The 144179-nt window shown below is 43.4% G+C and overlaps 3 protein-coding genes, 1 long non-coding RNA gene and 1 pseudogene across 4 annotated transcripts in view; 3 read left to right on the top strand and 2 right to left on the bottom strand.

Annotated features, from left to right (window-relative positions):
- The first annotated feature begins 2549 nt into the window (after positions 1-2549).
- Positions 2550-4340, top strand: LOC115138987 (uncharacterized). The gene is made up of 2 exons (XR_003865049.2): positions 2550-3533; positions 3817-4340. It is a non-coding gene; the product is annotated as an uncharacterized LOC115138987 (long non-coding RNA).
- Positions 4341-4648: 308 nt separating this feature from the next.
- LOC115138549 (BTB/POZ domain-containing protein 7-like) lies at positions 4649-55246 on the bottom strand (annotated as a pseudogene).
- Positions 55247-72152: 16906 nt separating this feature from the next.
- LOC115138548 (protein unc-79 homolog) lies at positions 72153-117378 on the top strand. Its single transcript, XM_065025720.1, is given in 51 exon segments — positions 72153-72436; positions 78258-78428; positions 78668-78763; positions 78904-78959; positions 79250-79379; positions 79814-79878; positions 80679-80767; positions 80965-81005; positions 81211-81239; positions 83512-83741; positions 84141-84312; positions 84512-84742; positions 84977-85167; positions 85420-85543; positions 87653-87796; positions 89252-89467; positions 89771-89998; positions 90122-90272; positions 90579-90658; positions 90817-90965; positions 91201-91358; positions 92130-92311; positions 92630-92831; positions 93054-93233; positions 93726-93794; positions 94279-94616; positions 94886-95068; positions 95273-95435; positions 103069-103218; positions 103365-103695; positions 103697-104044; positions 104243-104868; positions 105600-105701; positions 108294-108410; positions 108520-108622; positions 108740-108880; positions 109022-109060; positions 109237-109349; positions 109448-109533; positions 110293-110466; positions 110563-110631; positions 111367-111477; positions 114302-114406; positions 114511-114588; positions 114711-114800; positions 115039-115214; positions 115452-115635; positions 115793-115996; positions 116390-116467; positions 116579-116620; positions 116727-117378. Coding segments are annotated over 51 exon segments (7971 nt in total). The 5' UTR covers positions 72153-72189; the 3' UTR covers positions 116916-117378.
- A 3650-nt stretch (positions 117379-121028) lies between these two features.
- LOC115138547 (proline-rich membrane anchor 1-like) lies at positions 121029-133799 on the bottom strand. Its single transcript, XM_029675477.2, has 4 exons — positions 132846-133799; positions 131597-131738; positions 127798-127924; positions 121029-123024 (listed from the first exon to the last, which is right to left on the bottom strand). Exons 1-4 carry the CDS (start codon positions 133026-133028, stop codon positions 122925-122927), a joined length of 552 nt encoding a protein of 183 aa, XP_029531337.1. The 5' UTR covers positions 133029-133799; the 3' UTR covers positions 121029-122924.
- A 9928-nt stretch (positions 133800-143727) lies between these two features.
- The window catches only part of LOC115138986 (protein FAM181A), a 1401-nt gene continuing 949 nt past the window's right edge, over positions 143728-144179 (top strand). The window contains exon 1 of the mRNA XM_029676163.2: positions 143728-144179. This exon is cut by the window's right edge and continues 949 nt beyond it. Within this exon, the coding sequence (XP_029532023.1) occupies positions 143801-144179 (379 nt within the window). The 5' untranslated portion in view covers positions 143728-143800.

Below are 144179 nucleotides of genomic sequence, written 5' to 3'. Positions count from 1 at the left end.
GGTCTTACATCGGCTACGGAGAGCGTGATCACAGTCATCCGGAACAGCTGGTGCTCTCATACATGATTCTGTGCTGCTTGTCTCAAAGCACGCATAGAAGTAATTTAGCTCGTCTGGTAGGCTCGTATCACTGGGCAGCTTGCGGCTGTGCTTCCCTTTTGTAGTCCGTAATAGTTTGCAAGCCCTGCCACATCTGACTAGTTTCGAAGCCAGTGTAGTAGGATTCAATCTTAGTCCTGTATTGACACTTTGCCTGTTTGATGGTTCATCGGAGGGCATAGCAGGATTTCTTAGCGTCCGGGTTAAAATCCCGCTCCTTGAACGCGGCAGCTCTACCCTTTAGCTCAGTGCGGATGTTGCCTGTAATCCGTGGCTTCTTATTGGGGTATGTACGTACGGTTACTGTGGGGAGGATGTCATCGATGCACTTATTGATGAAGCCTGTTACTGATGTGGTATACTCCTCAATGCCATTGAAGAATCCCAGAGCATGCTGGTAAAATGGATTTAAGTTTCCCTGTATTAAAGTCACCGGCCATTAGGAGCACTGCTTCTGGATGAGCATTTTCTTGTTTGCTTATGGCCTTGTACAGCTTGAGTGCAGTCTTAGTGCCAGCATTGGTTTGTGGTGGTAAATAGACAGCTACGAAAAATATAGATGACAACTTCCTTGGTAAATAGTGTGGTCTACAGCTAATCATGAGATACTCCACCTCAGGCGAGCAAAACCTCAAGACTTCCTTAATATTTGATTTTGTGCACCAGCTGTTATTGACAAATAGACACAGACCGCCACCTCTAGTCTTACCGGAGGCAGCTGTTCTATCTTGCAGATGGAGCGAAAATCCAACCAGCTGTATGTTATCCATGTCGTCGTTCAGCCACGACTCGGTGAAGCATAAGATATTATAGTTTTTAATGTCCCGTTGGTAGGATAGTCTTGATCGGAGCTCATCCAGTTTATTATCTAGTGATTGCACGTTGGCTAATAGGACGGATGGTAGAGGCGGATTACCCACTTGCCGTCGGATCCTTACAAGGCACCCCGACCTATGTCCCCTATATCTCTGTCTCTTCTTCATGCGAATGACAGGGATTTGGGCCTTGTCCGGTGTCTGAAGTAAATCCTTGGCGTTTGACTCGTTAAAGAAAAAAATATTTTTCCGTGGAGAACAATCCACGTCCCGGGTGGCTCACATCTTTGGAAAATGTTCATCCCTTTCTCAGACACCGCCTGGCATGTACGTCCTGGATGACTGGGAGCTCACCCCCAGTGATGCGCTGGGACATCCGCACCACCCAATTAGCAAGGAACTGCTAGTCTCAACAGTCTGCTCATGTCAGGCCTGAGTACTGTGTACCCCGTGCAGCAACTGGAGATTGTAAGGATGGGGACCATATTATACATTTTTTTGGGGCAGTGAGGAGAGGAATTTTGAGATTCTCTGTATTGTACTGCTTCCATTGAAGGCCGAAATAAGCACATCTATACATAAGCAGACATTTGGTTAACACTACCTGGTAAACCAATTCATGCATTATTCAAGAGTCATCCACTCAGCTATTTGCTACGTGATTTGCAGTGCAGGTCACCTGACTCCAAGCAGATGGCGCTGGAGAGTAATGTATTGGGAGGATGCAGACAGTGGACTCCTGTTCCTGTTTGCTGCCTGCCTCGCTGCCCTCTACTCTGGGTAGTTAGGGGAGCAATTATCCATGGTGCACAGATTCCTCTGCTCTGGGGACTAGCTTGACCAGGCTTCACAGCTCCGCTTACTGTAAACAGGACTGATTTCATCAGCCCACCCTCTCATCGTGTCAACTACTTTTAGAGAGCTTATGTGTGTCACCAGAGTGTCGAAATAAACACAATCCTGAAAATCCTAAAACGTAATGCATGTTATCCAGTGGTGTAAAGTACTTTAGTAAAAGTACTTTAAAGTACTACAGTTTTTTGGGGGGGTATCTGTACTTTACTATTTATATTTGACTACTTTTACTTCACTACATTCCTAAAGAAAATGATGTACTGTTTACTCCATACATTTTTACTCTGACACCCAAAAGTACTTGTTACATTTTAAATGCTTAGCAGGACAAGAAAATGGTCTAATTCACACACGTATCAAGAGAACATCCCTGGTCATCCCTATTGCCTCTGATCTGGCGGACTCACTAAACACTTGCCTCATTTGTAAATGAGTGTTGGAGCGTGCCCCTGGCTATCTGTAAATTTAAAAAACAAGAAAATGGTGCCGTGTGGTTTGATAAATACAAGGAATTTGAAATAATATATACTTTTACTTTTGATAAGTAGATTTAAAACCAAATACTTTGGGACTTTTACTCAAGTAGGAGCGTACTGGGCGACTTTCACTTTGAGTCATTTTCTATTAAGGGATCTTTACTTTTACTCAAGTATGACAATGGGTACTTTCCCCACCACTGATGTTATCTCCCTTGCTGTCTTTTGTCCAGAAACAGGCTATGAATGGGAGGGCTGCCTGTAAATGGACTCACCAGGAGATGACATGTGTTGGTAAAGTAGGGGTATAGCTTTAAAACACTGATTATGGTTAACGTAGTAAGTTTACTTTCGGTTTTGGATACAATTGTGTGTGACGGATGTAACCGAACTATGAGCAATTATATTTTTGCTCCGTTAGCCCACTACTATATTACTACCTCCAATGATTTCCAGTTAACTACTTCAGTGGCATTCCAGACTAACTCGTCATTAGCAGCGGATAAGATCCCCAAATGTGGGAATTACCCCAGAATATCTGTAAATTGCTCTGGTCCTGGAGCTAGCAAGTAAAGGCTCCCTTGAGCCGTCCCGACTACGGTCTGGAGGCGCAGCAGGAAAGGTAACGCAGGTCTTCCTGTGAAGAGCCAGGTCAATATTGTGTACTGCAGGCTGAGGAAGCTGAAGGCCCACGGCTTGGAGAGCGCTAGGGAAGTTCTAGCCTAACCACTGGAGAGTCCAGCTGTGCACCTGCGTCAGTTGCATGGTGGGCCAGTAAAGATGCTTCTCTCTTGAGATTGTGTGTTTTGCCATGATTTATTAAAAGCACAGTGCAGCCACTGTTGTTTTTAGATATTTGATGTGGAACAGATTGCTGTAGCTAACCGTTTCATTGTTGTCTCAGCCCTTTGGATTGGATAAAGGTGGAGAGCTGTTTCCATTGAATATGTGTTGTCATTTCTGCTCAGAGGGCCTGCTGGATGAGTCGGACACTGTCCTGGCCTGTGAGAACTGAGGCATTATAGAGCAAGGAACTGCTAGTCTCAGGCCTGGCATAAGCAGACGGTTGTGTACTCTGGACAGCATTCAGCAACTGGAGATTGTTTAACTTAAGGATGGGGACAATCTTTTTCATTTATTTGTTTGGCAGCTATTAACTGTAGATGTAACCTAACACAGGGTTTATACCATTTGATGAAAGTAAAATGTTGTTTCTTCTGTCTCTGAGTTAATTGAGAAGGAGACTGAACTGATGGCTTTCCTACAGCAGATTGCTGATGAAGGAAAGGTGAGGTGCTGTATGTTGTTTACTGAGGACAAAATGTCTGGTGATAGTTCCAGAATATTTCCAATAATTCTGAGAGCACATAAACACAGCATAAGAAACCAAAATCTATGAGCAGCAGTCCATACTGCAGGTTACTTGACACGTCAGCACTGAATGATTGAATGTATATACTTGATTTGCTTGGGCCCAAACAGTAGCTGAAAAGCAAAACAAGTACTGCAGATCTACTACTTTGGTCGTTCACCTCATCCCCATTGAACCACTCCTCCCCTCTCCCTCTCAGGTCATCACAGCAGAAGCCATCCACCAATTCTTTGGGGAGCTGATGAAGAAGAGGCGACAGATGAACAGCTGATGTCATTCTGCCCCACGGTGTCCTGTTGTTTACTTGTGCAATTTTGTAATGTTACTTTGGGTTCATAGCAAAACAGTTCTGTCCACCAAACACCTTCTGCTTTAAATAACAGTGCTGCTATAAAATATGCTGTTACTGAGATTTATGAAGTTGAAAGTTTTGCCCAAAAAGTTGTTCTCGAATGGCTCTCCATGGATTTCAAATGGCGTTCCATGTCTCATGAGAAGCTGAAGTAGCATGCTGTTAGCAGGCTTGGAGAGATGCTGATGGAATCTAGTCATTTTAGTCATGGACTTACTGTTATTTGGTCAATTATGTCTTAGTTGTCATTAGAATTTCATAATAATGTGACACCTGATGAGGATGCACTGCCATTCATATTGAAACAGATCCAGTATGTGACCATTTCATGTTGTCACAAGCATTCCTGTTAATTAAACATTTGAATAGTTCATCCAGCATACTCCGTGACGTGATTGTGGCTATTTCTCCTCCAAATACCAGAAGGTACTTCTTTAAAAAAATATAAAAAAGTTTTAGCCCTTTTTCTCCCCAATTTTGTGATATCCACTTGGTAGTTAGTCTTGTCCCATCGCTGCAACTCCTGTACGGACTCGGGAGAAACGAAGGTCGAGAGCCATGCGTCCTCCGAAACACGACCCCCGCAAAGTCGCACTGCTTCTTGAACCAGAAAGTACTTCTTAGATGCCTGACTCATTGTTATTCTAGGTTGAACTCAATGACTTAACACAGTCTAGAATTATATTGAAGCAGTTTATTTCAAAGATGCCCAAGTTCATCACTGTTATGCACCTTTTGAGGTAACAGTAGAAAAATAGAACCAGTGAAACTAAATACAACTTAGTACAGGAATCTACAGAAGTGTTTATATAGATCAAACGAGTACAAAGTACCTGTTCAATTATACAATTCTCAACAAATAACCAATCACAGTTCCAGAGGGTTCAATTTCAAAAGGTACCAAAAAACCCACTATGTAAACAAATAATTAGCTATATGAGTTTTGCAAAGGACTATTTGATGCAGGTTGGTAAGCTTGTAGAAAAGGCTTGCATAGGATATCAGTCACTTCAACAAAAGCCCAGTTTGTGGCAGGGGAAGGCACTGACAGCAAAAAGAGAATGTGGAGGCTTTTTATTCAAAGGGAACACTGTCCTGGAAAATAAAGCAACTAACCAGATTCCTCATGTTCATGTTGAAGTTTAGAATGTTTTTCCCAAAGCAAACTGGATGGAACAAAAACATGTTTCTGCCCTGCAACTTCATTACTACATGGCAGAGTGAATATCTACAGATCATCTACATGTTCCTGCGCTAAAAATCCTGTGCTAGATTTAAAAATAAAATCTATACAATCGTGGTATTCTCACCAATAACAATATTAAACCATTTCTATAAAACAAAACATTTAAGAACAAAAATCTGAGTGATTATTCTTTCTAGGTGAAATGTGGTTCTAAACAACTTCACACTGTAGTCCTCCACAGCTACAAAACAGCTGAATAATTCATATAAATCCACTAAGATGTAATAACAAGGATTTCTGTTGTACAGTATATCAAATTATTATTTACAGGCAATGCTCAGGATTTCTGAATGGTAGAATGCAGGTGATGGAGGCCATACCATTTTATTTACTAAAGAATGATTTAGGTGTTCTGGATCCCTTTTGTTCTAAATTCATTTGTTCATATTCCCCCCTGCTCCCATGTGAAATGGATTGTTCCTACAGTGCAATGTTGCATCTTTATGTATCATGGGTTTGTCAGTTTGTCATAGGACAGACAGGTGTGGGTGATCTTACAGGCTCTGATGTGTGCACTTTGGTTTCTGTAGCAACAGGCCCGATAGCTCTCATTCAGTATGCCATAATCTCTGATGGCAGAGAGAGAGAGAGAAAGAGCAGGTCTTTGCAGGTCCAAGATTGGCCAAAAGGTGGCGTGATGGTGGTCACATTGAACAACCAAAATGAACATTAGACAGAGTACATTGGAATGGAGAGTGTGTGTGTGTGTAGAGGCTGTACAGAAGAGTCACACTGACAACTAGGAGAGCCAGTAGTGGCATCACGCTTGTGATGAATTCCGTTTGGTCACTTCAAAATGTGGATTAAGGCTTCTAATTGTTAATTCCATTGAAAGAGCAAGGTGGTTTCAAGCATATTGGCCATACCATTCTATGGTCGGTCACTGGTTAATCATCTCAGAGCCTCATGTTGATATGTAAATACAGACCTGATTAAAGATGGATACTGAGTCTACAGTACTGATACTGTTTAAACAGTTGCCTGGGAGTACGAAACCACACACACGTTCTGCTGAATACAAACATCTCCTGACGAGCGCGTTCAATCACACACCACTGTACAACAGTTGCCATGGCACCCTTATCTTTCCCAGTGTACCTCAGTCATCAACCTATGCCCTCACCCTCCTGTCTCATTCTGAAAACCCTAGGCTCATGCTTTTGTGAGAATATAAAAGCCAGAGACTGTGCAGAAGCAGCACTGGTGAGTTCTGGACACAAACAATAACCCAGAAGACGACAGCGGTATCCAGAGAGAACAATGACAGCCTCCACAGACCTACTCCCCATCTGATCCACTTCCTGCCTGATCCGAACCAGCCAGAGCCTAGTACTCATCACCAGGAAGGGGAAATCAAATGTAACTAATCAGGTGAGGTACGTACTGGAGGAATGCTACAGGAAGAGAGAGGAAATACAAATGAGTGGAGCAAGGAAATATAGACATTTTTTTACATAACTTTATCATGAAGATAACGCTGTTTGGAGCTACGTGCTGGTGTTCACTAGTTTATACTGAGATCCTATGTATATAAGTATATGCTGATGACTACAGTCCTTATGTATATTACATGTCCTCAGCACATATTTCAGCTATATTACACAATTGTTATGATCATAACACATCGTTGTTATGATCATAATGATATGATCTTCATTCCTGACTCCCACATCTAAGAGGTTACAACAAACCTCTGTGTGCAACAAGGCTCAAGGAAAATAGGCAAAACCCCTCCTAAACAGTACTGCTGGAATGATATTGTAAAACTGCAGCACTGAGGTTGGCTTCGGCAAGCTTCAATTCAACAGTCAGACTGAAACACTACAGTCACTGCTGTTTCTCTAACCTACAGACTAGATGCCGCTAGTCTGTAACAATCAGAGGAGACGTGAGGTGAAGACAGCACTATGTCATAACGGGAGGGCTGGAGGAGGTGGGATATTTACACACACAATCTATAAATAGAAATCATTAGCCAACCCTTCACACACTCATTAGTGTAGTGCTCTGATGTCCATGACTGGAGGTCATTTTCCCCACCTTTCCCTTTAGACAACTCAACCCCCACTCCTCTCCAGGGGTTAAAGTGCTGACTTCCTGTAAGGGTAGTCAGGCTTGTTAGGCGACCTGCGGTCTCTGTTAGCCTCCTCGCTAACACTATTTCTATGAAGCTGCTGGGCCCCTGACCCTGTGGACTCGCCAGTAACCCCCATCTCCTCCTGGGGTTCACTGTGGGCCGACGGCCTCTCCTCATACCCTTCTAGGTTTCGACTAGCGGAGCCCCACAAGTGGCCAAGGCCGTGAGTGAGGTCAGTCTCATTGTTTGATTGTCCTCTGGGGACATGTCCTGCCTTGGCATGGGAACCAGAGGGATTAGCCAGAGCTCCATTCTGCCGCTGAGGGGGCAGGCCCAGCACGTCCAAGCGCAGGGGGTCAGAGCGTGCCTCAGCTGTCCATCCCTGGGTGTCAGACACGTAGGAGGGAGGGAGGCTGCTGGAGGGGCTGTGGCTGTAGAGGTCTGGCCCTGCGAAGGGAGGAGCCAGGGGGTGGCTGGAGGTCGGGGTGGCTGGTCGGCAGGAGAAGTCGTAGAGGTCAGGGAACTCTGCCTGGGCCTCCAGCTTTGGCTCTGGAGCGTGCCTCTTACAGGAGTGAGTGTGGCCATGGCTGAGGCGAGTTGAGGGACAGGGTCCGGGGGGGAGGTGTGGGGTCGGGGTGGGGCCATGAGGGGGAGGGTTGTGACCGTCCCTGTTCCCCATACGGTGCTCCCTCAGGGTCATGACAGAGACACCCAGAGCGATGTCAGGCATGAACTCCTCATCACAGGCTCCATGCTCAGCTGGAGAAACAAAAAGAAGCACACAAACACAGCTAGTTAGAGCTATATACAAGACCACAGCACAATACACTTCTACAGCTACACTGACCAAATGCAATCCACACACACAGCATGACATGTGGACCTTCACCTGTGGTTCTGCGAGCAGGGCTCGACCCATGGCCTGGGGATTGGTGCAGTCTGGAGGTGGAGGCCTGGGGGCAGAGGGGTAGTCAGGGCTACCATGCTTGGCTGAGGTGTGGAGCTGGGTGCGGTTACAGGGGTAGGAGAAGGAGCGGGTGGGGGGTGGGATGGCCACACGGGGCCTCCATGCCCCCTTCAGCTGGGCATGGCTGGGGGTGGAAGGGGGGTGGTATGGGGGTGGAGGGGGAGGCAGCGGGGGGTGAAACCCAGCCAGGCCCTCCAGGTCTGAGAACATGCTGTCCATCGCTGGGCTGCTGTTGACTCGACAACGTCCTGCCTGGCGCAGGGCCAGAACCGGACTCTCGTCTCCAAAACGCTCCTCTGGGAAGAACTTGAAGGGGTTCTGAGAATAAACAAAAGATTTTGCATTGGTATCTAAATGGTCTACAACTACAATGCATACAAGTCATCAGCATAGTACACCAAGTCTATCAGTCTATAGCCTGGTTACTTTCTCAGACCTGGTCCTCCCTGTACCTGAGGGTGTTTCCCCTCACCTGCAGTAGCTCAGTAGCCCCGTCCGCCAGGCCAAACTCCCTCAGCACACGCAGCTGCAGCTCATAGCTGACAGTGGCCCCCTCGCCACAGTTGAGGGCGTAGGCCCTCTGGACCTGGTCTGTGTGCCTCAGCTCCTGTAGCCTCCGGATCATCTCCTTCACCACCGCCAGTCTGGGTACTGACAGGACACACACACAGAGGATTAGTGGACCATGTCAATGTTACTAATATGTTATACAAAATGGCTTCCTTATTGGCACCAGTCTTCTCCTTTAACCTGGGATCTCATTGGCCACCACGGACGGGACGGTGGACTGGTTGTTGGCCATCTGCTGATTGTTGATCATGTGACAGCACTGTGGCACGGCGTTGTTGACCATGTAGAGGGTGTCAGGCACGTTGGACATGCGCACCAAACGCAGACGCACCAGATCTGTCTGTTCCACCATCATCTCATCCAGCACAGACTGAGGGGAGGAGGAGACGGGTTAGGAGTCTGTACGACCTCGGCCTGACCCAAACCCTCAGAGATGAGATCGAACAGAGAAAACCTGCACTGCTAATCGTCATTAACCCCTCGATGCTGAGTGTCTTACCTTGGCTTCCTCTACATAGGGAGAGAAGAGGCGGGGCCGCACGTAGATGCCAGCGTTCTTCTGTCGCAACCAAGAATTGGCCTTGCCCCCATCTGTCGTGGGCAGCATGTCCGAGGGAGGGGTGCTGATCAGACCCCTCTTTGTCTGTGGACGGGAAGAGGAGGGGGGTGATTTAAAGAGAGCACAAAAGAACACACCTAGAGGGACAGGTCAGTCAACATGATAGATAGATTGATTGCACTTTATGTATTGACAGCAGAAACTGTATTGAAGCCAACATATGATGAATCATCCATGACTACTGACCGCGTCAGAGAGGATGTCGCTGTTGGCAGGGAGGATGTGCTCGGTGCGGATGAAGGGCAGCAGCGGGGATAGGATCTCCTTCAGTTCTTCCACATCCAGGTCCCTCCTCTTCACCCCCCGCTTGTTCACACTGTGGGCCGTCCCACTCAGCACGTTGGGCTCTGGGAAAAGAAACCAGACGCAAAAAACACACAGTTTGTAGTTCATTCTATGGTTAGGACGGCCAACATACATACTACACTCATTATTGTTTTATGATACAGTATTTTCAGTCGGGTTCAGAGCTACACAAAAACAAAATACTGCAATCTACAATTGAGGTGCCTCAGAGTCTCCCATTTTAAGGATAAAACGTGGCTTCTTTTATAGCCTTTTAGAGTGTATTTTCCCAGAGCCATTAGGGGGCCTGCTCTGAGGGTAATTATAGAGTGTATTATCTTACCCCTGTCTGCCATCCTCTTAATAAGCTGCTGCTCGCCCCACTTAACAACGTACTTGAGAATGTCCTGCTCACTCGCCTGTGAAAGGGAGAGAGGAGGGCAGGGGTGCAAGAGAAGAAGATTGGGGGATGGTGATAGGTAAGGAAAAGAGTAAGGACAAGGTTAAACATTGTAGTGAGGATGCTTGCATATGTGGTTGATGGTGTAGTTTTGGCTGAGTGTTATATTTGTCTGGTTGGATTACAGCGTTTCACCTCAGCCGTCCTGTGTGATACCCAGGGAGTTTGGCACAGCAGAGCAGACCAGAGCTCAGCTTCATTTAGAGTCCATCCTTGAAGGCAATGCCTCCAGGGAATGTTCTCACTCGGTCTGTGCTCCAGACTACACGTGTTTGGGTTTGTGTTTATGCATCTGCGTGCGTGTTGCCACTTCACTAAATAATTATATCAAACCAATCATACCCTAGCTGCCTCGCAGATTTACGTGAAAACTGGATGGTTGAAAATACGTAAAAAAGTGTTCTTATTTTGTCAGCCATTATAATCAAAGCACGGACAACAAATGGGTAATTTAGACAGGATAACATAATTGGTAAATGCATTCAGGCCAATCACACAGACAGCGGTAGTCACCTGCAGGTAGTCTGACTGGATGGCGGTGAGCAGGTGCTCCTTGCTAAGCTCGTAGAGAACGTCAGAGGTCACAACCTGGCTGAACTCCTCACACAAGAAGTGCAGGGCCTGGCGGTAGACCCACTTGGAGCCGTAAGGCTGAGAGCTCCACTTCAGGATGGGGACCAGAGAGTCCAGGGACAGGCTCTCCACCACAATGTCCTCACAGCCTGGGAGAGGAGACAGGAACACACACCACAGTGGTTAGATACCTCAGTCTAACACTCATATCACCGAGTGAACAGCCTCTTTAATAGCCTGGTTGTCCAGTCAGTTTGTGCTTCAACCAACTCCTCTGTGTGGCTACAGCACGTACAATATGGGCCCAGGCTACATTTTTTAAATCTCTTGTATGGGAAGTCATATACTGTTAGAATGGTGGTAAGAGTTTTAATGGGTGATTTAATTGAACCATAAATATCCCGCAATACAGTCACACAGCGGTCACTTCTGGAGCCATTCAGATGGCTGCAGTAGTTCCCCTCCTATTTACCACCACAGGGAGCACTCCCCTTCCCCTAAGCCCCCTGCACCACAACCCCCTCCCTGCGTTTTCTAAATCAGAGCACATACTAGAACAGCAGGCAGTGGTTTAACTCTGTTACACACAACCCCACAGAAATGCCTTTGATACCTTCATGTGCTTCAGTCACTCTACCTCCCATTCACCACACTGAGTAAACACAGCAGCCAGAGGGAAGTATGCTGTGCAGACACACACATCGTATAAGCACACATGCATGTGTGCACATCCACACACACAAAAAACATGGACAAACGCACACACACTCTCGTACACATGCAAACACACACAAATAAATGAAAAACGAATTAAAAGTCGCAGAAGGTTTATGAATTAGGTACCTGATATACTGTAGCTATTTGAACAAATCTGGGGTGAAAAGGAATTTAAGAAATGGCTATAGTGGTAATCATAGTAGCAATTGTAATCGAGATACAAGCAGAATAAACATCAAACAATCAAATCATGTTAATGTAGATAGGAAACTAGTACATGTCCACAAGGGCACATCAATAATTTGGCTTTCTTTTTGACAGTCAACACAGTGGAAATGATACCAGGCAGTGTGATGTCAGTGATAGAGCCACACCGTGTGCCTCTGAGATAGACAAACAGAGATACTGGTCTGCTTTAATGTGGCCCCTGCCCAGCCCTGACCCTGCTGCTGGCTCTGTATGGGTCTAGTGGAGCCGAGCAGCCTGCCCTGCCCTGGGAATAGCTGGGTTATGAGCTCTAGTACCAGCGCTCCTATGGGACTCTTATCTGTGGGCTGTGTGAGATCTTGGTGTCCACATCACCAACAAACTATTATGGTCCAAACACACCAAGACAGTTGTGAAGAGGGAACAATGACGCCTTTTCACCCTCAGGAGACTGAAAAGATTTGGCATGGGTCCTTAGATCCTCAAAAAGTTCTACAGCTGCACCATCGAGAGCATGGTTGCATCACTGCCTGGTATGGCAACTGCTCGGCCTCTGACCGCAAGGCACTACAGAGGGTAGTGCGTACGGCCCAGTAAATCACTGGGGCCAAGCTTCCTGCCATCCAGGACCTCTAAACCAGGCGGCGTCAGAGGAAGGCCATAAAAATGGTCAAAGACTCCAGCCACCCTAGTCATAGACTGTTCTCTCCACTACCACACAACAGCTTAACAGCTTCTACCTCTAAGCCATAAGACTCCTTAACAGCTAATCAAATGGCTACCCGGACTATTTGCATTGTCCCCACCCCACCCCCATTTTTACGCTGCCGCTACTCTGTTTATTATCCATGCAATCACTTTACCTTTACGTATATGTACATATTACCTTAACTAACCGGTGCACCCACACATTGAGTCTGTACCGGTACCCCCTGTATATAGCCTCCATACTGTTATTTTGTTGTTGCGCCTTAATTATTTGTTATTTTTCTATTTTAGTTATTTTTTTACTATAGTTTATTTTAGTAAATACTTTAACACATTTTTTTCAAAACGGCATTGTTGGTTAAGGGCTTGTATAAGTAAGCATTTCACTATAAGGTCTACTACACCTGTTGTATTTGGCGCATGTGACAAATACAATTTGATTTGATCTGCTGCACTACCATTCGCCTTTGAAACTGCTTTGAAAATGCACTCTGGGAAATTGACTCCTGCCCTCTTGCTTCGGCATTTAAAAGGTTTATTTCCCTTCAACTGTCACACACACTTAAACATACATGTTCCTACATGTTTGGTCCCTTCCTTTACTTTTATTAGCTAGGCAGAGATTCTAGCAGACCCCCACAGTGTTTAAAATGCAGGATGGAAATCGTTAAGAGGACAGATTAAGTTGAAACGTGGACACGGGCATTTTTGCCTTTTTATCTCCCATAAACAGTCTAGAAGAGGGAATGGATTCCACACTTCTCCCTCCCTCCCACTCTGTATCCCTCAGTTGTCACTAGTTACCATGGCCACAAAGTAAAAATTGTCTATATTCTAAAAATGTATGAAAACTAAAAATTTGCTTTTGGTTTTAATTTAAGGTTAGAGTCAGGCATAAGGTTAGCAGTGTGGTTAAGGTCAAAATGAGGTTTAAAATCAGATTTTAAGAATAGAAATAGGCGGGGTTTAGACATAATTATGACTTTGTGGCTGTGGTAACTAGTAACGACGTATCCCTTTCATTTTGTCCTTATCTCTGCATATTTCTGCTCGCACTCTGAGCAGAGGTAGACACATAGACAGACACACACACGTTCCTTTTGAAAGGTAAAGATTCCCAATTGGGGACCAGCAGCACATAAAAGCAGACGGCTCTGTTCTCTATTAGCCCATTAGAATTCACAGCACCATTCAGCCTTATAAAGAAAGCTTTGCACTGTTATTATGAGCCGGAAATTAGAATCAGCACTATATGTAATACTAAAGCCATTTCTCCCCTTCCTCCTTCCCCTCCTCTCTCCCTCCACGGGTGGCACTATGCATTCACTGGAGCCTAGTAGACTGACAAGAATATCAATACAATGAGTGTTATGGCAACCACATCTTTGACACTGCAATAAATGAGGCATTTTGTCTTGCTGTTTTTATTTGGAGCTCTGTGTTTATGGAACACAACATTTCCAGACCCACTTAAACATCAGCCGCACTCAGGACCTGTAAACACCATGCTGGACTTGAATCATGTCTGATTACTCAAGGACCTAGTTCTTTGCTGTCTCAAACAAAACAAAACAAAAAGGAAGGAGGAGAGACTTAAACAGAATGATGGGCTCTGCTCTGACTACCTGAGGTTTAAGTCCAACTTCTAAGTTAACTGATAAGCTGAAGTTCTGCCCAGGAGCAACTGGAAATCCCTCTCTGCTTGGAACACAAGTAGGCCCAAGGCTAATAAAAACACTACTGGACTGATATCTGTGGAGATTCAGTCTCGCTTGGTCCAATTGCATTAGGGTTCACTCACGTCATAGGTCAAGCTCTGCCTGTTAACCAGAGAAATGACTTGATCAGACAGCAATATCACAGACCAAGACTTATCCTTAAAGCATAACACAGCAGCTGACTGATTCTCCTAATGGAAGGCTGTTAGTCACACACAGGGCCGAGCAACAGCCTCGTAGATGCAACGCCAAGTTTACATTTCAATTCATATCCCATTCACTACCACTCTTAACACTTTCACATCGGCAAGCAGCTCTGAAGACTAACTGACTAACGTTATTTATTTCCTCCCAAGGTGTGCGGCAGTGTGGTCATTAATCGTATTAATCAATGACTAAAAAACTCACCGCACATGAATTATGATTGTAATGGGCCGTAGGTCTCCACAGATGAGTCATTACTCTCTCTCTCTCTCTCTCTCTCTCTCTGTGTTTGTGTGTGTGTGTGTAAAGAGAGAGAGGAAGTAGAGAGAAAATCTGCATTGTGTGCTGAGCCACTCATTATCATCACTCTCACTGTGCTTGAAAGGCTTTTAATGTCAGTTAAGTGAGAGTGAGTAAAAGAGTGAGTGATCTCCTCTGGCTAGGAGGCAGGTAGCCTCGTGGTTAGAGCATTGGGCCAGTAACTAAAAGGTTGATGGATCGAATCCCTGAGCTGACAAGGTAAAAATCTGCTGTTCTGCCCCTGAGCAAGGTAGTTAACAAACCCACTGTTCCCCGGGTGCCGACGATGTCATTTAAGGCAGCCCCCCACACCCCTCTGAACCACACCTCTCTGATTCAGACGGGTTGGGTTAAATGCAGAAGACACATTTCAGTTGAATGCATTCAGTTGTACAACTAACCAGGTATCCCCTTTTCCCTAATAAGCTTGATAATTGCTGATGGAGAAAGAGGCTGTCAGATTGACCCCTACATCTAGTGAAAGTGTACCCTGGCCTCAACCAGACGGAGAGGAAGCAGTGAAGTCACATAGAGGAGGAGAAGGAAGAGACTGCCAGATGACAGAGCTCCACCACAGCCCCGGACATCAGCATACCAATTGTCTCCTGAGATGGCTTGCAGCTATCCAGGTCTCTGACAGGCAGCTGAGGTCACTTAAGGTTGTCACATGGAAATCAAATCATGGGCCTTCCCAGCTCATTTGACACATGGGTGTATGTGTGTGTGTGTGCAATCATGTGTGTGTGCATGTTAAAAGGTTAGTGTGTCACTGAGAGGAGGATAACTAACACAGGAAAGAGAAAGAAAAAAAGGAATATGGAGAGATGAAAAGCAGGGAAGTAAATAGAGGGTTATAGTACAGACAAAATGAGAGGACCTTGATACTCAACATACACCACAGCCATTCCACACAACATGGGGTTTCATGGGAACTGATGTTGCTTCTCTGTGGGAGAGAGAGAGAGGTGATATAAATACCCTAGAGTAGGGGCTTGGCGTAGGGGGAGGGGAGGTTTGAAGGGATGACAGTTTGCCTGGTGCTAAAGCTGCTTTGGCGACCCTGAGAGTGACAACGCAGGGAGGGGGAAGGAGGATCTGGCCAGCTGTGTGTGTGATCCATCTCTTCCACTGTGCCTTCATAACCGGCAAACTGACTGCACTACTCCACTCCTCCAACCCCTTATCTATTCTCAAGTTTTCCACGTATTAGTGTTGTGTATTATGTGCAGTGACTCCATTTGTGTTCTTTGTTCTCTATGTTCTTTTAACAGTCACTTTGGGATTTACATGAAAAGCTTTATAAAAATGTTATTGTTATCAACATAATGTGTTTGTTGTCTGACAGATTGAGGTTTTAATCATCCCATTGTCTCTGCCTCTATGGCCCAGTAGTTTCCTGCGTGTGATGCTGCTGGTGACAGTAGCGTGACAGAGACCATTTCCACAATACACTAATCCCTAAATGAATGTAAGACAATCGTTATTGAAATAAAAAAAACGACTCATATTACAGAGCGAGCGGTAAAGCGTCATATGACTCCATTTTATGCTTTGTAGAACCTATAGATGAAACCTTATAGAGTCTTAAAGGAGATCTGGGTAAGGCCAAAATGTCACAAATGTTCCAACTTCAATGAATTATTTCTTAATTATGCTTTAAGATACAATGTTGTGAAAATCCCCCAAATCCTTGTCACGGGCGTCCTCCTCTTCATCTGAAGAGGAGAGGCGAGAAGGATCGGAGGACCAAAATGCGGCGTGGTATGTGTTCATGATGAAATTTAATAAAGAAAACACTGAACACCGAAACACACTATACAAAACAATAAACAAATGATGACCGTGAAGCTAAATGAGAACTGTGATGACACAAGCAATCAACATAGACAATCACCCACAAACAAACAGTGAAACCCAGGCTACCTGAGTATGATTCTCAATCAGGGACAACTAATGACACCTGCCTCTGATTGAGAACCATACTAGGCTGAAACATACAAATCCCCAAATCATAGAAAAACAAACATAGACTGCCCACCCCAACTCATGCCCTGACCATACTAAATAAATACAAAACAAAGGAAATAAAGGTCAGAACGTGACAATCATGGTATTTTTTTCTAGTTTCGTGAGGAAACCCTACACTTTGAGATTTACATGAAACGTTTTAGAAATAAACATTTTACTGTTATTAACATTTTGTGTTTGTTGTCTGACAGATTGAGGTTTTAATCCTCTCTACGGCCCAGTAGTACATCGTTTCCTGTCTGTGATGCTGCTAGTGACTGTAGTGTGACAGAGGCCACTTTCACAATACACTAATCCCTGTGCCTGTGTGATGGAGTGGGTGGGCAATGGCCATAATCAGGGACTTTACTACTGAATCTGTAATACAGTCAAAACCACACCGATCTCCAAGAGAGATGGAATGTAGCTGTTGAAGACAGATGGGCAAATTGAATCTTTTCACCCTCAGTTCTCTATATATCGATATTTCAAGGTGTATTTTGACGGAGGGGCAGGTTTTTCAAATAATTCAACCTGTCACTCAGCTGTCAGAGAAAGGTGTGAGGGGTCTCTGTTAGCAGAACACCACACATAATCATGACCACTGCCTAGCGGAGGTGAGAAACAACATACCTCCCATGTGTGACTTAGTACATTTATATTCAACTGAACCTCACAGTCATGAAGAGAGCAACCCCCCCTCAGGTTTAAAACACCATCTCTCATTGCAATGGCAGGTGATGGTAATAAACTGACAACAGCTCCGCTTTCGTCTCCATCTGACATTCTAGGGAGCTCTGGGGGTCAACTCAGAGTGCTGAGAGTGACAGCAGCCAGAGAGAGGGAGAGCAAAGGAGAGAGGGCAGCTGTCTTGTGATAAATAAAGGAGTGATGGAGCCCTGACAGCAGTGCTGGCTGGCTCTCTGCTCAGCAGAGCTGTGTATCAATAAGACTGTCTGTCACTGGAGACCTCTACAACCCCCTGCCTAGAAGCAATCCGTTACTGGGAGGGAGGGCAGAGAAACAGTCCTGTTTTTTTCCATTTAAACTGGCCTAACGTCTGCAAATGACAAAAACTTTACCAAAACAAGCAGGGAATTTGAGATGAGGATATATGGAGAATACAGCCATAGGAATTATAGTAGGGGTGGGGAACATACGGCTCTGGATCTGGGCCACGAGCCCATTCAATCTGGCCCACGGGAGGTTTGAGAAAAAAAATAAGAACACTATATATACAAACGTATGTGGACACCCCTTCAAACTAGTTGATTCGGCTATTTCAGCCACACCTGTTGCTGACAGGTGTTTAAAATTGAGCACACAGCCATGCAATCTCCATAGACAAACATTGGCAGTAGAATGGCCTTACTGAGGAGCTCAGTAACTTTCAACGTGGCACTGTCATAGGATGCCAACTTTCCAACAAGTCAGTTTGTCAAAAATCTGACATGCTAGAGCTGCCCCGGTCAACTGTAAGGGCTGCTATTGTGAAGTAGAAACAACGGCTCAGCCACAAAGTGGTAGGCCACACAAGCTCACAGAACGGGTCTGCCGTGTAAAAATTGTCTGTCCTCGATTGCAACACTCACTACTGAGTTCCAAACTGCCTCTGGAAGCAGCGTCAGCACAAAAACTGTTTGTCGGGAGCTTCATGAAATGGGTTACCATGGCTGAGCAGCTGCACACAAGCCTAAGATTACCATGCGCAATGACAAGCGTCGGCTGGAGTGGTGTAAAGCTCGCTGCCATTGAACTCTGGAGCAGTAGAAACGCGTTCTCTGGAGTGATGAATCACACTTCAACATCTGGCACGCCAACGGACAAATCTGGGTTTGGCAGATGCCAGGAGAACGCTGCCAGCCCAAATCCATAGTGGCAACTGTAAAGTTTGGTGGAGGAGAAATAATGGTCTGGGGCTGTTTTTCATGGTTTGGGCTAGGCCCCTCAGTTCCAGTGAAGGGAAATGTTAATGCTACAGCATACAATGACATTCTAGATGATTCTGTGTTTCCAACTTTGTGGCAACAGTTTGGGGAAGGCCCTTTTCTGTTTTAGCATAACAATGCCCCCGTGTACAAAGCAAGGTCCATATAGAAATAGTTTGTCGAGATCGGTGGAAGAACTTGACTGGCCTGCACAGAGCCCTGACCACAACCCCATCGAACACCTTTGGTATGAATTGGAACGCTAACAGCGAGCCAGGTCTAATTGCCCAACCTCACTAATGCTCATGTGGCTGAACGGAAATTTTCCATCATAATTTGCAATTAAATTCATAAAAAATCCTACAATGTGATTTTCTGGATTTTTTTTCTCATTTTGTCTGTCATAGTTGAAGTGTACCTATGATGAAAATTACAGGCCTCTCTTATCTTTTTAAGTGGGAGAACTTGCACAATTGGTGGCTGACTAAATACTTTTTTGCCCCACTGTATATATATACAGCCCTGTACCGTAAAACTTAAATTAAATGCTGAGCCTCAAATAGCTGCCTGTCCCTTTTAATAGCCGGGTTATGGCACACATTTCATCAAATAAATGCCAGTTTCAAATAAACGGCATATCTAAATTAATTGTTTATGAGGCTACCATGAATTATCATTAATTATTTTATGAGGTTGAGTGTTTTCGCCAGTAGGAAACTGTTATCCATTATCCACAGCTGAGAAAAACTAGCTAACTGGCAAGCATAAAAACAGTCAACATCTTCAGAGTACAGACCTTAGTTTGACTCGCAGTCCCCGTGGTTATATCCGCGGTGTGGGGGGTTTAGGGTCATGAAATATTGTGTGGATGAAGGGCAGGTGGGTGGTGGGTGGACGGGTTGAATAAAAGAAAACAATACCTTACAAAATCCATAAATGTATCATTCTTGTGCAATCTATAGGCTACATTCATGTTTTTCCTTCATTATCTTTCATTAGTGTATAAGCCTAAGCTTTAAGACCTAACTGTACGCTTGCCAAATAGCCTACACGCCAATCGTCAAATGTTTTGGGAACGGGCAGAAAAAGTCGATACACAGGGGCAATGTCGAAGTTCAATAAGAGAAAATCTGCAAATGGAGAGTTGAAAATAAAGAGAAGGGATGGCCAGGAAAGTAATGTTTGGGAAAGATTTGGTAAAAGAGGATGATAGTAGTGCCAGCTGTGTTATAGGTGATGATTATCAGGCGCTATGTTATGTGTGACGATTATGAGGTGCTATACAAATTCCAGTCACAAGACGAGACTTCAAATAAGCCTATGGCACGTCAAGGGAACTGTAGCCTACTGTTCAGATGGGTTAAATGGAAACTGAAATCTGGACACTGACTGTTGGTCTTTAACCTATCACATAGCAGTAATATTAACTCCTACACAATTAAGCATTTCTTGCAGTAAAATTATAAACCAGATGTAGGTAAATTTTGACTTGGGAGCAGGAGAGGAGAAATATGATTTCTTTCTTTCAGCATCTTAAGAGAATGTGAATAGTGCAGTTAGATACCGTCTGTGGGGGTGCTATCTTTATCAGAATCATACAAGCTGATTGTATTTCTACCACATAAAATAGGTATCCAAGCCAAACTGAAATCTGATCAGTTTTCACAGCTTTCTATTTCCTTACAACGGGTCAAACTGATGTCATTTGGACATTTTGAACAGAAAATCTTTCCAGTCTTTTTTTGTAATTGCATTTCTCCACGGTCCATAAACGTCTTTGCTCCGTGAAAGAAGCAGAGATGACAGAGACAACTTTACCGATGTCAACTGGATTAAAGCCTTCATTCTATCATTTATGGCATTATTCTGGTGAGTACGGGTTTATTTAGTCTTCTAGGGCAACAGATAATGACAGAGGAGAAGCTGCATGTATCTAATTACAGACAATTACAGACTAACAAATAGCCTACCAAAATGTCAGGACTGATAGAACAGAAACCTATCTGAAGGACCGTCCACACCAACGACCAGAACCATTTGTAAAGCATCAGCGCAACAATGTTATGATCACTGGCCAAAGTGATCACACCAATGCACTCTCTCTCCATAACTTTCCCTGACAGTTCCTTTGGCCTATTTTACATTCAGCAATTAGCAAGAGGCAAGAGCCTCTCCATGAAAAGGCTATCAAGCCTACTATATAAAAAAAGCTCAAAATAAATGTCCTATAGCTTTTTGCAGCCTAAAGCTTTTTCTGAGATTTCACATGAAAAGGAATAGCGGAGTGGCTTGCGCTATTATGCACAGGAACAGCTGGATATGTGTAGCTGAAGTAAGAAGCTAAATATTAGCTAGATAATTGTAATTATTTATTTTACTAGGCAAGTCAGTTAAGAACCAATTCTAAATTTCAATGGCATTTGAGGAACAGGTTAACTGCCTTGTTCAGGGGCAGGATGACAGATGTTTACCTTGTCAGCTGGGGGATTCGATCTTGCAACTTTTTGGTCACCAGTCTGACGCTCTAATCACTAGGCTACCTGCCGCCCCCCCTATTATTAGGCTCCTCATTAGCTAAATAGTGTAGATATAAATAGTTGCCTGTCAAAGTGCAAGAAAAAAAGTTCAATTATGAAATGGTAGATGTGTACATTCTTCCAGGCAGCAGTCGGGCCTGCAAAGCTCCACTATTGATTAGGCCTACGTTGAGACAATAACATTATTCTACCTAGGCTACAACAACACACTGCAATGAGGAAAGTATTATTGTTATCAAGGTAGTGCACAATTATTGTCTAGGGCTGTAAACTGCAATGATGTAGGCTAATTTGAATAACTGCTCAAATGTCCTGTTTTGAATGCTTCTTGACAACAAAAAAACTGCATACAGCCTAGGCCTGATTATGAATCCATATGGATCAGTTTAGTTCTATTCTCGACAGTTTACATGTTCCAGAAAGGTGCATTAGCAGGCCACTCATGTGGTGTACTTTGATCACACCATGGTGCGCTCTCTCTCCTTTAAAACTCTCCTATTTTACATTCAGCAAGCTGAAATCTCTCCTTGATAGGCTAGTAGTAAATAAACTGCTTGAATTAAATGTACAACAAGCTATTGTAGTCTAGCTTTTCCTGGGACTCCAAGTGTTAGGAGGAATAGCTGTAGCTGAGAAGCAGTGGAGAGGTCAGGTGCGTAATTGCGCAAAGAGAACTGTGAAGACAGACGACCCACTAGGCACAGACGTCAGTTCAACTAATGTGAATAAAATAATGAAATAAAAAGTCACCATGTCATTGGATTTAGGTCAAAAGTTAGGTGTAAAAATGTGGGAAAAAAATGCCCTTATGTTGGTAACGTTTTGCAAATCTAAACAATTTTCCACATTGATTTAATGTTATCACACTGTTTTGGTTGAAATGACTTGGTAACGTCGATTCAACCAGTTTTGCCCAGTTTTTATTTTTTAAATTTTACCTTTATTTAACTAGGCAAGTCAGTTAAGAACAAATTCTTATTTTCAATGACGGCCTTCCGGTTACTAGTCCAACGCTCTAACCACTAGGCTACCCTGCCGTTGGTAGAGATGTGCAGCATAAGTTAGAAGTGTATGCAACCCATCATTCATTAGCTAAATATTAGGCATAATACTGCAGTGAATAGCCTATACCCAATGGATTTACACATTGAAATAGATATTTTTACATCAGATTATGAAATGAAAGGTAGTTTAGGATAGTGTGCTCCCTAGGCTGCGCTCCCAGTCCCTGCAGGCACGCAGCTCGGAAGTCTCCCCAATTGATTAAACTTTTTAGGGACAAGAAAATTATCACACCTAGGCTATAACAACACAATGCAATAATGCATTTTCATAAATAATTATATTCTAGGCCGTAAACTACAGTGAATATGCAATTTCAGTATCTGCTAAAAATCCCTGAGTTTTGAATGCATGTTTCATTCTGAATAATAATAATCTAGTTCTGGCCTGATTAGGCAACCACTTGGATCAGTAATGGGTATTTTCTCGACAGCTAAGGTACAGAAAGGCACATCCTTCTCCCAAGTTGTACTATAATTAATGTGGCCAACCAATATGCTCACACATGCCCAGTTATTCAGGCAAGCTTAGCGTGCGCTCTGCCTTCTCTCCTCTCTGAGCAGCCTTACGCACCTAGACCGCTTCAATAGAACGCGTTTTTGATCGGTTGTCAATATTTTATAGTCGAATGGACAGCGAAAAAATACAAATCACTCTGAAAGTGATCCAAACGATACTGTCGTTATCGTTTTCCACTCTTTTTGTAGTTATCGTTGTAGTCTGAAGGCTCCTGTTCACTTGAATTTGAACACATTTTATTTTCTTATTCGTTATAGTGACCGTTATGTTATAGTTATCGTCCTTGGTTTGGACGGTCCTTAAAATTGCACTCCCGTCAAAAAATCTTTCACTTTCTATATTAGCAGGTTAGGTTCAGTTGCAGGCCTCAGATTTTCATTTTTTTCACATATAGTGGGGCGGTTGCGGATGAGTTATTAGCAATTGCGGGCAGGTGTGGGTGAACAAACAGCTGTCTCAAGCACCACTAACAGACCCCCAGAAATCGTCTGATTACCCTCTAGTGGTGAAAATAAGAACTGCCAAACATGCACAGTCAATGAGGAGAATAATTATTTAAATTTTTTTGTGACAGAATAATAATTATCTGGAAACAGAGACATACTGAGACAAAAATAAACAGGACAGTGTGTATAAATGATAAATTAGTGCAGGAAATCAACACATTAATTAAAAGGCTGGAAGCAAATGCTGGAATTAAACAATTAACTATACAAATGAGCAAAAGCTGTGTGCATTAAGAAAATAGGCACCTGGCTCAAATAGAAGCCTGTCTCTAATGTTGTGTTCAGTGATTGAAGCAAATAAACACCTGGGCTATTGATTTAAGTTTTACGGTATATCTTTTTGTAAATTATTATTTGGGGTTAAAAAACACCCCAGGCCACTCTTAAACATCTAAAACTAGATAGAAATACGTTGAAATTATAATGGCCTGCAAATGGTTTTTGATGAACAAATCGGTCCCCCAAAACAATCTGTGCAGCCCTCCACCAAAAGTATTTCCCAACCTTGGGGATGGATGGGCATGGATGGATCAATTGAGGTAGCTTTTTCAGTTGTGCCAATGCCCAGTCTACATTAAAGCCTTGATGTTGGCTCACACTCCTGTCCTGCTAACCTATGATAAGATTTCAGCATTCAGAGATGCAGTTATATGAGGATATCCATCCCCAGTCAGACCCATACTGTCACAGAGCTAAGGGCAATATCACATGGACACCCATGCCATTAAAATAACACTCCTAGCATGACAGATTGACATTCAAATTCATAACCCAGCCCAGATTTAAAAGGATATAAAGCATCAAAGTATATTCTCACTGGCTGTTACAGGCAGCCTCCCAGACTACCATTCATCCTCATATACTGGACAGATTATAAGGGGATCTGGGATGACCTCAACATGTACCGCCAGGTTGAATGTAAACACCAGCTCTCTACTGAGAACCATTCATTCATGGTGGATACCGTAGCTTACCTTGTGCCAGCATGCTGAACTCAAGGAAGAGGGCGATGTGGTAGAGCTCCATGGCCTCCTCAGTGCAGGTGCTGGCTCCTCCCCTGCCCCCGGCAACCAGGACCTGCACCTCCCCCAGGCTCCCGGCCGAGGGGCTCCCCCTCATCACCAGCCCTAGCTCCACCAAGTCTGTATACATGCAGTGCAGGATTACTCGCACATACTTTCGCGGGATGATGGACTCATCCAGCACGATGCGCGTGGGTGTCTGGAGTGTGCGCTCAGTCATCTCCTCCCCCGTGCGGATGCGCCGCTGCAGAAGGTTCCGGAAAAAGGGCGAGCGGGCTGAGAGCACGGCCTTGTGGGCCCTCAGGTTCTCATCTGTGGAGCCCAGCCCCCCACCGCCCCCTGTGGCCACGCCCCCTCCAGCCCCCCCACTGCTGTAAGCCTCCACCAGCTCCGCGTCGGAGGAGAAGCTGAGCAGGGCGTCATAGTAACACATGTAGTCAAACAGACCTCTCATGTCTGCCTCCAGGGAGTTGGGCGTGCCAAACTCCTCGCTCAGCTGCACCAGCACGTCCACGTTCTGCAGCCTGGTGTCCTCCGCCCCGCCCACCCCAAACTCCCCCGTGTACAGGTAGTGCAGCAGTGCAGAGAACATGGGCACGTCGATGCCTGCCGTCTCTATGTCCATGAGGACCTCGGCACCGTACCCCGGGGAGGAGGACAGCAGGGTCTTGAAGAAGGGACAGCGGGCAGCCAGCACAGCACGGTGGGCGGGGAAACAGGTGTCCTGGAAGATGAGGTCCAAGTCGGTGCAGTACTTGTGCTGGTAGAGGGCAGACAGGTCACGCTGCAGGCTGGGTGCCTCGGCCCGCGCCAGGCTGGCATGGAAGCTCAGCTCCTTGAGGGAGGATGTGCCCTCGTACTCCTCCACCAGGGCGTTGGCATCACGCACATCCCACCCCGACAGGAGCTCCCGCATCAAGCGGGCATGGTCAGCAGAGCGGCTGGACTTACGGCGCTTGATGAACCTCCTCTTGAGGGTGGCCAGGCCCAGGCTCTTCTTCTTCCTGTCATGGGGCTTGTCGTGACCCTGATCCAGGCTGTACAGCTTGGACTCCCAGCCATAGCCCTGCTGGGAGTATGACGACGTCCCTGCAACACATAACATAACACAGAGGTCAGCTGGCTCAAATGTTGTGGTTGTTTTTTGAAATGGGAAAGAAGTCATGTCAGGATTTTATTAATATGATACACGTATCTTGTTTTCCCACAGCCGTTTTATAAATGCAGTCAATTCCTCGGGCTTGATATTATCCAGTTTGCCTGTTCAATTCTGAAATTATGACCATATGAAACCCAAGCGTATTTCCTCCTAGGCTGGTCATTTGACCTGGCAGTCTAGACACTCTCCTCTAACTCCCCCATAGCGTGCTTGGCACTCCCTTGATCTAGTGCCCCAGTCTCATTTCACAGATAATTCAACTGTCTGTGTCAAGGAACAGGCCATTATTATCAAAATTCCATCAGATGTCATCACAAGCATCAATAAAGCTGACTTTGATTAAGTCAGAGGACAACAACGTTTTGGATTGTCAGTCTGGGGGTAGGAAAGTCCCCCCTCCTATGTAGTCTTATGCAATACACTTGTCCAGCCATACACAAATGAACTACCCCTAATAGCAGTGATGTTTGGCTGGAGACAGGGGACCCTTGCGTCAGAGGCAACACTGCCAAATAGAAAAGTCTCTCTATGGCCTTCCTTCCCTGAACATCCATCTATGCCTGCACAGCAGCGACTTCAGCTTACAACCAACAATCCTTAGAACTGGAAACAACATCAGTTTATTTCTGAAATCTACAGGGCTTTCAACTCAATCAAATCTCCATGAGCTTGGACCTACTGTATGTCTCTAGGACTACGGACAAGAAAGGCGCAACAGGAAAATGAATATAAAAGCCTGGGGTTTTCCTTACGCAGACATTGATTGAATCCAAAACTATCTCAAAAAGCCTATAAAATCTGAGTAAATTCATAAGCAGCCACTCATAAATGGCCATCAATAAGGCCTAGAAAATGAATGAGGGATTGATGCTTGGAGTCTGAAATGGAAATGAACATAGAGACAGCGGTGGATGACTGAGCAGTTCCTGCGAGAGCCGCCAGAGAAAATAAAACGGATAGAATGCAGCTTGTACACTTCCAACAAACCAGACACAGATGACTTCAACTTCATAAGTCAAGAAAAAAAAGTTGACTGACAGAACTCAGTTTGTAAAAACTAGAGCCTAAATCAGTTGCTGGAACTGAAAAGATAAACTCCAACCAACCACCCTCTACAATGACTTGCACATTCCTGTATCGCAGTGAAGGCTGCTGAGGGGAGAACAGCCCATAATAATGGCCGGAACGGCGCAAATGGAATGGCATCAAACACCTGGAAACCATGTGATTGATGTATCTGATACCATTCCACAGATTCCGATACAGTCATTGCCACGAGCCCGTTCTCCCCAATCAAGGTGACATATCCTTGCCATGAGGGTCTGTTGTGGACACTGATGATATGTCCCACTGAGGACTTTGAAGAAACAAAGTCGGGGCGGCAGGGTAGCCTAGTGGTTAAAGCGTTGGACTAGTAACTGAAAGGTTGCAAGTTCAAATCCTTGAACTAACAAGGTACAAATCTGTCGTTCTGAACAAGGCAGTTAACCTACTGTTCCTAGGCTGTCTTTGAAAATAAGAATTTGTTCTTAACTGACTTGCCTAGTTAAATAAAAGTAAATACATACACTATTACAGTAAAGTAAGAACATTGAAACTTACCTATGAAGGTCTGTTGTGTCTGTGTGTTCCCCCCTGTACGAGGGGAGCATGAGTGCGGGTAGCTGGATGCATTAGCACCCATCGTCACTCTTCTTCACTTGTTGTTCGGGGACCTCGCCTCCTGCATCTTCATTCTGCCCAGGAGAAGTGCTTAGTTCCTCAGCCGTCGGCTCTCTCTCTCAGGTCCTGAGCCTCTTTAGACACCCAAGCCCAGCCTGCCATGCCTGAGAGGGGGAAAAGAGAGGGAGCAGGGGAGTTACCCATGGGGATCAAGGCCTGATGAAATTGGTCTGTTTGAATTGTATTAGTCAATGCATAACCATACATCCTGTTACTTCGACTGATCTCAACCCCCCATTGTTAACTTCTTATGGCTTGGGGGCAGTATTGAGTAGCTTGGATGAATAAGGTACCCAGAGTAAACTGCCTGCTACTCAGGCCCAGATGCTAAGATATGCAAATTAGTAGTAGATTTTGATAGAAAACATTCTGAAGTTTCTAAAACTGTTTGAATGATGTCTGTGAGTATAACATAACTCACATGGCAAGCAAAAATCTGAGAAAAAAAATCCAACCAGGAAGTGGGAAATGTGAGGTTTGTAGTTTTTCAACTCTTTACCTACCCAAGATACAGTGTAAATTTGGTCTGATTGACCTTCCTAAGGCTTCCACTAGATGTCAACAGTCTTTAGAACTTGAGGCTTCTACTGTGAAGGAGGAGAGAATGAGAGCTGATTGAGTAAGAGGTCTGCCAGAAGGCCATGAGCTCATTCAGGCGCGCTCCCGTGAGAGGTAGCTGCGTTCCATTGTATTTCTAAAGACAAAAGAATTTTCGGGTTGAAATATTATTGAAGATTTATGTTAAAAACATCGTAAAGATTGATTCTATACATCGTTTGACATGTTTCTACGAACTGTAATGGATTTTGAAAACTTTTAGTCTGGCCTGCGCGTCGTGAATTTGGATTTGTGAACTACAGGCGCGAACAAAAAGGAGGTATTTGGACATAAATGATGGACTTTATCAAACAAAACAAACATTTATTGTGGAACTGGGATTCCTGGGAGTGCAATCCTGATGAAGATCATCAAAGGTAAGTGAATATGTATAATGCTATTTCTGACTTCTGTTGACTCCACAACATGGCAGATATCTGTATGGCTTGTTTTTGTGTCTGAGTGCCGTACTCAGATTATTGCATGGTGTGCTTTTTCGGTAAAGCTTTTTGGAAATCTGACACAGCGTTTGCATTAAAGAGAAGTATATCTAAAGTTCCATGCATAACAATTGTATTTTCATCAACATTTATGATGAGTATTTTTGTAAATTGCAAAATTTTTGGAAGCAAAACATTACTGAACGTAACGTGCCAATGTAAACTGAGATTTTTGGATATAAATATGAACTTTATCGAACAAAACATACATTTATTTATTTATTTCACCTTTATTTAACCAGGTAGGCAAGTTGAGAACAAGTTCTCATTTACAATTGCGACCTGGCCAAGATAAAGCAAAGCAGTTCGACAGATACAACGACACAGAGTTACACATGTATTGTGTAACATGAAGTCCTATGAGTGTCATCTGATGAAGCTCATCAAAAGTTAGTGATTCATTTTATCTATATTTCTGCTTTTTGTGACTCCTCTCTTTGTCTGGAAAAATTGCTGTTTTTCTGTGACTATGTACTGACCTAACATAATCAGATGGTGTGCTTTTGTCGTAAAGCCTTTTTGAAATCGGACACTGTGGTGGGATTAACAACAAATGTATCTTTAAAATGGTGTAAAATACTTGTATGTTTGAGGAATTTTAATTATGAGATTTCTGTTGTTTGAATTTGGCGCCCTGCACTTTCACTGGCTGTTGTCATATCAATCCCGTTAACGGGATCTCAGCCGTAAGAAGTAAAAAAATAACAAATATATATTTTTCAGATAGAGGATGAAGATTCCTTTTGAAAATCAAATCATTAACTTCTTCTTGTATAACACTCCCTATATGTGCTATATATGTGCAAAGGCTAATATGAAGAATAAAAATTATTATATGTTATATCTTCATCTCGGGCACATTCTCTTCCTGCCCCTCACAAAATGTTGACTAGCGCAGGCAATAAATGCAATACAGATGTATGGCGATCTTTGTGGGGAACCAGCCCTGTCCAGCCCACCTCTTTTCAACCAAAAGCCCCATACAAACCCCAGCTCAACCCCTCTCTGCAACCCCAGCCTCAGCATTAGCCCCAAGTTGCCCCTGCAACCAACCTCACTCGATCTGTTAGACATACAGTGCCTAATGAGTCTACAGACCCTTCGCACAGTTGTCACATTTCACTGCCTTAAAACAAAATCTAAAAAGGGATTCAATTAGATATTTTCCCTACAGAGCTATGATCTGCTCCACATTTTCAAAGTGAAAGAGAAAAATAGTTTTTTAAAAAATGAATAAAAAACAAGGATTGCTTGATTGCGCATGTCTTTACACCCCCAAAGTTAATACTTTGTGGAAGCACATTTGTCAGCAATTAAAGCTGAAAATAAGTTTGAATAAGAGACTACCAACTCTGCACAACTCAAAATTGCTGAAGCTCAGTACATTTGGTTGTGAATTGTTTAAGGACAGCAACTGATTTTCAAGCAGCTGTAAGTCAGGACTGAGACTGGACCCCTCAGGAACGCTCAACAACTCTTGGAAAGCCATTCTGGTCTTTGGCATTAAAATGTGTGTAATTGTCCGAAGACTGAGGCAGGTTTTCAACTTTTTACCTGGGCTTTGCTCATTTCATATTTATTTTAATAAATACATAAATAACTGGCTAATGTGAGAGAACCGACATGTAACTAGCTAGCTAGGTAAACAATGAACCATGATCCCAACTCATGACGTTACTACCCTGCATGAACCAACCAGGTTCAATGTTAGCTTGCTAACATTAGGCTATAACTAGCAAAGCAAATGGCTCTGAGATACGAATAATAAGACCATACACGTAACGTTAGCTAGTGAGCCAGCTAGCTAACGTTCGCAAGCTAGCTAACAGTACACATTAACTTGAAATTACTTTGTCAAAATTAGAAATGTGTGGCCTCCGGGGTGGAGCAGTGGTTAAGGGCGCTGTACTATCAGAGACTCTGGGTTCGCGACCAGGCTCTGTCGTAACCGGCCGCGACCGGGAGGTCCATGGGGCGACGCACAATTGGCCTAACGTCGTCCGGTCGGTAGGGATGTCCTTGTCTCATCGCGCACCAGCGACTCCTGTGGTGGGCCGGGCGCAGTGCGCGCTAACCAAGGTTGCACAGTGTTTCCTCCGACACATTGGTGCGGCTGGCTTCCGGGTTGGATGCGCGCTGTGTTAAGAAGCAGTGCGGCTAGGTTGGGTTGTGTATCGGAGGACGCATGACTTTCAACCTTTGTCTCTCCCGAGCCTGTACGGGAGTTGTAGCGATGAGACAAGATAGTAGCTACTACAACAATTGGACACCACGAAATTGGGGAGAAAAAGGGGTAAAAATTAACAAATTAAAATAAAATTTAAAAAATTTGAAATGTGTAATATCTGAAAATATAGCTAGCTCAGTCTCAGTCCTATCTTACCCATATACATTATGAATGGACGCCTCTCCCTGTCACGAATGCCATGGTTGCCCTTAGTTTGAAGATGTAATTTGGAGACCGGTGTTTTCTCCATGTCCTTAGCTATCATACTCTAATTCCACTGATTTAAAAACTCGGTCCTCCAGAAAGTGGAGAGCAACACTATTTATTTTATTTATTTATTTCACCTTTATTTAACCAGGTAGGCAAGTTGAGAACAAGTTCTCATTTACAATTGCGACCTGGCCAAGATAAAGCAAAGCAGTTCGACACATACAACGACACAGAGTTACACATGGAGTAAAACAAACATACAGTCAATAATACAGTATAAACAAGTCTATATACGATGTGAGCAAATGAGGTGAGATAAGGGAGGTAAAGGCAAAAAAAGGCCATGGTGGCAAAGTAAATACAATATAGCAAGTAAAACACTGGAATGGTAGATTTTCAATGGAAGAATGTGCAAAGTAGAAATAAAAATAATGGGTTGCAAAGGAGCAAAATAAATAAATTAATTAAATACAGTAGGGAAAGAGGTAGTTGTTTGGGCTTAAATTATAGGTGCAGTAATCTGTGAGCTGCAGAATGGTGTCGTCTGCGTAGAGGTGGATCAGAGACTCACCAGCAGCAAGAGCGACCTCATTCATATATACAGAGAAGAGAGTCGGTCCAAGAATTGAACCCTGTGGCACCCCCATAGAGACTGCCAGAGGTCCGGACAGCAGACCCTCCGATTTGACACACTGAACTCTATCAGAGAAGTAGTTGGTGAACCAGGCGAGGCAATCATTTGAGAAACCAATGCAGTTCTACTACACAATACATTTTTTTAAAGCCGCGTTAGACATGATTACCTACACATACTGACCAGCTCAAATAGACAGAAGCGTGCTTCATGGCAGACCAATCCGAACTCATCTCTCGGCATGTCCAGCCCACTCATTATCTCAGCCAATCATGGCTAGCGGGAAGGTTGCTGTCTGTGGCTAAACCAACCAGTCTCGTAATTTAACAATTTGATGCGTATTTACAGATGGCATACAAGTCTGTTATTAAGTCACATGCAAGTAAGTTCACATGTTCCAGAAGGCATTTCTGCCAAAAAACGCATTTTGATTTTAAAAGAAAGGTTATGTTCAAATGGCTCTCCTGTGAAGTAGTGACCCGCGACATATGCCTAGTTTCCTAAAACGAATCACACAATTCTAAAAAACAGTTTTTGCTTTCTCCTTATGGGGTATAATTCATTAGGGAAAAAACAATTGAATCAATTTTAGAATAAGGCTGTAACGTAACAAAATATGGAAAAAGTTAAGGGGTCTGAATACTTTCTGACGACATTGTATATGTTGCTCTAAGAGTTGTGCAAAGTTGGTAGAATCTAATTCAAAATGATTTACAGCTGTAATTGCTGACAAAGGTGCTTCCACCAAGTATTAACTCTGGGGTGTGAAGACATTACTATTCATTTCAAGCATTTCTATACTTTTCTTTCACTTTGAAAATGTGGAGCAGGTTGTGTACATATGGAGGGAAAAAATGTAATTTAAACCCTTTTTAGATGTAATTTTAAGGCAGCAAAATGACAACTGTGCAAGAGGTGTGTAGACTTTCACTAGGCACTGTAGCTCCTCCATTGACCAAACCTGGACCCAACCCTACTTTGAACTGTGGTTGATAGCAGTTTGAGATCTGAAATATGAAGTAAACCATCTGCAAGTCTTTATGTCTGTTGGCAAGTACAAGTCACGGTGGTCTGCTACTGGTCTGCTACTGTCAGTTTTCAAATGATAAATGGGAATTTCCATCGAAAAGGACCAATTAGCACCAATATGTGAAGCATGGCCGGTCCTTGCCGTTCTGCCACCCTAGGTGAGACCAAAAGATGCAGCCCCCTCACAAAACTACAATAGTCCCCCACTAAGCAAAATTACATTGAAATGATGTAAAAAAAAATATGTATTTCCCAGACTTTGAGTTACGATTAAATTAAGGTTCTGAATGAAAGGTGAAAATATATTTTCCGTATGTTTAAAATACATATTTTCAAGGATGTTGAAGAGGCATCTTTTCCGGACATTGAAGACGATGAAAATATGTATTTTCTGGATGTTGAAATCAAGCTAATTTTTGCTTCTGAATTAAAGTTCAAAAGTAATTTATGAATGTGTCAGGAGTTCACCTAGGGGTCATGATTGGGGATGTACCAAATGATGGATGTATTAGAATAATTGATTATGCTTATGTTGTATTAATAGAAGGGGAGGGGTTATAAGACCCCTCCTTCTTTACATTTATAGGGTCCTTGACTACAGATTAACAATATATATATACACATTATGAGGTTTTAATATTGTTCCACAGTTGTTTTCTATTTCTCTCTCTCTCCCTCTGCCTCTTATAAAAGAGACCCCTCTGAGAAATGTGTGACTGAGACAGAACTCTGCAGGGGAGTGTAGGAGATAAGACAGGTCAGACATTCCACTATAAATCAACTTGGACATTTACTGCTAAGCTTTTAGATAACACACTAAAAGCCTTGTTTATATAGCTGTGTATGCATGATTTTGGTCTAATGAATAAAAGATAATGACGTAGGCAGTGACATCACTTCGGGGTTGATAAAATAACATGGGACCTTAGCTTTGATTCAGAACTTACTCGGAAACATGCGTGCTATGTTCCTGATTGTCTGCAATTGCATTAATAAAGGTTTTGAATTATTTAGTTAAAAATATTGTCATAATGCTAATTTCACCAATGAGCCAATGATTGACAAGGCACAAGGAGGAACGAACCCCAACAAATGCCCAACTATGTGGAAAGCCTGCTGTTTGTAAAACACCAAAAAAAGATGTCAGATCCAGACAGGAACAAAAAAAAGACGTCAGCTCGTGCTTACTGGGGTATAGCCTACCATGTTGGCCCCAATGGAATTTCATGAATGCCCATCCATGTGGTAAGCCCACCGTTTGTAAAACAGGTCACTGCATTGGCTTTATCAACCCTGATTCCCATGACTAATCAATTTGGCCATTTAAGCTCTGAATATCAGCTATCCAACTTTATCAGGAGTTACCGTGAGCCTATTCACAATGTGTTTAAATATATTTTTTATTGAACCTTTATTTAACTATGCAGAAGTATTTTCTTTTTTGCTATGAACAGCTGATCATGACAATGGGGTGAAACTTCTGGACAAAAGTTGTGATTGTCCCTTCCATATTGTCCATTTTACTTGGACCTATCCTGTTTTTAGGATATACTGTTTGTTAACATGACAGCACATTTTTTATTTGATTAAGCACCATTTAGGTTAGGCTATTTGATCGGAGAAACCTGCATGATGTAAAAAGCATCCATCTCACTACATTGTCAAACATTTTATCTTTTAGGCTACAGAAAAGGCCACGTACTCTTTTTTACCATATCCTATACCTGCTGCATGATTTATGTTAGATTATTTTTTTGACGGAACGTTGGTGGAGCGCCACAGCGATGAATCTCTTCAACAGCACCTGAAGAGGCGTGCTGGGAATGAACAAGCAAAATATTTTGCGCCCCTGCCTTCGATAAAGTGGGACTGATTATCACAGGGCGGCATCAGCGCTCACCTAAAAAAACATATGCCACTGGTTGAGAGAAATTGTCATTGTTTTTGGGCAGAATTGTGAGGTTGTATGTGTTGTTGTTGGAGGTGTGTCTTGGATAGTTTAGCTCAGAAAATGTTGCCCTCGTCCATCTGCCGCCGAAGGCGGCCGCCTAATCCTGCCATTAAGAGTCTATATTTTGGGGGAAATGCATAGATACACTTTTACACAATTTTCCATCTTAAAAATTCGACAGAAATAAAAGCTTGGGTTTATGTTGACGTAAACACCCCTGCCAACTAATATAAACACTTATATTTCATTTTGGGGAAGTTGTTAACCTTCTGCAAGAGAAGGGAGGATAATGAAAGTTTAACTTCTTATTGAGTAGCTTGGATGAATAAGGTGCCCAGAGTAAACTGCCTGCTCCTCAGTCCCAGAAGCTAAGATATGCATATTATATATATATTATATTTGGATAGAAAACACTCTGAAGTTTCTAAAACTGATTGAATGATGTCTGTGAGTATAACAGAAGTCATATGGCAGGCAAAAACCTGAGAAAAAATCCAACCAGGAAGTGTGAAATCTGAGGTTTGTAGTTTTTCAACTCTTGGCCTATTGAATACACAGTGGGATATTTGTCATACTGCACTTCCTAAGGCTTCCACTAGATGTCAACAGTCTTTAGAACCTTGTTTGATGCTTCTACTGTGAAGTGGGGGCGAATGAGAGAGGAATGAGTCAGGGCTCTGGCAGAGAGCCATGAGCTGACCACGCTCGTTCACGTGAGAGCGAGCTCTGTTCCATTGCATTTCTACAGACAGAGGAATTCTCCGGTTGGAACATTAACCTCTTGAAGCTATGGGGGCGCTATTTCATTATTGGATAAAAAAACGTGCCCGTTTTAAGCGCATATAATTGACAGCTTTGGAAAGAAAACACTCTGACGTTTCCAAAACTGCAAAGATATTATCTGTGAGTGCCACAGAACTGATGCTACAGGCGAAACCAAGATGAAACTTCAAACAGGAAATGAGCAGAATTTTTGAGGCTCTGTTTTCCATTGTCTCCTTATATGGCTGTGAATGTGCCCTGAACGAACCTACACTTTCTGCCGTTTGCCCAAGGTGTCTGCAGCATTGTGACGTATTTGTAGGCATATAATTGGAAGATTGGCCATAAGAGACTACATTTACCAGGTGTCCGCCCGGTGTCCTTTGTCGAAATTGCTGCGTAATCCCCAAGCTGCACGCATTCATCCATGTGATTCAGGGGAGAGAGGAGACTTCCACGAACGATATATCATCGAAGAGATATGTGAAAAACACCTTGAGGATTGATTCTAAACAACGTTTACCATGTTTCAGTCGATATTATGGAGTTAATTTGGAAAAAAGTTTGGCGTTTTGATGACTGAATTTCCGTTTTTTTTTGGTAGCCAAACGTGACGCACCAAACGGAGCGATTTCTCCTAAACAAATAATCTTTCAGGAAAAACTGAACATTTGCTATCTAACTGAGAGTCTCCTCATTGAAAACATCCGAAGTTCTTCAAAGGTAAATGATTTTTATTTGAATGCTTTTCTGGTTTTTGTGAAAATGTTGCCTGCTGAATGCTAACGCTAAATGCTACGCTAGCTATCAATACTGTTACACAAATGCTTGTTTTGCTATGGTTGAGAAGCATATTTTGAAAATCTGAGATGACAGTGTTGTTAACAAAAGGCTAAGCTTGAGAGCTAGCACATTTATTTCATTTCATTTGCGATTTTCATGAATAGTTAACGTTGCGTTATGGTAATGGACTTGAGGCTGTAGTCACGATCCCGGATCCGGGATGGCTCGACGCAAGAAGTTAATGAAGATTTATGTTAAAAATATCCTAAAGATTGATTCTATACTTCGTTTGACATGTTTCAACGGACTGTAACGGAACTTTTTGACTTTTCGTCTGCTCCTAGTGAGCGTGCGTCATGAATTTTGATTTGTGAACTGAACGCGCTAACAAAAGGAGGTATTTGGACATAAATTATGGACTTTATTGAACAAAACAAACATTTATTGTGGAACTGGGATTCCTGGGAGTGCATTCTGATGAAGATCATCAAAAGTAAGTGAATATCTATAATGCTATTTCTGACTTCTGTTGACTCCAACATGGCGGATATCTGTTTGGGTTGTTTTGGTCTCTGAGTGCTGTACTCAGATTATAGCATGGTGTGCTTTTTCCATAAAGTTTTTTTGAAATCTGACACAGCGGTTGCATTAAGGAGAAGTGGATCTAATATTCCATGCATATCAATTGTATCTTTTAGCAATGTTTATTATGAGTATTTCTGTAAATTGATGTGGCTCTCTGCAAAATCACCGGATGTTTTGGAACTACTGAACGTAACGCGCCAATGTAAACTCCGATTTTTGGATATAAATATGCACTTTATCGAAGAAAACATACATGTATTGTGTAACATGATGTCCTATGAGTGTCATCTGATGAAGATGATCAAAGGTTAGTGATGAACATTATCTATATTTCTGCTTTTTGTGACTCCTCTTTTTGGCTGGAAAAATGGCTGTGTTTTTCTGTGACTTGGCTCTGACCTAATATAATCATTTGGTTTGCTTTTGCTGTAAAGCCTTTTTGAAATCGGACACTGTGGAGGGATTAACAAGAGGTGTATCTTTTTAAAATGGTGTAAAATACTATGTTCTATTTCTGTTGTTTTGAATTTGGCGCCCTGCACTTTCACTGGCTGTTGTCATATCGATCCCATTAGCGGGATCTCAGCCCAAAGAGGTTTTTAAGTAATGGTAAATGTACCAATTATTTATAGTGATTTTACTGATTTGAAATTCGTTTATCAAGTATTAGGTGGTTAAAACGCGTGAACCAAAAAATCTGTAACAGAATTACTGCAACTGAAATAGCTACAATGGGAAATCATAATAGTGATAAACCACAGTTGGGTCACCTGCTACTGTCCTCCCTTCCACTTGCATACTGTTATTTTCAGCTCATAACGGTTTTATTTGTCTTTCTGTTGTCTGGTGGAAAAACCCTCCCTCTCCCTTTCCCCTTCTCCTCCCCCCTCCCTCTCTCTGCCTCTCGCTCTCACTCTTAAGTTAATGTCACCTCTCCCAGCTCTTACTGACACCTACCCAGGTGCCACCTTTCTTTCCATTTACTGTAACCAGCATCTACACTCACTGAGTACCGGCCAACACTGGGCGTCCATGGACATTGAAAAGTAGTTGAAATTTGGTCAGTCCGCGTTGGCCGTTATGTTAACGTCCACAAACGGACCGGGCCACATCCGAACCTAACATAGATGTACATTATCGGTCAAAAGTTTTAGAACACCTACTCATTCAAGGGTTTTTCTTTATTTGTACTATTTTCTACAATGTAGAATAATAGTGAATACATCAAAACTATGAAATAACACATATGGAATCAGTAGTAACCAAAAACATGTTAAACAAATTATTAAAAGTAGCCATCTGCTATTATTCTACAATGTAGAAAATAGTCAAAATAAAGAAAAACCCTTGAATGAGAACGGTGTTCTTAAACTTTTGACCGGTAATGTATGATTCACAAGTTTGAATAGCACAGTACAGTACTGTACAGTGAGTAGAGCACAGTAGACTACAGTCCAATATAATACAGTGAAGAAAAGTAGAGTATAGTTCAGTAATCTATGCTGTACTGTACTCTCCTGTACTGTGATGTCCAAACTTGTGAAACATCAGGAGAATAATTATGCAGCGAGTGTGCTGTTTGGGGCACTATCTCAGTCTGGATGTGTAAATAATTGTAAATATTTGTCACCCTGTTGGGAGAATTCGAATAAGTCGTAAAATGGCCAATTTCTTAGCAATGTTACAATTAGTCTGGATTCATTGTGTGAATGTAACATGTATGGACCCGGCCTGTGGCGGGCCGGGTCCATGCATGCTGACACAGTCGGCAGTTGTAAGGTGTTTCCTCCGACACATTGGTGCCTGCTGGCTTCCGGGTTAAGCAGGCACAAGGCTCTCGACCTTGGCCTCTACCGAGTCCGTACGGGAGTTGCAGCAATGGGACAAGACTGTAACTACCAATTGAATATCACGAAATTAGGGATAAAAAGGGTAAAAAGCACAAAAAATATATATAATAAGAAAAATAAAGTAAAAATAGCATACATTTTAAAGTGAATAAACTGAGTCAAAGCGTAATTCCGTTACCATGAAATTGCCATAATACATCACGTAATTTACATTGCCTATAGCAAAACAATGTTTGATACAAAACTAAAGATTATGTAACCATCAACAACCCCATCTCCCCAAAACCAACAAAGACACACACACAGTCTAGCAGCTCCTGACCCTCTGGGAGGCTGGCGGGGAATTCCAATGTGATGGGAGATCTGCTTTATCTCAGAAGGCAGTTTTTCCTCCAGCACACTAATAAATCACTGTGTCTGCTCCCATTGAGCAGCTCTTTAACCAGCCTCCCAGGGGCTCCCAGGAAAACCACACGCTCTTAATCAATACACACAATGGTAAACCAAATATCCACACTACAATACACTAAAACCTAATAAAACTGTGCCAGGCTTAAGAGGGATTTGTGTAGAGAATTTGAATATCCAGGATGAAGAGAAAACCCCTGAGATGTGCCGTCTTGTTTGCAGACAAGAGTCCTCTGAGGGGCAGGATAGATGTAGAGTAAACAATACATCCCTTAACGCCAGCTAAACAATACACCCCACCCCCACCCCCATACACAGCTAGAGCCCAAACAACAATCAACTGCAAGAACCATAATTACCACATATTCTACTAGGATCCTGGAAGCACATCCTAATGTTTGGAAAACAACTATTTTCTTGAGACCTGGACACTGTGTCTCCTCAGCTTCCTAAGTCTAACCCCACATGCTCTCTTTCTCGCTGATGTTGAATGGGAAGAGGAAGGATGTCTGGTGGTGTGGGGGAGGGAGACAGCTGGGCTGAAGCAGGGTGTTGGGACCGGGACTGGGATGGGCATGTGGTGGGTTTGGGGAGGGGAGTGGCAAGGTTAGCTGGGCTATGTGTCGCTAATGAGAGGTGACAGGGGAAAGGCTAGCCTACACGCCACCGCACTCCCCATCCCCCATTTTTCATTCTGTAGCTCGCAAACACACACCACACACACACCTCACCAGAGTGGGTTGGGTCTCTGTATTTAAATCAGCCATTTACAGAGCAGACCGAGTACCTCAGCCTCCCACAGCACATTACCATACAAAACGCCAGGCAGAAATAGGATCAATGCATTATTCAAATTACAGTGAAGTCACTTTATCAATCATTTATATGGATTTCTTCCTCTGAAATTGCAGAAAGACAAAAGAGGAGACTCAAATCAAATATTTTTTGGGGGGTCACATACACATATTTAGCAGATGTTATTGCAGGTGTAGCGAAATGCTTGTGTTTCTAGCTCCAACAGTGCAGTAGTATCTAACAATTCACAACAATACACACAAATCTAAAAGTAAAAGAAGGGAATTAAGAAATATATAAATATTAGATTGAGCAATGTCGGAGAGGCATTGACTAAAATACAGTAGAATACAATACAGTATATATATATGAGATGAGTAAAGTAGTATGTAAACATTATTTAAACATGATTAAAGTGACTAGTGTTCCCATTATTAAAGTGGCCAGTGATTCCAAGTCTTTGTACATAGGGCAGCAGCCTCTAAGGTGCAGGGTTGCGTAACTGGGTGGAAGCCGGCTAATGATGGCTAATTAACAGTCTGATGGCCTTGAGATAAAAGCTGTGTTCCAGTCTCTTGTCCCATTGTTGATGCACCTGTTGATGCACCTGACCTCGCCTTCTGGATGATAGCGGGGTGAACAGGCTGTGGCTCGGGTGGTTGATGGCCTTCCTGTGGCATTGGGTGCTGTAGGTGTCCTGGAGGGCAGGTAGTTTGCCCCCAGTGATGCATTTGGCAGACCGCACCACACTCTGGAGAGCCCTGCGGTTGCGGGCGGTGCAGTTGCCGTACCAGGTGGAGATACAGCCCGACAGGATGCTCTCAGTTGTGCATCTGTAAAGGTTTGAGAGGGTTTTAGGGGCCAAGACAAATTTCTTCAGCCTCTTGAGGTTGAAGAGGTGCTATTGCACAGAGGTGCTATTGCACCTTCTTCACCACACTGTCTGTGTGGGTGGACCATTTCAGACCGTCAGTGATGTATACACCGAGGAACTTTAAGGAACTGTGTTGAGAATCAGTGAAGTGGAGGTCCAGGAAGTCCAGGACCCAGTTGCACAGGGCGGTGTTCAGACCCAGGGCCTCAAGCTTAATGATGAGCTTGGAGGGTACGATGGTGTTGAATGCTAAGCTATACTCAATGAACAGCATTCTTACATAGGTATTCCTCTTGTCCAGATGGGATAGGTAGTTCAGTTACCTTTGCTTTCTTGGGTACAGGAACAATGGTGGACAGCAGACTGGGATAGGGAGAGATTTAATATTTCCGTAAACACTCCAGCCAGCTGGTCTTTGCATGCTCTGAGGATGCGGCAAGGGATGCCGTCTGGACCGGCAGCCTTGCGAGGGTTAACACGCTTTAATGTCTTACTCACATCGGCCACGGAGAAGAAGAGCCCACAGTCCTTGGTAGCGGGCTGCGTCGGTGGCACTGTGTTATCCTCAAAGCAGGCAAAGAAGGTGTTTAGCTTGTCCGGAAGCAAGATGTCGGTGTCCGAAGTGGCTGGTTTTCACTTTGTAGCCCCTGCCACATACGTCTTGTGTCTGTGAGATCTCTGGGTCCAATTCATATCCTACTAAAATTTCAGCTCTCTCAAAACCCTCCTGTTCAACCTTTATCAGATCATTAACAGTGGCTGTCATCTCACACCACAGTACAGCTCACACGTGTGCACAGCCATGAATTTGCATAAGGTAGACAGTAACAATTGGGATAACTTGATCTACTAAGTGTTCTATGGTTAAAGCAGAGGCCAAATGCCGATTTGACTACTGTTTATGCAATGCCCCAGATAGTCCAGAGTTGCAGATCGGTCTAGTTCTTCAATTGGTTACTGTGCCATTTAGTTCAACATTCCAAAAGGCACTGTGCATTGAGATTTTCTCATTGAATCAGTGTTCTTCACACACACATGCATAAACACTCCACACGCTTGGATGTGTCGAAGACATATATGTGCTGGTGACCTCACCTGACCCATACCGAATTTGCACTGAATAAAATTGAGGATTAAATCACTTCATACAGTGCCTTGCGAAAGTATTCAGCCCCCTTGAACTTTGTGACCTTTTGCCACATTTCAGGCTTCAAACATAAAGATATAAAACTGTATTTTTTGGTGAAGAATCAACAACAAGTGGGACACAATCATGAAGTGGAACGACATTTATTGGATATTTCAAACTTTTTTTACAATTCAAAAACTGATAAATTGGGCATGCAAAATTATTCAGCCCCTTTACTTTCAGTGCAGCAAACTCTCTCCAGAAGTTCGGTGAGGATCTCTGAATGATCCAATGTTGACCTAAATGACTAATGATGATAAATACAATCCACCTGTGTGTAATCAAGTCTCCGTATAAATGCACCTGCACTGTGATAGTCTCAGAGGTCCGTTAAAAGTGCAGAGAGCATCATGAAGAACAAGGAACACACCAGGCAGGTCCGAGATACTGTTGTGAAGAAGTTTAAAGCCGGATTTGGATACAAAAAGATTTCCCAAGCTTTAAACATCCCAAGGAGCACTGTGCAAGCGATAATATTGAAATGGAAGGAGTATCAGACCACTGCAAATCTACCAAGACCTGGCCGTCCCTCTAAACTTTCAGCTCATACAAGGAGAAGACTGATCAGAGATGCAGCCAAGAGGCCCATGATCACTCTGGATGAACTGCAGAGATCTACAGCTGAGGTGGGAGACTTTGTCCATAGGACAACAATCAGTCGTATATTGCACAAATCTGGCCTTTATGGAAGAGTGGCAAGAAGAAAGCCATTTCTTAAAGATATCCATAAAAAGTGTTGTTTAAAGTTTGCCACAAGCCACCTGGGAGACACACCAAACATGTGGAAGAAGGTGCTCTGGTCAGATGAAACCAAAATTGAACTTTTTGGCAACAATGCAAAACGTTATGTTTGGCGTAAAAGCAACACTGCCCATCACCCTGAACACACCATCCCCACTGTCAAACATGGTGGTGGCAGCATCATGGTTTGGGCCTGCTTTTCTTCAGCAGGGACAGGGAAGATGGTTAAAATTGATGGGAAGATGGATGGAGACAAATACAGGACCATTCTGGAAGAAAACCTGATGGAGTCTGCAAAAGACCTGAGACTGGGACGGAGATTTGTCTTCCAACAAGACAATGATCCAAAACATAAAGCAAAATCTACAATGGAATGGTTCAAAAATAAACATATCCAGGTGTTAGAATGGCCAAGTCAAAGTCCAGACCTGAATCCAATCGAGAATCTGTGGAAAGAACTGAAAACTGCTGTTCACAAATGCTCTCACTGAGCTCGAGCTGTTTTGCAAGGAGGAATGGGAAAAAATGTCAGTCTCTCGATGTGCAAAACTGATAGAGACATACCCCAAGCGACTTACAGCTGTATTCGCAGCAAAAGGTGGCGCTACAAAGTATTAACTTAAGGGGGCTGAATCATTTTGCAAGCCCAATTTTTCAGTTTTTGATTTGTTAAAAAAGTTTGAAATATCCAATAAATGTCGTTCCACTTCATGATTGTGTCCCACTTGTTGTTGATTCTTCACAGAAAAATACAGTTTTATATCTTTATCTTTGAAGCCTGAAATGTGGCAAAAGGGGGTTCAAGGGGGCCGAATACTTTCGCAAGGCACTGTATATTCCTCTTTTGAAAGAGCTTCAAAATCTCTTTAGGACCAATCAACATGCCATTGACACAAAGAAAGAAAGCAGATGACAAACACCAGCAGTAGAAAAATACATACATTCACCGCATTGTAAGGTACCCAATAGCACATTTGATCCTCATTAAAAAGTGTCAAAGACAAGGTTCTCTTTCAGCACCTGATCAAATTTATGCTAGGTTATATTATTTTCGCTGTCATCAATACAACTATTTTAGAAGCCAGTCATCAGGCTGCTGATTATCCCGCACACCTTTCACCATCGTCTCGCACACCTGTCCCCATCGTCTCACGCACCTGCGCCTCATGACACTCACCTGGACTCCATCTCCTCCTTGATCATCTTCCCTATACCTGTCACTCCCCTTGGTTCTTTCCTCAGGTGTTATTGACTCTGTTATCATGTCGGTGAGTTGTTTGTGTTTCGTGTTCATTGTTTATTGTTTATTTTATTTATTAAAACACTCACTCCTTGAACTTGCTTCCCGACACTCAGTGCACTCGTTACAAAAACACCAAAGCCTTGAATTGATAGTACACTATAACAGTTCACTCATTCATATAGCCTTTAGCGCTCCATAACCCACAGGGATTTTCTCTTCATTTACTTACAATGAAGATGTAGAAGAAGGCTATTGATTTCTAAGGTCTTCTCTAATCATTTAAGGTGCCCTGACAGTTCATTGCTCGAACATCTAATTAGCATTGTCTTAGAGCAAAGCTGTCCCAAGTTATCGTCAAAAAAGTCAGGACGTGTGGCTCCCTGAGCTGGAAATTGAGGTTTGGGACACCAAACCTCAGAAGAGAAACTCTGTACTGGTCTTCTACCAACACATCTCAGCTGATTGTTGACTAGGAGAGTGCTGGGAAAATAACAAGTAGGCTCTCTCTGCGTCATTCTCGTTGAGAGCTTTGCTTTACTACTGTGCTAACTAATGAGCCGGACTCTAACTTCACAGCATCATCTCAGGCAGGATGGCAGACAGTCAAAATCCCCAGGCCAGCTGCTGAGCGTGTACTAAAACAGCTGGTTCACAATCAGTAGATCAGCTGTCTGTTCCGGGAGAATGAGCAAGTGGTTTCACCATTGACACTTCTGTGAGTTTAGACTTGACACACACCTGTGGTGTGTTTATGGACATATTCAATCGCTCCCTATCCCTGTCTGTTGTCCTCACATGCTTCAAGACAGCTACCATTGTTCCTGTACCCAAGAAGGCAAAGATAACTGAACTAAATGACTACTGCCCCATAGCACTCACTTCTGTCATCATGAAGTGCTTAGAGAGACTAGTCAAGGATCATATCACCTCCACTTTACCGGCCACACTAGACCCACTTCAGTTTGCATACCGACCCAACAGGTCCACAGACAACGCAATCGCCATCACACTGCACTATCCCATCTGGACAAAAGGAACACCTATGTAAGAATGCTGTTCATTGACTACAGCTCAGCATTCAACACCATAGTACCCTCCAAGGTCATCATCAAGCTAGAGGCCCTGGATCTCAACCCCGCCCTGTGCAATTGGGTCCTGGACTTTCTGACGGTAGGAAACAACATCACCACTTCGCTGACCTTCAACACTGGGGCCCCACAAGGGTGCGTGCTCAGCCCCCTCCTGTACTTCCTGTTCACCCACGACTGTGTGACCATGCACGCCTCCAACTCAATCATCAAGTTTGTAGACAACACAACAGTAGTGGGCTTGATTACCAACAACGATGAGGTGAGGGCCCTCGGAGTGTGGTGTCAGGAAAACAACCTCTCACTCAACGTCAACAAAACAAAGATGATCGTGGACTTCAGGAAACAGCAGAGGGAGCACCCCTCTATCCACATCGAAGGGACAGCAGTGGAGAGGGTGGAAAGTTTTAAGTTCCTCGGTGTACACATCACATACAAACTTAAATGGTCCACTCACACAGGCAGTATGGTGAAGAAGGCGTAACAGCGACACTTCAACCTCAGGAGGCTGAAGAAATTTGGCTTGTCACCCAAAACCCTGACAAACTTTTACCAGGCATCACAGCCTGGTATGGCAACTGCTCCGCACTCAACCGCAAGGCTCTCCAGAGGGTGGTGCGGTCTGCACAACGCATCACCAGTGACAAACTACCTGCCCTCCATGATACCTACAGCACCCGATGTCACAGGAAGGTCAAAAAGATCATCAAGGACTTCAACCACCCGAGCCACTGCCTGTTCACACTGCTACCATCCAGAAGGCGAGGTCAGTACAGGTGCATCAAAGCTGGGACCTAGAGACTGAAAAACAGCTTCTATCTAAAGGCCCTCAGACTGCTAAACAGCAATCACAAACTCAGAGAGGCTGCTGCCTACATTGGGACCCAATCACTGGCCACTTTAATAAATGGATCACTAGTCACTTTATACAATTCACACTAAATAATGTCACTTAATAATGTTTACATATCTTGCATTACTCATATCACATATACTGTAAACTGTATTTTATACCATCTATTGCACCTTGCCTATGCCGCTCGGCCATTGCTCATCCATATACTTACAATTGAAGTTGGAAGTTTACATACACCTTAGCCAAATACATTTCAACACAGTTTTTCACAATTCCTGACATTTAATCCTAGTAAAAAGTCCATGGTCTTAGGTCAGTTAGGATCACCACTTTATATTAAGAATGTGAAATGTCAGTGGAGAGAATGATTTATTTCAGCTTTTATTTATTTCATCACATTCCCAGTGGGTCAGAACTTTACATACACTCAAATAGTATTTGGAAGCATTGCCTTTAAATTGTTTAACTCGGGGCAAACGTTCCAGGTAGCCTTCCACAAGCTTCCCACAATAAGTTGGGTGAATTTTGGCCCATTCCTCCTGACAGAGCTGGTGTAACTGAGTCAGGTTTGTAGGCCTCCTTGCTCGCACATGCTTTTTCAGTTCTGCCCACAAATGTTCTATAGGATTGAGGTCAGGGCTTTGTGATGGACACTCCAATACCTTGACTTTGTTGTCCTTATGTCATTTTGCCACAACTTTGGAAGTATGCTTAGGGTCAATGTCCATTTGGAGGACCCATTTGTTACCAAGCTTTAACTTCCTGACTGATGTCTTGAGATGATGCTTCAATATATCCACATAATTTCCATTCCTCATGAAGCCATCGATTTTGTGAAGTGCACCAGTCCCTCCTGCAGCAAATCACCCCAACAGCATGATGCTGCCACCCCCGTGCTTCACGGTTGGGATGGTGTTCTTTGGCTTGCAAGCCTCCCCCTTTTTCCTCCTAACATAACCATGGTCATTAAGGCTAAACAGTTATATTTTTGTTTCATCAGACCAGAGTACATTTCTCCAAAAGGTACTTTGTCCCCATGTGCAGTTACTCTGGCTTTTTATGGCGGTTATGGAGCAGTGGCTTCTTCCTTGCTGTGCGGCCTTTCAGGTTACGTTAATATAGGACTCGTTTTACTGTGGATATATATACTTTTGTACCTGTTTCCTCCAGCATCTTCACAACGACCTTCGCTGTTGTTCTGGGATTGATTTGCACTTTTTGCACCAAAGTAAATTCAGCTCTAGGAGACCGAACGCGTCTTTTTCCTGAGCGGTATGACGGCTGCGTGGTCCCATGGTGTTTATACCTGTGTACTATTGATTGTACAGATGAACGTGGGACCTTCAGGCGTTTGGAAATTGCTCGTAAGGATGAACCAGACTTGTGGAGGTCTACAATTTTTTTCTGAGGTATTGGATGATTTCTTTTGATTTTCCCATGCTGTCAAGCAAAGAGGCACTGAGTTTGAAGGTAGGCCTTGAAATACATCCACAGGTACACCTCCAATTGACTCAAATGATGTCAATTAGCCTATCAGAAGCTTCTAAAGCCATGACATCATTTTCTGGAATTTTCCAAGCTGTTAAAGGCACAGTCAACTTAGTGTATGTAAACTTCTGACCCACTGGAATTGTGATACAGTGAATTATAAGTGAAATAATCTGTCTGTCAACAATTGTTGGAAAAATTACTTGTGTCATTCACAAAGTAGATGTCCTAACCGACTTGCCAAAACTATAGTTTGTTAACTTCTTACGGATCAGTGGGACGCTAGCATCTCACCTCGACAACATCCGGTGAAATTGCAGAGCGCGAAATGCAAATTTCAGAAATCGTAATAAAAATTTATAAAAATACAAGTGTCATAATCATTTAAAAGCTCAACTTCTTGTTAATCGAGCCGCGTTGTCAGATTTCAAAAAGGCTTTACAGCGAAAGCACACCATGCAATTATCTGAGGACAGCGCCCCACACACATTTTCCAACCAAGCAGAGATGTCACGAAAGTCAGAAATAGTGATAAAATAAATCACTTACCTTTGAAGATCTTCATCTGGTTGCAATCACAAGGGTCCCAGATACATAATAAATGGTCCTTTTGATCGATAAAGTCCTTTATATCCCCAAAAGGTCTGTTTCATTGGCGCGTTAGACTCAGTAATCCACCTGTTTCCCTCGTTCAAAATGCATACAAATTAATCCCGTAAGTTACCAATAAACTTCTTCCAAACATATCAAACAACGTTCCTAATCAATCCTCAGGTACCCTAATATGTAAATAAATTATAAAATTTAAGACGGAGAATACCGGAGACCATTACCGGAGATAAATAACGAAGTATGCGACCTCACCAGAACACGCAACAAACACTACAGCCAAAATGGGAGCCACTTACTAAAACTACAAATTCTAGCTCAATTTTCCGAAAACAAGCCTGAAACTCTTTCTAAAGACGGTTGACATCTAGTGGAAGCCCTAGGAACTGCAATCTGGGAGGTCTTCCTTTTATATTCCCATTGACAGCCATAGTAATCAAGGGTGCGCTGATTGTGTTTTTTTCTGGATGGATTGTCCTCGGGTTTTCACCTGCCATATCAGTTTTGTTATACTTACAGACATTATTGTAACAGTTTTGGAAACTTTAGAGTGTTTTCTATCCAATACTACCAATGATATGCATATCCTAGCTTCTGGGCCTAAGTAACAGGCTTTGGGCACCTCATTCATCCAAACTTTTGAATACTGCCCCCTAGCCTGAAGAAGTTAACAAGAAATGTGTAGCACAAGCATATCGCTACACTCATGTAAACATCTGCTAACCATGTGTATGTGACAAATACAATTTGATTTGACCTAGCCACCTTTGCCCAAAATGACATAATGGATCAATCACCAATCAGTCAGAATCCACCCTACACATTTTACCCTAAAGGACAGAAGAAAAAAACATTGTGTCGTTTTGTCGTCTGTGAGTCACAGGGACAGACTCACGGAGGCATGTAACAAAGGGCTTAGCGCTGCAGTGCTCTGGTCCACCAGGCATATCAGTTGGGCAGTGAATCCCCTCATTCTATTGATTACAGCCTTCGTTAGGAGAGCTACCAGAAACAACTGGAACAGATGAAAAAAGAAAAGCACACTGACCAAACAAAACAACTGAGGACACAAAAGGTGGTCTGCATGTCAACACAACTCATGGAAGCTAGTGATCCTCTGTGTTATGCTGTGTGTGCAAATGAATGAGTGCATCATTCAACAGTCTGCCTTGACATTACAAACAATGAAGGAACTGGAAGTCTGTGGTAAACTGACCTGAGCTTGAGAGTCTATAGCCAGTCTCTCATGGTGACATTCAACATCTTGGGAAACAAAGGCAGTGACCTGCTTTTTAAAAATTTGGGTCAGCAAGCATTCAACAGGAACTTGAAATGAGAAGCAGTGAGTGTATGCTTTTAATGATTATGTAAGCACAGGCCTGAAGTGTCTGCCTCCAAAGAAGCATCTTAAGCAATAATTGATGTTCGCCGTAGGATGAAAACAGTGGCTTCTTTGCCTCACAGATTGTTTAGTGAGCACTCACTTGTCCATTGTTAGTGAGCTCTATATTTTCCGGTCCCAGAGTCAACAGCATAGAAGGCCAAAGTCCAACTGATCATCCAAGTGCTCATAGGCTCTCAAGTCACAACCTACACATGCCAACATAGGTATAAACTGTGTGCTGATGTTTGTGGAATTTGGAGGATGATGGGGGCAACAGGGGAAAGAGTCTCAGAGCCACAAAGTCCCTTGCTCTTGTCAGCATACTTGGGGTCCAACATGTACACTGCGGCGTGTATGGGCTTCAGGCAGAAGTCTTCACGCAAAATTCCCGGGCTTAACTTCTCATGGAAAATATCCGGGAAAATTAGGGAAATTTACTGGAAAGTTTCCGACCCTTTGCAACCCTAGACCTGACATTCTACTAGCTTCTACTTTTAAAAATCCACCTTTCCAGAAACAAGTCTCTCACTGTCGCTTACTATAGACCACCCTCTGCCCCCAGTTGTGCCCTGGACACCATATGTGAATTGATTGCCCCCCATCTATCTTCAGAGCTCGTGCTGCTAGGTGACCTAAACTGGGACAAGCTTAACGCGCCGGCCATCCTACAATCTAAGCTTGATGCCCTCCATCTCACACAAATTATCAATAAACCCACCAGGTACAACCCCAAATCCGTATACAAGGGCACCCTCATAGATATCATCCTAACCAACTTGTCCTACAAATACACCTCTGCTGTTTTCAACCAAGATCTCAGCAATCACTGCCTCATTGCCTACATCCGTAATGGGTCTGCGGTCAAACGGTCAAACAACCACCCCTCATCACTGTCAAATGTTCCCTAAAACACTTTCTAATCGACCTGGCCCGGTATCCTGGAAGGATATTGACCTCATCCCGTCAGTAGAGGATGCCTGGGTATTCTTTAAAAGTGCTTTCCTCACCATCTTAAATAAGCATGCCCCATTCAAAAAATGTAGAACCAGGAACAGATATAGCCCTTGGTTCTCTACAGACCTGACTGCCCTTGACCAGCACAATAACATCCTGTGGCGTTCTGCATTAGCATCAAATAGCCCCAGTTATATGCAACTTTTCAGGGAAGTTAGGAACCAATATACACAGGCAGTTAAGAAAGCTAAGGCTAGCTTTTTCAAGCAAAAATTTGCATCCTGTAGCACAAACTAAAAAAAGTTCTGAGACACTGCAAAGTCCATGGAGAATAAGAGCACCTCCTCCCAGCTGCCCACTGCACTGAGGCTAGGAAACACTGTCACCACCAATAAATCCACTATAATTGAGAATTTCAAAAAGCATTTTTCTACGGCTGGCCATGCTTTCCACCTGGCTACCCCTATCCCGATCAACATCCCTCCACTCCCCACAGCAACTTGCCCAAGCATCCCCATGTCTCCTTCATCCATTGTTGCAACCCCTATCACTAGCCTGTTCAACCTCTCTTTCGTATCATCTGAGATTCCCAAAGATTGGAAAGCTGCCGCGGTCATTCCCCTCTTCAAAGGTAGAGACACTCTAAACCCAAACTGCTACAGACCTATATCTATCCTACCCTGCCTTTCTAAGGTCTTCGTAAGCCAAGTTAACAAACAGATTACAGACCATTTTGAATCCCACCGTACCTTCTCCGCTTTGCAATCTGGTTTCAGAGCTGGTCATGGGTGCACCTCAGCCACGCTCAAGGAACTAAACAATATCATAACCGCCATTGATAAGAGACATTACTGTGCAGCCGTATTCATTGACCTGGCCAAGGCTTTCGACTCTGTCAAGCACCAAATTCTTATCGGCAGACTGAACAGCCTTGGTTTCTCAAATGATTGCCTCGCCTGGTTCACCAACTACTTCTCTGATAGAGTTCAGTGTGTCAAATTGGAGGGCCTGTTGTCCGGACTAGAGGTTGACCGATTATGATTTTTCAACACCAATACCGATTATTGGAGGACCAAAAAAAAGCCGGTGCCGATTAATCGGCCAATTTTTTTACATGTATTTTGGGTTTGTAATAATGACAATTAAAACAATACTGAATGAACACTTATTTTAACTTAATATAATACATCAATAAAAATCAATTTTGCCTCAAATAAATAATGAAACATGTTCAATTTGGTTTAAATAATGCAAAAACAAAGTGTTGGAGAAGTAAAAGTGCAATATGTGCCATGTAAAAAAGTTAACGTTTGAGTTCCTTGCTCAGAACATGAGAACATATGAAAGTTGGTGGTTCCTTTTAACATGAGACAATATTCCAAGGTAAGAGGTTTTAGGTTGTAGTTAATATTGTATTTATAGGACTATTTCTCTCTATACCATTTGTATTTCATATACCTTTGACTATTGGATGTTCTTAAAGGCACTACAGTATTGCCAGTGTAACAGTATAGCTTCCGTCCCTCTCCTCGCCCCTACCTGGGCTCGAACCAGGAACACATCGACAACAGCCACACTCGAAGCAGCGTTACCCATCGCTCCACAAAAGCCGCGGCCCTTGCAGAGCAAGGGGAATAACTACTCCAAGTCTCAGAGCGAGTGACGTTTGAAATGCTATTAGTGCATACCCAGCTAACTAGCTAGCCGTTTCACATTGGTTACACCAGCCATTAGGCTGAGAGTCATAAACAGAGCTGTGCTTGCGAAGAGCTGCTGGCAAAACGGACGAAAGTGCTGTTTGAATGAATACTTACGAGCCTGCTGCTGCCTACCATCGCTCAGTCAGACTGCTTTATCTAATCATAGACTTAATTATAACATAATAACACACAGAAATACGAGCCTTTGGTAATTAATATGGTCGAAACCGGAAACTATCATTTCGAAAACAAAATGTTTATTATTTCAGTGAAATACGGAACCGTTCGGTATTTATTCTAACCAGTGGCATCCATAAGTCTAAATATTTGTGTTACATTGCACAACCTTCAATGTTATGTCATAATTACGTAAAATTCTGGCAAATTAGTTCGCAATGAGCCAGGCGGCCCAAACTGTTGCATATACCCTGACTCTGCGTGCATTGAAAACAAGAGAAATTTCATAATTTCACCTGGTTAATATTGCATGCTAACCTGGATTTATTTTAGCTAAGTATGCAGCTTTAAAAATATATACTTCTGTGTATTGATTTTAAGAAAGGCATTGGTGTTTATGGTTAGGTACAGTCGTCCAACGATTGTGCTATTTTCGCAAATGCGCTTTTGTTAAATCATTCCCCAGCGTTGCATCGATTATATTCAACGCAGGACACGCTAGATAAACTAGTAATATCATCAACCATGTGGTTATAACTAGTGATTTGATTGATTGATTTTTATAAGATATACATTTAATGCTAGCTAGCAACTTACCTTGGCTTCAACTGCATTCGCGTAACAGGCAGGCTCCTCATGGAGTGCAATGAGAGGCAGGTGGTTAGAACGTTGAACAAGTTAACTGTAAGGTTGCAAGATTGGATCCCCCGAGCTGACAAGGTGAAAATCTGTCATTCTGCCCCTGAACAAGACAGTTAACCCACTGTTCCTACGCCATCATTGAAAATAAGAATGTGTACTTAACTGACTTGCCTAGTTAAATAAAGGTCTAAAAAATAAATATATAGATATTTTTTTTAATCGGGAAAATCGGCGCACAAAAATACAGATTTCCGATTGTTATGAAAACTTGAAATCGGCCCTAATTAATCGGCCATTCCGATTAATTGGTCGACCTCTAGTCCGGACGTCTGGCAGTCTCTATGTGGGTGCCACAGGGTTCAATTCTCGGGCCGACTCTCTTCTCTGTATACATCAGTGATGTTGCTCTTGCTGCTGGTGATTCTGATTCACCTCTATGCAGACAACACCATTCTGTATACCTCTGGCCCTTCTTTGGACACTGTGTTAACTAACCTCCAGACGAGCTTCAATGCCATACAACTCTCCTTCCGTGGCCTCCAACTGCTCTTAAATGCAAGTAAAACTAAATGCATGCTCTTCAACCGACCGCTGCCCGCACCTGCCCGCCCGCCTGTCCAGCATCACTACTCTGGATGGTTCAGACTTAGAATATGTGGACAACTACAAATACCTGGGTGTCTGGTTAGACTGTAAACTCTCCTTCCAGAATCACATTAAGCATCTCCAATCCAAAATTAAATCTAGAATCGGCTTCCTATATCGCAACAGTAAAGTATCCTTCACTCATGCTGCAAAACATACCCTCGTAAAACTGACCATCATACCAATCCCGGCGATGTAATTTACAAAATAGCCTCCAACACTCTACTCAACAAATTGGATGCAGTCTATCACAGTGCCATCCGTTTTGTCACCAAGGCCCCATATACTACCCACCACTGCGACCTGTACACTCTCGTTGGTTGGCCCTCGCTTCATACTCGTCACCAAACCCACTGGTTCCAGGTCATCTACAAGCCCCGCCTTATCTCAGTTCACTGGTCACCATAGCAGCACCCACCCATAGCACGTGCTCCAGCAGGTATATCTCACTGATCACCCCCAAAGCCAATTCTTCCTTTGGTTGCCTTTCCTTCTAGTTCTCTGCTGCCAATGACTGGAACGAACTGCAAAAATCACTGTAGCTGGAGACTCATATCTCCCTCACTAGCTTTAAGCACCAGCTGTCAGAGCAGCTCACAGATCACTGCACCTGTACATAGCCCATCTGTAAATAGCCCATCCAACTACCTCATCCCCATACTGTATTTATTTATCTTGCTCCTTTGCACCCCAGTATCTCTACTTGCACATTCACACACACATACATACACACATATATATATATTCTGCACATCTACCATTCCAGTGTTTAATTGCTATATTGTAATTACTTCGCCACCATAGCCTATTTATTGCCTTATCTCCCTTATCCTACCTCATTTGCACATACTGTGTATAGAATTTTCTACTGTATTATTGACTGTATGTTTGTTTATTCCATGTGTAACTCTGTGTTGTTGTATGTGTCGAACTGCTTTGCTTAATCTTGGCATGGTCGCAGTTGCAAATGAGAACTTGTTCTCAACTAGCCTACCTGATAAAATAAAGGTGTAATATATAAAAATATATATATATATTTTATATATATTTTTTAAATCTAATCAGATGCCTGTGTGAGCCATTCTGACGCAACCCAATGACATACTGGTGGATTTCACACTCCATAGGGTCCTCCTATACACTAAACATCCTAAAGCAGACAAGTAAACACTCTGCTACCTGAGATAAGCCCAAAAACTAAATTCAAGTTGCCATAGAAGGAAAGAAGTTATTCAAATGGCGTTACTGTTGGAGTCAAATGTAAGTTTAATATATTGATCTGCCAACGTGAAAAAAAATACATTTGAATATTTGACGTTGACAAAATTGGGACACCACTCATTGCAACGCCGCATCCGTCACTTCAACAGTAAAGAGGCGATGTATAGGCTAGCAATAAATAACAACGTTTCACTTTTTATTGAATAATAGTAGGCCTTTATTATTATTATTTTGTATGTACAATTTAATAAGAGGTGTTCTAGTTAGAGGAATAGCATACGGATCAGACCGTTCTGTCGCTGCAACTTTGCCTACAAAAAGGCTACATAACAAGCCAGAAGAATGCAGTGGAAAGGCTTTGTTAGTAAACTATCGTAATCCATTAGCCATACCACGGAGCTATTGTTGCCTTGCTGACAGCAGTTCGATTATTCCTGCTAAAACCTTCGCATGCCCATTCCTCGTGTGGAATAGGTTCGGCTGAATCGGAAATTAATCACAGTAAAAGTGGCCATTAAAGCAAACAAGTCCAGTGCAAAAACGCAAAGAAACATTTCGGTAGCCTGTTAGCCACGTTCATAACCCTGTAATTACATGTCGGTTGCTACGTCCACTTTGACTAGTGCGCGGAGACTTGACAAGTTTTGTAAATGTTCATTAATAATATAGGTCGTTGACTGAATAGTTTGAGATGGCATACCTTGAGCCGACTTCAATATGCTCGAGCCTTCCTTTCCTTCTCTTCTTACAGAAATTATTCTTCCTCTCAAATTGATTCCCGACTCAAGTTATGATAATTCCTTTTAGATTTTTTTTTGTCAACGGCACAAATCCCCTTTGTAACACCGAGCATCACGCATAGATCGACGCCATATCCAACGAGAGAATGCCTTTAGATCCACTTTGCCTCGACTTTTCAACAAATTCCATGTTTTTTTAGCGAGAAAATAAACTCAAGACGTGACCCTTTGCTTGGATTTGTTTTCCTGAAAAAAAAAACATCCTTGCACGGCGCTTGGTTGGGTGGGTGGTGTGGCCTATCCGGAGGCTGTTTGCTGACTGGTTCAAATCTGTAATGAGTCGGGAATTGTCAGCTTGCGAGCGCCGTCTAGCTGTATGGGCGAGCAATATAGGTAGGTCATATAATAGGCCTCCAGTACTCATTAAAATTTAAAGTGTAGTTTATGAGTATTTAAAAGCCAGAGTCTGGGAAATTGTAAACAATCAAAGAGTGGTTTACCAACATGTTAACAATGGAGCAAATGCATGCAATGACAGCTACACATGCACTTTCACTAGATTTCTCTGTTATACTTCTTATGGCTGGGGGCAGTATTGAGTAGCTTGGATGAATATGGTGCCCAGAGTAAACTACCTGCTACTCAGGCCCAGTTGCTAATATATGCATATTATCTATATATTTGGATAGACAGCACTCTGAAGATTCTAAAACTGTTTGAATGATGTATGTGAGTATAACAGCACTCATATGGCAGGCAAAAACCTGAGAAAAAATCCAACCAGGAAGTGGGAAATCTGAGGTTTGTATTTTTTCAAGTAATTTCCTATCGAATATACAGTGTCTATGTGTCATATTGCACTTCCTGGGGCTTCCACTAGATGCCAACAGTCTTTAGAACCTTGTTTGAGGCTTCTACTGTGAAGGAGGGGGGAATGAGAGCTGATTGAGTCAGGGGTCTGACAGAGTGCCATGAGCTGATCACGCTCGCTCAGGTGAGAGTTAGCTGCGTTCCATTGTATTTCTACAGACAAAGCAATTCTCCGGTTGAAACATTATTGAAGATTTATGATAAAAACATCCTAAAGATTGATTCTATACTTCGTTTGACATGTTTCTACGAACTGTAATATGACTTTTCGTCTGAACTTTTGCATGGATTTCCCGCACCTCGTGAGTTTGAATGTGTGTACTAAACGCGCAAACAAAAAGGAGGTATTTGGACATAAATGATGGACTTTATCGAACAAATCAAACATTTATTGTGGAACTGGGATTCCTGGGAGTGCATTCTGATGAAGATCATCAAAGGTAAGTAAATATTTATAATGCTATTTCTGTTGACTCCACAACATGGCGGATATCTGTATGGCTTGTTTTTGTCTCTGAGCGCTGTACTCAGATTATTGCATGGTGTACTTTTTCGGTAAAGCTTTTTTGAAATCTGACACAGCGGTTGCATTAAGGAGAAGTTTATCTAAAGTTCCATGCATAACAATTGTATTTTCATAAACATTTATGAAAGAGTATTTCTCTGTAAATTGATGTGGCTCTCTGCAAAATCACTGGATGTTTTGGAAGCAAAACATTACTGAACGTAACGCGCCAATGTAAACTGAGATTTTTGTATATAAATATGAACTTTATCGAACAAAACATACAGTATATCACAAAAGTGAGTTCACCCCTCACATTTTTGTAAATATTTGAGTATATCTTTTCATGTGACAACACTGAAGAAATGACACTTTGCTACAATGTAAAGTAGTGAGTGTACAGCTTGTATAACAGTGTAAATTTCCCCTCGAAATTACTCAACACACAGACATTAATGTCTAAGCCGCTGGCAACAAAAGTGAGTACACCCCTAAGTGAAAATGTCCAAATTGGGCCCAAAGTGTCAATATTTTGTGTGGCCACCATCATTTTCCAGCACTGCCTTATAGGCCTATTTGTAGACAGGGAATTACATTCCATGAGAGCAACAATGAGCTACCATGAAGACCACACAGTGTGCATACATACACCTGCATCTTCTCTAGGGATTTCAGATTCTTTACCGACTGACACCTGTGCAGTTGCGGTGTGAAGATTGTAGATCAGAACCTTTTAAACAATCAAACAAGCCTAAATAATTCAATAATAAGCGATATACCTAATACATTATTTACTTGTGTGTTTTGTCTTATGTGTATTCTTATAAAATAAGTGGCTAGGCCACAATGATAGTTGATTGCACTTAATGGTCTTCAGTGTGGAATTTACAGTCATCACTGAAATACCACTGTCCTCCAACTGAGGGCGACCGGTTACATAAAGTTGATCCTGACCATGGATTCTGACTTCTCCAGAGAAAGAGTATTCGGCTTCTGTAACTATTTTCAAAATGATGCTTTCTTTTATGAAGGAAAATGTGCATTCTTCCCGATTGCTTAAGTTAATTTCTTATCAAAAAAGCCAAGGTGATTATTCAAATATGCCATTTTTACAATGATTATCTTGTGGTTGGCACAGGCCATCAGTTCCTAAATCCATTATCTTCTGCACTCTTCTATTCAAGCTGACATCCTATAACATTTCCTGAATGACAATATGAATGTGCATTTAGAGCAATACAATCTGGTCAAATGTGTTGTTATGGATGTCACATGTCTGAGTTTGTCTGCACAAACTGTATTGTAGCACATGCCCTGAGAATAGTGTTTTCTAACTTGAGTGCATCATATCTAGACCTTTAGATAAGTATGTTTACAGTAACCAGGCTGTATGTTTACTCTTTAAGAGTCTCATAATGACGAACATACGTTTCAGCAATGCCCACAACCTCCTGGTTCCTAGCGACCTATGACACATGACACAGCTTGCTATTATTTTTGTTGTGTTGACCTTATGTCTTCCCATGTCATCTGATTATACATTACAAATGTGATATGATCATTCTGCACTAGCTAAATATTCATGTAGAACTCATCAACTGTGAACCATTGCCATAGTGGGCTGCAGTCAGTGTTAATTTTCTCAAGGTGTCAAGCAAGCAGGCTTCATTTTAAGGTGAAACATTTCATAGGATTTTTTTTCGATACCATTTGATTTCAATTAAACCAAATTATATAAAACCAGTCTTCAATATGATTGCATGTATAGTATGTTTTTTGGACTATGGTGTGTTTTTTAGTCTGGGCCCTGTTTTAGTGACTCCTCACTTTGGATGATGATGATGGGAAGGCTTGATAAAGGCCCAGTGTCTATCTGATTCTATCATACAGGAAGTGCTGCTGGAAAGTGTTTGTGTTACTAAGAAAGGGTCTGTTGTCCAGAAGCTGAGAGAACCTGACGTTAGCCACATAGGACTAAGTAGAGCAATGTTTGCTCTTTTTAGGGGACTCACTGGGTTCCTTGTTCGAACAAAGGCGGTTCTGCTGGACCACAGATCAAATATCTGGTGTAGGAACCAAAGCTTTCCATTTTTCTGTCTAACCTTTTTATATATATATATAGATTAAGGCCTAATATTGTAACGGTTCTCTAGGTGTGGTGAAGGAGAGTCGGACCAAACTGCAGCGTGTAGATTGCGATCCATGTTTAATGAAACAAAATGTAAACACGAATAAACACAAAACAATAAACGTAATGAAAACCAAAACAGCCTATACTTGTCAACTAAATACAGCGACAGGAACAAAGACACTAAGGACAATCACCCACAATACAACCAAAGAATATGGCTGCCTAAATATGGTTCCCAATCAGAGACAACGATAAACACCTGCCTCTGATTGAGAACCACTTCAGACAGCCATAGACTTTCCTAGAACACCCCACTAAGCTACAATCCCACTAACATACACACCAAAACCCCAAGACAAAACACACCACAATACAAAAACTCCATGCCACACCCTGGCCTGACCCAATACATGAAGAAAAACACAAAATACTTAGACCAGGGTGTGACAAATATACAGTATATATACGTATATAAGGTAATCTTATTACAAAAAAAACTTTGTTTTGGAATTGTCTCTTTTGGCATTTATTTCATTATGTCAATGTTAAGAATTTATTTAGATCTTTTGCATTATTTTCTTGTTGTTGTCTGCAAATATTTGAAAGTGCATGGTACACTATATTATCATCCAATGTCAGAATTGTAGGGTCAGGCAGGTTTAGGCAAAGCTCATAGGAATTTAATTAAAAGAAAGCTAACTTTTACAAGTTATTGCCCACTGAACTCCTAACATCACACAAGAAACTACAACATAACAACAAAGTTTCAGTATCAGGCAGCCATATCTGTAACATATCACTTTACATTCTCTAATGTGGTGAATTCAAGTGAGGTGGGTTTTCCAGCCGAGAGAGAAATATGTTTTATTTATTTGTTATTTATAAGTTAGTAGAGCCAAGCTTTCCTCTCGGAATGATGACTGAGATGTGAGACAGAGCCCAATGTTGGTCCAGCTGTCCACTCTGCTCTCCTCGGGGACATCCACAGGGTTTTTAACAGATCATTTATGGGTGTTGCTATGAAGTCTACAGTGCCAGGGGAGGATGCTATGGAGGCAGGGGGATGGAGACTGTGCTAGGGAGACAACGATATATTATCATCAGAGCCAAGGTTCATGAGCCTCTGGGGGGGAGGTCAATTGGTCCGCCAAGCTGTAAACCTACAGCTTGAGGGGAAGTTGGTTTCTATGAGAGAAAGAGATAGAGAGAGTGAGAGAGGGAGCGAGGGAGAGAGGGAGAGAGAGAGCAAGAGATGGCTTTACACAAAGCATAAAAACCTGAGCAAGGTAATTACAGTGTTATTACATTCTAACGTAGCCTAGCAGTTAGCGCGTTGGGCCAGTAACCAAAAGGTTTCTAGTTCAAATCCCCAAGCTGACAAGGTGAAAAATCTGTAGATGTGCCCTTGAGGAAGGCACTTAACCCTAATTGCTTTAGGGCCACCAATGATGATGGCAGACCCAGAATTGGGATATGCAAAAAAAATATTTCCAATTTACACATATTATATTATTAATAGACGCTTGTACATGTGTGAAATAGGACAAATATAAGCACCCATCAAATTACACTGAACAAAAATATAGACTCAACATGTAAAGTGTTGGTCCCATGTTTCATGAGCTGAAATAAAAGATCCCTGAAATGTTCCATATGCACAAAAAGCTTGTTTCTCTCAAAACATTTGTCTACATCCCTGTTCAGAGCATTTCTCCTGTGCCAAGATAATCCATCCACCTGACAGGTGTGGTATATCAAGAAGCTGATTAAACAGCATGATCATTACACAAATGCACCTAGTACTGGGGACAATAAAAGGCCACTCTAAAATGTGCAGTTTTGTCTCACAACACAATGCCACAGATGTCTAAAGTTTTGAGGGAGCGTGCAATTGGCATGATGGCTGCAGGAATGTTCACCAGAGCTGTTGGAAGCTAATGTAATGTTAATTTCTCTAGCATAAGCTGCCTCCAACATCGTTTTAGAGAATTTGGTAGTATGTCCAACCCGCCTCACAACCGCAGACCATGTGTATGGCGTCGTGTGGCAGAGCGGTTTGCTGATGTCAACATTGTGAGCAAAGTGCCCCATTGTGGAGGTAGGGGTTATGGTATGGGCAGGCATAAACTACGGACAACGAACACAATGACATTTTATCGATTGGCAATTTGAATACACAATAATACGCGACGAGATCATGAGGCCCACTTTTTTAAGGTATCTGTAACCAACAGAACCATATCTGTATTCCCGGTCATGTGACATCCATAGATTAAGGCCTAATGAATTTATTTTAATTGACTAATTCCCTCATATGGACTGTAACTCAGTAAAGTCTTTGAAATTGTTACATGTTGCATTTATATTTTTGTTCAATATATTATTATTATTACAAGACTAAGGCGTTACATTCAGGTGGTGCCTGTTAAGCGTTTGATTCAGTATTTGCACAGCAATGTTTTACATGCTAAATATGTATGTGATCTCCTTGTTTCCCTCACAGCAATCTCTCTTCACAATGTCAGTGTTTGCGTTCACTCTCCTAGTCCCGGCTGGATGGATCATGCACCGTCTCCCAGTTTACCGCCAGAGACCCCTCCAGAACACTCACTTGGCTCCACCAAAATGTATAAAAGGACATCACTGAAAAATCACTGAGCCACAAAAACTGCCTAAATGTAGCTAATCTTAATAATGTATAAGATGAATTAATGTATAAACACAAACTAAACCGCAATCGTTTACCAAGTGGATGGTATAATGTTTAATATTTGTAATTTATTTAGTTTCTAAAGAGGTTGAATCATGAAATGGAGTATTTTTGTCTTGATGGCATTGCATTGTTGCTTGTCTTTATTGCAGACACTTAACATTGTTTCAGCAGACTGACACCCGGCCCACTCAGTTTTCACCTCCAAAATTCCAATCTGCATGTGCCTTCAGTTGAATGAGTGATTTTTGAGATCTTCTAGTGGACATATAGAACCAGGCTCCAGACACAGGATGTTGTTACTTTATCAGATGGAGATGGGAAGGGGAATACTCTAGTCCTGGTTCTTGACAAACACTAAGATCTGTTGAGAAGTATAGTTAAGGTTGTAGTGTCTATTCTCTTGCCTCAGAACTGAAATTCTTGTTTATCTTTTAGCTGGGGTGAACTGGGAATAATTCTAATTGCTTCCTGTAAAGAAAAGAAAACCATTCCTGATATACTGTACCAGTCAAAAGCTTGGACACACATACTCATTCAAGGGTTTTTCTTTATTTTTACTATTTTCTACATTATTGTCCAATTTGTAAGTCGCTCTGGATAAGAGCGTCTGCTAAATGACTTAAATGTAAATGTAAATGTAGAATAATACTGAAGACATCACATCTATGAAATTGTCACGTTCGTTATAAGGATCGGACCAAGGCGCAGCATTGTATGCGTACATTCTTATTTATTTTTTATTTTTATTTATTTATTAAAAGAATGAAACAATTCACATACTATCAAAATAACAAAACACTATACAAACTAGTGCTGACAGGCAACTACACACAGACAAGATCCCACAAACACCAAAGGGAAATGGCTAACTAAATATGATCCCCAATCAGAGACAACGATTAACAGCTGTCTCTGATTGGGAACCATATCAGGCCAACATAGATATACAAAAAACCCTAGACCTACAAAACCCTAGACATACAAAAACCCTAGCCCTAGACAATACAAAAACCCTAGACAATACAAAAACGAACGTACCCACCCTAGTCACACCCTGACCTAACCAAAATATAAAGAAACAGATATCTCAGGTCAGGGCGTGACAGGAATAACACATATGGAATCATGTAGTAACCAAAAAATAAAGTGTTAATTAAATCAAAACACATGTTATATTTGAGATTCTTCAAAGTAGCCACCCTTTGCCTTGATGACAGCTTTGCACACTCTTGGTATTCTCTCAACTAGCTTCATGAGGTGCTCACCTGGAATGCATTTCAATTAACATGTGTGCCTTGTTAAAAGTTAATTTCTGGAATTTCTTTCCTTCTTAATGAGTTTGAGCCAGTCAGTTGTGTTGTGACAAGGTAGGGGTGGTATACACAGAAGCTAGCCCTATTTGGTAAAATACCAAGTCCATGTTATGGCAAGAACAGCTCAAATAAGCAACGAGAAACAACAGTCCGTCATTACTTTAATTAAGACATGAAGGTCAGTCAATGATTTCAGAAAATTCAGAACATTTCAAGAACTTTCAATTTATCTTCAAGTGCTGTTGCAAAAACCATCAAGCACTATGATGAAACTGGCTCTCATGAGGACCGCCACTGAAAGGAAGACCCAGAGTTACCTCTGCTGCAGAGGATAAGTTCATTACAGTTACCAGCCTCAGAAATTGCAGCCCGAATAAATGCTTCACAGAGTTCAAGTAAGACATCAACAGATCTCAACATCAACTGTTCAGAGGAGACTACGCGAATCAGGCCTTCATGGTCAAATTACTGCAAAAAAACACTACTAAATGACACCACCATTGTCCTTTGGTCTGGAGTCCAAATTGGAGATTTTTGATTCCAACCGCAGTGTCTTTGTGAGACGCAGTGTGGGTGAATGGATGATCTCCGCATGTGTATTTACCACTGTAAAGCATGGAGGAGGTGTTATGGTGTGGGGGTGTCAGTGTCAGTGATTTATTTAGAATTCAAGGTACTCTTGAACAGCATGTCTACCACAGCATTCTGCAGCGATACGCCATCCCATCTGGTTTGCACTTAGTGGGACTATCATTTGTTTTCAACAGGACAATGACCTCCAGGCTGTGTAAGGGCTATTTGACAAAGGAGAGTGCTGCATCAGATGACCTGGCCTCCACAATCACCTGACCTCAACCCAATTGAGATGGTTTGGGATGAATTGGACCGCAGAGTGAAGGAAAAGCAGCCAACAAGTGCATTCCAGGTGACTACCTCATGAAGCTGGTTGAGAGAATGTCAAAGCTATCATCAAGGCAAAGGGTGGCTACTTTGAAGAATATAAAATATATTTTGATTTGTTTAACACTTTTTTGGTTACTACATGATTCCATGTGTCATTTCATAGTTTGATCAAATCAAACTTTGATCTCTTCGCTATTATTCTACAATGTAGAAAATAGTAAAAATAAAGAAAACCCCTTGAATGAGTCAGTGTGTCCAAACGTTTGACTCATACTGTAAATAGTCAGTTGCCATAACTCCCCAGTGACAATGGAAAGACTGTACAGACTACAGTGGGGCAAAAAGTATTTAGTCAGCCACCAATTGTGCAAGTTCTCCCTCTTAAAAAGATGAGAGGCCTGTAATTTTCATCATAGGTACACTTCAACTGACAGACAAAATTAGAAAAAAAATCCAGAAAATCACATTGTAGGATTATTAATTAATTAATTTGCAAATTATGGTGGAAAATAAGTATTTGGTCAATAACAAAAGTTTATCTCAATACTTTGTTATATACACTTTGTTGGCAATGACAGAGGTCAAACGTTTTCTGTAAGTCTTCACAAGGTTTTCACACACTGTTTCTGGTATTTTGGCCCATTCCTCCATGCAGATCTCCTCTAGAGCAGTGATGTTTTGGGGCTGTTGCTGGGGAACACAGACTTTCAACTCCCTCCAAAGATTTTCTATGGGGTTGAGATCTGGAGACTGGCTAGGCCACTCCAGGACCTTGAAATGCTTCTTACGAAGCCACTCCTTCGTTGCCCGGGCTGTGTGTTTGGGATCATTGTCATGCTGAAAGACCCAGCCACGTTTCATCTTCAATGCCCTTGCTCTTCAAAATCTCACGATACATGGCCCCATTCATTCTATCCTTTACACGGATCAGTCGTCCTGGTCCCTTTGCAGAAAAACAGCCCAAAAGCATGATGTTTCCACCCCCATGCTGGGGAACACAGACTTTCAACTCCCTCCAAAGATTTTCTATGGGGTTGAGATCTGGAGACTGGCTAGGCCACTCCAGGACCTTGAAATGCTTCTTACGAAGCCACTCCTTCGTTGCCCGGGCTGTGTGTTTGGGATCATTGTCATGCTGAAAGACCCAGCCACGTTTCATCTTCAATGCCCTTGCTCTTCAAAATCTCACGATACATGGCCCCATTCATTCTATCCTTTACACGGATCAGTCGTCCTGGTCCCTTTGCAGAAAAACAGCCCAAAAGCATGATGTTTCCACCCCCATACAGTAGGTATGGTGTTCTTTGGATGCAACTCAGCATTCTTTGTCCTCCAAACACGACGAGTTGAGTTTTTACCAAAAAGTGATATTTTGGTTTCATCTGACCATATGACATTCTCCCAATCTTCTTCTGGATCATCGAAATGCTCTCTAGCAAACTTCAGACGGGCCTGGACATGTACTGGCTTAAGCAGGGGGACACGTCTGGAACTGCAGGATTTGAGTCCCTGGCGGCGTAGTGTGTTACTGATGGTAGGCTTTGTTACTTTGGTCCCAGCTCTCTGCAGGTCATTCACTAGGTCCCCCCTGTGTGTTTCTGGGATTTTTTCTCACCGTTCTTGTGATCATTTTGACCCCACGGGGTGAGATCTTGCGTGGAGCCCCAGATCGAGGGAGATTATCAGTGGTCTTGTATGTCTTCCATTTCCTAATAATTGCTCCCACAGTTGATTTCTTCAAACCAAGCTGCTTACCTATTGCAGATTCAGTCTTCCCAGCCTGGTGCAGGTCTACAATTTTGTTTCTGGTGTCCTTTGACAGCTCTTTGGTCTTGGCCATAGTGGAGTTTGGAGTGTGACTGTTTGAGGTTGTGGACAGTTGTCTTTTATACTGATAACAAGTTCAAACAGGTGCCATTAATACAGGTAACGAGTGGAGGACAGAGGAGCCTCTTAAAGAAGAATTTACAGGTCTGTGAGAGCCAGAAATCTTGCTTGTTTGTAGGTGACCAAATACTTATTTTCCACCATAATTTGCAAATACATACATTAAAAATCCTACAATGTGATTTTCTGGATTTTTTTTCTCATTTTGTCTGTCATAGTTGAAGTGTACCTATGATGAAAATTACAGGCCTCTCTTATATTTTTAAGTGGGAGAACTTGCACAATTGGTGGCTGACTAAATACTTTTTTGCCCCACTGTATAGGAAACAATTTCCCTTCACCACTACATACTGCGGTTGCCTATAGTAGTTTGATAGTATCCTTCCTAAACATGGTCTTAAGAGGAGCAAGTATACCACCACCTTTGAAACTCACTCTTTGAATCTCAGCTGATTCAAAAGAGCTTTAGCAGCTTCGTGTTGAGTCGGGTGTTAAATATCACTTTCTTGAATGACAATTTGTCAGAGTCGGACCAGTCCATTTGGAAAGGTATGTGCTGATTTGGGTCTGGCTTTTCTATCAGCACAATGACATATACATTCCCAAATTATAAAAATGTCCACCGCATGCATTTAAATTATTTACAAGGCCAATGCAATTGATTGCAATTTCTGTTAACATGCTTTTTATGGAAGCAGTGGTACAACCAGAGCGAGCCTGTGAGCGAGGGGGGATTATTCACTTTTCCAAGACTGAGGGGGAACAGCACCGTAGGGGGAAAAAACATTTGACAGTGTTTGTTTTAGGATTCGTGAAGTGTTTCCACAATGTCTACGAAAGCAGAGCAATGTAAGTACCATTATTTCAAATCCACCCATTTTTAGGTGTAATTTTCTAGTAAGAAAGCGAAGGAGGGGAGCTGTCCTTGGTGATGAAACCGCGGTTGCTAAGGCAGGTTGCAACACGTACTCGCTCTGCAGATGATGGCTCTAGGTAGGGGCTAGTGTAGGGGATGCGCTATTTTCTGGCGGTGGTCAACACAACGATATGGGGAAAACATAATAATAGATATTAACCTTTCATTTTTGATTGACACGTTGAAAGAAAGGTTGGTGCGGAGAAAGAGATGTAGGTTATTGGTTTCAAGGTCGATTTGACAAATGCTCCGCTAAACAATATGGTGGCATTGGCGATCAGTAATGTGATTGCTTTGCTTGTTCTTTTACTTACTTGACATAATATGAGACGAGTTTTTTTCTTCATCATTTGCGTCTGAAACAGGTGGATAAGCATACTGCGGTTACACTGTATATGATCAACTGAATCAATGCACGGTGTAATAAACAATTGGTGGTTTGTTGTTGTTGTCAGTCAACACACCTTGGAGAACTCAACATTACTCAAGTAGGCATGTGTTACTTGGTTTCGAATAGGCCTATAGTAATAACTGGAAGAAACAAGTTAATATAGGCCCATCTACATTTATTTGGTATAAAGCCTGCTCAATATCGACTTGAAATGTACTTGGCCATGTTTGGGGCAAAATAGAATGTTCTATAGGCTAATCTATGGTCCCATGTAGGCTATGTATTGTAAACATCGCACGAAAATAATCACCATTTCAACTCTAGCCAATAGATGATTTGTGTTGTTTCTCCTTCCTTCAGTACATAGACATTACTGAATTGGTCGGACATTAGTTTGCACAAGTTTCACAAATTTTAGCCCTTAAAACAACAGTTGAAATTGTTTTTTTGTCAGGCAAAAACTAGAGACAGTAGATGTCCAGATTTTGCACCTTTGCTAATCTCGTCCACCCAGCAGGCAAGTGAGCCTGTGAATGAGGTTACACCTTTGCTTACATTTCTGGTTTTGCAAAGTGTGTCTGAAGGTAGCCTATTTTGGCAATGCAGTCATTCATTGCTATGAAATTTGCAAAAAATAACACATTCATACACCCTCGTAGATAACCTAAACACACTATTTGACTTACACATACACGCACGCACGCACGCACCCACACACACACACACACACACACACACACACACACACACACACACAAGCAAAGCCTGTGGGTGTTGTTGTTTTTGGGACTTGTCATTTGCAGGTCAGCGAAAGCTAACCACTATTCCTCTCTGAGTCACAAAATGGCACCAAAATGACCCATTCCAGGGCTGGTTGTGACCTAGCTGGACAAACACAAATGCCACTTAAAGAGAGACAATGAAGGTTCACAGAGACCCTCGCCCTTTGCCATGCTTATGGGGCAGCATATCAATGACCAGGCTTATACTGTACCAACCATAACCCATTGCCCCCCTGATGTGATAAGGCTTCATCAGATGTCATATGTTTGTCACTCTGCTCTTTATCTTGTTTAGTTGCCTCTAAGATAAGATACTTGCAAGAGTATCACAACCGCGTGCAACACAATATTTACCCCGTGCCCTCCGGAACAGACATTGCAAACACATTGAAATACTTTTCCCAAACCCTGCTCAGGTAAGTAGCCTGCGCTGGAACCACAGGTGAAGTAAAGGAGTGTAACAGTATTTGGTGTTTAGTTTCAGAGGAGAGGTGACTGGGGTTAAGCCTAATTCTAATACATGCACAGTAATAAGACAGGATTACTGCTGGTAGGAAGTCAGTTGGAATTAAAAGATAGAAGTGGAAATATCGGAAACGGTATTCTACAATGTAACTTTATAGTGTGCATCATCATTTAAGAATCCTAGTTGAAAACCCTCAGGTAATTTTCAGAGAGGGAATTGTCTTGCTCCATCCTCTGCCTTTGTGATACCATATGCTTCATGTTGCTGTATGAGGACCATGATCCTACAGTATCTCATCAGTGCACTGTAACAATCTGACCAAACTGGACGCGTGCATGCACCATCGCGCCATGTTGATTTTGTACCCCCACACCAGACATGATGATCAGGATCAGGACACGCAGGTTGAAATATCAAAACAAACTCTGAACCAATTATATTAATTTGGGGACAGGTCGAAAAGCATTAAACATTTATGGCAATTTAGCTAGCTAGCTTGCTGTTGCTAGCTAATATGTCCTGGGATAGAAACATTGGGTTGTTATTTTACCTGAAATGCACAAGGTCCTCTACTCCGACAATGAATCCACAGATAAAACAGTATATACCAAATTCCTTTCACGTTATCTCTCCTCCTTCCTCAGGCTTCTTTTTGACTTATTTGAACTTTATATAGCGGTTGGCAACCAACTTTATGGTGCATTACTACAACCGACTGGAGTGTGGACGTCAGTTCATCTTTCAATCACCCACGTGGATATATGCCAATAAACACCAATGAGGAGATGGGAGAGTCCGGACTTGCAGCGCATTGAGCGTCACAAATAGAACCTATTTCTATTTTACCGCCTGGCCTGCCAGACACTTGCTGAGGCGCGCGAGCAGTGTGGGTGCAATGATTGAATAACATGTAGGTGTACATTTATTTTTGCAAAGCTTGCGCACGAGATGCGAGTGATGTGGTCAGCATGATAGAGTCAACAACATGTTCCCCCTCTTATCATGCCATGGCTGTTTGGAATAGTATGCTCAAATTGAGACAAGCCAATAATGGCAATTTTGGTAGATTTGAATTGTGTTGATGTTGTCTGCAAGTAGGAGGTTATAAATGTTAATAATGATGTTATCTTGCTGATTATACCGGGTATGGTTTGTTTTATATTTGAGAAAAAAAGGCAATAAATAAAGACAATCTCAACCCCTCTGTAGGTTCAGTGTTAGCTTTCTAGATGTACATGTCCATGGGATGTCCTGGAGTCTCACTCCCAAAGGGGCTAGGGGAGGTCTGGTCCTCTGGCTCCTTGGGTCTGACAAGTCCCCAATGTGCTGTGACAGAGGACGGGAAGGAACAACACGTCCCCTCAGAACAGGTCAAGAAGCCAGGGCAGCCATTATGGCCATAAGCAGTATGTGACATTTAAGGCTTTGAGTTTGAGCAGAGCTCTCTGTGAGAATGAGCTGTGCTTTGATCATTGGCTACAGAAATCATCATCATTAGGCACAGTAATCTAAAAGGATGTGCATGAGGGAGACAGAACTTTCATGTTCCACTTTCATGAAAATTATGGGATTATGACGATCCCTTTAATTTCCTCACACAGTGGACATACAGTAATAGTGTACTGTAAATATTTTTACTGTGGCCAAATTCGGATTATTTTCAAGTCAAACATTGGTAAAGTATCCTGGATCTTTCTGACTTTGCTGAGAGAGCTAGCAGCCCTTGTGAGTGTGTTGTTACAAGCCTGGCATCCTATTTGTCCTTGGCACAGATGGAGCGTGATGGGGGCTGTGATTGTACGAGCCTGTGTTGTGGCAGTTAACTCAAATGACAATTGTGTCTGTGAGGCGCGGTATCGTTGGGTTGTGAAGGGAATCCTGCTGGTATGATACTGTAACATTCGTCTCGTGTTTTCCTTGAGCTAAATCTCCTCCCTCCTAACTCACACATCAAGCCATGCCTCCCACATTGAAACCACTCTGCACTGCTCAGTAGACTCTCAGACATTCAGACAGACACCTGTGTTTCATTGGCCTGGGGTGCACTGAGGCTTGAAAACTGGAACGAGCATATGTCAGGTTCCTGAAAAGAAAGAACCCTGCACAGACAGAGGATGGAGCGGCCAAATTAATATTTCATGAATTCTGCAGCATAGAAAGAAATCAGTGTAAGACATTGACGGTATTGGTTTAAAGGGGTGGGGCTGCCCTTGGGCTCAATTTAAGGAGCTTTACCCCAAGGGGGTGTTATGTAACATGTCATAAATTAGTCAAATATGATATAGTTGCCAGATTTTCCTCCCAGCCAGTCATCTAGAAAGTAACACATACCAGCCAAGCTCTCTAGCTCTCTGCATCAATGAGCCATGGATTCACAGTCGCCCTGACCCCATGCCAAATTCCATCACTCATTAGAGTGACTGTGAGGAACCAACTGACACTGAAAACAGATAATGGAATGTATCATAGTATAATGGAATGTTGAATCTGGCATGAACAAGTCACACTCAAAGGAAATAAAAAATCTCACATTAGCTATTTGAGACAAAAAACAGGGGCTATTACGGTATTGTATCTCCGAGCTAATGCTTCGTTACAGTAATGCTACTTATAATCAGTGGCTCACTCATGCTTGAGAGCAACTACACGTTGCCACAGTTAGAGAAAACATTTGGAATATAGCTTTGATTGGAAGTGTAGGATGTTTTATCTGATCTGAGATGTGTGTCTAACTGTGTGCGCATAACCTGAGTCTGTGTACTGTATGTGGGTTTGTCTGTGTGCGTGTCTGTGTGTGTGTGTGTGTGTGGGGGGGGGGGGGGGGGTTTGCTCAATTGAATTCTGCAGTTTGATATGTGCAAAGGGCTCAGTGATATTAAGTCATACTCCACAAGATGTAAAGTTGACCCCCCCCCCCCCCCCGGTTGTTAAACTGACTATCCATTCCAACTCCCCGAGAAAAACGTTAACGTTTTTCACACTTTGGTTACTGGTATTTAAAACTGTCCAACATATCCAAATTCTTGCGGAGCATAACTTTCAGGGGAATTGTCAGAGTAAAGAAAGTGCGAAATGATGTTGGTATTGTAAAATGTTATAATAGTAGGCTATTCTGTATTTCTGCACTATAATCTCCTTACTCACACCCCTCTAGAACTGCTATACCTCTACCTCTATAAATGACCTTTCAAAAACACAATACATCAGCATTTGTAATCTGTGCTCTCATGCTAAGTACCTCCAAATCATTTTACTGATAGAAAAGCTTAGTTCTTTTACATAATGTTTAGTGAAAGAGAAGGGCTCTCCACCCCCCCTCCCACCTCCCCAACGCTAGAATCCTCACAAACTAACCAACCAACTCGTTCTCCGTCTCTGGTGAGATTTCCACCTTGCCAGGGGACAGAAAACACAAACGCCCATTCCACATTAGCTCACAAACATAATGCTACCGGTCATCCCGTTTGAAACAACCTATTCCTTTGTCATTATAGTTTCTCCCCTACCGTAGATTAGTTCTTACAATTATTTAAGAGACTCGAATCCATATGCCTGTTGGATCTCATTATTAATCCTGATGATACTGACACAGTATCATAATGTATGCGTACAGACATTTCTCTGGTGCAATAAACATGTGTTGTGACCCAGGAATTCTTATCTAACCTCACGCACATGTTTATTACTAGCTGAAGCATGTTTCCAAAGTGCCACCTCTGTATTTTTCCTAAACGATGTGGTGTTGCTCCCGTCCTTCACGACAGCCCCACAAAACAGGAGATATTTCCCTGAGAAACATCATGGCCCATTGGCCTCACTGTATGGCGGTTGCTGAATCCATCTGATCGGAATATAGCAGCCATAGAGGGAAAACCATTTGCAGTTTCCCCTTTGGAGAAGTATGGGGTTGCCACTGAAAACATGCAATTTTTTACATTCTTGCTCCTTGTCACCAGATACGCATGAGATGCAGTGGTCATTGCAGTTTTTGCAAACGTTTCTGTTCATATTTTTTGTTTTTAGAAGACAAAGAGATGTACAAAAAGTGAAATAGAAAATTTAAGTAATTTTATATGACACTGAACAGATAAAGCAGGGAACAATTCCCCATGCCTTCAGTGAAATATTATAGACACTGCATCCTATGTGGAGTCTATCTGGGTTAGTTCTTTTCTATTTACCCTGTCTCTGTAGTGCCATTTCAATGTAATGTGCTGTTTCTTTGTTTCTTTGTTGTCTCTTTTTTCCCTTGTTCCCCCCTCCCCCCCTACCTCCTCACCCCCGGAGCAGCATTCTGTCCCGCACAGGCAGGAAGGAGAACCAGGAAGCATCCAATTTGGCCGTGCCCATGACCATGTGTCTTTTTCCTGTGCCATTCCCACTCACCCCATCTCTAAGACCACAAGTCAGTTCCATCAACCCTACAGTTACTCGCTCCCTCCTTTACAGCGTTCTGCGTGATGCCCCGTCAGACCGCGGGGGGCAGAGTCGGGACGCTCAGCTCTCAGAGTACCCCTCTCTGGACTATCAGGGGCTCTATGCCACCCTCGTGACCCTGCTTGACCTGGTGCCCCTGCTGCAGCACGGTCAGCATGGTGAGTGAAGCCAGGGTGTCCTCTGTACATGTCCATCCCCCCCTCCCCCCGCCTCAGTCCCACAGATGATCTGAAGGGATGCATGGGGTGATGGGGAACACGCTGGATCCTGACAGCTCACTTTGTTGATAACATAGAACATGGAATTTACAGACATACTGTAGTACTGTAAACATGTATTAACTGTTTGCTTTCTCTTTGTAAATGAGAATGTGAAATTGGAAAAATGCATTGAAAATGTATTTGCAGAAAAGCCATTTAAAGGTTAAATTGCTATGGCTAGCATATGTTGTGTATCTATTAACTGCACCAGGGAATAGTAATCTGTCAATAGCAAGTCTGTTAATACAGTTGAAGTTGGCAGTTTACATACACCTTAGCCAAGTACATTTCAACTCAGTTTTTCACAATTCCTGAAATTTAATCCTAGTAAAAATTCCCTGTCTTACGTCAGTTAGGATCACCACTTTATTTTAAGAATGTGAAATGTCAGAATAATTGTAGACAGAATTATTTATTTCAGCTTTTATTGTTTCATCACATTCCCAGTGGGTCAGAAGTTTACATGCACTCAATTAGTATTTGGTAGCATTGCCTTTAAATGGTTTAACTTGGGTCAAACGTTTCAGGTTGCCTTCCACAAGCTTCCCACAATAAGTTGGGTGAATTTTGTCCCATTCCTCCTGACAGAGCTGGTGTAGCTGAGTCAGGTTTGTAGGCTTGCACACGCTTTTTCAGTTCTGCCCACAAATTTTCTATAGGTTTGAGGTCAGGGCTTTGTGATGGACACTCCAATACCTTGACTTTGTTGTCCTTAAGCCATTTTGCTACAACTTTGGAAGTATGCTTGGGGTCATTGTCCATTTGGAAGACACATTTGCGACCAAGCTTTATCTTCCTGACTGATGACTTGAGATGTTGCTTCAATATAGCCACATAATTCTCCTCCCTCATGATGCCATCTATTTTGTGAACTGCACCAGTCTCTCCTGCAGCAAAGCAGCCGCACAACATGATACTTTATGGTTGGGATGGTGTTCTTTGGCTTGCAAGCCTCCCCCTTTTTCCTCCAAACATAATGATGGTCATTATGGCCAAACAGTTCTATTTTTTTCATCAGACCAGAGGACATTTCTCCAAAACGTACGATCTTTGTCCCCATGTGCAGTTGCAAACCGTAGTCTGGCTTTGTTATGGCGATTTTGGAGCAGTGGCGTCTTCCTTGCTGAGCGGCCTTTCAGGTTATGTCGATATAGGACTCGTTTTACTGTGGATATAGATACTTTTGTACCTGTTTCCTCCAGCATCTTCACAGGGTCCTTTGCTGTTGTTCTGGGATTGATTTTCACTTTTCGCACCACAGGCAAATCAAATAAAAAAATGTTTGTCACATACACATGGTTAGCAGATGTTGATGCGAGTGTAGCGAAATGCTTGTGATTCCAGTTTCGACCATGCTGTAATATCTAACAAGTAATCTAACAATTTCACAACAAATACCTTATACACACAAGTGTAAAGGAATGAATAAGAATATGTACATAACAGTATATATGGATGAGCGATGGCCGAACGGTATAGGCAAGATGCGGTAGATGGTATAGAGTACAGTATATACATATAAGACGAGTAGTGTAGGGTATGTAAACATTATATAAAGTGGCATAGTTTAAAGTGTCTAATGATACATTTATAACATCCCATTTTTTATTATTAAAGTGGCTAGAGATTGAGTCAGTATGTTGGCAGCAGCCACTCAATGTTAGTGATGGCTGTTTAACAGTCTGATGGCCTTGAGATAGAAGCTGTTTTTCAGTCTCTCGGTCCCAGCTTTGATGCACCTGTACTGACCTCGCCTTCTGGATGATAGTAGGGTGAACAGGCAGTGGCTCGGGTGGTTGTTGTCCTTGATGATCTTTTTGGGATTCCTGTGACATCGGGTGGTGTAGGTGTCCTTGAGAGCAGGTAGTTTTCCCCCGGTGATGCGTTGTGCAGACCTCACTACCCTCTGGAGAGCCTTACGGTTGTGTGCGGAGCAATTGCCGTACCAGGCGGTGATACAGCCCGACAGGATGCTCTCGATTGTGCATCTGTAAAAGTTTGTGAGTGTTTTTGGTGACAAGCAGAATTTCTTCAGCATCCTGAGGTTGAAGAGGCACTGTTGCGCCTTCTTCACCACGCTGTCTGTGTGGGTGGACCAATTCAGTTTGTCCGTGATGTGGAACTTAACATTTTCCACCTTCTCCACTACTGTCCCGTCAATGTGGATAGGGGGTTGTTCCCTCTGCTGTTTCCTGAAGTCCACGATCCTCTCCTTTGTTTTGTTGACATTGAGGGTGAGGTTATTCTCCTGACCCCACACTCCGAGGGCCCTCACCTCCTCCCTGTAGGTCGTCTCGTCGTTGTTGGTAATCAAGCCAACCACTGTAGTATCGTCTGCAAACTTGATGATTGAGTTGGAGGCGTGCATGGCCACGCAGTCATGGGTGAACAGCGAGTACAGGAGAGGGCTGATAACGCACCCTTGTGGTGCCCCAGTGTTTCCTACCCTCACCACCTGGGGGTGGCCCGTCAGGAAGTCCAGGACCCAGTTGCACAGGGCAGGGTCGAGACCCAGGGTCTCGAGCTTAATGACGAGTTTGGAGTGTACTATGGTGTTAAATACTGAGCTGTAATCGATGAACAGCATTCTTACGTAGGTATTCCTCTTATCCAGATGGGTTAGGGCAGTGTGTAGTGTGATTGCGATTGTGTCGTCAGTGGACCTATTGGGGCAGTAAGCTAATTGGAGTGGGTCTAGGGTGTCAGGTTGCATGGAGGTGATATGATCCTTGGCTAGTCTCTCAAAGCACTTCATGATGACGGAGGTGAGTCCTACGGGGCGATAGTCATTTAGCTCAGTTACCTTAGCTTTCTTGGGAACTGGAACAATGGTGGCCCTCTTGAAGCATGTGGGAACAACGGACTGGGATAAGGATTGATTGAATATGTCGGTAAACACACCAGCCACCTGGTATGCGCATGCTCTGAGGACACTGCTAGGGATGCTGTCTGGGCCAGCAGCCTTGCGAGGGTTAACACGTGTAAATGCTTTACTAACGTTGACTGCGGTGAAGGAGAGCTCACAGATTTTGGTAGCAGACTGTGTTGTTGGCACTGTATTGTCCTCAAAGCAAGCAAAGAAGTTGTTTAGTTTGTCTGGGAGCAGGACATCGTGGTCCGCGACGGGGCCGGTTTTCTTTTCGTAGTCCATGACTGACTGTAGACCCTGCCACATACCTCTCGTGACTGAGCCGTTGAATTACGACTCTACTTTGTCTCTATACTGACGCTTAGCTTGTTTGATTGCCTTGCGGAGGGAATAGCTACACTGTTTGTATTCGGTCATGTTTCCGGTCGCCTTGCCCTGATTAAAAGCAGTGGTTCGTGCTTTCAGTTTTGCACGAATGCTGCCATCAATCCACGTTCATCTCTAGGAGACAGAACGCATCTCCTTCCTGAGCGGTATGACGGTCGCGTGGTCCCATGGGGTTTATACTTGCGTACTATTGTTTGTACAGATGAACGTGGTACCTTCAGGCGTTTGGAAATTGCTCCCAAGGCTGAACCTGACTTGTGGAGGTCTACAATTTTATTTCTGAGGTCTTGGCTGGTTTATTTTGATTTTCCCATGATGTCAAGCAAAGAGGCACTGAGTTTGAAGGTAGGCCTTGAAATACATCCACAGGTATACCTCCAATTGACTCAAATGATGTCAATTAGCCTATCGGAAGCTTCTAAAGCCATGATATAATTTTCTGGAATTTTCTAAGCTGTTTAAAGGCACAGTTAACTTAGTGTATGTAAACTTCTGATCCACTGGAATTGTGATACAGTGAATTATAAGTGAAATAAGCTGTCTGTCAACAATTGTTGGAAAACTTACTTGTGTCACGCACAAAGTAGATGTCCTAACCGACTTGCCAAAACTATAGTTTGTTAACAAGAAATTTGTGGAGTTGTTGAAAAACGAGTTTTAATGACTCCAACCTAAGTATATGTAATCTTCAAAAGAAATCATCCAAGACCTCAGAAAATGTTTTGTAGACCTCCACAAGTCTGGTTCAACTTTGGGAGCAATTTCCAAATGCCTGAAGGTACCACGTTCATCTGTACAAACAATTGTACGCAAGTATAAACACCATGGGACCACGCAGCTGTCATACCGCTCATACCTAGAGATAAACATACTTTGGTGCAAAAAGTGCAAATCAATCCCAGAACAACAGCAAAGGACCATGTGAAGATGCTGGAGGAAACCGGTACAAAAGTATCTATATCCACAATAAAATGAGTCCTATATCGACATAACCTGAAATGCCGCTCAGCAAGGGAGATGCCACTGCTCCAAAACCGTCATAAAAAAAGCTGGTTTGCAACTGCACATGGGGACAAAGATCGTACTTTTTGGAGAAATGTCCTCTGGTCTGATGAAACTGTTTGGCCATAATGACCATCGTTATGTTTGGGTGAAAAAGGGGGAGGGTTGCAAGCCGAAGATCCTCATCCCAACCGTGAAGCATGGGGGTGGCAGCATCATGTTGTGGGGGTGCTTGGCTGCAGGAGGGACTGGTGCACTTCACAAAATAGATGACATCATAAGGGAGGAAAACTATGTGGATATATTGAAGCAACATCTCAAGACATCAGCCAGGAAGTTAAAGCTTGGTCACAAATGGGTCTTCCAAATGGACAATGACCCCAAGCATACTTCCAAATTTGTGGAAAAATGGCTTAAGGACAACAAAGTCAAGGTATTGGAGTGTCCATCACAAAGCCCTGACCTCAATCCTATAGAAAATGTGTGGGCAGAACTGAAAAAGCGTGTGGGAGCAAGGAGGCCTACAAACCTGACTCTGTCAGGAGGAATGGGCCAAAATTCACCTAACTTATTGTGGGAAGCTTGTGGAAGGCTACCCGAAACGTTTGACCCAAGTTAAACAATTTAAAGGCAATGCTACCTTCTCTCTACTATCATTCTGATATTTCACTTTCTTAAAATAAAGTGGTGATCTTATCTGACCTAAGACAGGGATTTTTTTACGAGGATTAAATGTCAGGAATTGTGAAAAACTGAGTTGAAATGTATTTGGCTAAGATGTTTGTAAACTTCCGACTTCAACTGTATATCTGAGTATATAGAATGTTTGCAACAGTAGTGTTTCATGACTAATTGATTAGTTTTAAAAAATTTAAAAGCATGAAAGCCTAACTTCTTGACTGGAAAGCCCTACCCTTTGCTGAGTGTAAGCATCAGTATCACAATGCTCTCTCAGGATGTTGTTTTTATACCAAACCTGGGTTCAAATTCTTTTTCAGGTATTTTAATTACTTTTCAATATATTTCAAGACAAGTATTCAGATACATATTTATTTGAAGTATTTGAATATTGGAACATATTTGGAAAATACACTCAAATATACTCCCATGCATTTAACCCAGCAATTTGGAAAATAGTATTTGAAATAAAGTATGAAAATACTTTCAAATACAATTTGGTCATCTATTTGATTTTTACAAATAACCATTCAAATACTCAAATAAAAGTACTTGTTTTGGGATGTGTATTTGAAAATACTCAAAAACACAGAATAAAAAAACCAAGAAAATACTTGAATACACAAATATCTGAACAGATCTGATTTATACAAATTCTATATATTTATGCGTTTCCTTTAAGTTTTAATGCTATATTTTTTATTTACTTTGCAAAATATGTACATTTCATTGAATTTCTGTCTCTCTGTGTTTGTGCGTTTTGGCTCTCCCTTCTCCCATCAGATCTTGGACAGTCCATATTTTACACAACAACTTGCCTCCTGCCCTTTCTCAGTGACGATATTCTCAGCACTTTACCCTACACTATGATCTCCACTTTAGCTACATTCCCCCCATTCCTTCACAAAGACATCATTGAGTACCTGAGCACCTCTTTCCTCCCCATGGCTATATGTGAGTACAGCCACTCTGCATCAAACATCCATCTACATGCATATGAGAAAAAAAACACTGTTGAATTCAAGACAAGTCATTAAGTGGGATAAGTATAATTTAATATGAGTAGCCATATCTTTTTAGCAGAAATATCAATGTGCATCACAATATCAAAGGAACTGTTTGGTTGGTGTCCTACTGTAAAGCACTACTTCATGAGGCTTGGGTTGTTTCTTCTCTTTTCTGCCCTTTTTTAGTGGGTTCCACTAGAAGAGAAGGGGGCGTTCCAGCATATGTCAATCTCTCTGCCTCCTCTATGCTAATGATTGCTATGCAGTACACTTCCAACCCAGGTAAACGTGTAACTTAGGTTATTCCCAACCAGTACAGTACGTCACAGTTTTTCTGTCATGTCGTACAGCATGTCTTTTGATTTCATACTGTGTTGTACCTGCCACCTATGTGACTTAAATCTTTGTCTATTTGTTTCCAGTATATCACTGTCAATTGTTGGAGTGTCTTATGAAGCACAAGCAGGAAGTGTGGAAGGTATATGTTCACAAATGGAATGTGTCATAATTCACATAGATTAGATGCCCAAACAACTCTCTCATACAGGTGAAGGATCTTCATTTGATCACCCTCTTGAAGGAGAACTGCAACAGGGTGATGTCCATGAATTGTAATCCACATAATCATTTACATTTTCTGTTGCTGCAGGATTATTTACTTGCTCAAATTAAGATCCTACATCTGTAGATATGGAAAGTGTCAGTGAAAAGCTTTGTGAAGGTCTTACACGTTAGCTCATCACTATGGCCTGTGTTGTGCTGTGTCAGGACCTGCTGTATGTCATTTCGTACGGACCATCCCAAGTCAAGCCTCCAGCCGTGCAGATGCTCTTTCATTACTGGCCAAACCTAAAGCCCCCAGGAGCCATCAGTGAATACAGTGGACTGCAATACACAGGTGAGGTTGCTTATGGTCTGCCTGTCAGGCTGTGCTTGTATGCAATACAGGTGTAGGATTTTTATTTGATCACCCTGTTGCAGGAGAACATTCCAGCAATACAGGACATACAGGACATTTAAAACGTATAGTGTATTTGAGGTTTGAAAATGATTCTGAAGTTTGTAATTTCCACTTTGAAATTTCAGACTTGATTTTCCTTTTACGAAAAATGTATCAACCCCAACAAAAATGTCCATTAATTATAATATTAATTCTAATCCACATAATAATTCACATTTCCTGTTGCAGCAGAATTATTTTCCTGCTGTAGCAAACTGTCTCAAAATAAGATCCCACATCTGTAGATCTCAGGTTGCAGCAGTCTAACCCTCCTCCCACACTACCTTTTCCCCTTTCCTTCTCTCCCTCTATTCTATTTCCTCCTGCCACAGCTTGGAATCCCATCCATTGCCAACACATTGAGTGTCACAATGCCATCAATAAGCCTGCTGTCAAGGTAACGTCTGAGTAACTGCTGTGCACTGTAGCCAATATAAAACACATACAAGACCGATATATTCAATGAGAACATCCATTGTGTACACAAACATAAAGTGAATACACACAGTATGTGCCAGATTGCCATGGTGTGTTAAAGTGTCTTGGTGTTTGCTGCTGTAAGTGCAACGTTAAATGAGCCAGGGATTGTTTGAGTCACTGTGGTAGTTCCATGGGGTAATGATATCAGTGGCCACCCGACTCAAGGCCTGTTTGCTATGCTCAGCCTGTCTCTGCTCAACTGTGCTAAAAACAGACAAGTAGAGCAGAGACGGGAACAGGGGCAGGGACAGGGGCCGGATTTCAATTACCCAGGATTGCAGAGGGTGTGTGTGTGTGGGGGGGGCTAATTGGAAGCGATGACCCCATGCCGCCCCTGAGGATAGGGCGCCTGTAAGCGAGAGCAGTAAATTACAGAACACCATCTGAGCATCTAGGCCATAAGCACTGTAGCTTAATACAGGGCCATGCACAGATCATAAAGAACTGAACAGAACCATATGCATGCAGCCAGCAGCAGAGACAGGTAAAGAGGACATTATATACACACACACACACACACACACACACACACACACACACACACACACACACACACACACACACACACACACACATATACATTTATTTGAGTTTGAGGTGTTATCACGTGGAGAAATAAGGTGTGGTATACACTTCTTATGACCCCTAAAGCTAGATATCACTGCTACTACTGTATATTCCATCTGGATTCAGTAACTGTCTGTTGTCGCCCTATAGATGTGCATCGACCCCACCCTCTCCGTTGCACTGGGAGACAAGCCCCCTCCTCTATACATCTGTGAGGAGTGCAGCCAAAGGATAGCAGGGTATGTGGTTGTAACCTCTTTCTCTCCACATAGATGCCATTCCAAACATCACCTGCTGTCTGCTTCATTATTCTGGTCTTTATCCCAAGGGAGAAGCATCACCATGGTTGCATAATTCCTTTGCTGGAAGTGTATTTTCAACAGAGTTATTCTCAGCTAACTATAATTTGATTTACATATTCCTGTGACCTTTACAGAGACCATTCAGAATGGCTTGTTGATGTGCTCTTGCCCCAAGGTGAGTGTTAGCAAACAAGTATTAGCGTTCAGGTTGCCATCTCTCTCTCTCTCCCTCTCTCACACACATATACAAGTACATACACGCACACATGTACCTCAATACCCCCAAAATCGAGTCAATCAGAGGGGAGTTATTTAGGCTGAGTGAACCCATTGTCTGTGTGTATGTTATACTGAATACCTCTGTGGCCTCATTTTTACAGCTGAGATATCTGCTATTTGTCAAAAGAAGGTAAGACATGAACGTTGGTGCATTGATATGTGTTTGTGTTTGTGTTTGTGTTTGTGTTTGTTTGCAGTATTCATAGTGGTAAAACTCATGGCTAAACAAGAGTACCCCTTTCTTCTTCATATTAGAGCAACAAGTGAAGTAGACCGGTGAATAGAATTGTTTGCTAGTATTTGTTTACTTCTCTGTTGGAAGGCTTTGCGTACATAATCACGGACTGTGGCTGGGCCTCCCTTGCTATGTCATTGCTGGTTGTGTATAAATATCATGCCTTCATGCCAACATCCACCCAGTGTTCATTTAATCATGAGCAGTAAAACTGCTGTGTAATTGATTTGAGGACAGGAGAGAGATAACCACTTGTGTCATTTTAAGTAGTGGCAAAAGAAACACGATGCTAGCCTGCTACAGGCTAACAAGGCCCAAAGAAGCTACAACTTGCACTTCGACATTTCATATAGCAGACCATCACATTTATCTCTGAAGTGTTTAAGGACCGTGCACTTTCATTTGGAGAGTCCATTCACTCGAACACTCTGTTCATTACTTGTCTAATGGATGGTCCAGTCTTAATGGAACTGGCAGGGCATGATGTTTGTTCCGGAACACAGTCCAAAGGCATAAAAGTTCCCCCTTGGTTCCCACGGAGACTGACACACAAATCTGTCGGGTAGTGTATCAAATCAAATCAAATGTTACGGGTGTAGACTTAACCGTGAAATGCTTGCTTATGAGCCCTTCACAACGATGCAGAGTTTAAAAAGTATAATCAAAAGAAAAGACTAAGCTGAGCAGCCCAGGGTTGTCATGGGAAACAGCTGTCCTATATCTAGTTCATCCAGCAGTAGTTTTAATCCTCACACAGCCTTTTCAATAGGCTTTGTCCCACTGCAGAAAGCTCTTACCTGGATCCACGCCAACTCTCTCATTATCAGCACACACATCATTGTTCTATCTGAGATGTGATTGCTTGTCAGAGTTACAGCTAGAATAGGGATTGCTTTCACAGTGCTCTGCAGTTACAGTATAAGATATACTGTAGTGCCGTGTTCCCCAACCCACAGGTGATTTTATTTGGCACCCCAAGTTATCTGAGCAAAGTTGTTTTTTATTTGTTTTTGTTGGACATAGAAGACCGTAAAAACACCAGTAAATCAGCTCCAATTGATTAGAATTTTAGAAATCTGTTCCAAAGGATTCCCATGCATAATAGCGAGATACAGTATATGTGATCGTATACAAATGTAAGCAAGGTTTGAAATGATGATGTTTTAGAGAGAGAGGGGAGAAGACAGGAAGAGAACAGAGAGAGAGGGGAGAAGACAGGAAGATAACAGAGAGAGAGGGGGAAGACAGGAAGAGAACAGAGAGAGAGGGGGGAAGACAGGAAGAGAACAGAGAGAGAGGGGAGAAGACAGGAAGAGAACAGAGAGAGAGGGGAGAAGACAGGAAGAGAACAGAGAGAGAGGGGAGAAGACAGGAAGATAACAGAGAGAGAGGGGGAAGTCAGGAAGATAACAGAGAGAGAGGGGGAAGTCAGGAAGAGAACAGAGAGAGAGGGGGAAGACAGGAAGAGAACAGAGAGAGAGGGGGAAGACAGGAAGAGAACAGAGAGAGAGGGGAGAAGACAGGAAGAGAACAGAGAGAGAGGGGGAAGTCAGGAAGAGAACAGAGAGAGAGAGGGGGAAGACAGGAAGAGAACAGAGAGAGAGGGGGAAGACAGGAAGAGAACAGAGAGAGAGGGGGAAGACAGGAAGAGAACAGAGAGAGAGGGGGAAGACAGGAAGAGAACAGAGAGAGAGGGGGGAAGACAGGAAGAGAACAGAGAGAGAGGGGAGAAGACAGGAAGAGAACAGAGAGAGAGGGGGGAAGTCAGGAAGAGAACAGAGAGAGAGAGGGGGGAAGACAGGAAGAGAACAGAGAGAGAGGGGGGAAGACAGGAAGAGAACAGAGAGAGAGGATCTGTTCATTTGAAAGGCCGGAGGTTTCAGTGGCTGATCAGATGAAACCAATAAGACACCATATGTACAGTCTCTATCTAAGAATGATGCTATCTGTCCCATGGCAGCCTATTCATTAGCATACACACACAAAAAGAACACAACTCGTTCTTTTAATTTAGGACGTTTACACATCAATTAATTTATTGAGGCATAGGACCTTTTAAGGATAGCTTTTTTTCACAGTGAAAACAGTTTATTAGGATTCTTATATTTTCTCAGTTTATAAATTATACGAGGAGTTGTTTTATCTCATTGTCCCCTCTGTCTTGTAGAACTGTAGCTCTCATGTCAGGAGGGCAGTTGTCACCTGCTTCTCAGCTGGTTGCTGCGGGCGCCATGGCAACCGACCCGTCCGCTACTGCAAGCGTTGCCATGTCAACCACCACAGCAGCGAGGTGGGGACTGCGGCGGAGACCCATCTGTACCAGACCTCCCCACCTCCCATCAACACCCGCGAGTGTGGGGCAGAGGAGCTGGTGTGTACTGTGGAGGCTGTTATCAGGTATTTTTATTTGTATTTGGTGCATTTAATTTATTTAACCTTTATTTAACTAGGCAAGTCAGTTAAGAACAAACTCTTATTTAAAATGACGGCCTACCCTAACCCAGACAACGCTGGGCCAATTGTGCGCCGCCCTACGAGACTCCCAATCACGGCTGGTTGTGATACAGCCTGGAATCGAACCAGGGTCTGTAGTGACGCCTCTTGCACTGAGATGCAGTGCCTTAGACCGCTGCGTCACAGCATCACAGACAACACAGGCAACCAACCGCATGCTTCACAGTAGCACTGTATACAACCACAGTTATCTCTCTATCACTATCTGTCTATCTCCCTCTTGTCTTTCTGTCTGTATCTCTCTTTATCCCCCCTCTCTCTCCATCCATCTATCAACATCAGTCTACTGAAGGAGGCAGAGATCCACGCGGAGCTGCGTGAGTTTGAGCTGAACAGGCGTCGTCAGATGGGCCTGTCTGCCTCCCACCACTCCCTGGACAACATCGACTTTGACAACAAGGAGGACGACCAGCACGACCAGAGGCTCCTCAGTCAGTTTGGCATCTGGTTCCTGGTGCGTGGCTCGCTGGTCTATTACTCACTATCACAGTTGAGAGATTAGGATGTTGACACACCTGTCTGGGCTCTTATTACCAGCCTGTGCTGTACTCTCTTCATAGTGCAACATTATAATGCTTTAACCGTATCCGTCTCCGATCTTGGAAGCCCCTGACTGACCATGTTACACCCCATCCTTGCCCCCACCCCTGAAGGTGAGCCTGTGCACCCCCAGTGAGAACACGCCCACTGAGAGCCTGGCGCGGCTGGTGAGCATGGTGTTCCAGTGGTTCCACTCCACAGCCTACATGATGGACGACGAGGTGGGCTCCCTGGTGGAGAAGCTCAAGCCCCAGTTTGTCACCAAGTGGTTGAAGACCGTGTGTGATGTGCGCTTTGACGTCATGGTGATGTGCCTGCTGCCCAAGCCGGTGGAGTTTGCCAGGGTGAGGAGGAGCGGGGAAGGAGAAGGGGTGTTGGAGGGTAAAGGCGGCTCAGTAAGTGTACGTGAGGGGTTGTAAAGGTGTAATGTAGGGTAGGTAGTATGAGGTTAGGAATGTTTCTCTGGGGACAATGCACACTGGAGGGACAGTGTGTGATGGTTGTGTTTCTTGGTGAATATCCCCCTTGGTTATTATCCCCCTGACCTTGTTTATGTGTCTATGTACCCATATCCCCAGGTGGGGGGTTACTGGGATAAGTCTTGCAGCACGGTGACCCAGCTGAAAGAGGGGCTGAACCGGATCCTGTGCCTGATCCCCTACAATGTGATCAGCCAGCCGCTATGGGAGTGCTTCATGCCAGAGTGGCTGGAGGCCATCCGCACTGAGGTGCCTGACCAGCAGCTCAAGGAGTTCAGAGAAGTGCTCAGGTACTGTATACTGGACCTCCTCCAAGTCACCTAGTTCAATGGTGTCCTATGGTTACTGATCATGCACAAATCATTTTCTGTCTTGTGCGAATAATAGAATGTTGTGTGAAATTATATGTGACTATGTGTAACACACAGTGAAAATGGTTTCCATGGTCCCACCTGCTAGTGATACACCTGAGAGGGGATATACCAAATGCTCAACTTTAAAAGCATGGCCCCTCACTCCTCACCCCTCTGCCCCCCCTGCAGCAAGATGTTTGACATTGAGCTGTGCCCTCTGCCCTTCTCCATGGAGGAGATGTTTGGGTTCATTAGCTGCAGGTTCTCAGGATACCCAGCCTCTGTGCAGGAGCAGGCTCTGCTCTGGCTGCATGTGAGTATAAGGCCTGTGGCTTTTTATGAGGATCCATTTCATATTGTGTGGTTGAAATGAAATGAACAGGTTGTCATGATGTGTGAGTGCCTGGGCAGGGGCTGTACTGAATATGGAACTGGGTCACAAGGCTAGCATGAGACGAGTTCTAAGAGTGAGAGAGGAGGGATTTTGCTTTTGATTCCATATGCACTCACAGCCTGCTGTCCTATATACATGGAAGGGTTTCTTTCACGACTGTGATAACAGACACCAAAGTAATTCAATCTGAATATATACAGTTGAAGTCAGAAGTTTACATACACTTAGGTTGGAGTCATTAAAACTAGTTTTTCAACCACTCCACAAATTTCTTGTTAACCAACTATTGTTAGGACTATTGTTAGGACATCTACTTTGTGCATGACACAAGACATTTTTTCAACAATTGTTGACAGAAGGATTGTTTCACAATTCCAGTGGGTCAGAAGTTTACATACACTAAATTGACTGTGCCTTTAAACAGCTTGGAAAATTCTAGAAAATGACGTCATGGCTTTAGAAGTTTCAGATAGGCAAATTGACATCATTTGAGTCAATTGGAGGTGTACCTGTGGATGTATTTCAAGGCCTACCTTCAAACTCAGTGCCTCTTTGCTTGACATCCTTGGAAAATCAAAATAAATCAGCCAAGACCTCAGAAATAAAATTGTAGACCTCTACCTGTCTGGTTCATCCGTGGGAGCAATTTCCAAACGCCTGAAGGTACCACGTTCATCTGTACAAACAATAGTATGCAAGTATAAACATCATGGGACCACGCAGCTGTCATACCGCTCAGGAAGGAGGTGCATTCTGTCTCCTAGACATGAACCTACTTTGGTGCAAAAAGTGCAAATCAATCCCAGAACAACAGCAAAGGACCTTGTGAAGATGCTGGAGGAAACAGGTACAAAAGTATCTATATCCACAGTAAAATTAGTCCTATATCGACATAACCTGAAAGGCCACTCAGCAGGGAAGAAGACACTGCTCCAAAATCGCCATAAAAAAGCCAGACTACGGTTTGCAACTGCACATGGGAACAAAGATCGCACTTTTTGGAGAAATATCCTCTGGTCGGATGAAACAAAAATAGAACTGTTAGGCATAATGACCATCGTTATGTTTGGAGGACAGGGGGAGGCCTTCAAGCCAAAGAACACCATCCCAATCGTGAAGCATTAAGTTGTGGGGGTGCTTTGCTGCAGGAGAGACTGGTGCACTTCACAAAATAGATGGCATCATGAGGGATGGAAAATTATGTGGATATATTGAAGCAACATCTCAACATCAGTCAGGAAGTTAAAGCTTGGTCGCAAATGGGTCTTCCAAATGGACAATGACCCCAAACATACTTCCAAAATTGTGGCAAAATGGCTTAAGGACAACAAAGTCAAGGTATTGGAGTGTCCATCACAAAGCCCTGACCTCAATCCTATAGAAAATTTGTGGGCAGAACTGAAAAAGCATGTGCGAGCAAGGAGGCCTACAAACCTGACTCAGTTACACCAGCTCTGTCAGGAGGAATGGGCCAAAATTCATCCAACTTATTATGGGAAGCTTGTGGAAGGCTACCTGAAACGTTTGACCCAAGTTAAACAATTTAAAGCAAATGCTAGCAAATGCACATTGAGTGTATGTAAAGTTCTGGCCCACTGGGAATGTGATGAAAGAAATTAAAGCAGAAATAAATAATTATCTCTATTATTCTGACATTTCACATTCTCAAAATAAAGTGGTGATCCTAACTGACCTAAGACAGGGCATTTTTTACTAAGATTACATTTCAGGAATTGTGAAAAACTGAGTTTAAATGTATTTGGCTAAGGTCCGACTTCACCTGCATACAGGTCACACATACTACAGGAATATGTGTAGAGTACTACTTATACATTTCTATCTGCTTATATTCGTCTTCTCTTTTGCCTCTCTGAATGTCTCTGTTGTCTGTTTGTGTGTTTTATGTGTGTGTGTAAACCTGTTGTCATTAATGTGTCTTGTATGTGAGTTTGGTGTGCATCTTTGCATGATCTCTTGTGTGTTTGTGTACCTGTTGGTGTATGTGTGTGCGTGTCTGGTTGGACACAGGTGTTGTCAGAGCTGGACATTGTGGTGCCTCTGCAGCTGTTGATCGGGATGTTCTTTGACGGGGTGAACTCAGTGAAGGAACTGGCCAATCAGAGAAAGACTCGAGTCTCAGATCTAACTGGTGAAAATACTGAGGCTCGGAGGGTGAGATATCGTACTAGTCATCAACTTACCCAGCCAGCACATAATGTTCTGAGAACCATCTGTTTCTTAGAGCTTGGTGAGAGTGTGGTTTGGCCTATGGTTATTTTGCATACAACCTTCCCACAACTTTCTGGGAATTGTGCAGGATAGCTGCTTGGTTGCTTGGCAGCACATTTAAGGAACTTGACAAAAAAACATTATTTGCTTGGTATTTCATTACTATAACAGAATGTTTCCTAAAAGTTCAAGCATATTTTGGTAATGTTCTAGGAACGTTCTCCAACTGGTTTGGCATTGGGAATGTTCTCAAATAGATCAGAGAACGTTAAGAAACAATGTTCTATTGTGGGAATTTCAATACTTCAGCATAACATTTCCTACAGGTTTCCTCATGGTTCTGTTTAAAGTTATGTTCTCAGAACATCAAGAAAACTTTCCAAAAATACCCCCACAAGAAAACCTTAGTAACGTTCAAAGAACATTTTAATAATGTTATTTAAAAACACACATTCCATTCTCAGCATCAACAAAACTATCTCTCTATCCTCTATCTTGTTAAGTGTGTTCAGGTGTGTAGGCCGCACCCAATAATTGGCCACACCTGATCTTAATGTGTGCTTGTTTGCTTTGAAATGGGGTCTGTTTGAATAGACTGAAATGAACAGCTTTGTATGAGTAAAATAAATCATGTCTACATTCCATGGATAGAGAACAGAAGATCATAGGTTTCAATCTCCCTGACGCCGTGCAACAATAAAAAATAAATGTGTATGCATGATTAATGACTAAGCAAATCAATGTCCATGTGTCCTATTTGTGATTGGAGGTCAAAACAGTTAACCTAAACAAGCAGTGTTATTAATAGTCATATTGAATTATGTTCTCAGAACGTTATTTAATTACCTTAAAATAACCTATCAAACCTCCCAGGAAAACTTTCAGGGAACCGCAGTTAAACATTCTCAGAACCTCCCTGCAATCTAAAAATGTACCTCCCAGAACAGGCAACATTTTCACTTCTGTTCTCAGAACGTTAAAAAAATGTTCAGTTTTACCAGTCAGGGAACTTGCCTTCGTTCCCAGAACCAATGGCAAACCAGAAAAAGTATGTTCCTACAACTTCCAAGGAACCAAATATGCTAGCTGGATACCCTCTACTGTCAACCATCCACAGGCATATGTGTTGCCCTGGTAACTGCTGAAGTCTAAATATAGTTCTATTTAAGGGGCTTAATTGAGCTCTGCCATCATTCAGATTTATCTGTGAAAGTTAAACCCTTTGGCTCATCTATCCACAGCATATTTCTACACCTGAATACACTTTGATAACTTGGAGGGTAGATCTCATGACAGTACAATTATGGAACGATGATACCTGTTTGTGTGTGTGTGTGTGTGTGTGTGTGTGTGTGTGTGTGTGTGTGTGTGTGTGTGTGTGTGTGTGTGTGTCCCTAGGAAAGCGTGGTTTCAGATCCAGGCCATCTTGGGCCGCACAACACTGTGAGCCCGTTCCCCAGTCCGTTCCGGAGCCCATTCCGGAGCCCCCTGCACTGCAGCCCCTTTAAGAACCTGGGCCATGCTACGGGACACTGTGCCCTGGACCTGGACTGTGATGACGATGACATGAACCTGGGCTGTTTCATTCTCATGTTCGACCTCATCCTCAAACAGGTGGCAAACCCATACACTGCAGACATGGGTTCAATTATAGAGTATTGTTACATTTTACAATACCTCATTGAATACCTCAGAGCCACCAAGCTGAGTTCTGTCCCACTTTCTATTTCTGTGGGTTCTCCTTTTCAACAATGTTGTAGTGGTTCCTTACTTACTAATAATAATTTAATCCATTTGTAAAGCGCTTTCCATTATACAGAATAATCTCAAAGTGCATAATCTAAAAAATAAAAAGCAAATAGAAAAAAAAGACAGGGCAACTGACACAAAAAACCCAGCTCCAATGTCCTTGTTCAGATGGAGCTCCAGGATGACGGCGTGATGCTCGGTCTGGAAAGCAGCCTGGGGAAGGACATTGTGGGCATCATCAATAACGTCTTCCAGGCCCCGTGGGGGGGCTCCCACACCTGTCAGAAGGATGAGAAGGCTCTGGAGTGCAGCCTGTGCCAGTCCAGCATTTTGTGCTACCAGCTGGGCTGTGAGCTCCTGGAGAGACTCACCCCCAGGGAGGAGATACGTCTGGTGGTGAGACACACAAGCAGACTCCTGTAAAAACAGCATGTCCTGAATCGGTCCAATTGTTTTTCAATGGTTTGTAATTCTTACTGTATTTGGTTGTCAGTAGACATTATTGTGTCTTGACTATAGGAGTCAACAGACATCTTGGAGGACACATTGCTGTTGCCTCAAGTGTTTGGGCCTGAACAACGGACAAAGCAAGGGGCAGAGGAAGCGGACAACCCTGCCAGCACACACACTGACAACCCTACAATTCAAAGTTACTCTCCTGACAACCCACGTATGTATTCATGGCGAAATAAAGCTTGGGTTGGAAGGGTTTTGGATTGAGTACAGAATATCTCAGTGTACTGATACAGATCTGATGAAACACAAGCAGAACAATTCTCAGTTGTGTAGGTGTAAATACCTCAGCATTACCAACATCTAATCCCAAATGTATTTTATGACATGAAGAAAAAAATATGAGATGAACACTTCTCTGTAACAGTTCAGAGGCTGCGTACAACATGAAAAGGAAACACTGCATAGTTTCTCCTCTGCTGGGGAATTCTCTCTTTTTACAGCAACGATTTCTCTCTTACAGCAATGAAGAATAATGCTGATAAGAAGTTTTCCTACCAGCAGCTCCCTGTGTCTCTCAAGCTAATATACACTATTCTGCAGGTACCTGCCAGTCCACCTTTATCCAATGTTAAGTCATCTTGTCAATATATAACTTGTCTATAGAATATAATAGATGCCTAATCAAAGACAATAATCCTGTATCCTCATTAGAAAAGATTGAGTGAGCAAAGGAAATGTACCTTTTCTTCCCTTTGTAGGAAATGTCTAAGTTTGAGGAGCCTGATATCCTGTTCAACATGCTGAACTGTCTGAATATCCTGTGTCTCCACGGAGAATGTCTGTACCTGGCCCGTAAGGACCACCCCCATTTCTTGGCCCACATCCAGGAGAAGATGCTCATTCCCAGGTCAGCAGTCACCATCACCGCATGGTGCCCCTCCTGCAGTTTCACACGTAGCTTGTTGTTTGTTTACAGAAATCTCCACTCGTACTTTCTTTAAACATGCCTTGAGCCATGAGATGTAGCTGCATGCAGAAACTGAAATCGTTGATCACGATCTTGATGTCAGTTGAACTTGATCATCAAATACGCGAAGAGCAGCCAGGTATGCGTGTGTGTCTAATGTGATAGTGTGTTCCAGCCTGTGGGCCATGCTGAAGTCCGAGTTCTGCCAGCTGGCCTCCTTGGCCGTGCCCCAGCTCCTGCATGCCCTCTCCCTCTCCCACGGAGCAGACATCTTTTGGAACCTGGTGGACAGCAACTTTAACAGCAAGGACTGGAAGATACGCTTCGAAGCAGGTGCATTTTATATGAGCCTTCAACTCACGTATGTGTGTGTGTGTGTGTGTGGGGGGGGGGGGATGGAATAGGAATGTGATGATATGAATAGATACAAACATCTATCTTTGATTTCATTTTTTGCTGTTTTATTGTTGACAATGTCACAGAGCACCAATCAAGGGAAAGGGGAATATCTAGTCAGTTGTACATCTGAATGCATTCAACTGAAACGTGTCTTCCGCATTTAACCAAACCCCACTAAATCAGATTAGAATATAATATAATAATATCAGTCTGTTAAATTCACATGAAGTCATTTAACAGACTCTGACTTCAAACAGCATAGAAAGCAGATGTTTATTGCATATTGCTTGCAAAGTAACATTGCAAAATAACATGAACAATTGCTAAGGGAAATGATGTGTCATGACTACAGGTTGTGTACACACGTGAACCGTAGGATGATGATCATGCATTTTAATGATCTAATTATGGCCTCATATTAGCTATTCTGAAACATGGTAATTTACCTGTTTGTGTAAATCAACCCAAAAAGATACCAGTTGGGTGCCAAAGCATCACTATGGCCCACAGGCAATCTGTCTGCAATAATACTATCTCCACTCCCTCTACTGCCACACTGCCATCTAGTGACACTATACATTACCCATCACTGTTAGAGTGATGCTGCTTTTAACATTATCCTTTGCAGTGTCCTATCAAACTAAATGTGACATGGCGCTGAGATGTTGTCTTGTGCCCTGTCTGTGTTGTCATGGGAACTCCCAGTGGAGAAGGTGGCGGTGCTCTGTCGGTTCCTAGACATTGGTTCTTTGACGAAGAACCACCTGCTGAAGTACTCCCTGGCACACGCCTTCTGCAGCTTCCTGGCCTCTGTGGAGGATGTCAACCCGGCTGTGGCCACACGCGCCAGGCTGCTGCTGGACACCATCAAGAGCCCAGCACTACAGGTGATTAACAGATATCTATCTAGGCCAAGATAAATACTATTAAACTGCCATACAACCACTTTTCATGTGACAATTGATAACGTGTATGGAGTCTTACTTGTCTTGCTTCGCAGCAAGTCAGCAAACAATTTTCTATTGATGAATAACACAAAAACATGTAAGTGCAGTGCTAACACTTGTGTATGTCTGTGTTTGTGTGTCTGTTTCTGTATGTCTGTGTGTTTGTGTGTCTGTGTCTGTGTGTTTGTGTGTCTGTGTCCGTGTGTTTGTGTGTCTGTGTCTGTGTGTTTGTATGTCTGTGTGTTTGTGTGTCTGCAGGGTTTGTGTCTGTGCCTGGACTTCCAGTTCGACACGGTGGTGAGGGACCGGCCCATCATCCTCAGCAAGCTGCTGATGCTGCACCACCTGAAGCAGGAAGTCCCTGCCCTCAGCTGGGAGTTCTTTGTCAACCGCTTTGAGACGCTCTCCCTGGAGGCCCAGCTCCACCTGGACTGCAACAAGGAGTTCCCTTTCCCCACTAGTATGCCCAGCTGGGGGATTTAATCAGTTACATAATCTGCAGAATAGAATTTTCACTATGACTTATGTTCAATACAACAAACCAAGCATGTAGGGAAACATAAACCTGTGAAATCAGAACATTACAGTTCATGTTCGTGTGGTGGAGGTGTGTTAAGTGTTATGAGACATCGGCACGTTGATGTATGTTATTTATCTTTCCTTCCTTGCCTCTCCTTGTCAGCCATCACAGCTGTGCGCACCAACGTGGCCAACCTTAGTGATGCAGCGATGTGGAAAATCAGACGGGCGCGCTTTGCCAGGAACCGCCAGAAGAGTGTGCGTTCCCTCCGTGACAGCATCAAGGGCCCGTCCACAACCAAGCGAGCCTTCTCCCTCCCAGAGACTCTGTGTAACCGACTACGTGAGTGTCCATCGGTTGGATAGGCTACTAGTCCGTAGGTCTCAGCTTTTGTCTGTCCCATGCTTCTACTGTTTCTCTCGGCATCAATTCACCTCTCTGTTCTGTTAGTATACCTACAAAATCTTTATTCCTGTTTGTTTCACTCAATTGCATATTTTCTCAGTGATTTGTTATCTTGCTGGAGGTAAGAGGTTTGTCTTCTCTGTGATTTCCTCATTGACCCTGCACAGGATGTGGTCTGAGTTTCTGGGAGAGGGGGTTTAATGTTGGCTTCAGACTGTGTGGTTGTTGAGCTTGAGTAAGCAAGTGGAGGTGAAATGATTAATAGAATAACTCGGAAAAGTCTCAGCATCCAAATACATATTAGGATCACTTTATGTGAATGGTGTGAGACATTGGGATGTATAGGGTTATCTGGAAGCTCAGACTTGTGTCCTGTGCTACCTCCCAAGAACATTCTCCTAAATTGCATTCTTCATGTGTGGTTTTTAGCTTTAAGGCTTACGAGGCAAGAGCACTCTGCCCCGACTCTGGGAGATATGATAGAGAAAGTCCTGCCAGGTAAATAACAATCCAAATCTAAATATAGAAACAGATCAACATTCCCTTCAGCATAATCGCATCATATGACTAACTTATGGCTACTGATAAAGTTGATGGGCATCAGGAAACTTGATGAAAAAGCAATGTTTGCTCTTCACTGACATTCATTGCTTTTCATCCAAAATTCATAGATACCCACTGGGCATACACTGGTTGAATTAATGTTGTTCCCATGCCATTTCAATGAAATTACGTTGAACCAATGTGGAGTAGACGTTGAACTGACATCTGTGCCCAGTGGGTAGTCCGTTACTCTTGCTATCTTGATAGCTTGTCATTTTCTGTTTGCATTTGACATATTCCATGACAATGTTAAAGTGACGTCCATATAGGTAATCACCCTGCCAAATGTAGACCAAGTAAGATGACTGTCGTACCCTCCCCGAGCTTTGTTCCCCTGCTTTACCGCCCCTCTCCTCTTCATCCGCTCCCATGTCGGCAGCACGCTTCCTCCTGCCTTTTAACCCTGATGCTTTGGTCCCTCTCCAAGGCCACAGCCCCTCAATGGAGGATGACTCGGTCATCAGGGACCTGCTCCCAGAGGATGCTGGGATAGATCACCAGACGGTGCACCAGCTCATCATGGTACTCATGAAGTTCATGGCCAAAGACAAGAGCAGTGCTGAGGCAGACATCGGCAGTGCCAAGGCCTTCAACTCGGTGAAGCGCCATCTGTATGTGCTGCTGGGCTATGACCAGCAGGAGGGTTGCTTCATGATCGCACCGCAAAAGATGAGGACCTCCACCTGCTTCAATGCTTTCATTGCTGGCATCGCACAGGTTAGAGGATATCATTAACCCTATAAATGACTCTGAGTTAATGCTGTACTAGTTCTAACATTTGTTTTAAAAGACAATCCTTGAGTAAATCTAGAGTTTAATCCCGAGAGAAATCCTGCTTCAGTTGGGAGTAGATGAAAGATGGGAGTTTTTCAGATGGTTTCCCACTGTAAAGTTTGAAGTATTGTGTTGCTGCTGCTGAATGATGTGAATGATGACAATCTGTCAAGCATCAAGAAGAACCTGGTGTGATGTGATATCTCCTCCAGGTGATGGACTACAACATTGGGCTGGGGAAGCAGCTGCTCCCCCTGGTGGTCCAGGTGTTGAAGTACTGCACCTGCCCCCAGCTCAGACACTACTTCCAGCAGCCGCCGCGTTGCTCTCTCTGGGCCCTGCAGCCACACATCAGACAGATGTGGCTCAAAGCCCTGCTGGTCATCCTCTACAAGGTACACACCACCCACAGTTGGAATATAATGAAATCTTATTCACTATGTGAATGTGTTTACATTGTAAACTTTATAGATGCAGTGTGTCTATAATTGATTACCTGTATTGTGAAAATGTAATATTGAGGACAGCTAATCTATATATATTAAGTTGCTTTGTACTCTCTTACCCTTCACTTCTACCGGTCCTGTGTGTGGTCTCAGTACCCCTACAGGGATATGGATGTGAGTAAAGGGGTTCTGCACCTGATCCACATCACCATCAACACCCTGAATGCCCAGTACCACAGCTGTAGGCCCCATGCCACTGCTGGACCCCTCTATAGTGACAACTCCAACATCAGCCGCTACAACGAGAAAGAGAAAGGTGGGGACAACAGCGATTATCACATGCCTGGATTGTAAATATAGGCTTCTGTTTTAAATGATCAGGAATAAGAATGGAGAGTTTTGGACATACATTACATTTACATGACATTTTAGTCATTTAGCAGACACTCTTATCCAGAGCTACTTGCAGTTAGTGTATTTATCATAAGATAGCTCGGGGATACAACCACATATCACAGTCATAGTAAGTACATTTTCCTCAATAAAGTGAGGAGTGGATGCGAGGGTGGTGCTGTGGGATTATTTAAGATACTCTTTGAAGAGGTAGAGTTACAAATGTTTTTGGAAATATGAGCAAGGACTCTGCTGTCCTAGCTTCAGGGGGAAAGCTGGTACCACCATTGGGGTGCCACGACAAAGAGCATGGACTAGGCTGAGTGGAAACTGCTCTCCTGTAGGGGTGGGAGGGCCAAGAGACCAGAGTTAGCAGAACGGAGTGCTCGGATTGGGGTGTAGGGTTTCAGCATTTAACCTTTATTTAACTAGGCAAGTCAGTTAAGAACAAATTCTTATTTACAATGATGGCCTACCCCAGCCAAACCCTAACCCGGACGATGCTGGGCCAATTGTGCGCTGCCCTATGGGACTCCCAATCATGGCCGGTTGTGATACAGCCTGGAATCAAACCAGGGTCTGTAGGGACGCCTCTAACACTGAGATGCAGTGCCTGAGATGCAGTCCACTCGGGAGCTCTGAAGGTAGTGAGGGGCAGTTCCTCTTGTTGCATCGTAGGCAATACCAGGGTCTTGTGGTAGATGCAAGCTTTGACTCGATGCCAGTGGAGTGTGCAGAGGAGCGGGGTGACATGGGGGAACTTGGGAAGGTTGAGAACCGCTGCTGCATTCTGCAAAAGTTGCAGGGGTTTGATGGCACAAACGGGGAGCCCAGCCAACAGCGAGTTGCAGTAGTCCAGACGGGAGATGACAAGTGCCTGGATTAGGACCTGCGCCTCTTCCTGTGTGAGGTAGGGTCGTATTCTTTGGACGTTGTAGAGCATGAAGGAGGACATGACAGCACCGAGTAACTTGGTGTATAGAGAGTAGTGAGAGGATGTGGTGCATCAGTAGTGAGAGTACATGGTGCAGACACAGATCCTCTCTACGTCACCTGGTAGGAGCGGCCTGCCAGGTAGGATGCAATCCAAGAGTGTGCAGCGCCTGAGACGCCCAGCCCTGAGAGGGTGGAGAGGAGGATCTAATGGTTCAGTGTCGAAGACAGCAGATAGATCTAGAAGGATGAGAACAGAGGAGAGAGAGTCAGATTTGGCAGTGTGGAGAGCCTCCGTGACACAGAGAAAAGCAGTTTCGGTTGAGGGACCCGTCTTGAAACCTGACTAGTTAGGATCAAGAAGATCGCTCTGGGAGAGATAGCGAGAGAGATGGTCAGAGACGGAACGCTCAAGTGTTTTGGAAAGAAAAGAAAGAAGGGATACCGGTCTGTAGTTTTTGACGTCAGAGGAGTCGAGTGTTGGAGGAGGGGAGGGACTCGGGACGTTTTGAAGTCAGAGGGGATTCAGCCAGTGGTCAGGGATGAGTTGATGAGGGAAGTGAGGAATGGGAAAAGGTCTCCAGAGATGGTCTGGAGAAGGGAGGAGGGGATGGAGTCGAGCGAGCAGGTTGTCGGGCTGCCGGACTTCATTAGTCGCAGGATTTCATCTGGAGAGAGATGGGAGAAAGAGATTAAGGCGTAGGGTACTTCTGTGTGAGTGGGACCAGAGGACTCAATAGGCTGAGTGTATGAGGAGTGGTTGACAAAGTGTTGACAAAGTTGTCTGCAGAGAGGGAGGAGGAGGCGGTGGAGGATTAGGGAGGGAGGAGAAGGTGGAAAAGAGTTTCCAAGGTTAGAGGCAGAAGCTCAAAATTTAGAGTGATAGAAAGTGGCTTTAGCAGCGGATACAGAGGAAGAGAAGGTAGAGAGGAGGGAGTGAAAGGATGATAGATCCTCCGGAAGTTTAGTTTTCGCTCAGCTGCACGCAGAGTAGGGTCCAAGAGGCAGAATCAGGAGACAGGAGTGAGAAGGATTTAGCAGAAGGGAGATATGATAGAATAGAAGAGGAGAAAGTAGTGGGAGAGAGAGAGCGAAGATTGCGACGGCTCATGACCATCTGGGTAGGGGCTAAGTGACTAGGGTTGGAGGAAAGGGAGACAGAAAAGAAAACAAAGTAGTGATCAGAGACCTGGAGGAGGGTTGCAGTGAGATTAGTAGGCCGAACAGCCTCTAGTAAAGATGAGGTCAAGCATATTGTCTGTCTTGTGAGTGGGAGGGGACTGGGAAAGATGAGGTCAAGCATATTGTCTGCCTTGTGAGTGGGAGGGTACTGGGAAAGATGAGGTCAAGCATATTGCCTGTCTTGTGAGTGGGAGGGGACTGGGAAAGATGAGGTCAAGCATATTGTCTGCCTTGTGAGTGGGAGGGGACTGGGAAAGATGAGGTCAAGCATATTGTCTGCCTTGTGAGTGGGAGGGGACTGGGAAAGATGAGGTCAAGCATATTGTCTGTCTTGTGAGTGGGAGGGGACTGGGAAAGATGAGGTCAAGCATATTGTCTGCCTTGTGAGTGGGAGGGGACTGGGAAAGATGAGGTCAAGCATATTGTCTGCCTTGTGAGTGGGAGGGGACTGGGAAAGATGAGGTCAAGCATATTGTCTGTCTTGTGAGTGGGAGGGCACTGGGAAAGATGAGGTCAAGCATATTGTCTGTCTTGTGAGTGGGAGGGGACTGGGAAAGATGAGGTCAAGCATATTGTCTGTCTTGTGAGTGGGAGGGCACTGGGAAAGATGAGGTTAAGCATATTGTCTGCCTTGTGAGTGGGAGGGCACTGGGAAAGATGAGGTCAAGCATATTGTCTGCCTTGTGAGTGGGAGGGCACTGGGAAAGGCTGAGGTCAAAAGAGGCAAGGAGGGGAAAGAGAGAGTTGGAAAGAAATGAATTGAAGGCAGATGTCAGGAGGTTGAAGTCGTCAAGTACATTTACATTTACATTTAAGTCATTTAGCAGACGCTCTTATCCAGAGCGACTTACAAATTGGTGCGTTCACCTTATGACATCCAGTGGAACAGCCACTTTACAATAGTGCATCTAAATCTTTTAAGGGGGGTGAGAAGGATTACTTTATCCTATCCTAGGTATTCCTTAAAGAGGTGGGGTTTCAGGTGTCTCCGGAAGGTGGTGATTGACTCCGCTGTCCTGGCGTCGTGAGGGAGTTTGTTCCACCATTTGGGTGCCAGAGCAGCGAACAGTTTTGACTGGGCTGAGCGGGAACTGTACTTCCTCAGTGGTAGGGAGGCGAGCAGGCCAGAGGTGGATGAACGCAGTGCCCTTGTTTGGGTGTAGGGCCTGATCAGAGCCTGGAGGTACTGAGGTGCCGTTCCCCTCACAGCTCCGTAGGCAAGCACCATGGTCTTGTAGCGGATGCGAGCTTCAACTGGAAGCCAGTGGAGAGAGCGGAGGAGCGGGGTGACGTGAGAGAACTTGGGAAGGTTGAACACCAGACGGGCTGCGGCGTTCTGGATGAGTTGTAGGGGTTTAATGGCACAGGCAGGGAGCCCAGCCAACAGCGAGTTGCAGTAATCCAGACGGGAGATGACAAGTGCCTGGATTAGGACCTGCGCCGCTTCCTGTGTGAGGCAGGGTCGTACTCTGCGGATGTTGTAGAGCATGAACCTACAGGAACGGGCCACCGCCTTGATGTTAGTTGAGAACGACAGGGTGTTGTCCAGGATCACGCCAAGGTTCTTAGCGCTCTGGGAGGAGGACACAATGGAGTTGTCAACCGTGATGGCGAGATCATGGAACGGGCAGTCCTTCCCGGGAGGAAGAGCAGCTCCGTCTTGCCGAGGTTCAGCTTGAGGTGGTGATCCGTCATCCACACTGATATGTCTGCCAGACATGCAGAGATGCGATTCGCCACCTGGTCATCAGAAGGGGGAAAGGAGAAGATTAATTGTGTGTTGTCTGCATAGCAATGATAGGAGAGACCATGTGAGGTTATGACAGAGCCAAGTGACTTGGTGTATAGCGAGAATAGGAGAGGGCCTAGAACAGAGCCCTGGGGACGCCAGTGGTGAGAGCGCGTGGTGAGGAGACAGATTCTCGCCACGCCACCTGGTAGGAGCGACCTGTCAGGTAGGACGCAATCCAAGCGTGGGCCGCGCCGGAGATGCCCAACTCGGAGAGGGTGGAGAGGAGGATCTGATGGTTCACAGTATCGAAGGCAGCCGATAGGTCTAGAAGGATGAGAGCAGAGGAGAGAGAGTTAGCTTTAGCAGTGCGGAGCGCCTCCGTGATACAGAGAAGAGCAGTCTCAGTTGAATGACTAGTCTTGAAACCTGACTGATTTGGATCAAGAAGGTCATTCTGAGAGAGATAGCGGGAGAGCTGGCCAAGGACGGCACGTTCAAGAGTTTTGGAGAGAAAAGAAAGAAGGGATACTGGTCTGTAGTTGTTGACATCGGAGGGATCGAGTGTAGGTTTTTTCAGAAGGGGTGCAACTCTCGCTCTCTTGAAGACGGAAGGGACGTAGCCAGCGGTCAGGGATGAGTTGATGAGCGAGGTGAGGTAAGGGAGAAGGTCTCCGGAAATGGTCTGGAGAAGAGAGGAGGGGATAGGGTCAAGCGGGCAGGTTGTTGGGCGGCCGGCCGTCACAAGACGCGAGATTTCATCTGGAGAGAGAGGGGAGAAAGAGGTCAGAGCACAGGGTAGGGCAGTGTGAGCAGAACCAGCGGTGTCGTTTGACTTAGCAAACGAGGATCGGATGTCGTCGACCTTCTTTTCAAAATGGTTGACGAAGTCATCTGCAGAGAGGGAGGAGGGGGGGGAGGGGGAGGAGGATTCAGGAGGGAGGAGAAGGTGGCAAAGAGCTTCCTAGGGTTAGAGGCAGATGCTTGGAATTTAGAGTGGTAGAAAGTGGCTTTAGCAGCAGAGACAGAAGAGGAAAATGTAGAGAGGAGGGAGTGAAAGGATGCCAGGTCCGCAGGGAGGCGAGTTTTCCTCCATTTCCGCTCGGCTGCCCGGAGCCCTGTTCTGTGAGCTCGCAATGAGTCGTCGAGCCACGGAGCGGGAGGGAGGACCGAGCCGGCCTGGAGGATAGGGGACATAGAGAGTCAAAGGATGCAGAAAGGGAGGAGAGGAGGGTTGAGGAGGCAGAATCAGGAGATATGTTGGAGAAGGTTTGAGCAGAGGGAAGAGATGATAGGATGGAAGAGGAGAGAGTAGCGGGGGAGAGAGAGCGAAGGTTGGGACGGCGCGATACCATCCGAGTAGGGGCAGTGTGGGAAGTGTTGGATGAGAGCGAGAGGGAAAAGGATACAAGGTAGTGGTCGGAGACTTGGAGGGAGTTGCAATGAGGTTAGTGGAAGAACAGCATCTAGTAAAGATGAGGTCGAGCGTATTGCCTGCCTTGTGAGTAGGGGGAAGGTGAGAGGGTGAGGTCAAAAGAGGAGAGGAGTGGAAAGAAGGAGGCAGAGAGGAATGAGTCAAAGGTAGACGTGGGGAGGTTAAAGTCGCCCAGAACTGTGAGAGGTGAGCCGTCCTCAGGAAAGGAGCTTATCAAGGCATCAAGCTCATTGATGAACTCTCCGAGGGAACCTGGAGGGCGATAAATGATAAGGATGTTAAGCTTGAAAGGGCTGGTAACTATGACAGCATGGAATTCAAAGGAGGCGATAGACAGATGGGTAAGTGGAGAAAGAGAGAATGACCACTTGGGAGAGATGAGGATCCCGGTGCCACCACCCCGCTGACCAGAAGCTCTCGGGGTGTGCGAGAACATGTGGGCGGACGAAGAGAGAGCAGTAGGAGTAGCAGTGTTATCTGTGGTGATCCATGTTTCCGTCAGTGCCAAGAAGTCGAGGGACTGGAGGGAGGCATAGGCTGAGATGAACTCTGCCTTGTTGGCCGCAGATCGGCAGTTCCAGAGGCTACCGGAGACCTGGAACTCCACGTGGGTCGTGCGCGCTGGGACCACCAGATTAGGGTGGCCGCGGCCACGCGGTGTGGAGCGTTTGTATGGTCTGTGCAGAGAGGAGAGAACAGGGATAGACAGACACATAGTTGACAGGCTACAGAAGAGGCTACGCTAATGCAAAGGAGATTGGAATGACAAGTGGACTACACGTCTCGAATGTTCAGAAAGTTAAGCTTACGTAGCAAGAATCTTATTGACTAAAATGATTAAAATTATACAGTACTGCTGAAGTAGGCTAGATGGCAGTGGCTGCGTTGTTGACACTACACTAATCAAGTCGTTCCGTTGAGTGTGATAGTTTCTACAGTGCTGCTATTCGGGGGCTAGCTGGCTAGCTAGCAGTGTTGATTACGTTACGTTGCGTTAAAAGAACGACAATAGCTGGCTAGCTAACCTAGAAAATCGCTCTAGACTACACAATTATCTTTGATACAAAGACGGCTATGTAGCTAGCTATGTAGCTAGCTACGATCAAACAAATCAAACCGTTGTACTGTAATGAAATGAAATGAAAATGTGATACTACCTGTGGAGCGAAGCGGAATGCGACCGGGTTGTTGAGTGAGGAAGTTCTATTCGGTAGACGTTGGCTAGCTGTTGGCTAGCTAGCAGTGTCTCCTACGTTAAGGACGACAAATAGCTGGCTACCTAACCTCGGTAAATTAAGATAATCACTCTAAGACTACACACTCTAAACTACACAATTATCTTGGATACGAAGACAGCAAAGACAACTATGTAGCTAGCTAACACTACACTAATCAAGTCGTTCAGTTGAGTGTAATAGTTTTTACAGTGCTGCTATTCGGTAGACGGTGGACGTTTGCTAGCTGGCTAGCTGGCTAGCTGCTGGGCAGATAGCAGTGTAGACTACGTTAGGACGACGAAATACGATAATTACGCAATTATCTTTGATACAAAGACGACTATGTAGCTAGCTAAGAAGAAATTGCTAAGATTAGACAAATCAAACCGTTGTACTATAATGAAATGTAATGAAAGGTTAAACTACCTGCGGACCGAAGTGCGGATGCGACCACTCGCTCCAACCCGGAAGTACGAAGAGCAGTGAGCCATCATCAGGAAATGAGCTTATCAAGGTTTCAAGCTCATTGAGGAACTCTCTAAGGACACCTGGTAGGCGGTAGATGACAACAATGTTAAGCTTGAGTGGACTTCAAATGAGGAGATGGACAGGTGAGGGAGGGAGAAAAAATGTAATCTCCACATAGGAGATTCCTACCACGATGACCAGATGCTCTTGGACTATGAGAGAAATTAAGAGAGAGCAGCTGGAGTAGCAATGTACTCTTGGGTGATCCAAGTCTCCGTCAAAGCCCAAAAATACAGATGTAGGATCTTAATTTGACGTATATTGTTGCAGCAAAATAATCCTTCAGCAACAGGATTTCAAAATGTAGTCCATAATGTTGCTTGATCGGTGGTTAGGTTATTAGCTGGCCAAAAAATAGTCTGCATGAAAAGGCAATACTGTTAATATAACTGTGTGTTAATGTGGGTTTTCAGAGAATTTATGTAAACCACAAAGCTCATCCGCATTTCCTGCAGTGCAAGAAAATAGTTAGCAACGAAAGACTGATGTAATTAAGATCCTACATCTGTAATGTGTATGATGTTTTTTTCAGAGGAGGACAGTGTGTTTGATGAGTCTGACGTTCATGACACACCAACTGGAGCAGGCAACAAGGAGTCTCAGACCTTCTTTGCCCGTCTGAAAAGAATCGGTGGCAGCAAGTCTGTCAAGTACCAGCCGGTAGAGCTGAATGCCCAGAAAAGTATGAAAATCGTTTCAAAGGATGACCTATTTTATCCAGCAATTACATTAATTGAACTTAAATGCTTCGCTGACATGAATTGAGCATTCACAGATTTTCCCAATCAGATATGATCTATCTTTTGATCCTCTCTTTGTCTGCGTCAGGTGAAATTGAGCTGTCTGAGTACCGCGAGGCCAGTGCAGTGCAGGACAACATCTTGCACTGTGTGAGGGAGGAGAGCACCAGGAAGAAGCGTCTTCAGGCCATGCACAAGCAGAAGTCCCTGGACATTTCCAACACTGACTCCATCCTCTACAACCTGGACGAGCACCGACGCAAGTCCTGCATAGACCGCTGTGACCTGCAGCATGGTCTCCCCGGGCCCCCCTCCTCCACCACCTCCCACCCCAGGTGGACAGGGGGCCATGGGAAGGGCTCGTCAGATGGCTCCTCAGGCCGAGCAGAGGGCAGTGACCACCAGGTCCGTTCAGGAACCCGGGGGCCACTCAGACTGCTCCAGGCCTGTCATCCCAGAGGTGCGCCTCAGCTGCATGGAGACGTTTGAGGACAAGGCCGACTTGGACTCCCCTCTTACAGGCGGCTCTTCTGCAGAGAAGGAGGACCAGGACCTCATTGACCTCTCCTCCGACTGCACTTCAATCCCAGAGAAGCACTCCATCCTCTCCATGTCTGACAGCGACTCCCTGGTGTTTGAGCCCCTACCACCACTGATGATCGTGGAGAGTGATGAGGAGTTTGACCTGAACATGGTGATGGGCCCCAGGCTGAATGGGAGTGCCAGGCCCCCTGCTTCCCCTGCCAGACACCCTGCCTCCCCTGACAGGCCCCCTGCCTCCCCTGCCTCCCCTGCCAGGCCCCCTGCCTCCCCTGCCAGGTCTGCTGCCACCCCTGCCAAGCCTGTTGCCTCCCCTGCCAGGCCCCCTGCCTCCCCGGCCAGGTCTGCTGCCCCCCTGCCAAGCCCGTTGCCTCCCCTGCCCCCCCCTGCCAAGCCCTGCCTCCCGGCCAGTTGCCTCCCTGCCAGGCCCACTGCCTCCCCTGCCGGCAGAAGCACCGTGTGCCTGTCCCCCATGGTGCAGGTGAGCGTGGAGGACTGTTCTAAGGAGAAGAGGACCACAAACTCCCCATCAAAAGAAAGCCCCCAACAGCCTCTACAGAGGAGGCCACGCTATGCAACCCCCACCACCTCCCTGGAGCTGCCTGACCGGTCAGAGCACCCTGGCCTGGAGAGCCCCATGACTCTTAGCTTACAACAGAAGAGGGACCTGCTGAGGAAGACCCCTGCTGTCCCTGACACCTCCCTGGATGACTTTGTGCATACTGAGGACTTGAAGGCAGGGGTGGGTCTGGGGACCAGTCCCTCTGGCAGGATGATCTTCCTGGACATCCCTGAGGACACAGTTGAACCCCTCACCTCTCTGGAGGGGAACAACAACGACGAAGAGGAATATTATGAAGAAGATGATGAGGACCTTGATGACAGTGACTTTAAACCCGATGATGATGAGAACGGCGAGGCAGAGTTTAAGATCCAGATAGTTCCCCGGCAACGCAAGCAGAGGAAGATAGCTGTGAGTGCCATCCAGAGAGAGTACCTAGACATCTCCTTCAACACCCTGGACAAGCTGGGTGAGCAGCCCACTGACACAGGTAAGAGAGACCAGGGTCCGGGGAGACAGGAGCCTAAGTCCAGAGAGAGGGGTCCCTCTGCATGGACTTACAGCTGCTGTATCCTATTTCTGTGCCACTGAGATAAGTATGCTGACTTCATGCACAATGTGCCTTTGGATGTATGCGTGTTTCAGTGATGACATCTCTAAGGTTTGAGGGGGCTTATGAGATATGATTGATAAAATAAGTTTTCTACTAAAGTGTCTGCTTAGAATTGCAGAACCACATGAACAAAATATAAATTGTCTAGTCGCATATCCATGCTACCTCAAATCTTTAGTCAACTGGTCACCATTGCTGTTTCCTGTTCTGTGGCTTTGTCTCTCCCTTTTCCCATTCCAACCCATGGTAAACTTCTGAAAAGCCTACTCTAAAAGAAAGTCTGAGAAACCGAGCACCTTCAAATTACTGCAACACACTTTCCATAAATAGCTGTCCATATAAGAACTAGTAATAGCCTAAATGATAATTTTTTTTTTTTACTAAATAGTACATCAATAAACCACATCTTCATTTTCGATTGCTCTTTCACTAGGACTCAATGTATACTTGCAGTTAATTACTTGTAGCTCAACACTACATTTGTATTGGCGTTGGGTGTCTGCAGCATCCCATGCGCTAACCAGTTGTCTACATGTGAGGTAAGGAGGAGGCTGAGATGCTGAAGCAGCCACTATTCCGCACCATCACTCACCCACATTGCCTTGCAGATCACAAAGTTCTGTCTACCCTGGAAAAGCCACGGGAATCCGCCTCAGCCCCCACCCTTGAAGCTGCTATCCCAGAAACAAGCAACCGCTCTTCAGTATCAAGTAGGATCCAAATACTTCCACATTGTCATGTGTTTAAATCACCCCAAAAAACAGGTGTGGTCATTACACCAGGAACTTTACACTGTTCAGACATTTGGCCTTGACTTTTAAAGGTGTAAAATACTTTTTTTGTAGTGTTTTTCTCTGCCTTTTGTTTATTAAGACACCAGTGCAGTTTTTTCATGGTTATTTTATTTTTCTGATCAATAGATCAGGATTCTACCAATCCGACTATATATAAATTAATGAATATACGCAACTAAGCCATTAAATCATTTCATTTTTATATTTACCTCTGTGAGTGTCTTCTACCCCCCATTTTCCTGACAGTTGCTTTAAAGGGCAATTCCACCACTTTTCAACCGCATATTCATCATCTCCAGCACCAAACCAGTGTCTACATTATGTGACCGACCGGTTCGATTTGGTCTTATGTTGCAAAATTTGAAATTGTGTTTTTTTTTTAAAACATTAGATAAAAGTAGAGACTCAGAGCTAGAAAATGGTACATACACTGCAGTTGAGGAACAATGGGAAAGTAATTCTGCTCTGAAAGTTGATAAACTTGTTACCCTACTTTTGAGAAAATGGCCCTTGAATGTTTTGGTACCTTCTTTGTCTACACCCATTCAGCATCGTTCACAGCTTTAGCCCCACCCATCTCTTTAATGATTCACATGTGAGGCTATGTGTTAAACAACCAAAGATTTCAAGACTAAAGGCTAGTTTATACTACGGGTGTGTTAAAAATGGTCAGTCTGTAAATTCAGAGTGTTCCGCTCTCGGAGCATTCAGATTGCAGACAGGACACTCTGGACAAAAAGTAGGGTTGATCCGAGCGTTCTGACCTAACAACAGCAGTCAAGCACCCAAGCTAACTGGCTAACTTTGACTAGCTACTTCCAGACACCAATGAGAGAACAGCTCACTCTGACCATTTTACTCGCCCTTGCAGAGCTAGTTAGGCTGTTTTTATGTTATCCAGAGCATTGGTGATTGCAACTGTGCTGCTGGCTACAATTTAATTGCATTTTTTTGCCAACATTTACTAACACCGGCCATATTCAACGGGTGTTGAGCTTTCATAAATGTGTCAGTTATTCTGTGCTTTGGCACACTCAGACGAAAGTACTCTGAAATTGGCATAGGTTGCCAGAGCGAATTTATCAGCTGCCAGCGACAGATGTCGCAGTGACATCATAAACATTTTATTGAAATAGGTATTTGCATAGTGGAGTCTTTTGTTTAGACATGTAGCTAGCTAACTAAACAATGAACCATAATCCCAACTCATAATGTTACTACCCTACAGTACACTTTAACTTGAAATGAAAATGACTTTCTGACAAAATTAGAAACATGTAATATCTGAAACTGTAGCTAGCTGGACTCTCTTACCCATATATATGGATGGAAGCTTCTCCCTCTCTGTCACGGATGCCATGGTTGCCCTTAGTTTGAAGATGTAATCCAGAGACAGGTGTTTTATACAACAGCCTTCTGTGTGTTCTTTTTTCAATTTACAATCAAACGCTCTAATTCCACTGATTTCAAAACTCAGTCCTCCAGAAATTGGAGAGCACTTATGCAGTTCTACTATGTGATATCTTAAAAAAAAGCTGCGTTAGAAAGGATTACCTACACATACTGACCAGCTCATATTATAGACATGTAGTGTGCTACATGCAGACCAATCCAAACTCATCTCTCAGCATGTCCAGCCCCTCATTATCTCAGCCAATCAGTGTTGAGCTACAAAGTTGCTGACATGATTTATTAAAAAAATTTCACCCCAATTTCATGGTATCCAATTGGAAGTAGTTACAGTCTTGTCTCATCGCTGCAACTCCCATACGGGCTCAGGAGAGGCCAAGGTCGAGAGCCATACATCCTCCGTAACACAAGTCAACCAAGCCACTCTGCCCATCCAACCCGGAAGCCAGCCGCACCAATGTGTCGGAGGAAACACCGTACACCTGGTGACCGTGTGAGGACTCGAACCCAGAATCTCTAGTGGCACAGCTTGCACTGCGATGCAATGCCTTAGACCACTGTGCCACTCGGGAGGCTGCTGACTTTTCCCATGGCTAAACCAACTAGGCTCGTAATTTAACAATTTTATTTGTATTTACAGATGGCATACAAGTTTGTTATTAAGGCACATGACAGGTCACATGTTCCAGTAGGCATTTCTGTCCCAAAAAAGTTTATGTTCAAATGGTGCTCCAGTGAAGTAGTAACATGCGACACACGCCTAGTTTCCTGAAAAGAGTCACATGTGAAACAGCATATTTCTATGATCAGTGGTTAAAAATATAAGAAGAAAGATCTTAAAAAAATGATTCTCTGTGACATCACAGGGTAGAATTAAAAGTAAAAAACAGGGATTTTCAAAACCTGCAATGAGTTTCTAGCACAAGGTAGAAATGCACCGTTGTCACATATGTTGGCACTGGCATTGTGCTGGAGATAATGAAAATGAGGTTGAAAAGTGATGGAGTTGCCCTTTAAGTGAACCAGACATTGAAATTAAAATAGTGGCGATAGAGGAAAAGTACCAGTTCTTTGGGTGTGTGTTTGTTGCACCCCCAGCTCAGTACCGTCAGGCAAAGCGAGGCTCGTTGGGAGCTCTAACCATGAGCCAGCTGATGAAGAGACAGCTGGAGCACCAGTCCAGTGCCCCTCACAACATCAGCACCTGGGAGACAGGTTAGTCACTGCTAACTATCTCTGGTCCACCTCTCCAGAGGGAAAAACATCTAAACCGATTTTTAATGATTAGGTTTGACTGTGCTGATTTTAGTGTTTCTCTCTACAGGCCCCACCAAGACCAGCCTCCTATCTGCCCCCAGTACAGTCAGCATGTTTGTGCCTGCCCCTGAGGAGTTCATTGATGACCAGCCCACCACCATGACTGACAGGTGAGAGAACCTACCGCCAACCACCAACACTGACTGGTGTGTCATTCAGGATCGCAGACACTGTGTACATGAATGGTTATTCAGTGTTATTAATGATAATACTGTGTGGTCACTCAGGTGTCGTGACTGTGGTGCGGTGCTAGAGGAGTATGATGAGGAGACCCTGGGCCTGGCAGTGGTGGTGCTCTCCATGTTCATCCACCTCAGCCCCGACCAGGCCGCTCCACTGCTGCTGGACATCATGCAGTCTGTGGGCAGGTCTGGCAACTACAGCAGCTCCTGCACCAACCCTATTATACTTGGACATACACAAACCTGATTGTTCAGTAACATTTTTGCACACTCTCTGTCATGTCTCTGTCATGTCTGTCATGTTAAATTCAGATTTGTGTCTTTCAGGCTGGCGTCAAGTGCTAATTTCTCTGGGCAAGCTGAGAGGTATGACACATCACAACCAGGCATACTAAGTATATTATTATATTGTGTGTGCTAAACTCAGGTGTAGTGTGGATGCTGAGGATTTGTTGACACTGGCTGTATTCTTGTACACAAATGAGAATATATGCCAACATGAGGTGCAGACGTTCTGTCTGTTGATGTCTCTGTTGGTGTAGCATGCTGATCCCTGGCAACGCAGCAGGTGTGGCTAAGCAGTTCCTCCGCTGTGTGTTCCATCAGCTGGCCCCCAATGGCATCCTGCCCCAGCTCTTCCAGAGCAACATTAAAGGTCTACTCCATACACACCACAACATGTCTGCTGTTAGGAGCAGCTCTCTGAGGGATATGGTTGGATCCTTACCATCATTCTTTTCTGTGCACTTTCAGATGGAGGTTTTCTGAGAACATTGGCCTTTTCCCTGATTGATTTTAATGAACTGAGTTCTGTGGCTGCACTGAACCAGCTACTGGAGGTGGGTTCCTGCTTAGTGAAATGCTTAAAGCTCAGCACTTGGCTGAAGGTTCTATGCGGTGTGTGTTTGTGTATGGGCTTTTTATTTGTAACTTTTATTTTATTTTGTCATTATTTTCTTAACTCTATTTTCTTAAAACTGCATTGTTGGATACGGGCTTGTAAGTAAGCATTTCGGCAAATGTGACAAATAAAATTTGATTTGATTCAATCGCTAACACAGAAGATCAGCGTTACAACGCGATTGACATTAAAAGCATTTTTTTCGCATTCATAGTAAATGCTGCATATGTCGGCTCTATCGGAAATTACCTTTAAATTTCAATCGCGCAACAACGCACATCTTCCAGAGTTTTTGAATTGAATCGAGCCCTCTGTCTTGAGTCTCAAGAAAAATCTTCACTTTCATCATGTATCCAGCAGGAGGAGCTCTTGTATAAATTGACAAGACACACTGCTGTTTGGATAGCTTGATACTAAAGCAGATAATGAGTACTGCTGAAGAGCATGCCTCTGCATGGTTATTCCCAATATTTACTCTGCACTATTAACTTGGTTTGTTTTATTTAGCAATCTTACACTGTTACAACGTTAAAGCAATAGCACTTATGATAGTCTATCTCAGTTCACTCCTTTGGCTCATAACAATCAATAGTCCAAACCACGTTTAGAATATATTTTTAAACAAAATTGTTACAGCTGGTAAGGGCTCTACGGCAATAAATTGTAACTCTGTTATCATTTATGCCACTGTCCTCAGGGTCTGAACAACAAGAAGAGTCTACCAGCAGGGGGCACCATGCTGCACTGCCTGGAGAACATCGCCACCTTCATGGAGGCCCTGCCCATGGACTCCCCCAGCAACCTGTGGACCACCATCTGCAATCAGTTCCAGACCTTCCTCACTAAACTACCCTCTGTGCTGCCTCTGAAGGTACTGGACCTCGCTCTGCAAATAGGCTGCATTGATTGTTTTAAAAAAATGTGATCAATATTGAGCTTATGAAGAATGTGATGACGTCTCTCTCAGTGTCCCCTGGACTCCAGTTTGAGGATCATCATTTGCCTGTTGAAGATCCCCACCACAAGTGCAACCCGAGTGAGTCTGTCTGTGTTTGCTTGATATACATTAGGACTACTAACCAAACGGTGAGGTCAGTCTTCATTTGAGTGTCATAAGTAACCCTATCCCAGGCCCTGAGCAGGTTATGATTGGTTACATTCTGATTGGTTACATTCACTCTGCTACCGTCCGGCAAACGTTACCTGAGCATTGGCTCTCGGACCAATAGGCTCCGAAACACATTCTACCACCAAACCATAAGAGTGCGAAATAGTTAACTAATGGCTACCCAGACTATCTTGAACTGACTCAATGAACACTCACAAGACTATATATACACACCATACACACACACTAGACTGACACACTAAACCCACACACATTCACAATATTACGTACACACACACACACTCACACACACACACACACACGCACACACACACACACACACACATTGAGCATTTTATTATTCGTGTTACTATTTTTCTTTTTATTGTGATCATTTTTTAACTCTGCATCATTGGGAAGGGCTCGTCAGCAACAATTGCATGGTTAAGTCTACAACAAATAACCTTTTGATTTGATTTGAGATATTGTTCAGTGGTCAGTGAACAGCTCACTCACATTGACTGTCATTTGCATGACTGAACCCAGAAGTCTTACTCATTTAGAATAAGCAGAAAAAATAACAAAACCCCTGGTGTGGTAAGATCCCCTCACCCACCCACCAGACATTGACCCTTAACTCCCTCTCTTCCTCTTCTTCCTCAGAGCTTACTGGAGCCCTTCTCCAAACTGCTGAGCTTTGTCATCCAGTATGGAGTGTTCAGCCTCTCTTACCTGGTGGAGCTGTGTGGCCTCTGCTACAAAGCCTTCAATAAGGTAAGATATGTACAAGTTAGCTTACATTTGATATTAGTATATTTGTTTATTATGTACAAATGTAGGATCTTAATTTGATCACATTTGTTGCTTTATTTGACCTTTTTCCATTTTAACTGAGAGCTGCACTATCTTCCTCTATGGGCCCCTCGACCTCTCCTTTGTCCTTGCTCTCGGCCTCTTACTTGGTCTATTTTTACAATAAGCAACTCAGAAGTGACCTCTTTTATGCATGAATAAGGACTGATTGCTGATTGAACAATTGTGCAAAGAATTTTTGCACACGTGCAGAAGAGGTTCACATTCATGGGAGTCATTTGTATCAGCTCTGACCAAATGTTTAAATTTAGTTTGGCATGATTTACTCAACTAACTTGCACATTTTGTAGAAAGTTGTGTTTACTGTTTTGTAAAAATGTGCTTAGCATTTGCATTGTGTGTGAAAGCAATGAGAAATGACTGTTTTGCAAAAAATAAAGTTGTTGTGCTCATTAGGTTATGATGGAAAGCAAGTGGACCCCAGTTTCATTAAAAGTGTTTTAGCAATCGAGAAAAACTGTAAAATTATTTGTTGCAGCGATTTTCCTTAATGAAAAATGTATAAATCCCTACAAAAAATGTACATTATAATCCATATAATAATTCACATTTCCTGTTGCTGCAGGATTATTTTCCTGCTGTAGCAAACTGGCTTAAATTAAGATCCTACATCTGTAGCAATGCATTTATCTCACGTGAAAGGCCCAATTAGAAAAGCGATACAGAAATATAACTTTCCCACATTGTTAAATATAAAACCATGTCTGCAGACCTTTGTATACAGTAGTTATTGGTTGTAATACTTATCCCCAGCCTCTCCCGCTAGACAGCAAGGTGGCTGTGTGTCACAGATGATTAAGTAGGCAATCAGCCAGTATTGATTTACATTATTAATTTGGGCTCTGGGCTGAGGATGTATGGTGTGTATCTGAGGGCAAGCCTCCCTCTGTTAGAGCTGGGGCATTGGCTGTCTCCTGCTGCAGGAATGATGGATCCTCCCCCTGCTACTGCTGTCACAGCACCATGCTTTATGTCTCCAGCTCTATTGATTTCCTCTAGCCTTTTAAATCCCTGCTATATAACATCCGTTTCTCAATATGCAAGTCAACATGACTGATAATGTCTATTTAACTGTTTCCTGTGCAGTTAGTCTTATGAGGTGAGCTTTCTCAAATACAAGTTTAAGGAGGATTTTTCATTGGGTTATTGTAGACGTATGGATGTTTGGGAAGTTATGTTTATCACTAATGCACTATACATTGAACATTTTAACAAATGTGACCCCAAATCAACTGTACTGTATGTATTGGGATTTCATGCTAATGAGAAGGCAATAATTTATTTTGTAATATACACTATATATACAAAAGTATGTGGACACCCCATGCAATCTCCATAGACAAACAATGGCAGTAGAATGGCCTTACTGAAGAGCTCAGTGACTTTCAACATGGCACTATCACAGGATGTCACCTTTCCAGCAAGTCAGTTCATCAAATTTCTGCCCTGCAAGAGCTTCCCCGGTCAAATGTAAGTGCTGTTATTGTGAAGTGGAAACGTCTAGGAGCAAGCACAAGCTCTCAGAACGGGACCGCCGAGTGCTGATGCGTATACCGTGTAAAGATCTTCTGTCCTAGGTTGCAACACTCACTACCGAGCTCCAAACTGTCTCTGGAAGCAACGTCAACACAACAACTGTTCATCGGGAGCTTCATGAAATGGGTTTCCTGTTTCAGCATGACAATGTGCACAAAGCGAGGTCCATACAGAAATGGTTTGTCTAGATCAGTGTAGAATAACTTTACTGGCCTGTACAGAGCCCTGACCTTAACCCCATCTAACACCTTTGGGATTAATTGTTAAGCCAACTGCAAGCCAAATCTAATCGCCCAACATTTTTTTTTTTTTTTACCTTTATTTAACTAGGCAAGTCATTAAGAACAAATTCTTATTTTCAATGATGGTCTAGGAACAGTGGGTTTACTGCCTTGTTCAGGGGCAGAACAACATATTTTTACCTTTTCAGCTCAGGGATTCGATCTTGCAACCTTTCGGTTACTAGTCCATTGCTCTAACCACTAGGCTACCTGCCGTGCCTGACCTCACCAATGCTCTTGTGGCTGAATGGAAGGAAGTCCCCGCAGCAATGTTCCAACATCTAGTGGAATGCCTTCCCAGAATGCCCATGATTTTGGAGTGAGATGTTCAACAAGCAGGTGTCCACATACTTTTGTAGTGTAGTGTATGAACCAATATGTACCACTACCAACGTGTATAATAAGGTGATAATAAGGTAATTACTGTATGCTATGCCATAAGTATACTAGAGAGAGAGAGAGAGAGGATGACAGTCTAGTTGGTAAACAGGCAGCAGGCAGAGCTTTGTATTGAGTGGATGATTAAACAGAGAGCAGTGGCTTCTCAGGCTGACAGGCTCATCTGAACTGGATCTCTGGGGGAGACGAGATCTAGACTGGGTGCCGTGCTAATCAGCTCCTCTGTCTCTCTGTCTTTATTCAGAACACATACAGCCTTTATACTCCAGTACACACAGGCAACACTGTATGAGCACTGGAGAGGCAGAGAGATATAGTGCACAACCCTGTGTAATATTAAATAAGACAACCACTCGGCAAACCTTCTTCCCCCAGTATGCCTAAGAGTTTATCTCACATGGTTCCTCTAAAATTAATTACAACATTTGTACACAGTGGTTTTCTATATTCTCTCTCCACTATCCTTATTTCCTCTATCCTGAGCTATTTGGTGTGTTTTGTTTGCCCAGGAGCGAGATAAGTTCTATATGTCTCGTATTGTGGTGCTGGAGCTTCTACAGGCTCTGAAGTTCAAGTCTCCTCTACCCGATACTAACCTGCTACTGCTGGTCCAGGTAAACAGTTGTACAATCAGAACTACTTGTGGAAAAGACTTTAACTCCAAAGTACCTAAGATTGCATATTTATTTATGTTAACTGCATCCGTGTATGTTGTCAGTTTGTTTGTTCAGATATTGGTACGAGGCTAGCAGAGTCTACTGTTCTCTCAAAGCACATGATCTCATCTCTTCCAGGGGTAAGACAGTACATCATACATTACATTGGTTCTATGGGTCCCTTTATGATGACCTAATGAAACCAAATGAGATACAGATATTGTCCTTTTGATTGTTGCGCTATTCTCTCTGTCTTTTTCAGTGCACGACAGCAGCAATGGAATGCATGAGGCAATACATCAGTGAACTTCTAGACTTCATAGCGGATATGCACACGCTGACCAAACTAAAAGTAAGTTTCCTCCTCATTCACCTGTCTTACATAAGTCTCACCTCTAGCCATCTCTTCATGTGGGTGGGTGCTTATATTTGTCCTATTTCATACATGTACAAGTGTGTATTATACGCAGGTGTGAATTGGAAAAGTGTTTGCGCATCCCAACTCTCCCTGAGACACCACACCTTGAGAGTGGTGTCACTGCCAGGCCCTAGTCATGTGACCTATCCTGTGATCATGTGACACTCTCCAGAGCCATATGAAGGCGTGTTGTCAGCCACTGCACGAGGACACGTTCGGAGGGAACCTGAAAGTGGGCCTGGCACAGGTAGCTGCCATGGAGATCAGCAAAGGCAATCACCGTGACAACAAGGCAGTGATCCGTTATCTGCCCTGGCTCTACCATCCCCCGTCCGCCATGCAGCAGGGGTGAGAGGCACCGACAGTCACAGCACAGATGTCACTTTCAGTGATCTCACTATTAATAACCATGAAGATATAATTATATGTCACAAATGGTATAGCAGACTTGACCAGTTAGATTTCTGTAGTTTTTAGTGGAATGCTATCAGTAGAAGTGCTTCTATACGTCATTACAATACATTGAGAGTCTAATAAGACTGTAATGTATGCTCAAAAAGTGTTTAAACTCTGTCCTCTCCCTAGACCTAAGGAGTTCATTGAGTGTGTGTCCCACATCCGCCAGCTGTCCTGGCTGCTCCTGGGCTCCCTGACCCACTATGCCCTGCACCAGGGCTCCACCTCCTGTATGCCCATCCCCCTGGACGCTGGCTCACACATCGCTGACCACCTCATCGTCATCCTCATCGGCTTCCCTGAACAATCCAAGGTCTGGACAATGTCTAAATGTTATATGTATAAATGTTGAAGTAAATGCTACGTAAACGTATGAATATTTTTATTTGTCCTCCCTCAACTGAAGTCTAGGATGAGATAAAGACCAAAGTGTCACTGACCTCTCTCTTCTTTCCATCCTCTGTCTGCAGACGTCAGTGCTGCACATGTGCTCCCTGTTCCATGCCTTCATGTTTGCCCAGCTGTGGACCATTTACTGTGAGCAGTCGGCGGCCACTCCGGCCCTGCAGAACCAGAATCAGACAGAGTTCTCCTCCAACGCCATTCTGACCGGCCTGGAGTTCTGGAGCCGCGTCACACCCAGCATCTTGCAGCTCATGGCCCACAACAAAGTGGTGAGGAAGATCCACACGCTTATCTCTCTGTCAGCTGCAAGAGGGGGTGGGCTGGAAATAGGATGTGCATGGAGATATGTGCAGTTGAAATGTAAAGCCAGGCTATTGTCACCTCGGCAAACTACTACCCAGATTTTGGTAGTTGTAAATGTGGCAGAGGAGTTGGCTAAAGCACAAACAGATCCTTGTTGTGTCTGACAGGACATTGCTGTTATGTAAGCCCAATCGGAAATAACCTTTAAAGCATTGTCCAAATACACAGTCAGATTGAATCCCGACCTAAGAATCTGCTTTGCCATGATATATTTTGATTCATATTTGGAAGCGGGGTGATCATAAATCATGTTCTGATCCCTTGCAGTAATACAAATGTGTTATTTCTAACTTTCCAAGATGGTGGAGATGGTGTGTTTACATGTCATTAGCCTGATGGAGGCTTTACAAGAATGCAACTCAACTATCTTTGTGAAGGTAAGAGGGGCATTTACCCACAATTTCCCCTAACATTTGATTTTACACTTTATTTTGCCTCTTCATGTTGCTTTCTATTTCAACTCAAAATTCCCCTCTTCTCTCCATCAGTTAATACCTATGTGGTTGCCCATGATTCAATCGAACCTAAAGGTAAGAGTTAAATTGCAATTCAAATAGGATTTGTATTATGTTTATATATAGATATAGATGCTCAAATTTTCATCAGAACAAAAAACTCTCACCCTGTCCCATGCAGCACCTGTCTGCAGGTCTACAGCTGCGGCTGCAGGCCATCCAGAACAGAGTGAACCACCAGTGTGTGCAGGGCCAGGCGGCTGGGGCCCTGCCCTTCGCCCTGCGCAAGTGGCTGCAGTGCACACAGTTCAAGATGGCCCAGGTGGAAATCCAGTCATCCGAGGCTGCCTCACAGTTCTACCCCATGTGACCTGCCCACCTCTCACTATGGGAGATCCTCCAAGACCCAGTCCTCCTCAGGACCAGCATGCATCTGTCTGCTGCCTGCCTGACCATAAATATCAGGAAGTCGACTCCTGCATAAACTGACTCTCACCGTCTTAAGACACTGCTTCGGATCTAATCATCTTCAGCACCTTCTAAACTTTGTATATCTATACTATTCTTTGGTGCAATGAAAGGATAGGTGAGTACAGGTTGGGCAGGTGTGCAGATGTAGGGGGATCACAGTTCTGTAGATAGCAGGTTAGATGTCCAACATGCTGTATGCTGCATCAGAGGTCAGAACAGACGGAGAGAATATATAGCAGCAGATGATAGTCTGGATGAGGAAGGCTGAAGCTCAGACTTGTTCACTTGGTGATGCTCATGGTCTATATCGATATGTTCAGTTGCTTGGTTGCAAGCCTGATAAAAATAATAAAATCAAGACACATTTTCTAAATATTGTTGTCACTGTCATTTCTACAGAGGACAGTTAAAGTGCACAAAGTGTGATATGATTGCACATCTGCACAGTAACTACTACAGCATATCTTCCCTAAGGTTTATGGGAAAACTAAATGACTGCAAGAGGATCTGTTAAACCCAAAGACTGTATAGGAACCACCCATATCCTAGCTCAGAAGAAACCATTAGCAATCATACTATATATCTTATCAGTAAATCCAATTAGACTTTAGGGCTCCTGTCTCACCTCTTCCTCTGCTCAGTTCCAACAGGTTGCCTCTCGCCATCAGAGCCCAGATCGATCAGACACAATGTGGGTTGCAGTAGCAACAAAAGCAGCAGCGTTGTAACTCGATCAGGATGAAACCAAACAGGGGAGGTAAACAAGACAAGCTAGTCCATGTTGACCGCCCCCTGTAGAGCCTAGCCATCATTTTCCACTGACATGGACCAAATACAGTTACCTCTGGTCTAATGTGGTTTGTCATGATAAAGCATTGTTGTGGAATCTAATGACATTATGGAAAGGGCACTTGTCAGGGAATGCCACGCCACATGAGAGCTGGGCTACGCGTATATTTAAATCAAAGCTTGATCTCACTCACTTTTTTTCTCTACATTGTTTCCCCTTTATTTTCAAGTTGAATTAAAAAGCTATTTAATGCCATGGTTGTCGGACACAAAATGAAAACAAGCAGGGCAGAATTAGATGAGTCCTGTAGAATGTATCATATTTCATAACTTCTCTACGCCTGCACTTTGTAAAGGGATCCTCTATGAGAGGCGTGTGTCAAATGAGTCACCAGCTTTGAGTGCTGTCTGATGATATCACACACACACACACACACACACACACACACACACACACACACACACACACACACACACACACACACACACACACACACACACACACACACACACACACACACACACACACACACACACACACACACACACACACACACACACACACACACAGGTGACTCCATCAATCTCTGTGCTTGGCTCATCAAATAGCCTCTCTGCAACAGTGTTCCTATGTGTGTGTGTGTGTGTGTGTGTGTGTTTAATCAAGTGAAATCCCCTTGCACCGGGGCTGCATCTGCCAGCCGTTGCCACTGTCATGATCGTTTGAACTTGCAGCTCTTTTTTAAAGAATCTCTTATTAGCAGCTGCTTATCTAATCAATGTCCCAAAGGTACCCAGCACTCTCCCTGCCCCGGCCTGCCTGCTGGCCTCCCTCCTCCTGGAGGACCATATGGGAGCACTGACCTGATGAGCAGGCAGTTGGAGATCTAGTGGGTAATTAATGCTGACCAAGGGCTCTCAGGCAGAGAGTGTCCCCAGAGCAAGCAGCCCTAGATTGCGAAGGTCAGCTTTGAGACACACACAGCAGCATGAATTTTCTCTGATATAAAGGGTAGCCTGTTTACTGCTCAACAGCAAACAGTTCAGCCTTGAGCTAACAGCCACGAATAAGAGACACACAGAAACACTCATTGGATGTCTAATAACAATTCAAAATTGCATGGTTTGAGCCCTGAATGCTGATTGGCTAACAGTCGTATCAGACTGTATACCACAGGTATGACAAAACAATTATTTTTACTGCTCTAATTACGTTGGTAACCAGTTTATAATAGCAATAAGGCACCTCTGGGGTTTGTGGTATATGGCCAATAAACCACAGCTAAGGGCTGTATCCAGGTACTCTGTGTTTCGTCGTACATAAGAGCATCCCTTAGCCTTGGTATATTGGCCATATACCACATCCCCTCGTGCCTTATTGCTTAAGTATATACTCATATATAACCAATAGTGCAAGTGTCCTCTGATTGGTCATAATCAGTCAATAGCACATAAGAAGCCTAAACTCTTGTAATGATAGAAACGATCTAAGACCACAATCGCTATACTGTCAAGAATGGATCGAATTTGCTGCTAAACAAATAACAAGATGATTATTTTCCCATTTACCCTGTTGGAATACATTGTCTTTTATCTGGGAAAGCCACACAGAGCTGTTTGAGATAGAGAGGATCCCTGGCCTTCCTCTTCAGGCCTGTCAGATCCTTTTTTATTACAGAGCAACTCAGAGTGCCCTGGCTGGACAATGCATGAATGTTTAAATTGCCCAGAGTGTCCCATGGCATTATCATCAAGTGGCACATCTAAAGCAGGAGAAGGCAGACTAGTGTATGGTCTCTCATTCCCAGTCCTCCCTCCCTCTCTACATGGCTCAGCTTGGACCCTGCTGGATTTCTCCCCCTCTGAAGTGGTTGTGTTTCTAAGGGTCTCCCCTTTTAAAGGAGGAACATTCTCAAGAATATGGACTTATTGATTCCTTGATGACCTACCAGAGCCCATAGCTTTTCCCAATTATATTATCTATTGACAACATTCATGAGGAGAGTACATGTTCCCAGATTGTATGATTTGGGTTTGTCTGTTGCTCTATTCCCCCATGTGTCACAATGGCCAGAGTGGTAGCAGAGCAGAAGTGGCTGACCAGTCCTATGTACATAATGTAGTTTGTGTACAGGGATTGGGCCGTGCCAAGACCCTGACATCAAAAGAACCCCAGTGGCCCACAAGTGATCCTGTTTGCATGACCGAGCCCCAGGGAGATGGCCGTGTTTGATAGCTGTTCATTAAAAATGAACGGTGTGAGACAGACTGAGAACACGTCCTGCGCCCAGGGGGAGCCCAGAAGAAGACCAGCACAGAGCTCTCTGAGACACGGAGAGGAGAGGCACCATGGGTACAGGCTCAAAAAACATGAACAAACACTGTGCTTTATCAATGTTGTACTGTACGCCATTCAATTCAAAACCATGTTCTAATTCTGTCTCTCCTTTTGATGCTTATGTGATAAGACTATAGGCCTGTCATCCTGTCTCTCCTTTTGATGCTTATGTGATAAGACTATAGGCCTGTCATTCTGTCTCTCCTTTTGATGCTTATGTGATAAGACTATAGGCCTGTCATTCTGTCTCTCCTTTTGATGCTTATGTGATAAGACTATAGGCCTGTCATTCTGTCTCTCTTTTTGATGCTTATGTGATAAGACTATAGGCCTGTCATTCTGTCTCTCCTTTTGATGCTTATGTGATAAGACTATAGGCCTGTCATTCTGTCTCTCCTTTTGATGCTTATGTGATAAGACTATAGGCCTGTCATTCTGTCTCTCCTTTTGATGCTTATGTGATAAGACTATAGGCCTGTCATTCTGTCTCTCCTTTTGATGCTTATGTGATAAGACTATAGGCCTGTCATTCTGTCTCTCCTTTTGATGCTTATGTGATAAGACTATAGGCCTGTCATTCTGTCTCTCCTTTTGATGCTTATGTGATAAGACTATAGGCCTGTCATTCTGTCTCTCCTTTTGATGCTTATGTGATAAGACTATAGGCCTGTCATTCTGTCTCTCCTTTTGATGCTTATGTGATAAGACTATAGGCCTGTCATTCTGTTCACCTCTATTTACAACTGAAAAAGACAGCAATTACATCAACTGAATGCACATTATCGATGTATACATACATAGGACTCTAGGTATCCTTTTGGTATATAATGCATCAATTGTAAAATAACTTTCATTGCCAAATATACATGAATGGCTTGCTCCATAAACATGATAACATTGATTTAATTCTAATTGGTAGCACATTGTTTAATTTCTACTATGTATAAACATATTTTCTGTTACACTGTACATGTTATTAACAGTCCAGAAGGCAGATATTTTTAAATATCAATATTTACATTCATGCATCCAAGGTTATTTCCCTCAATGTACAGTATTAGTGACGTATCTTCAGTTTCTGGGTACATTACCGGTAAGATATGCTAATTCCTATGCATTTCACAATGCAAGGTCTGTGTTTACAAAATTCAACAGTAATGGAACATTTTCAGAGATACTGCCAGCCATACGTGTATTGTGCTCTCTCTCACGCACACAACACACACTAATATACAAATGAACTGCACCTATGCCAACACGCATTAATATACAAATGAACTGCACCTATGCCAACACGCAGCGTAATAATTGAGTGATGCTTTAAATCAACTGTGGACTGTTTATTGCAGAAGGATGTTGGGGATGCCTGCGAGTGTGAGTGCACTGAGTCACATGTCCCTTTTTGAGGCCATCCTCTCTGCAACTTGATATCCAGATTAGCCTCTGTTTGGAATCCCGTCCTCCACCAATCAGCATGTCAGCCCTGGGATCATGTGCACTGTTTCTATAGTGATGGGTTCTCTCCTTGCTGGGAGGTGGAACAATTAAGACTGTAAAAATCACATCAGAACACGGCAAAGGGCTTCCCATTGTCCCCCACTACCTTCCCCTGACTGTCTAACCAGTGAGATGTGACAGCACAAAATGTAATACCATGTTAGTCTTGTGAGAAAGAATTGAGGGGTCGAATAAGCTGCTAAAAGCACAGTCAGAAAACACACATTCACAAACTCGTATCACAGAAATACCCATCATATTCGCTGAAGTCGCAGGGGAACACAGAAAGGCATATCAAACAGCAAGAGATGAACAATTGAGCGCCAAAACTCTTTGCAGATGTGTTTTCTGCATCAGTGTCTGTAGCAAATTAAAAGTGGGCTTGAAGCGTCAGACCATTAAAATGAACGATATGATTACTAAATAATTCATCTAAAAAGAAAACATTTCAAATCATTAAACTGACTGAATTAAACAATAATAACATACATAAGCAGACAAATGAATGAATAAATACAGCAAATAAATAAATGAACCAATTAGATAAGTAGATCAAGTTTGTCCTCAGGCTGTTCTCAGTTGTGTTGTTGGTATGGAACATAGGAACTGACTTGATCTTGTTGTTTTACTTCCCACTTGGTATGACCTGTAAATGTGTGTTTTAATTGCATAGTCAGATGAGTACTATACATCTCAAACCACAGCAAGAACCTGCAACTGTGCCAGTATAATACAAATTCTGCTTTAATAAATTAAAAAGAAAAACGGTCAGATGAGAATAGATGAGACAGCCTGACCGTAGAAAAGAATGTTGCATTTTCCATAAAAACTGCGTGCACATTTTGTTCTTGATCTGGTCCTCCGCAACCTCCTATCCCATCGCAGTGCTTCAGTGTCTGTTCCTACATCGAAGTTGTCTGTAAGAAGTGTGGAGCTGTGTAGGTTGACAGATTAGCAGTCAACCATTCCCCTGTCAATGACACTTCTTGTCGACAATCTGGTGTAGAACTTCTCAATTCACTTTATTCCTCAATTCACTTTTTTACTCATTCTCTGAATCCACTTCCATGTTTAGTTTTTCTCTCTCTCTGGTTCTCACTACTCTCCTTTATCTGGACGTTGTCTTTCATCCAGGCAACATGCTAGGAGAGAAGGAAAGGCGTTTATGCATTTTTAACAGGTCAACCCCCTGTTGCGTTCTAGTTAATAGGAGTTTTGGGTAGGATAGGGTGGGTAGTGGGGATGATGGTGATGTGACTTTCTCTTTCTGTCAGTGGGACAAGTCTACACCACAGTGTTGTTGGGGCCCATGGCCTTCTTTTTGCGTACACTCATGGCATACTCCCCACGACTTGTCCCGTTCTCCTCTTTCCGTAGTGGTTTCCTGCAAACAGACACAACTTATGTCAGGACAGTAAAGGGGCTTTAGTCAATTTCAGGAAAAACATCAATCATTCTACTAAAGCCTGTGTCTGTTCACCTACGGAGAGATTGGATTCCATAGGCTAGTGTGTTTGGATGCACTGGTCAGCCATCTTCTCTAATAAGCTGAACATTAAAAGGTCACATTACTCTCAGAGCCATGAAAGGAAAGACAAGATACAAATCAAACAGAAGAGTTGGATGTGGCATTTAGACACACTCTCCATTGATGGTGGTGAGCCACATTGGGGATAAAAACAAGCCGAAGCACATGATCCTCCACTGTAATTGCTCTGTGAAAAGCAGTATCCTTCAATGCAAGACCTTCTCATGCATCCCTCAGTGCTTTTGTGGTTATTATATTTGTCCAGTGTACTGTGTCTTTTGTGCCGACCCCTTCAGCTGCTCTCCTCTGTCCAGGCTTATGTAACCCAGAGACAGATCTGAATACAGTCAGAACAGTCATTATCCCACTCAATACTGTACATAGCCTTCAGTGGCACTGGGGACCCTTAAGCTACATCTCAGGTCAGTGTGTCCATCCCTCTCTTCTTAAAGCCACAGCTGGCTAGTCTTACCTGACAGACAGTCATTCTCAGTTTAATCCACAAATGCTATGTCCACAACAAACCTTTTTTATTTTTACATGTATGTATTGTATATTGTTTTTCTGTGGTATTTTTTATATTTCAGCCCTTGGGCTTCCAACCGCACCTGCACACAGTATTAAAAAAAAAGGAAAAAAAAGATGTATTGTTGTTTATCACTTATTTCCGTTGGTGCAAATAAACTAAACAAATCATCAACCACAAATGCTCTGTCTTCTTGTAAAAAGAGCATGTTTAATCTCCATGGTTAATGTCCTGTGTTAATGTCTCTGAAGCCATTCCCTCTTTCCAGTCTTAACTTAGAAACACTTAACTTGGAGTCACTCATTAGTATAACTGAATAGTCACTAATGAGTACTCAGTAGCTTCCTTACTAGCTTCCTGTCTGGGGGTGACCGTTGGCTTCCTAAATCTCAGGCAAGGTTACCCATCACACGAGACAGTGATAGTGACTCAGTGCACTTCCTGTGCTTTCTGTAAATGTGTCCTGTAGTGCCGGGCGGTGGTGGTGATGGCTAGACAGACGCCAGCCCTGCTGATAAACAGATGCTGTGTTCTCCCTCTGGGACAACCTGCCTGGGAGAGGAAACGTCTGGGTCCAAGTGTACCAATGCATCCTGCTGGGACATGATGTGCTACTGCTGGGGTGTATGTGTGCGCGTGCATGTGTTCGTGATCTGAGGTAGCTAGGGGAGATGGGATACACCAGACTTCCCCACTGCAGTCTCCACAGACCACTAAAAGAGGTGTTTTAACATTCTCAAAAGGCACTGACCTAGTCTCTAGTCAATGATCAATGTTTTTCTAGGAAGGCCACCATAGAGGGCAGGGTGTTTGGACGTCACAGCGACCTCTCCCCAGGCCTTCAATAATAGATGTCATGCTGTTGACACGTGGCAGGTGGCTACACAACACTTCACAGGTCAGATTCATATTTCATATCAAAGCTGTACAATCGCAGCACACGTCCGTTTGAAGTTTGGGGAAGGGATAATGTTGAGGTTGGGACATGTGTTGAGCTGTTGACAGTTATTCTCATCCCATCAGGATATTAGAGGAACAATCTACTGTTCACCCCTCACATAGTGGTTTTCACTTTCACTGTTTTGAAAGTTGTTGTGGTAATTAAATATCATAAAACCATAATAGATAACCTACTATGTAATATATTTATTACAGATACAGTATATTTAGCTTCCTCATTAAATATTTCCATAACTGAATGGTTATGGTGGATTTACCCTGAACACAAACTGTCCTGATTTGTCCTCCTTTGTTGGACAGAAATCCCTGAGGAGCAAGTAGTTGAGAAAAACCGGAACAGATTCATTAGTATGTTATCTTGTTTTGTTGTGGTGTTTAGACTCCCTGCATTGCTGCCAGCATGGACTGCAGCATCATGTCTGCGGTTTGGATAGCACAGCACTGTCACACAGCATGGCTGAATCTTCCTCTCTATGCTCACTAACAGCAGCTCCCCTGACGCTACAAACCTAATTGAATTGAATGGAATGGGTTTCGTCCAACCGCATTCGCTCTGGCAGATGACTGGCGGAATAAGATTATGAGACAAAAAAAAAAAAAGGCCAAATGTGTGCAGCCCGAGCTAAGGGACGGCCGGGGCTTACAGAGATCGCTCCTCTAGTGTCTGTGCTGCTGGGGCCTTGGCCAAACTCCAGCTGATTTTCATTGGGAAAGCCCTGACCACTGAGGGGCCCGGAAGGGCTATATATAACAGGCTCTGCTTTTCTCACTGACAAACACACTATCACATTGTTATTGACAAAGACATCCAATTACTGCGGTTTCCCGGCTTTGGTAGACAACATCCATATCTGTTCCTGTATCTTTCATCTCTCTGGCTGTTTCTCTCTCACACTCAGTCAGAGAGGATGCATGATTATAGCGCCAATGACAATTTTCAAATCAATATTTTCTATTTCTAATTTCCTCAGTTTCCTCAGACTGATTTTTCATTGGCTCAGGACTAATGAGTGTTCAATGTGGGCAATCAGACTGGACCCTAGAGAGTTTCTCCCTCCTCACTCAGTCAGAGGGGATGGAGGCTTGGTGTTTCACAGATTCTGCAGTCACAGAGCCCACTTCCATCAGAGCTTCAGGACACGACCTGCTTGCATGTATAAAAGATGTGGCCTGCGACTGAATGACTGCGCAAATTAATTCATAAATAATGACTTGGGTTTGAGGCTACAGCAACAACACTTTCCTGCCATCGCTGTATTAAAAAAGGTGCCCCTTGGCGACAGAGGGGGCTGGAAAATTGCCATAATGAATTCCTGAGCCAACCGCCTATTAGTTCCACTGCCTGACCTTGCCTGTTTGTCGTTTGAGAAAAGTAGAAATATAATCCTGAGGAAAGACATATGTAGCATCCACTCTTCACAGCTTTATGATTAACAATTTGATGTATTCAAATAATGTGCAGGAACGTATCTACAGCTGTGTCTGCATTTTCTTCACGCACATTCATGTTCTTTAGTAACACTGTGTCTGTTAGCATGTGTTTATGTGTGTTTATCATGTGTGACTGTGTCCAGCACCTTGCACAGTATATGTGTGTGTTTATGTGTCTGAACGAGTGTTTCTGGGTGCATGTGTGACACACTGTGCTGCCTGAATATCAGACAGGGAATTGGGTCTTGGTTGTGCTGCAGGCTAAAACCCCACATGGCCTTTCCTTTGATGAACTAATCGAAACAGTACACATCTTCTCTACGGCGAGAGGGACAGGGGTCATGGGCTTTCTCCGGTAAACCATCTTGCCTTTACTTTCACAAACATTCAGCTGGTAGTCTAAAAAGCTCTGTACAATTACACAATTGAGAAATCAGCCCAGTCCGAGAAATAGAACCCGCCGGAACGGCTCATAGGCTCCTGCTCCTATCTCCTGTTTCTGTAGCGTGAGGCAACTTGATGTACAAGTACATCCCCTAGACAGGACGCTAGTCTATCGCAGGGCCTTACCCCCAATCTATCTCCTTAATGCTTAACGTCAAGTTAACAAACAGATCACTGACCATTTTGAATCCCACCGACCTTCTCCGCTATGCAATATGGTTTCCGAGCTGGTCAAGGGTGCACCTCAGCCACAATCAAGGTCCTAAATGATATCATAACTGTCATCGATGAGACAATACTGTGCAGCTGTATTCATCGACCTGGTCAAGGCTTTCGACTCTTGTCAATCACCACATTCTCATCGGCAGACTCAACTGCCTTGGTTTCTCAAATGACTGCCTCGCCTGGTTCACCAACTACTTCTCAGTCAGAGTTCAGTGTGTCAAATCGGTGATTCTCTGATCCACCTCTACGCAGACGACACCATTCTGTATACTTCTGGCTCTTCTTTGGACACTGTGTTAACTAACCTCCAGAAGAGCTTCAATGCCATACAACTCTCCTTCTGTGTCCTCCAACTGCTCTTAAATGCAAGTAAAACTAAATGCATGTTCTTCAACCGATCGCTGCCCGCACCTGCCCGCCCGTCCAGCATCACTACTCTGGACGGTTCTGACTCAAAATATGTGGACAACTACAAATACCTAGTTGTCTGGTTAGATTGTAAACTCTCCTTCCAAACTCACATTAAGCATCTCCAATCCAAAATTAAATCTAGCATCGGCTTCCTATTACGCATCAAAGCATCCTTCATTCATGCTGCCAAACATACCCTCGTAAAACTGACTATCCTACCGATCCTTGACTTCGGCGATGTCATTTACAAAATAGCCTCCAACACTCTACTCAGCAAATTGGATACAGTCTATCACAGTGCCATCCGTTTTGTCACCAAAGCCCCATATACTACCCCCCACTGTGACCTGTATGCTCTCGTTGGCTGGCCCTCGCTTCATATTCGTCGCCAAACCCACTGGCTCCAGGTCATCGATAAGTCTTTGCTAGGTAAAGCCCCACCTTATCTCAGCTCACTGGTCACCATAGCATTACCCACCTGTAGCACGCGCTCCAGAAGGTATATTTCACTGGTCACCCCCAAAGCCAATTCCTTGGCCAATACTTTTTTGTGTATTCTGAATGGATGTAGGCTATAAGAATGTCACCACAGTCTCTTCCATGCCAATCGCATTGACAGCTAACCAACATACCTCTTTATGGCCTTGTAGCAGATGATCATGGCTGAAAGGAGGAAAACAGCTGAGGCACAGCCTACTGTCCCAAGCACTAAGATCTCCATCCACCACGGCCTCAACAGGGGCAGAGGGGACTCAACTACTGGGAGGGAAGAGAAGTGGGGAGGACAGGGGGTAGAGAGAGAGGGGGATGGACAAAGGGAGAAAAAGACACAGTAGTTTCATTTTTCAAACATCATTAGCATTCTAACAGCATCAGCACTTGGCCGCTTATCGAGATTAGGTTATCATGCAAACTGCTTTAGCCTAGATACTGTGTTTGTTCTATGTATTACATCATAACTGCTTCATAGACAGCCATTATAGCTTAAGATAGCATGATGAACGCTCATCATTAATGCAGCCCAACCACTGTCCATGTTGTAAATCAACTTGCTGAATAAAAATGTATTGATTCTCAGAAACCTTGTATTACTATACTATTACGTGTGGAAGACACATTTCAGTTACACCATAAAGCTCTGGATCTGATTTGCTTCCTAAATCTGGGTAGCAGGGTGGTGCTCACCTGTTCTAAGGTTCAATGCTCAGAGATATCTAACCCTGCTCCATGAATCATTTAAAATGCAGTCAGTCTTTATTACAAGAGCACTCCGTGTCCAAATGGATTTCACCTGCAGGAGCACCATGTTCTGGTCACATTATGTCTGACTGAGGGTAGAACCATGTACAAGAAGACATGCCAGGGACATTGTATTACACTCAGTGCAGCTTAGCAACTTACAGTATCAAGAGTGTTCTCTCTCTCTCCATGGAGACCGATTTGAACTATGTGGCACGGACAATACTGCTCATTTTGACAGGAGGGAGGTTTCCAGCAATACGCATGTCTCATTCTGTCAGAGAGGGGATATATTTTATTATATCTAAGTATGAATGTGGCTGTATTCTGGATATAATAATCTAGATCAGGGATTGGCAACTTGATTTACATTTGTAGGAACTCAGTCAGTCTCAACTTACTGTTGAGAGTTAGAATACAAAAGGTGCAATTTTGATATTTGGTAGTGCATCAGCAGTTTCTCTCTTGTTATGTCAGTCACCGACAGTCACTCAATTAACCCATGTCAGCTAACATTTCTTATATTGGTAAGTTAGTTTAGCCAGCTATCTAAAATTGTAGTAATCATAGTCAAATTACTGACCGGGGGGCCCCCATTGATTTTGCTAGTCACTCTCACTCAGATATTATATTAAGAACTGCAAACATTTCTCCCCACTTTATGGCAAAATGTTTAGAATTGCAGGAAATTAACTCTAAAACATATATTTTCTCTCTCTGCTGTCAAGAGGGCGGCTGCTAAAATGTTTTGTTCACACAATTTCACTTAGGGCCCCCAAAAGGTCAGGGCTGGCTTTGACTGCATGTGTGGGTATGGATGTGGGTACACAGACCCGCAATCCACTGCGGCCGCTCATGATGAGTTCAGATTTTTTGTGGCCCCCACCTCCATCAAAGTTGCCCACCCCTGATCTAGGTTTACCTACCACCCAGTAACAGAGAGAAATGCAATAATCACATACCCAGGTATTTGGAGTATAGTTATGTTGTGAACGAGAGGGAGGAATTGACTCCATGCTAACACATAACCCTTAGTAATGCTGTGGAATATTCCAACACTGCATCCAGAGCAAATGACAAGGCACGTTTCTCCCCAGTACACCACGTCATGAGTCACTATGAATGTAAAATCTCCTCTGAGCCCAACTTCGGTTTTGATCCTACATTTTGTCAACGGCTGTAACATTTAATTCAGTCAAGGGTAAGGATCTACTTCCTTGTGATAAACCTCTCTCCTTTGAAAGGTCTTCTGATCCATTTTTAGAGCACAGACTCTTACTCAACACTGCCAATTTCCCTTATTTGAAACTTTTTGTAGATACAGTCTCTCTCATTGTCCCACTTTCATGCATACTTCATGCATATTCATGTATTATTTTGGAACCTCTGAAAACTCCAATCGGCTCCCTTATGCATCTGGCACATACCAAAACAAACAGATTTCATAGCAGCAACGATTACAGTTAAATCATTTACGCCTCTCATTTATTCAGAATTCTCTCACTAAGGCGAGATGATACATGTTTTGCCTCCCTCCCAATACATAAACAACATAAATAAGTGCCTCCCTCCCAATACATAAACAACATAAACAAGTGCCTCCCTCCCAATACATAAACAACATAAATAATGCCTCCCTCCCAATACATAAACAACATAAATAAGTGCCTCCTTCCTAACCTACCATAGGCTATTATAAAAAGCTGCTATTTTCAAAATGTACTCTAAAAATGAATACTTATTTTTCTGGGGCCAAGAGGTTTTTCTTCGCAGTTGTAATGGTTCTCTTCTTGTCAAACCGCATAACAAACACAGAACGACATGCTGCAATGTACAGTCAGAGAATCTTCCATGCAGAGGCCTTGACAGCAGTGACACACACAGAGGTCTATAACCAAAGAAATAGAACAACATACATACAAACCGTAGATAACTCTCTAGATTCAGAAAAAGGGAATTACAATATGGTGAGAAGATACACAACCAAAACTAGACTGTAGACCAAGTTTGCAGAAAACACCCAGTGGAAGAGTCCTGCATTCATGGTGGACATTGTGGACTCATAAATCAACAGGTGGCAGATAGGTCAGGTAAGTTAGAGACACAGTGGTCAATGAAAGCCCTATTTATATATTCATAGATGCATCACGTGGTGATGCAGGATGAAAAGAGGCTGAGTTGAGTTGACCAAATCTGAGTTGACCAAACAGAGGAAATCATTTAAGCTGATTGAACCCTTTCCACTGCTGTCTGTTGAGCATTTGTTGAAAGAGTGCTCCTCCTTACTCACAGCATGAAGTCTTCTGGCTGACTGATTTTTAACAGTCTCAGTTTTGACCTGGGATGACTGCACCAGCAATGCCTGTCCCATATTTCATAGCTTCTCATTACAGTATTCATGACAACATACAAATCATATCAACTGTCATATTAACAAACTATCCTCCTTTCCACCATCGCAATGTCATACACTGATTCATATAGTTAATACAACTACTTTGTCAATGACAGGAATGTCACAGTTTCAGATTGGATACATATCTCATCATTAATTAAGCACTGAAGTATGTTGAAGGAGACAAGGAGACTAGTAAGGAAAGAAAACTGCGTGACAACAGACACACGCATGCAAGCACACCCAGTGCCCCCGGCTCGACGGGACTGCCGTGATAGTTCATTAGTCCCCTTCTCTGTATCAAACCCCTAATTGAATTAACTCATCTGCTTTTTAAATCAGGGGGTCCCTCCAGGGGAAAACCAACCACTGAGCCTGGCAGCCCAGCAGGCAGAGATTTCACATGAAACTAGGAACTCCCCAAGGTCAAGCTAAGCATAAATTAGCCCTTTGTTTAGCTGTCAACATTCTGCCGGCTCTATCACGCACTCGTAGTCTTCTCATAAAAGCCTTTCTACATCACACACAACACACTCTTCCACTACCTGGTTTTAAATTCTTCTCCCCCTAAGCCCCTGGCTCTTTTCTGAGAGGAGATATACTTTATTCCACTATAGATGCTCTGGTATAAGGCCACTGTACTGCAAAGTGCTAGCAAGACATTTAAAGTGAAACGGTTTAGGTAGATACAGGCACTGGTAATGAGACAGTTGTGAGTGAAACAGGTGACAGTGAGACAGGAGAGTGAGACAGCAGAGGCTGGTTGATGTGGTGTGAGCAGGAGTGTTGAGCCTTACCTGTGGCCAACTGTAGCCGTGGGGGAGGTGGGGGAGGAGGCGGGGGAGGAAGGGGAGGGTAGCTTCTACACTGACATGCCAGCTGGCAGTGTTCGCTCACTTTCTCAGTTACAGTCTGCGAGCATGACCTCTGGAGTTCACCCTTATGGACAGAGACAGAGAGAGACAGAGACAGAGACAGAGACAGAGACAGAGAGAGAGAGAGAGAGAGAGAGAGAGAGAGAGAACGAGGCAGAAAAGAGAGAAATAGTTTGACTATTCATTATGCATTCAAAATTAACTTTCATTATCCACCCCCAAAAGGCATATTTCAGAATAAATCAGCTTTTTTATCAGTAAAAAATGAGCGCGAGATGAGAGCTTAGAATGTTAATATACTGTAGCATAGCCTACCTGCTGCAATATTCCCAGAGTACTTGTATCAGTGTATATAATGACCTGGACCATTAGTGCTTGGGCATCAGCAAACTAGATCATCATGGCTTGTGGTTTGGAAACAATAGTGCCCAAGATCCTATCCCTCTACTATATTGCTTCCCCAGAAGCTGCATTCATACCAATAGGATGGTATCATGTCTACGGCTGCAACCCTCTCCCTCAGAGAAACCACCCACCAACAGAGTGGGCAGCAGGCTGCCCCTGAGGAGTGTGTGTGGGTGGACTTGGAAACTCGAGCAAATCATATTACACATGAACCCTGGCAACATCCCGCGCCTGCATAGCGGCTCACTGCTCTCTGTAGGCAGTATCACGGGCCAGGGGTTAGAATACTCATCCTCAACATAATATTCCAGATGGGAATCTATAGCTCACTCTGTGCTACTTTCCAGGAGTCTGTCGTGTTCTGCCTGCCTGTGTGTGTGTGTGTGTGTGTGTGTGTGTGTGTGTGTGTGTGTGTGTGTGTGTGTGTGTGTGTGTTCCAATCACCAATAGCCTACTTCACATGAAAACATTGCAACAATTGACTGGGGATTACAGCTGCTTACCACTAAAACGTATCATAGTTGATGCAATAGTGTGAGGGTGCAGAAAGGAAACAGGCACCTCAATAAACATGGCATTGTGTGTTTAAAAATGTATATAATTGATATTGCGTTAAAAATATATATTTTTAAAGGTGACAAGCAGTTCACTCATCCAGGATCAATAGCCAGTATTATCAAAAACACAGTACAGCTCCACTTAGTGTAATAACTCGCCATGTGTAAAATTACAAGAGCGTGTCGGCGCGCACGAACACCATACCTACCTGGCATGAGAGTAAAACCAACGAGAGAATGTAATGACCGAAGAGAAGAGGCCAAAAACTTAAAGTAAATGGTATTAGATCTTGGACCAGCATTCCTCCTGCGCTCTTCTCGAAGACACTAGATAGTGTAGCGAGTAAACAAGCACGGTATGCATAGGATTTGACCGTTTGGGAAATTCTCATTCACCCTATCCAAGTCGCCGACGATATCTGTGACTGGCGTCTCCAGAATTAGTTTATGCCATATTAATTTTGCTGTTGAATTTACGTTGTCGGTGGCATATGACTGACAAGGAACGCAGGTGACCAAGCAATCCCAATATATAAAGTTATTTCTCTGGGCACTCAAACGTACTCCGAATCACGGCGCTATAGTTCGATGTCCAGCGCTGCGAATCCAACCGATGCTCCCTTACTCCGTGTGATGTGAGAACGGTAGACCGGCCATAGGCTACCTTACATTCTTGCTTGTCAACATGCATGTGTGCAAATACTCAAGCCATCCGAAGTTGAAGCAAACGATGAAGAAATATCCTTACACTTATTGTCCAATACAACTCCCCAAAATAGCTGCAGCCCCTTTACACATTTCCTCAACTTATTTACTAAATATTACTTAAAGGCTATTTACAAATATGTGCAACTCTGGAGAGCGGAGCAAAGGGTTAAAACGATGCATCCCTCTGCCTAAAGACTATAGATTAGGCGGGGAGCCTCACCGTACCATCGCGCATCCAGTGGAGTGCCCTTCCTTCCAGCGCAGTCATATTTTACTGCAAGTAGGCTGTTCTCGAATCGCACGAACGGTAGGAAAAGTTAAACAGACAAGAGACGTTTTCGAGACATGTAGGTCGAAATGCCCAGTATGCAAGACGAATTATATGTTACTAAAATCCGTGACACTCCATTTAGTATGTGACATTATGTTAGGTTACATTATTTGACCCGTTTAGTTACGTTCGATAAAACAGTAGGTTATTTAAAATAATCTTTAGCCTAACTTTAAACCCTAACCCAGCTAGTGCTAGCGACCTAACTAATGTTAGCATTAGCAACCTAGCCACCTAGCTAATGTTAGCCACAAAAAATTGAATTCATAACACATCATATGTATTGCAAATTCGTAACATATTGTACGGATTCAATCAAAATCAAATTGTATTGGTAACATGCTTTGTAAAGAACAGGTGTAGACTAACAGTGAAATGCTTACGTTCATTCCTAATAATGCAGAGAGAGAAATAATAGATAAGTAATAACATGAGGAATAAATACACATGGAGTAATGATAACTAGGCTATATACGGCAGGGTACCAGTACCAAGTCGATTTATAGGGATACGAGGTAATTGAGGTAGATATGTACATATGGTAGGGATAAAGTGATGAGGCAACAGGACAGATAATGTAATAAACAGTAGCAGCAGCATATGTGATGAGTCGAAATAGTTAGTGGAAAAAGGGTCAATGTCTGGGCAGCTATTTGGGTGACTATTTAGCAGTCTTATGGCTTGGGGGTAGAAGCTGTTCGTTGTCCTGTAGGTGCACCGGTATCACTTTTTTCCACCTTTATTTAACCAGGTAAGCTAGTTGAGAACAAGTTCTCATTTACAACTGCGACCTGGCCAAGATAAAACAAAGCAGTGCAACACAAACAACAACACAGATTTACACATGGAATAAACAAACCTACAGTCAATGATACAATATAATAAGTCTATATACAGTGTGTGTAAATTAGGTAGGATAAGAGAGGTAAGGCAATAAATAGGCCATAGTGGTGAAATAATTAAAATATAGCAATTAAACACGAGTGATACATGTGCAGAAGATGAGTGTGGAAGTAGAGATACTGGGGTGCAAAGGAGGAAAATAACAGTATGGGGATGAGGTAGTTGGATGGGCTATTTACAAATGGGCTATGTACAGGTGTAGTGATCTGTGAGATGCTCTGACAGCTGGTGCTTAAAGTTAGTGAGGGAGACATGAGTCTCCAGCTTCAGTGATTTTTGCAGTTCGTTCCAGTCATTGGCAGCAGAGAACTGGAAGGAAAGGCGGCCAAAGGAGGAATTGGCTTTGGGGGAAATATACCTGCTGGAGCGCGTGCTATGGGTGGGTGCTGCTATGGTGACCAGTGAGCTGAGATTAGGCGGGGCTTTACCTAGCAAAGACTTATAGATGACCTGGAGCCAGTGGGTTTGGCGACGAATATGAAGCGAGGGCCAGCCAACGAGAGCATACAGGTGACAGTGGTGGGTAGTATATGGGGCTTTGGTGACAAAACGGATGGCACTGTGATAGACTGCATCCAATTTGCTGAGTAGAGTGTTGGAGGCTATTTTGTAAATGACATCGCTGAAGTCAAAGATCGGAAGGATATCAGTTTTACGAGGGTATGTTTGGCAGCATGAGTGAAGGGTGCTTTGTTGCGAAATAGGAAGCCAATTCTAGATGTAATTTTGCATTGGATATGCTTAATGTGAGTTTGGAAGGAGAGTTTACAATCTAACCAGACACCTAGGTATTTGTAGTTGTCCACATATTTTGAGTCAGAACCGTCCAGAGTAGTGATGCTGGACGGGCGGGCAGGTGCGGGCAGCGATCGGTTGAAGAACATGCATTTAGTTTTACTTGCATTTAAGAGCAGTTGGAGGCCACGGAAGGAGAGTTGTATGGCATTGAAGCTCATCTGGAGGTTAGTTAACACAGTGTCCAAAGAAGGACCAGAAGTATACAGAATGGTGTCGTCTGCGTAGAGGTGGATCAGAGAATCACCAGCAGCAAGAGATACATCATTGATATATACAGAGAAAAGAGTCAGCCCGAGTATTGAACCCTGTGGCACCCCCATAGACACTGCCAGAGGTCCAGACAACAGGCCCTACTATTTGACACACTGAACTCTATCTGGGAAGTAGTTGGTGAACCAGGCGAGGCAGTCATTTGAGAAACCAAGGCTGTCGAGTCTGCCGATAAGAATGTGGTGTTTGACAGAGTCAAAAGCCTTGACCAGGTCGATGAATACAGCTGCACGGAAATCAGGTTTGCGAAGCGGAGAAGGTCGGTGGGATTCGAAATGGTCAGTGATCTGTTTGTTAACTTGGCTTTCGGAGACCTTAGAAAGGCAGGGTAGGATAGATATAGGTCTGTAGCAGTTTTAGTCTAGAGTGTCTCCCCCTTTGAAGAGGGGATGACCGCAGCGGCTTTCCAATCTTTGGGGATCTCAGACGATACGAAAGAGAGGTTGAAAAGGCTAGTAATAGGGGTTGCAACAATATCGGCAGATAATTTTAGAAAGAAAGGTTCCAGATTGTCTAGCCCGGCTGATTTGTAGGGGTCCAGATTTTGCAGCTCTTTCAGAACATCAACTATCTGGATTTGGGTGAAGGAGAAATGGGGAGGCTGTGGGGAGTGGAGGGCTGTTGATCGGGGTAGGGGTAGCAAGGTGGAAAGCATGGCCAGCCGTAGAAAAATGCTTATTGAAATTCTCAATTATCATGGATTTATCATGGTGACAGTGTTTCCTAGCCTCAATGCAGTGGGCAGCTGGGAGGAGGTGCTCTTATTCTCCATGGACTTTACAGTGTCCCAGAACCTTTTGTAGGATGATATCTATGAAGGTGGCCGTGTTTACGGATTTGGGGTTGTACCTGGTAGGTTCATTGATCATTTGCATGAGATTGAGGGCGTCAAGCTTAGATTGTAGGATGGCCGGGGTGTTAAGCATGTCCCAGTTTAGGTCACCTAACAGCACAAGCTCAGAAGATAGATGGGGGGCAATCAATTCACATATGGTGTCCAGGACACAGCTGGGGGCAGGTGGTGGTCTATAGCAAGCAGCAACGGTGAGAGACTTGTTTCTCGAAAGGTGGATTTTTAAAAGTAGAAGCTCAAATTGTTTGGGTAAGTAAGACACAACTCTACAGTCTATCTCTGCAGTAGATTGCAACTCCGCCCCCTTTGGCAGTTCTATCTTGTAGGAAAATGTTATAGTTAGGGATGTAAATGTCAGGGTTTTTGGTGGTCTTCCTAAACCAGGATTCAGACATGGCTAGGACATCTGGGTTGGCAGAGTTGGCCAAAGCAGTGAATAAAACAAACTTAGGGAGGAGGCTTCTAATGTTAATTCAAAACATCAGAAATCTCATAATTAAAATTCCTCAAACATACAAGTATTTTACAACATTTTAAAGATAAACTGGTTGTTAATCCCACCACAGTGTCTGACATCAAAAAGGCTTTACGATGAAAGCACACCAAACGATTATGTTAGGTCTGCACCTAGTCACAGAAAAACAACCATTTTTCCAGCCAAAGAGAGGAGTCACAAAAAGCAGAAATAGAGATAAAATGAATCACTAACCTTTGATGATCTTCATCAGATGACACTCATAGGACTTCATGTTACACAATACATGTATGTTTTGTTCGATAAAGTTCATATACAAAAATCTCAGTTTACATTGGCGCGTTGAGTAGTTACAAAACATCCGTTGATTTTGCAGAGAGCCACATCAATTTACAGAAATACTCATAATAAACATTGATAAAAGATATAACTATTATGCATGGAATTATAGATTATACACTTCTCCTTAATGCAACCGCTGTGTCAGATTTTAAAAAAGCTTTATCGAAAAAGCACACCATGCAATAATCTGAGTACAGCGCTCAGACAACAAATCAAGCCATACAGATATCCGTCATGTTGTGGAGTCAACAGAACTCAGAAATAACATTATAAATATTCACTTACCTTTCATGATCTTCATCAGAATGCACTCTCAGGAATCCCAGTTCCACAATAAATGTTTGATTTGTTCGATAAAGTCCATCATTTATGTCCAAATACCTCATTTATGTTCGCGCGTTTAGCCCAGTAATCCAAATTTATGACGCGCAGGCCAGACAAAAAGTCAAAAAGTTCCGTTACAGTTTGTAGAAACATGTCAAACGAAGTATAGAATCCATCTTTAGGATGTTTTTAACATAAATCTTCAATAATGTTCCAACCGGAGAATTCCTTTGTCTTCAGAAATGCAATGGAACGCAAGCTAACTCTCACGTCAACGTGCGTGACCAGCTCATGCCACTCTGACAGACCACTGACTCATTCAGCTGCCATTCCCCCCTCCTTCACAGTAGAAGCATCAAATAAGGTTCTAAAGACTGTTGCCATCTAGTGGAAGCCTTAGGAAGTGCAATTTGACCCCATAGACACTGTATATTCGATAGGCAAAGAGTTGAAAAACTACAAACCTCAGATTCCCCACTTCCTGGTTGGATTTTTTTCTCAGGTTTTTGCCTGCCATGAGTTCTGTTATACTCACAGACATCATTCAAACAGATTTTGAAAGTTCAGAGTGTTTTCTATCCAAATATACTAATAATATGCATATATTTGCAACTGCCTGAGTAGCAGGCAGTGTACTCTGGGGACCTTATTCATCCAAACTACTCAATACTACCCCCAGCTTAACATGCATGAAACCAAGGCTTTTACGGTTACAGAAGTCAACAAATGAGAGCGCCTGGGGAATGGGAGTGGAGCTGGGCACTGCAGGGTGCCTGGATGAACCTCTAAATCACCAGAGAAACAGAGGAGGAGTCGGATAAGGGTACGGCTAAAGGCTATAAGAACTGGTCGTCTAGTACGTTCGGAAAAGAGAGTAAAAGTATCAGGTTTTGCTGTGCAGTAACAGAGAGAACAGTCTATAACTTTTCAGCTTCCTGAGGGGGAAGAGGTGTTGTCATGCCTTCTTCGTGACTGTGTTGGTGTGTGTGGACCATGATAATTCCTTAGTGATGTGGACACCGGGGAACTTGAAGCTCTCAACCCGCTCCACTACAGCTCCAATAAAATGTGGATATGGGTGTGCTCGGCCCTCCGTCTCCTGTAGTCCACGATCAGCTTCTTTGTCTTGCTGATGTTGAGGGATAGGTTGTTGTCACTGACCTCCTCCCTTATAAGTTGTCTCATCGGCGTCGATGATCAGGCCAACCACCGTCATGTCGTCATGCTTAGTCCCCTCACCATTGCTGCTTGCGGCAATGCAGTTGTGGTTGAACAGGGAGTACAGGAGCGGACTAAGCATGCACCCCTGAGAGGCCCCTGTGTTGAGGTTCAACATGGCAGATGTGTTATTGCCTGCCCTCACCACCTGGGGTAACCTGTACATGATATAAAGGAAACAAGACAAACGGTTTCAGGAGTTTCTGGGTTTGCTCTTAAGTAATTATAACATTTTCAAAGTAACTCCAGAGGGAGGTGTTCAGTCCCAGGGTCCTGAGTTTAGTGATGAGCTTGGAGGGCACTATGGTGTTGAACGCTGAGCTATAGTCAATGAACAGCATTCTCACATAGGTATTCGTCTTGTCCAGGTGGGAGAGGGCAGTGTGGATTACAAAAGAGATTGCATCATCTGTGGATCTGTTGGGGCAATATGCAAATAGGACTGGGTCCAGGGTGTCTGGGATGATGGGTTTGATGTGAGCCTGAAGAAAGCACAGCGATGCCGAAACTTTGGTGATTTATCCAATAAATTACTGGGAGTTTATATATAGTATGTGACTCTATTTTTATAGTTGATGTGAGCCATGACCAACCTTTCAAAGCATTTCATGGCTACAGATGCGAATGCTACAGGGCGAGTCATTAAGACAACATTTCATACAAATTGTAATTCGTAACATACCATACGTCCTACAATTCCTATCATATTGTACGACTGCTATTACATTGGTAGACTAATGTAACATATATTAACTGGAGTTGCACTGATTTTAGTAACATACATTGTATAACACGTTTTGTTCTGAGACCAGGTTGGCCAATTGCAGACCCTTCTGAAGGAACATTTAGAGAGGAAAGTTGCGTAACAGTTTGGATGTGCATGCAGTCTTCTGTAAATAACAGGACAACGTTATCCACTGAGTCTAGTCCATGTTTACAGTGTCTCTCTCACGACCTCAGTGGACAAGCCAATGTTGTACTCTCCTTACCTGCTTGTCTCCATATAATTCTCCTCCTCTTCTCATATCTCCATGATCAGCACAGAGTGGAAATGGTTTATGCATACTAAAGGTCAATTACTTCTTCTAATTAGACAAATCTACTCTAAACACTCTGGAGGGGAAAACACTGGCTAGCCTGATGTCAATTAACTCTTTAATGTGATGTCTAGTCTACTTTCCTCACATCATTATCCATTCCTGTGGTAACTAAACATGATGGGGGAAAATACTATGTATGGAGGGTAATAAATGAATGTTGACTTTAATTTATGGACCATGAATGAAGGTATGACTATTTACACAGCACATCGAACTCTATTGACTTTTCTATTGCAGTGGCAAAGGGGATATATTTTTGATGTGGTATTTAATTAATATTTCTAACACCCAATTTCAGACTCAATATTTCCTTCTTCGTATATATATATATATATATATACACATTTAATCAAGTCAAAGCACCGTTGTTATATGCCTATATGACAAGCAATCTGCTCATTATAAGGTGGCAGCCAGAGGGGAGGGTTGGCATTTAAGGATCTACTGACTAGTGCAATATGAATTACAGAGCTCACAGCCTCTCTGTCATGAGATAAGTTGGATAAGACCTGGCATTTAAGAACGCTGTTGGCACCAAATCCAATTATTCAAGTTATTTTTGATGAAGAACAATTCAGTCAACAAGTATACTGCAGCAACGCAATGCATTCCGTCTTGTATGAAACAAAGATTTGCTGCTATCAAATGTGCACATCCAGAGAGGATTGCATTAAAGCTGATTACACATTGATGAGTACTGGCACGGCAGTAAAAATACCTTTTCAGATTCTGAAGTCTTAAGTGTTGGCATGCATGTCTTCTCTAGATGGTTTGAGTTCTCCTGAGGGAGCTGTTTAGTGGTTTTGCTCCTCTATCCTCCACTCCAGTCTATCCCTGCATCGATTAACAGACACGAAAGAAGCTCTACATCATCCACTTCCTGCCCTGCTTCCTCAATTTGATTTCAGCAACCACAAAACACCTGCCAGTGCCACAACACCATCCTTCACATCTACACGCTCCATAGAGACAAACATCACACAGAATCCAGGTTAAGACTCTCTTGCTGTCTTTTGCTAATCAAGATAGATTGGTTGTTTACCTTATTACAGCATCATACAGTGTAGTCCACAGTGCAGACTATAGAATGAAGTACTCATACCCACTAAAGACCTGTCATCTTGTGACCAGTCCTTCTTGTAAAATACATTTTTAACCCCAATGGGGTAACCTGTACATGATATAAAGGAAACATAAACTAAAAACACAAACGGTTTCAGGAGTTTCTGGGTTTGCTCTTAAGTAATTATAACAATTTCAAAGTAACTACTGATATTAAATATTGTTCAATAATATCAAAAATATGGTCCCTCAGTGTAATTATCTTAAACAAAGCTTTATACAGCACTTACAGCATTCTAGACTGTAGAGGTGTACTGTCATCTAGTGGCAGAGTTGATAATGTCAGAATAATCTGATTTACCCAAATAATGTATATTTATACTTGTGCATCAACACATGACAATTAGGGGGTTAAGTGGTTAGAGAATAAAATACTAAAAACACTATAATATGATGCAATATGTGTGAGGATATGATATTAACATAAATAACAAATTAATATAATGTTGATACTAAAGTAATTACAGCATTACTACATGTACATGTGTCAAAATGTAAAGTGTTTATTAGTGATGCTGGAGTGTGGAAGTATGCAGGCTGGAGTGTGTTAAATGGATGTGCCGTATGATAATGAGGGTGCTGGTGTAACACCCAGAGAGCAGGGCTGTCTGGGGGTCAGAGGGCAAGGGGGAGTCTTGTGCTGTCAACTCAGTGACCGATTGGCAACCAAGAACCAGGGAGGTTGTTGTGGTTACTACGCTGATTGTGGTGTGTGTGTGTGATTACAATCTGATCTGTCTAATAACAGCAACACAAAGTTACAAGAGTACCGGAAATAAGTGTTATTACACAAGGATAAGAGCAACAGTGTTTTACAGTGATTGACTTTGAATTGATTAGTGCTTCCTTTCCAGTCATATTTCTGATGAGGTTCAGCACTTCATTATTCTATAATCTACCCTGGGTCCCATAACACATCACATACAATCTGAAATGGCTTACAAACCTCTCTTCCATCCATCTTACTCAAACTGGCATGAGGACAGGGACACATAGTGGGATTTATTGTTTATTGGTGCCACCATACTTCCCTTTCTCTCTCTCAGTCACTTCAAAAGCACAGGAGTAGGGCGACAGGGCAGGGGAGGGGTACACAATTGTTAATTGGCCCTTTGAGAGGAACAGAGAGGTGAATGAAGAAGAGATGGGGACAGTAGGGTCCTGTTGCCTCTCCAAGGGCCAACAGCCTGAGCAGTAGATGAGAGATCACCCCATCATACCAGGCACTGGACTAGTCAAGATACATTATGGAGGTTATACATCCTGAGAGAAATAACAAGTTAGTATAGTTTTAGTCATAACATATGATATGCCTATAGAGACATTTCAGGTGCAAACATTACAATATATTAACTTTTAATTTGACTCTGAGAAGTCAGAAAATATGAATATGAAATGTTCTGCAGTCAGGGCTGATGACAGCAGAGCGGTATTGTGGTTATGGTCATGCGGAAACGGTTGCCTCACATCTCATGCCACACTGATGCAAGAGGTGGTTGTTCAATGGAACGATAGGTACTCTTTTTTCTTCAATAAGGGGATGGACCTAAATTAGCATTTCACAGGTCCCCTTTTCCTCCTCTATTGCAACCTTCCCCGCAGAGCCCTTGCTTTCCCCGGGGATTGTCCTGTTTTTGGCACTTGTTGCCGTTGGCAGGGTGACAGTATTCGAGTGTGCAAACTTGTGCTATTGTCCACGGGCCAGAAGGAGCCATGGAGACCCACTAATATGACACAGGAAAATGTTTACTGATGGCAATTCTATGGGCTTTGTCTAACTCTTTCTCCTTCATGGCGACTCGATTTAAGTCTCTAAATGTTTGACTACAAATGCAGGAGTGCTATCCAGCTCCTTTCCTTTTGTCCCGCGAGGTTTGAATGAGTAATTCAGCTTTTGTGTCGCTCGATTGAGGGGGCAAATAGAAAGACAAGATTCTTGAGCGCTCAACCCCCCTTTCCATGGATATGTGCTCTTTAGATCCCCCTCCCCACTCCCACCAAATCCTACATCTGACAGCACTCTGGAGGGGGGGGGGGACTAGATCACAACAGTTGAAATTGTCTCGCAGTGATGAAGCATACCCATACCATTAACAGCCTATGTCAGACTAATCATGCACGGTAGTTCTTGGGGCATATTTAGAAGTTTGGATAAACTATTGTAAGGGTGTTCCATGAGCGCGCGGAAGACCGGGCAGAAATATTGCATCTATTAGCCGCTTTTCTTGGAGGATCTCCGTGACAACAATTTGCGATGGCAAAGAATTCAATACCGGGGGCTCGGAGGCTGATTGGGGTGCATTGTGAGGGGACTGAGGTCGCTGATTGGTTCAAGGAAAGCACCAACACTACACGCAGTTTATATTCATTCAACTTGTTGAAGCACTCAGACTACTTCTGAGAGAGAGACAGGAATGAGAATCCTCAACAGGGGACATGGTAAGTTTTATTTGTGGTTATGAATGGATAAATTTGCAACCTACGTGTTGTTAGGCTATGCGTAATTCCCGTTTTATTAGGCCCTGTGCGTAATTGTGTGATTATTGTGGTATTCCTTATGAAATACAAATAATGTGATTATAAAGTTCTAAATATTTTTCTTAAATATTTATATCTTATGATGCTATTCATTTTTTCCAGATTTTAAAGATGAAGAAGAATATAATTTGCATGGACTTTTTAGTTGGTAGGCCTATGGATTAAAATATTTATACTGTAAAATGGCAAGTACAGACAGTGAGGTGAAAACGTTACTGAATTTTGTAAACTTGGCATCCAGTGACATCAAGGCGGCTCTGGACAAATCAGCCCCTTGCAGGCGCTCTGTGGACCACAGGAAATACCTGCAGAAACAGCTCAAGCGTTTTTCTCAGAAATACGCTCGGATGCCCAGATGCCACACACACAGGTCCACGGAGTCTAGCATCGCCAAAGATGTGGTGAACAAGTCCAGCGAGTATTCATTGGAGACAATTCACCCGAGCACGACGCGCATCAATGAAAAAGGGGGTTCGGATGCGAGAGACGTAGAGAACGCAAGGATGGCTCAAACCCCAACTGTAGACAATGATAACAGTAAGCAAGAACAGGTACCCATGA

The sequence above is a fragment of the Oncorhynchus nerka genome, linkage group LG12 (assembly GCF_034236695.1).
Source record: "Oncorhynchus nerka isolate Pitt River linkage group LG12, Oner_Uvic_2.0, whole genome shotgun sequence".
In the NCBI taxonomy this organism is placed as follows: domain Eukaryota; kingdom Metazoa; phylum Chordata; class Actinopteri; order Salmoniformes; family Salmonidae; genus Oncorhynchus; species Oncorhynchus nerka.
The sequence above is the reverse complement of the archived record's forward strand: the minus strand, read 5'-3'. Positions and strand labels throughout refer to the sequence as shown.

What these genes read in the sequence shown, in the direction of transcription:
- LOC115138547 (XM_029675477.2), bottom strand. Translation starts at nt 133,028, where the DNA reads ATGAGAATTTCCCAAACGGTCAAATCCTATGCATACCGTGCTTGTTTA. An exon ending in TGGTTTTACTCTCATGCCAG is followed by an intron (nt 131,739 to 132,845) that starts GTAGGTATGGTG and finishes TCTGTCCATAAG; the next exon opens with GGTGAACTCCAGAGGTCATG. An exon ending in TGCTACAAGGCCATAAAGAG is followed by an intron (nt 123,025 to 127,797) that starts GTATGTTGGTTA and finishes GTCTGTTTGCAG; the next exon opens with GAAACCACTACGGAAAGAGG.